We start from the raw sequence: 144,179 nt of genomic DNA on the forward strand, positions 1-144,179 counted from the left end.
TGCTAATCGAATAAGAGATAATGCCTTTGCTTTTGAATAATTGAAGTCACTATCTCATTATCTAGTCCACGGCGCCTCTAAGTTTAAGAATTTTTCGCGATCAGTGTCCCTACAAAACTTTGTTAAAAGTTTACCACCATTACAGAGACGCTAGGGTCATCGGCTCTAATGTTAATGGCAGAAAACAAACTTCATTCCAATGCTCATTTTAGGGTCAAAGTTCCCTTCGGCGTTTTAAGTGCATTAGATAAACTTGTCACAAAAATAACAGAAATCATATTTACTAATTGAAACTCAACCTGGCAAATTTTCAATGATTTAACAATTTGAACTTTTGTAATGTAACCAGCTTTTAAACACAAACTTCCCAGTTTTAACTTCTAACTGGAATATCGATGTTGTAAAGAAGTCGCCCTATAGTTGACTAAATTTAAAATTGGCGAGAAAGCACAACTATGATGTTCGGTCTTCCAATGTATTGTTATTATATTCGCCTCTCTAATAATTCGGGGGGAATAAAACAAGTTGACATGGCAATTTAAACACGGACACAATCGTAAACTAACAATTCACACTTGTAAATATTGGTGTAAATGCGAGGACAGAACTTGTGGGCGGAAAGTTCCAATACTGAACAAAGTGACACAAAGGAAAATCTAAGTATGGTTTTACTAAATAACTTTATAATAAGGATTATTTGTTTTGAAACTCGCGGATATCGGTTCCCACAATTCATCTTCCCCGTCCTAAAATATAAATCGTATTGAGGTGATTAGTTAACTATCGGCTCCCCCTATTATTGTGGAGCCAGCAACATATGGTGGAGCGGGCGGGGGTCGCTGATTTTTGGGTCGTCCTCCTGTACTCGGGCAATGATGTGTGGATAAATTGAAGCACTCTTGGTTATTTTCATGCAAATCCTGCCCTCCAGAAAGCAGCGGAAGAAAAACAACAAAAAACAAAATAAGGCAGCAGATGTGAAACACTTGGTCTTGTTAATGTTTCGCTCGTGTAGAAAGAATCGAGCTCCATCAAGGCAAGAAAAGATAAGCAAAGTGGTCGTCTTTGGTGGGCTGCGTAATGAAGTTTAGAGCAAAACCGGGTTAAATCGATGCAACGAAGTGGGGGATCGAGATGTTAGCACACAACAAGTGACAGAATTTAAACAAAACTGGACAAAAACTAACTGAACCAGAAACGATCGGGTTGCGGAAAGCAGTTTGGCCCCGTTTTCTTAGCTCGCGTTGGGACAAATGGACTTGAGAATTAAAAGCTGGACGCTCGCTGACTTTTCCAGCGGTCAACGTTTAACCTCTTTGTGGCTCTCAGCTGTTTAATATTGATCTTATTCCTCACACACTATTCCTCAAACGTTGTCTTTGGACACTTCTGTTCTCCCCACTAGTGTTGCTAATATGATATGGGAAGTTTTGCAATTTAGACTGGGGTAGACGCGGTATTTAACGGACAACGAGACACGGCAATGTTAGAAACATAAGCAAAAATCAAACTGCTGGAGTTGTTCAGCGGTTCAGACCGTCCATTCATAGGCTGGTGGGTGTATGGGACAAGCTGCCAAGGGAGGTGTGTAGGAAGGAAATGCAGATGCTGGTGTAAACCGAAGATAGACACAAAAAGCTGGAGTAACTCAGCGGGTCAGGCAGCATCTCTGGAGAGAAGGAATGGGTGACGTCTCGGGTCGAGACTCTTCTTCAGACTGAGAGTCACGGTGTTAGTCTGAAGAAGGGTTTCGATCCGAAACGTCACTTATTTCCTTTCTCCAGAGATGCTGCCTGGCCCGCTAAGTGACTCCAGCATTTTGTGCCAGCGGAGGTAGTTGAGGCAGGTTTCAAAATACACTAGGGCGGGTACATGGATAGGAATGGCTGAGGGTGACACGGGCCAAACGCGGGCAAATGGGACAAGCTTAGATGGAGCATCTTGGACGAGATGGGCCGAAGAGCTTGTTTCTCTATTTCTGGAATTGGATAGACGAAGGCTTGAAGATGGTCCGGACCCAATCCCAATCCCATTTACCTCCACAAATGTAGCCTGGCCTGCTGAGTTCCTCCAGCAGTTTGTTTTGTGCTCAAGATCCCAGCACCTGCAGTTCCTATTGTCATTGAGTAGATTACTCGCTTTTGCTTCCAATCACTCAGGCGAGTGTAAGATGGGCTGCCTTTGGTGGGTGTGGTAAAGTGTTACATTTTTATATAGATGTGACCTAAATGGCTGAGAACATGGAAATACATGTAATAATGAGATGTACTAGGTTGCTGTTCACTGTGTAATGCTCATTTGAAGGCAGGAGCGTTGTGTAACGACATCAAGCCCATTTGATACATAGGAGAAAATAATTTCAGTTCATTTTTTGTTGTAGAAACGGAATTCAATTTGGACCAAGACATGTATGTTCCCACTTCACATAGCGCCCGGGCCGTTTCTCTGATTTCTCCGGGAACACGACTTGAGATCGTCACAGCGTCGCCGACATGACCTGGGCCTTTAGGGTGGTTAAATACAGTTGACAGCGCCATTAACTCACTGTGAAGCAACAGGTCGTGTGTGTAGTTTCATAAACTCCACAACACGCTGGAACTCTCGAGTTGGGAAAAAAAACAATCGTCCCGTCGAGAAATGTGGCCTCTTGTAAAATTCCGAATATCTAGATCTATCTATCTATCTATCTATCTATCTATCTATCTATCTATCTATCTATCTATCTATCTATCTATCTATCTATCTATCTATCTATCTACACACACACACACACACACACACACACACATATAGATATGTTAGTCTTTGACAGATACACATATAACGTCAACATCAAAGAATAACACACCATTTACGTTATATTTGGAACTATATATGGATGTTCTATGGATATATTATGTATATAATAGGAGACTATAATTGCAGAAGTTATATATATATAAACTTCTACGAGTATATATATCCAGAGATACTGCATGTCGCGCTGAGTTAATCCAGCATTTTGTGTCCATCTTTGATATATAAATATAAATATATGTATAAATGTCTGTGTGGGTGTGTTATTCCTTGACGTTATATATTACAAATATAATAGATATATAGATACGTGTTATTCCTTTAAATATGTATATTCTTTGAGGATATGAGTGTGTGATAGATCTAGATATACTGGAAGTATTACTCCGTATGTGTGTGTGTGTGTGTGTGTGTGTGTGTGTGTGCGTGTGTGTGTGTGTGTGTGTGTGTGTGTGCGTGTGTGTGCGTGCGTGTGCGTGTGTGTGTGTGTGTGTGTGCGTGCGTGTGTGTGTGTGTGTGTGTGTGTGTGTGTGTGTGCGTGTGTGTGCGCGCGTGTGTGTGCGCGCGTGTGTGTGTGCGCGCGTGTGCGTGTGTGTTATTCTTTGACATACATACATATGTAACGTCAACATCAAGGAATATCTCATCATTGACGTTATATCTGTAACATCCGTTCTTCAAGTTAATAAAATATTTCTTTTTAAAGTAATTAATCTCCTTCAATCTTTATCTACCCTTTGAACTATGCCATCTGCATAACCTCTGAAGGAGTCAATTAAAATGAGTTGCATCTAAGCGTGTAGAGTCATTCGAATGTCCCTGACTTGTATACTTTGCCTAAAGCGCTTTATTTAGTACAATGCTGCGTCTATTGCCCGACCGTTTAAGGGTGCAAGCCCGCGGGGACCAGCAATCGGCTGCGATTTGCTATATATTAAGAGTGCATTAAAGCAGCTGCTTTAAATAAAATCAATTATCTTCCCATCTGACAAGACGTCGCCTTGTTCCGGCCGCTGTTTACAGTCTCCTGCGACCGAAAGAGCAGCTCGTTTTTCGCGGCGAGATTGTTTTTGCTCCTGTCCATTGCCAGCTGCGAGCGCTGCACCAGCGGCCGGGCTCGGTGCGTTTGGCCACCTCGGTGACCGGAGCAGGAACCAGCGGCCAGAGAGACACCGGACCCACGCCGCCTCCACAACGCGAGACCGGTCTCCAAACCGCGGCCCGTCCGACTCGTGTTAAAAACCAATCTGCAGTTCCTTGTGTCTGAGTGTTACACGCCCCAGTTTAGCACATTTCAGCGGGAATTGGCTCAACATGGTGACATTTGTAACTGCATCTGCCGGTTTACACCGAGGATAGACACAAAATACCCGAGTAATTCAGCGGGACAGGCAGCATCGCTGGAGGGGAGTGGGTGGTGTTTCGGATCGAGACCCTTTTCTCGCCCCGAAATGTCACCCATTTCTTTACTCCAAAGATGCTGCCTGTCCCGCTGGATTTCTCCAGCATTTTGTGTCCATCTTACATCATGATGTGTATATAATTTTATTCCGTGGGATTCGCATTTAGTCCAGGGTGTGGTGATCTCCTCGCTAGATGCATTTCTCCCGTTTAAATATGCGTCACTTATTTCATTATCTGGCGTCATTTTACAGACGGAGATTATTTTTACGAACGAGGAATCCTGACTGGGTTCTGCTTCAGGTTCAGACACAAGGACACAAGGAAGTGCAGGTGCTAGTTTGCAAAATAAGACACGGAGTGCGGGAGTAACTAATCGGGTCAGTCGGTAGGCAGCCCTGCGCTTGGGGCAGTCTGTACTCTAAAGGCGGATGTTGGTTTACATCGAAGATAGATACAGAATGCTGGAGTAACTCAGCGGTGGAAACAAGGAATTACAGATGCTGGTTGGTGCACAGAGGTACACAAAGTACTGTAGTAACTCTTGCACAATATATTAAGTCATGCACTCTTAATATATCTAGCAGATGCTGTCTGACCTGCTGAGTAACTCAGCGAGTCAATCAGTGACCTTGTGTTTAGGGTGTACTAGGACAAGCCCAGTCTGTACACAAGGCTGGCAAACAGTTTGACAAGATCTTGATCTTAGAGGTGTGTAAAATCATGATAGGAATAGATCGGGTAGACGCGGAGTCTCTTGCCCGGAGTAGGGGGACCGAGGACCAGGGGACACAGGGTTCAAGGTGAAGGGGGAAAGATTTAATAGGAATCCTTCTCTGTAGAGACTGTCTGGCCCGCTGAGTTACTCCAGCATTTTGTGTCTATTGCCGGGGGAGGTGGTCGAGGCAGCGACTGTCGCGACATTGAAGAAACAATTAGACAGGTAGCTGGATAGGACAGGTTTGGAGGGATTTGGGCCAAACGCAGGCAGGTGGGAGTTGTGTAGATGTTGGTCAGTGTGGGACTGTTCCCAAGCTGTATGAGTCTTGGACAGAGAGACAAACCCTCTCTCTCTCTCCCTCCCTCCCCCCCCCCCCCCCCCCCCCTTCGCTCTATATCCCTCCCTCCTCCCCCCTCCTCTCTTCCACCCTCCCTCTGCCCCCCCTCTCCCCCCTCCCTCTCCCTCCCTCCCCCCCTCTCCCTCCCCTCCCCCCCCTCTCCCCCTCTCCCCCCCCCCCCCCCTCCCTCTCCCCCCCCCCCTCTCTCCCCCCCTCTCTCCCCCCCCCCTCCTCTCTCCCCCCCCTCCTCCCCCCCTCCTCCCCCCCCTCCCCTCTCCCCCCCCTCTCTCCCCCCCTCTCCCCCCCTCTCTCCCCCCTCCCTCCCCCTCCCTCCCCCCCCCCCCCCCTCTCCCCCCTCCCCCCCCCCTCTCCCCCCCCCTCTCCTCCCCCCCTCTCCTCCCCCTCCCCCTCTCTCCCTCCCCCCCTCTCCCCCCCTCTCCTCCCCTCCCCCCCCCCCCCCTCTCTCCCCCTCCCCCCCCCCCTCTCCCCCTCCCTCCCCCTCCCCCCCCCTCTCCCTCCCCTCCCCTCCCCCCCCCCCCCCTCCCTCTCCCCCCCTCCCTCCCCTCCCCCCCCCCCCCCTCCCTCCTCCCCCCCCTCCTCTCCTCTCCCCCTCTCCCCCCTCCCTCCCCCCAAGTCTGTGAGCAACTCCGCGCCGCTCAGGGCCATTTCAAGACGAGGTCCCGCCCACCCCGCGCTCCCCCATTGGCCGGGCTTGTTGAGGGAGGGCGGGGGGGCGCCGTGGATTGGCGGACCGGGCTGTCTGTCAGCGGCGGGCGGACACATGTAGCAAAGTGGAGGCGACATTCACTCACTGACTGAAAGATGCAGCGGGCGGGCAGTGGCTGGAAACTACAGCGTGTGAACAAGAACCGGGACAACACAGTGGCTGCTTATGTATTTGACACACACACACACACACACACACACACACACACACACATTAAAGCATCAGACAGTCACAATCACACACATCAATAAAATACTTCTTCAAAGCCGATACATGAGTATATTGGAGTATGTCAGCTTAGCATGGTCGTCTATTCCCGGGACTGCTACACGTTATGGCATTTATCTCAATCTTTTTGGATGCTCTTCCCACGACTGTCTGCCGGAAGATTGTGCTAATGCTCTGCTCGCTGATGATGTCCTTGTACTTGTTGTATTATCTAACGGATCTCTGCCACACCATGTCCAGCCCCGTCCGTAGCTCAGAAGAGGAGAGCAACCTGGCCGGAGACTTTGGCGAGTGGCAGGCGCTCCGCAGGAAGAGGCTGCTGCACAAACTGCAGATGCAGGGCTATCTCAACGGCGAGCTCCCCGAGAAGTACTTCAGGGAACTGAGGCTGCAGTTGCAGCCCGCCAACGTGAAGCAGCAGGAGAGGATCGGCAGGTCGCTGGCTGCGAATCCACCCAGCACCCTGAGCTTCAGCGAGGACGGGGTGAGGAAGCTCCCGCAGGCCATCATCATCGGGGTGAAGAAAGGAGGCACCCGGGCTCTGCTCGAGTTTGTCCGGGTACACCCGGACATCAGGGCCGTGGGCGAAGAGCCGCATTTCTTCGACCGACACTATGAGAAGGGCCTGCGCTGGTACAGGTAAAAACTGATCACAGCACACACAACACACACACGTACACACGGGCCAGTCTGCCTTTAGCAGTCACCTGTTGATCTAGATCTCCCGAGAGGAGAAACAAACTTTCAGGAGTAATTAACTTCCAGAATAGGGTACATTTATAAACTAAACACAACCCACTTCTGTTGTGTACATGTTGAACAGGCGCTGCGGAATCCTGTTTGATGTCACTGCTTATTTTCTGGATGAAACCCGTGCATAACACTCGTTTCTCGTGATCGTTGCTTCAGCATTGAATTGTTTTTTTTTAATTTGTAACAAAGGTTTTGCAGATTTATATATAAAAAATATTTCATATTCTGTTAACATAAAAGGCGACGTTCCTCTTGCATCAGTCAGTGCCGGAGTGTGAGCCAACTTCACAAAGTATCCAGTTGATGTGCTCAGTGATTCTTGGACCACTCGTGGCTGGCTGGCTGGCTCTTTGGCAGAAAATATAAAAATATTGCCACTGTTGCGGGGAAGCCAAATGGGAGGCGACGGTGAAGTGGGCTGGCGAGAACGGTCTGTTTTCCATTGCAAACTGGGCAACACTAGCTGTTAAATGCGTTTTAACAGTGGCTCCCTTTCACTGGGGCACAGAGAAGAAACAGTGGCTGGTTACCAAGCACAGAACTCCGATAGTTAATAGAGGGGTGTAGTATTCTGCTGAAACTCTTTCTAAGCTGTTGAACTGGTGCTGAGAACTGTAATGTGGTTACAAGGAACAGCAGATGCTGGTTTACCGAAGCAAGTCACGTTCAGTCTGAAGAAGGGTCTCGACCCGAACGTCACCTATTTCCCCCCATAGATTCTGCCTGGCCCGCTGTGTTACTCCAGCATGTTGTGTCTTTCTATGTCAAGGACTATATTCTGCGCTCTGTATCTTTCCCTTCGCTCCACCTATTGTGCTCCACGCGGTGTTGACTCGATTTCACTTGTGTATAGTATTATCTGACCAGATTGAATAGCATGTGAAACATGTCGCTGTACCTCGCTACACGTGACAATAATACAACTTAGCCTAAAGTTGTTTGAGTGTAAATTTCATTATCAACAGATCGCAATTCTAGAATGCAACCAACAGTTACTGCAGCATTTTCTTTCATATGATTTAAATATGTATATATGAATTATCAATTGGCTGAAATCTATCTGTAAACGAAGCTAACGCACAACAGATTTAGAACGGGCTACCGTCTGTATTTAATTTCACTTAGTTCTGTTCTTTTGAGAGTGTGAACAATAAAGAGATTCGCAACCCCAATAAGTTTTAGAGTCAAACAGAGAAACGAACTGCAGCGATTTTGCCGACTTTTGAGTCGATTATAAATGTACCACTGGTACACATTCAACAGGTATGTTGGTTTAAGATTAGATCTTAAATCAGGGAATGTTTTGGTTCACGTTCTGAACGTGAAGGAATTACTAATCAGGAGGCGAGTTGAATTCACACTCCGGGGTCAGAAGTTCTTGAGGCAATGATTCCTGTTCCTGTTCGGTCCTAGGAATTACATTTGGACTTTTTAACGTAAAATGACGTAATGATAATGATAATTTTATCACAATATTGATATTATTAAATTCATAAAGTCATGGAATTTACATATTAAAATAAAATGTAAATGTCCTTAATTTAAGAAAAAAACTGGTGAAAAAATATTTCAATAGTCAGGTTGAAGATACTAGTAATTTGCGTACATGTGTTAGCAAACAGTAGTAATGTCACCAAGGATATAATGCGCCATGTAGGATCAAATATGCGCAGCTAAATATCTTCATGCATTACTACTTGCTAACTGCACACTCTTTTTGACGTGATTGGTATATTTAATATAACAGATTCTATTTACTAATTAAATGCAGTTACACAAATAATATTTTATTTTATTTCATATTTACTTTTCTAAATTACAAGTGCCTCATTTTGCACAGCTGAACATGGATCAAATGCTGCTGATAACTTTTGATTTTTGGACCCAATTAAATGTTGAAAGTTTAAATATGACTCTTGAAAAACAATTGACCTCAATTACGAAACAAATTTTTATTGAAGAACTTTGTGTCAAAAGAGTGAACGAAATAACAATATGTTTAGTTCACCTCCAACTGAATGGAAGCTAATAACATTGCAAGAACAGGCCACAGGATCAAAATATGGGAACTTTCATTCAAAACCTAAAGTTTCTTTGAAGTAAAAAGTTACTGGAAGAGCCAGGAAATTGGCCCAGAGAACCATTCTTCCTTGTAAGAAATGAATGGTTTTTTTCTACATTATTCTTTAAGTAGCTTTGATATTATAATATTAAACTGACAAGTTTAATTAAGTTATTAATTTTTAATTAATAATATTTCTCAGAACAGTTCCCAGCTTTTGAAAGTAAATTAATTTGTTACTGTTAGAAAGTAATTGCAAAAAAACTGCTAATCCACATTCATTTTTGAGCTGTGTGTGTGTGTGTTTTTGTGTGTGTGTGTGTTTTTGCATCTGTGGTATATCTGTATATCATTTTAACACAGTCACCTTCTGGACAGGTCGGTAACATGTTTTATAATCACTAGCATCGGTGACCCTCATCTTTGCAAACTGCAAAGATTAAATCTCCTTTTGTGATGCACCATTCCATGAAGACAGTAAACAGATTTAATTTAGTATTTGCAGAAATTCTTTAAATACAGATTTGCAGGATATTTTCTGATTTCCATTGATTTAGTATCTGTCACTTTATTATATTTGCAGAATGTTTCTATCTTTAAAAAAATTGCTTTCTGTCATTGCCGATATTTCTTGTTATCCTACTTGAATTGATAATTGATCATTTAAATATGTCATATTGTAATTGCATAATCTCAGGGCAGCAGTGGCAATGAGTATGTCAATTTTGTGTTGCTTTTTTCCTTTGTAACTCCCAGTAAAATGATGTTTACTGCTCTGTTTACTCCAATGGGCTTCATAAGTCACCTCGAGATATAGCATTAAAATATTTCATTTAAATAAAAATATTTATTTTCACGTTACAATATATGAATACAATAATATCTGGACATTTCTAATTCAATCATCATTTGTCTCTAATTCTGTTTATCCTTAAGACCATATTTGATTATATCTCCCCATGTAAATCAATTTAGGAAATTCAAAGGTGTTTCTATTAAAACTGTAGTTGAGGGCACAAAAGCCCATATATACTGAATTCATGTTTTTCAAGAATTTTGGATATGGCCAGCCATCAATATTGTTGCTTCTAATTGTGGTGTCAACTTTTCCCAACTTGGAGCACTAGGCAGCTTCATGAAGGGAGATCCTGCAGTACTTGTCCCAACTCACTCCATCTTGTTTCTAAAACTCCCAATCAACTTTGACCTGCTCTCTCTCCAGTATTCTCTCCGAATGACGTGGTCGAAGAGGTTTCCTGCAATTTTTAGATGCGATTAAATTTTCACTCCTACTCCTTTGGTTCTCTCTAAATCAGAATACACGGTTAATCTCTGTCAAACATCTCTTTGAGTTAATGCTTGGGAGCAGTTGAAGAACATTTTTGAACGATGGAAGTTACAACTTTATTCCCCTTCCCAGAACCTTATCTTCATTGTGGATCTTCATTGTGAGATTGGACATTTGTTACATAATCAATGAGAACCTGAATTCATAAACCTTATATGATGTGATAAATCCTCTTCCTTATATACTGTCCTATTACAGAGAGTAATCATCTGTTTTTACAGTTTGTTTCTTCCACAAACTGTTCCTCGATACGTCAGAGGTGTGGCATTCAACTGGATCCCTTTAAATTCTAGAATGAGTTTGAACACATGTTCTAGATCAGAGGGAGTAAAACCACGATTTTGTTTATACATTGGGCATAAGAGTATCTCAAGTTACTTTCTGCATTGTAGCAAACAGTAGATACAACATCACTGCATAACATGTCAGAAAAGTGATGGTGCTGTCACCAATTTGCCTGCATTCTTAACATGTTAATACATTCACTATTCTATCTTTTAGTCCTTACACAGTTATTTGATAAGGTCCCACATAGGAGATTAGCATAGGGCACAATGAGGGCACATGGTATTGAGAGTGCATGGATAGAGAAGTGGTTGGCAGACAGGAAACAAAGAGTAGGGATTAACGGATCCCTTTCAGAATGGCAGGCAGGGACTAGTGGGGTACCACAAGGCTCGATGCTGGGACTGCAGCTGGGCCTACTCCTGCACCTATTGTCTATTGTCTATTGTATATTTACAAAAACTTCAAAGATCTCCGGACTTGCTATGCGCGCGCGGTTCGTTACTGAGTCGGCCTCATCAGCAAATATTAAAATGTTCATGATGTAAGATTCTGAAAAGATTCTTCTTTTAAGATGGGTACATTTAAGAACCGCAACTATATGGGATAGTGTGATCTTGTGCAGATGTACGGGGTTGGGGGCTGGAAAATGGGAAAGGATGTTGGTGCACTGTCACCCCTTTGTGATGGGGCCTAAAGCTGATTTCATTCTGTGCAGTAACATTGGTTTTGGGCCCATTGTAGGCAATATGCACATGAACCAGGGATGAGATCTGCATGGTGATGCAGTGGTAGAGTTACAGCCTTACAGCACCGCAGACCCGGGTTCGATGCTGCACTGTACGGTGCTGTCTGTACAGAGTTTGTATGCTCTCCCTGTGACCCTGTCGGTTTCCTCCCACGCTCCCAAGATGTACCTGCGTTTGTATGTTAATTGTCTTTGGTATAAAAATGGTGAAATTGTCTCTAGTGTGTAGGATAGTGTTGGCGTATTCTGTGATCACTGGTCAGTGCAGGCTCGTTGGGCCTGTTTCTGTGTTGTATCTCTAAACTAAAGTCTAAAGGATTTTCTCACCAAGCAGGTCAATCATTTTAAATAAAGGAATTTCTGACTTTGAAAACAAGTATAACAAGGTATCATTTTACACTTATGTCTGTTGTAATGGAATATGGTAAAAGCCATATGATCAATAAATGATCATAAGAATTTGGTCTTCGAATCTCACTCGAACATTTCTAATTTGTTAATATTGCATTTGAAACTTATATGTACATATATAAACCCTTCAGACTCCCGACCCGAAATGTCAACTATTCATGTTCTCCAGAGATGCTGGCTGACCCGCTGAGTTACTCCAGCACTTTGTGGTTTTTTTTGTAAACCAGCATTACAGTTCCCTAGTAGCCATATATGTATTTGAAGATGGGTCTCGACCCGAAATGTCACCATTTCCTTTTCCCCAAAGATGCTATCTGACCAGCTGAGTTATTCCAGCTTTTTGTGTCTGTCTTCTATATTTAAGGTAGCCTCATCTTCTGAACTTTGTTGTCAAGGCACACCTTCTTGTGCTATGATTGATGCCACTCCAGCGCTAAAAGTATTGCCACATTGATGGCAAACAGCAAAAGCTGCGGCAAGTAAATTACTTCTCCCTGTTATGTTCCAAAGTTGCGTGTGGTTTACAAGTAATCTCGAAAGCAATAGGAAGTGCAGCCAGCTGCAGAATGGATAAATACACTCGGAGATGGAAACGCATATGCAAAGTTAAGAGCGCTGTGGTTTGTGGTTAGTCCGTCCCATTTTGGATGATACGTTTTGGAGAAAAATAGTTCCTGTTCTGATTCAGCCAAACCAGATGTGCTTATTTGTAATTTAAATTGAATCCCAAATAAAGAATATAAGCTCGTTTGTGCAGTCCCTGAAGATCCCAAGCAAGCCCTTCTTTAAATACAATATGAATTAAACACTGTGAAAAATAGCTTGGCCCTGCCCTTTCCATTTCACCAGTGTTATTCTTGTAACATCTGTCTGTGCAGCAACAAACATCCATTCAGATGCAAATTCCTTAGTAACTAAACAATGGCCGTGCACACATTGGTAACTTTACCTATGCACCTGTGGTAGGTTAATTGAACTGGATTTTGCTTTGCAAATAACAACAAAGCTGTCAGCACTCATTCATTATTGAAATGAACTGGCAGTGTGGTGGTGCTGTGGTAGAGTTGCTGCCTTACAGTGCCAGAGACACGAGTTTGATCATGACTACGGGCCCTGTCTGTACGGACTTTGTACGTTCTCCCTGTGACTGCATGGGTTTTCTCCGGGTGCTCCGGTTTCCTCCCACATTCCAAAGACGTACAGTTTGTAGGTTAACTTAGCTTCGATAAGAAAAATGTAAATCATCTTTGGTGTGCAAGACAGTGCTAGTGTGCAGGGATCGATGGTCGGTGTGCACTTAGTGGGTCGAAGAATATGTTTCTGTGCTGTACAGGGTATCTCTAAAACTAAAACTAACAAAACTAATGGGATGAAAGTGAAAGCCTGCACTAGGAAGGAACTGCAGATGCTGGTTTATACCAAAGATAGACACAAAATGTGGGTAGCTCAACAGGTCAGGCAGCATCTCTGGAGAAAAGGAATAGGTGACGTTTTGGGTTGGAACCCTTTCTTCAGACTGAAGTGTTAAGTCTGAAGAAGGGTCATGTTCTGTCACCTATTCCTTTTCTCCAGAGATGCTGTCTGACCCGCTGAGTTACTCCAGCATTTATTGTCCAACTAAACGTGACGGCCTTTTGTGTCATCAGCTCATGGTTAGTTGGCATCTTAACAAGTGGCATGAAACATGGGAATCTGGAAAGCTAACGACAGTAATACTTCATTTCCCCACAAGGTGCACTGTTTCGATTTCCAGCAGTGGACATTGCACAAAAATCAATGTATTAAGTAGCATTGAGCTCATTGCCTTGTTCTTTTGCTCTATGTAAGAGTTTCAGATTGCACAACGAGGAGTAACTATCAACGAGAAGTAACTATCGTTTTCTTCAGTGTAATAAGTGATCACTGAAAAATATCTTCTGACCATTAATGCTTAACTTTTCAAACATGTTCCTCCAGCAGTAATTAATTTGCAATTTTTTTAAAACAGGGTAATTTTATTCAGATTCTCTATTTAAAAATGTCTCCTTTAGTGCAATCTTTATATTACTTTCTTTGTCATGATTTAAATGTTATTTAGTTTAGTTTATTAGTTTAGAAATCCAGCGCAGAAACAGGCCCTTCAGCCCACCGAGTCCATGCTGGCCAGCGATCCACGCACATTAATATTACCTTACTCACACGAGGAAGAATTTTATATTTATACCAAGCCGATTAAACTGCAAACCTGTACGTCTTTGGAGTGTGGGAGGAAACCGGAGAAAACCCATGTAGGTCACAGGGAGAACGTACAAACTCCACATATTCAGCACCCGTAGTCAGGATCGAACCCGGGTCTCTGGCGCTGTAAGGCAGCAACTCTGCACCACCATGTCGCCCAAAGCTAAAACTAACTTCCTGCTTTGCTGCCAATGTGTCTTTGTGAGGCAGCATCTGTGAAAAGGACTAATTTATGATGAAATCTTGAACCTGAAAGCTTAACTCTCTTTGATGCGCTATAGATGCATCAAATCCAGGACAAATAGACTCAGGAATAGTTGCTTTCCGAAAATTATAACTACTCTTAATTCAAATTCACACATGCACTGACTTCACAGCCCAACACCCGGACTTCCATCTGTATATATGTATATTACATATATAGCGCCGCAGAATTGTGCACCTATCCCCCCCCCCCTAATCCCTACTGTTTTTGTTTTTCTGTTTCTTGTTTTTTGTACTAAATTATATGTATGCACTGAGTACGAGCAGATTTTAATTTCATTGTACATGTATAGTGACAATAAATGGCATATCTATCTATATCTATATCTTGATGCTGCCTGACAATGTCAATTGATAATTGGCCCTCATGTGTAGGGATTGGATACAAAAGTGGGCTAACATTGCACCAGTGTGAATGGGTGATTGGTTTTTGATGGACTCAGTGGGCCGAAGGGCCAGTTTCTATGCTGTATATCCAAAACTAAACTAAATTCTCATTCCTTCTTCATAGCAACATATCTATGGGAATAAACCATCCTTCAGGAACCAAGACTTTGCAAATAAACTGAGCAACAACAGTAAACATCAGCAAAATACATTCAGCTCTTTGATCTCATCTTGTGGGTGTGTGATATGTGATATAGTAAAATGTATATTTAATTATGCAACTCGCTGCCAAAAGAATTGATCTTGCCATTGGTTGTAGTCAGAAATAGGCTAAATATTTAATTATTTAACATAAAAATTAAAAGATTTAATACATTAAATAATATAAATCTTATTGAGATTTGTTTTCTTGAGGTAGGCACAAAGTGCTGGAGAAACTCAGCGGGTGAGGCAGCATCTCTGGAGCGAAGGAAATAGGCAACGTTTCGGGCCAAAACCCTTCTTCAGACTGATGTGAGGGTGGGGTGGGTGGGAAGAAGAAAGGAAGAGGAGGAGCCAGTGGGCTGAGGGAGAGCTGAGAAGGGGAGGAGACAGTAAGGACTACCTGAAATTAGAGGTCAATGTTCATACCGCTGGGGTATAAACTGCCCAAGCGGAATATGAGGTGCTGCTCCTCCAATTTCCAGTGGTCCTCACTCTGACCATGGAGGTGGCCCAGGACAGAAAGGTTGGATTCGGAATGGGAGGGGGAGTTGAAGTGCTGAGCCACCGGGAGATCAGGTTGATGATTGCGAACTGTTACTCCTCCCCTTCTCAGCACCCGTAGTCAGGATCGAACCCGGGTCTCTGGCGCTGTAAGGCAGCAACTCTACCGCTGCGCCACCGTGCTGTAAGGTGAACAATATTAGTTCTTCTGACATTAATCTGAGATACCACACTGATACACTGCTAATTTCTCTCCTGTTTGCAGGTAAATTCATTTTATCAGTTGTATGATCTGGATCATAGATACCTGCCATAGCTTGACCAACATATTGTGAAGGCTCCAATATATTTTACTGTGATATTTGATAGCAATATTTGGAATATGTAAGAAAATGCTGATTTTCAGAGATATCAAAGTCACCAACAATACCATTAATTTCGACAACGATTTATTCATTTTGAACTATTAATGCGTGACATATCTCTGGATTTTTATTTCACTGTTTCTCCCTCTATGCCTGCAGTTTGAGCAAATCAAACAACACATTAAATTCAGGACACAAATAACTGCAGATGCATGGACCACAAAGTGCTAGAGTAACTCAGCGGGTCAGGCAGCAACAAAGCTCCCGACCAGCAATGTCCCCTCTCCATGTCCTCCAGAGAGGCTGCCTGATCCTCTGAGTTCCTCCAGCAGTTTGGGTTCTAAGCATATTAAATTCATTGCAATGTACATGGAATCTCACATTAGTAGCATTGCAATCTAAATGCACCAGGCTTATCTCATTTTATCACACCCAGACGTAATTCCTTCTGTTTTTGGCCAATTGTTTAAAACATAATTAGAAAATAAACTATGCATTTTAATCTTATTGTTAGGCACTATGTTTCCTGTGACGAGTCTGCCTGCTGTTTTGTGGGGGGAAAGAAAGCAAAAATCTAGTAGAAAGAAATTGAGTAGATATTCTCTAAATGGATTTCTTAGTACATTCGGTAAAATCAATATCTGTGTCAATATGGTACTGAATGTCCTTAGGGAAATTCAGGCCTTCCTTTGGAGTTGTTTTGTTTGTAATGGAGCATTAGTGGCATTCTGACACTGTTATTATGCAGGATTAAAGGGAAATAATGAAAGGTTACCTGACTCCCTGGTAGTAGCATTTAATCTTCATGTAACCTGTGTTTTCAGTCATGACATAATGAGAGGGAGGAGTTGGAACTGGGATCATTGCCCAATGATCAAGCAGTCAGCAGTGACAATGCATTCTTTCAGTTGCCAGTGTTGAAGCAAGTATTGCCAGAAAATGAGAGGGGATTGAAAATAACTGAGGGCTGAGGTAACGCTCCATGTTTGCCTGCAGCTTGCAAGTATTTCACACCACTCTCAAAACCTGTCACACAGCAAATCCAAGTTCACATAAAGGGGTCTTTCTGTTCCTAAGGTAGACGCAAAAAGCTGGTGTAACTCAGCGGGGCAGGCAGCTACTCTGGAGAGAAGGAATGGGTGACGTTTCGGGTTGAGACCCTTCTTCAGACTCTGTTTCAAGCAGTGTCAGTGCCTGGAAGGGGAAGGGGGGGAAATGGGAAAGACAGAGAGTCATAGAGCATGGAAACAGGCCCTTCGGCCCAACTTGCCCACCTATCCTTTTTCTCCAGAGAAGCTGAGACTAATCATATACCACTAGCTATGGAATCTCCCAAGCTTTTAACTTTGGCTCTTTTTAATTTTACATCTGTATACTTTGATACCATTCAAAGGCGTAATATTAAGTTTTACATCTTTAAGGGCGGCACGGTGGTGCAGCGGGAGAGCTACTGCAATACAGTGCCAGAGACCCGGGTTTGATCATGACTACGGGCTCTGTTGGGATGGACTTTGTACGTTCTCCATGTGACCACGTGGGTTTTCTCTGGGCATTCCGGTTTCCTCCCAAATTCCAAAGATGCGCAGGTTTGTAGGTTAATTGCCTTCTGTAAATTGGCCCTAGTGTGTAGGAGGCAAAAATAGAGCTAGTATCGGGCAATCAATGGTCGGCGTGTACTCAATGGGCCGAAGGGCCAGTTTCCACGCAGTATCTCCAAACTCTATACATCATAGAGGTGAAATTCAGTCTAGTTCACTAGACTAATCCACTCTCTCAGATTTGTCATTCACTTTATTCTGTATATACGACCTCTAAGGTGGATGAATAGAAATTTATTACAACTCGATACGGGAAAACTGAATGCATTGTTTATGATCATCACAGCAAACTCCAGGCCCTGGGCACAATTCATAAGTTGAGAATTAATTCAGGAAAGTGAAGAGAAACAGTTATCTCATTTATTATATTGTTTACAGTGAACTATGTTTACATATTCTGTTGTGCTGCTGCAAGTAAGAATCTCATTGTTCTATCTGGGACATGTGACAATAAAACACTCTTGATTCTTGTCTCTAGAGGCAGTGGGTCATTATTTGTGTCTGCTTATTCAGGATTAAGGCCATAATATTGATATTGTCCGGTGCCAATGTAGACCTCCAGTGGGTCTTTGTGGTGAAAGCATGCAGAATCATTGGACACTGTGTGACCTGGCTCTCTACTGATTCTCACATGTCTGTTCTTTTACCAAGACAAGCTTTCTCCAGCTCAGTAACAATATCTGCATCTGCCTCTACCTCTCTCCCGCTAGGATCCAGGATCCTAGTCCAAGCCTTAAGGCTCACGACTTTCAGCTAGGCCCCTCTCAATGGTTTTCCATGAGTTTCAATTTATGCAAATCTTTGCAACTCATATTTTCTTTTTCCCAAAGTGCCAGAGGATCTGCATCTCATCTTCGTTACAATTCCCCTCCGATAGCTCCGATAGTTACTCCTGTAGTTTGGAGATAGTGTGGGCTATTTTTCTAATCTCCGTCCCAACGTCCTGCATGAAATGTGCGTGTGCGCATCTGACATGGGACTGCACTTCTGCCCCTCCCCTGGAAAGCCCGTTTAGAGTCAAGAGTCGAGAGTGTTTTATTGTCATGTCCAGATAGAACAATGGAAGTATTACTTGCAGCAGCAGCAGTTTACAAGCTGCCCCTTGGAAAGTTGCCCTCATTTTGCAATAGAGTATTTTAACATTTTTGTTTTCATCAGGCCTTTTAATATTTTTATAATATTTAATAATATGGAAGATGCTGCCTGTTCCGCTGCTACTACAGCTTTTTGTGTTTATCTTCTGTTTAAACCAGCAACTGCAGTTCATTCCTACACTTTTAATATTTTTGTTCTACCCATTCAGCATTAAATATAATAGTGATTCCATGGTGTCACACATTTCCTTGATGACCAATTTTCAGTTGTAGAATGAGTGGCGCAGAGCCTGGAAAGATGCCAACACCAACAACAGAGATGTCATCACAGACCCCACAATGAGACCACCGGGTTTTGACCTCCAACGCAAGCAACGGCTAACCCTGAACAGGATCCGCACGCTCCATGCAAGAACAGCCCATCACCTGCATAAGTGGGGGATGACAGACAGCCTTGCTTGCAACTGCAGACATCCAGACCAGATCATCCCACACATGGTGAATGACTGCCCACTGAGGCCTTTCCCTGGGGGCATCAAAGCCATCCACCCAGTAACTGATGCTGTCCTGTCCTGGATGTCCACCCTTAATCTACAACTTTAGGCTGTGCCCGCCATATGCAAGAAGAATAAGAAGTTAAAGAATTTAAATCTCATTTAAAGATGTTAATAACATGATTATTTTTCCTTTATGCTCCACAGCCATGTTCATAACATCAACCTTTACATTGTTTCCAACGTCATATATTACAGGCACGTACAGATCAGTTTGTTGTTCTATAGGTCAAGGTGAAATGAAATTCCTTGTTGGCACGAAGCTCACAAAGTTAACAGTCAACTTAGAGCAATGATTAAACCGACGACAAATACAATGATGATTTCAAAACAGCGGAATAGTGCAAAGATTGGAGTGCAATCAGAAGTTGTGCATGTTGGGGCACGTTGTTCGGTGTGGGCAAGTTGGGCCGAAGGGCATGTTTCCACGATGTATAACTCTACGGCTCGAGTTTTTAAAAAAAATCTAAAAGTCTTACTGCTAAAAGAAGAGAGAAAAGGGAATAATTAATGTTTTGTTCTTCAGAATCCGGTCCAGCAGTGTGAGGAAGGCTTCTAAGTCGATCAACTAGTTCCGTATCTGGCACCTATGTATCCTACTGGGCTCACTCAAGTCTCTCACCTACAACCAGCATATCAGGGAACCTCCATGCCAGAGGTCATCTGTTGTTGGCCCCGATTTGTCCTGTTTTTTCATTCGCTTCCAGTTTCCCCCCCCCCTCTCCCTACTGCAATCAGTCTGAAGAAGAGTCCCGACCTGAATAGGGGACGATCAGCCATGATCACAATGGATGGCGGTGCTGGCCCGAAGGGCCGAATGGCCTCCTCCTGCACCTAGTTTCTATGTTTCTATGTCACCTAATGCTGAATTACTCCAGCACTTAGTATTTCACTCAAAAATTTTATCCACGGTCTGCAATTCCTTGTATCCAGTGTTATCATCCTTTCCAAAAAAATGTGTTCACAATCAATGCCTGATATTGTTCCCTTGGTCTCTGCTTGAAATACATTTGAAAGTTCATATTCATCTTTGTGTAGAATTGTGTACTCCACTCTACAATAACAAATGGGTGGCACGGTGGCGCAGCGGTAGAGTTGCTGCCTTACAGCGCCAGAGACCCTGGTTCGATCCCGACTACGGGTCCCGTCTGCACGGAGTTTGTGCGTTCTCTCTGTGACCGCGCAGGTTTCCGCCCATATTCCAAAGACATGCATTGCCTTCTGTAAATGATCTCTATAGAGGGTAGGATAGAGCTAGTGCACGGGCGATCCCTGTTGGGTACAGACCCAGTGGACCGAACGATCAGCTTCCAAGCTATATCTCTTAAAAACCAATCTGGCCGTTAAATGATATCATCTGTTCAATCACGTTTGATTTTCACTGACTCTCTCTCCATTGTTATGTTCATGATTTTGTGATCTTTAATGTAAAATATTTTGGGACGTCTTAGCGTTTTGTCAGAGGCAGAGACTGCTGCTGTTAATGTTGTGCTCAGGGTACCACTGTTAGTGCAGTGCGGTGCGGTGTGAAGCTATTAGATGCGGATGGAATCAGTGAGCATATGCTGCCAGTCTACACAGAACTAATCTGTTGTTGATTGCTGGGTGACTGTTCTGCACGTACCATATCAAGAATAGCTTAAGGGGAATTCAATACAATCGTTATTTTTGGCTGATTGCAACCATCGTTCAAACGCTGTAATGGTGTTTAAACTTTTGGATCCAAATCAGACAATTTTCCCCTTGAACCGACTGGGTTTGATTGTTCACAACTATGAAAAAACCTCCAGTAACAATAAGCCAGAGAAATTCAAGGTTGAGAAATAATCACACACTAATGGCTGGCAGAAAAATATTGCTTAGTGAATGTTTCCTGCAGACTCTTTTCTTTTGATAGAGCTTCCAAGTTTAAAAAAATGACCCATGCTGTAGTTGTAGAGTCATAGAGTGTGGAATCAAGCCCTTCATCCCAGCTTGCCCACACCGACCAACATATCCCATCAATACTAGTTCCTCCTGCCTGCATTTGGCCCATATCCCGCAAAACCTTTCCTGTCCATGAACCTGTCTAATTGTTTCTTTAACGTTGCAATGCTCCCTGCCCCAACTACCTCCAGCAGCGAGCAGCTCGTTCCATATTCCACCATCCATTGTATGAAAAAGTTACACCTAATTAAAAGTTTACCCCTAATTAAAGATACTAATTAAATCTTTGCACCTTCACTTTAAATCTATGGCCTCTGGTTCTCAATACCTCTACTCTGGGCAAGAGACTCTTGTGTGTCCATTCCTCTCATGAGTACACCTCTATAAGATTGCCCCCAATCCTCCTGCACTCCAAGGACTAGAGCCCCAGACTGCTCAACCTCTCCTTATAGCTCAGACCTTCGCGTCCTGGCTATACCCTCATAAATGATGTTTAGATTTTTTTTCACAATGCCATTAACCATGCAGTTAAATATTGTGTGAATCATTAGTAGAGTTTTAACTGGAGAGATCGGTTACTGTTTATTAATATTGATGAAACTGTACGTTTGTGGAAAGGAATAGGTGTGATATTTGGACCAAGATGCTGTACATTTTAAAAATGGGCAGTTTTGAAAGAAAAAGTAGTTGCCAGAAACGGGAATGAGTAATCAGTCAAATTAATTGATTGCGGAGAAATTTTCAAATCTGTAGCCCTTTTCTATTTTAAGCCAATTCCTGTGTACTGGACTAAAATGAATTACTGGACTAAAAGCAAATTTCTTGCTGGAAATAAAAAGGGAAAAAACAAAACTTGCCAATGGCAGTTTCTCCTGGTTCCCTGTTTCCATGTCACACTACGAGCTTTGATTTAGTAATTTATTGATTATAATTAGCTATGAATTGGTATTGTTCAGAGATTGGGTGATATTATGACCTGGCAGCTGAACTGAACTGTCTGAAGAAGGGACCCTTCTTCAGACAGTTGTCAGGACTGTCTTATGAAGAAAGACTGGATAGACTTGGTTTATACTCTCTAGAATTTAGGAGATTGAGAGGGGATCTTATAGAAACTTACAAAATTCTTAAGGGGTTGGACAGGCTAGATGCAGGAAGATTGTTCCCGATGTTAAGGAAGTCCAGGACAAGGGGTCACAGCTTAAGGATAAGGGGGAAATCCTTTAAAACCGAGATGAGAAGAACTTTTTTCACACAGAGAGTGGTGAATCTCTGGAACTCTCTGCCACAGAGGGTAGTTGAGGCCAGTTCATTGGCTATATTTAAGAGGGAGTTAGATGTGGCCCTTGTGGCTAAGAGGATCAGGGGGTATGGAGAGAAGGCAGGTACGGGATACTGAGTTAGATGATCAGCCATGATCATATTGAATGGTGGTGCAGGCTCGAAGGGCCGAATGGCCTACTCCTGCACCTAATTTCTATGTTTCTATGTTTCTATGACCCAGCCTGTAACGTCACCAATCCACGCTCTCCAAGGATGCTATCTGACCCACTGAGTTACTCTTTGTAGTGTTTCCCCTCAGGATTATTCAGCAAGTTTCTGGACAAATTCATCCTTGTTTTCAGTTTTTTTTTATATAGCTTTGGTTGCACGAACCTGGGAGAGTTGTGAAATGCCTTGAGGCGTGCGAGGTAAAACTTATGATTAAGCTGTCTTCTGCAGAAGTTCACTGAGGACGTGGCTGTTAACAAAAAGACGACTGAAAGATGTTAAGTGATCTTCCACCGTGAAAAGCAAAAAAAGCTCCCAGGCTAATTACTTGTTCAGAAAGATGTTACATTTGGCACAAGGCGTGGCATATTTGGCCTGACATGATTTAGAGGTTGAACAATTAATTTGAACTAGGTATCCTTGAGCTAAACTAAATATTGCAGACAGTGCCACCACCAATTTTCTGGCAGCTGATGGTCTGGTGCCTTCTATTGATCCGGGCAAAATAATGAGAGCTCGCTTGAAATCCCCCCCCACCCCGATTAAATCCCCGCCCCCGATTATAAAGTGTCCAGGTGGGGCAGGCGACTGATCTCAAGCTCTTTGGGGCTTCCGCAACGATCAGCGGGTTGAATTTGCCGCCTAGGGCAGGGGCTCTGGTACACCAGCCAGGCCGTAGTTGGCAGATCGGTTCCCATAGCAAAGTTCCGAGGCCAACTTTGCCGACCGGTATCTTGTTTATGCTGTCCGTACATTGAGTGAACCTCTGATTGAGGGAAGTCCAGAACAAGGGGTCACAGTTTAAGGATAAGGGGGAAATCTTTCAGCACCGAGATGAGGAAAACATTTTTCACACAGAGAGTGGGTGAATCTGTGGAATTCCTTGCCGCAGAAGGTAGTTGAGGCCACAGTTCATTGGCTATATTTAAGAGGGAGATAGATGTGGCCCTTGTGGCTAATGGGATCAGGGGGTATTGAGAGAAGGCAGGTACAGGATACTGAGTTGGATGATCAGCCATGATCATGTTGAATGGTGGTGCAGGCTCGAAGGGCCGAATGGCCTCTACTCCTGCACCACCATTCAATGTGCAAAGTTAAAGGGCCTGTCCCGCTTACGTGACTTTTACCAGGCGACTGTCGGCTGTAAAATTCAGCGGTGACCAGAAAGACGCTACGATTCTTTGGAGACCTCTCACGCCCATACAGGCGATCCCTGGCGACCTCTGGCATCTGAAGAAGTGTTTTGGCCCAAAAAGTTGCCTATTTCCTTCGCTCCATTGATGCTGCTGCACCCGTTGAGTTTCTCCAGCACGTTTGCCTACCCCTGGCGACATGTGGCGGGTGACCTCTCATGACCATAGGTGACCTCTCACGATCGTGGTTTTGAGAGGTCTCCTATGATTGTGAGAGGTCTCCAAAGAGTTGTAGCATCTTTCTGGTCGCTGCTGAATTTTCAACATGTTAAAAATTTCGGCAACCTATCACGGGTGCCGGCAGCCGCCTGTAAAGGTCACGAAAGTTGGACAGGCCCTTCCCTACATGAATTAAAATAAAACTTCCTGTGATTTATTTAAGGAAAAAAAAGAGGATTGGGTGTTGATGTATTAAAGGGCCTGTCCCACTGTACGAGCTAATTCAAGAGTTCTCCCGAGTTTCCCCTGATTCGAACTCGGAGAATTACGGTAATAGCCGCTCGTAGATACTCTGGGCTCTCGTGGACATTTTTCAACATGTTGAAAAATCTTCACAGGTCTTCACGAGCTTACCGCTTTTCCCGAGTACCTTACGAGCCGCTAAGAGACGTCCCGAGCTCCAACATGACCGCTACGTACATTCTACGTGCTTACCACGAGTTTTTGTTTGTTTTTAAACTCAGGAGAGCTCTTGAATTAGCTCGTATAATGGGACAGCCCCTTTAATGTAGTGGGCAGCAGGTCAGAGGTTTAGAGTGTCGTGTATTGAGAAGACGGCATAAACATACTTACCCTGTCTGCTTTGTCTGCCTCTCCCAGGGGATGCCATTGCTGTGGGTGGTGGAGTGGGCCCAGTGGAAGAGTGTTTAGTTGTGATGATTGGCCTATCATTGGGTGGGATGGACTTGCTGAACCAGCTGTTCTTTCCCCACCTGCCAATTGTGTATCCTCATGCTGACACCAATGTACAAGGCGGTGGGTCCGGGAGGAGAATACACTGGGGCAGGACCAGACTCGAAGGGAGGAGATGGGTTCAGTGGTCAGAGATAGTGCAGGAGAGAAAGCAAAACAGTAAAAAGATGACGGACAATAAAGAGATATCATCGTATCGTTCAATCAAAATCTTTAGTGGTACAGAAACAAACATATCATTGTACATCATCCACTCACAAATCAATGAAACATTATTTAACTGCCCGTCAGTTACCATTAGATCACTTTAGAAATATCCATCTATCTAATCCCAGAGGGGAACACATTGTTCATCTTTGTTTTCTAAATACAGTACCCACTGTAAGCTCAATGCGTATTCGGAGAACTTCCTTGTGTTCATAATTATCGGTTGTGGAGCCAGGATTTTATGGATATAAAGGAATTGGTCTGGTGTTAGAAAAACTAGTTAACATTAAGTGTAGGGAGGCACTGCAGACTGAAGAATGGTCTCGACTCAAAACATCACCCATTCCTTCTCTCTAGAGATGCTGCCTGTCCCGCTGAGTTACTCCAGCATTTTGTGTCTATCTTCTGATTAACATTAATCTCCATATCAGATAACTACGACTGTTTAACTGCAGTTATATATTTTTCTTTGATTGCTAGCATTAAACAGACTCTAAAGAGTTAGAGCATTTGGTACTCGCTGTGTGTGGATGATGGGGGGACAAGTTGTTTAGGGTGTCCTGTTGGATGCCAGCCAAGCAGATGCTTTGTTTTGGATGATGTTGAGAATTGGCAGAGCTGTATGCAGCCAGGGAAGTCTATTATAGTCCATCACATTCCATACTAGGGTCATGTAGCTAACTAAAGTCTTTAGGGTGTCGGGAGGTGAGCCACTCACCTGTCTATACTCTTGAAGATATGGGATTATGTGGCTGATCCAGGTGAGTTTCTGATCAATGGTGACCCTCGGGCAGTTGATGGTGATAGAAACATAGAAAATAGGTGCAGGAGTAGGCCATTCGGCCCTTCGAGCCTGCACCGCCATTCAATATGATCATGGCTGATCATCCAACTCAGTATCCTGTACCTGCCTTCTCTGGATACCCCCTGATCCCTTTAGCCAGAAGGGCCACATCTAACTCCCTCTTAAATATAGCCAATGAACTGTGGCCTCAACTACCTTCTGCGGGAGAGAATTCCAGAGATTCACCACTCTCTGTGTGAAAAAGGTTTTCCTCATCTCGGCCCTAAAAGATTTCCCCTTTATCCTTAAACTGCGATCCCTTGTTCTGGACTTCCCCAACATCGGGAACAATCTTCCTGCATCTAGCCTGTCCAACCCCTTAAGAATTTTGTAACTTTCTATAAGATCCCCCCTCAATCTTCTAAATTCTAGCGAGTACAAACCGAGTCTATCCAGATGATGTCCCACTGCACTTTACTCATCATTGCAGGGCGGCACGATGACGCAAGAGACCCGGGTTCGATCCCGACTACGGGTGCTGTCTGTACAGAGTTTGCACCTTCTCCACGTGTCCTCGTTGGTTTTCTCCGAGATCTTCAGTTTCCTCCCGCACTCCAAAGACGTACAGGTTTGTAGGTTAATTGGCTTTGGTATAAGTGCAAATTGCCCCTAGTGTGTGTAGGATTGCGTTAATGTGCAGGGATCGCTGGTCGGTGCGGGCTCGGTGGGCCAAAGGGCCTGTTTCTGCACTGTGTGTCTCTAAACAAAACTAAACTAAACTAAGCCTTCATGATTCCAATGCTGGAGCAGCACATTTTGGAAATCAGCTTCTACATATTTGTATTCAACCCTGTCTCTCTCTGTGCCTTGCTGACATTTCTGTACAGTCTATCTATAAATAAGAAATGGCCATTAACTTGACAGTGCCCTCTGACTCCATAACTCTGTCGCTGCCCACTATTTTTAAGAGTGAAAGCTTCACAAATTCCTTTCAATGTGGTGCAGGATCCACTTTACATTATTAACAGCACTCTGGTTGAATGTAAAATTCATGAACAAAAGTAAGCATTTGTAAACTCAATTATCAACAGCATTAAGCTATTTAAAGTTCTTCTGAATTCTGACCTAGCAGTAACTAAACTAAGTTATCCTTTAGCATAACTGCAGCCTATCTGTAAAACACTTCCTTAAGTTTGCATCTCTTCGGGACATTATTCAAGGCGCCCACTTAATTAATTAAAGCACGGTTTTAAGAGTTTTAGGGTTAAACATTTCCCCGATAAGCGTTACTTTACACAGAAAAATAATAGATAACGGATAAATGTTTTGTGAGGTTTTCCACTTGTTGCCGATAGCTGTGTCCAGAAGCTAAAAATCTCAAATCTTTTGCAATTTATATCATTCTATAAATTATTTCTCTGGCAGGAAATTGCCATTAACCTGGTGCTTTCCCCTGTTAATAGGTTTACAACTCAGATTACACCAAGGCCCCTTTTGTACAACAGTGGATTAATTCCTCTGATCTCCACGGCCTGTGATGAAGTTATCATAGTTTGCAATACATAATAACTGCACAATTGGTAATCAGGAAATTAGAAAAAAGAGTGTTCATGAACATACAAGACTTAGTAATTGGTAAGAAAACACAAAATAGGAAGAAACATAAGCATTCAACATAAATGTACTGTGTCATTTTGACTGCTACTGTGGTAAAACATTGAATAAAACCATATGTTGGAGGCACAGTGTGATTTAGAGGTCTGTTTGAATATAAAATTGAAACTTCACTTGAACCCGATCCGATTTTGGCCATTACAAACCCAGGACTTATTCCTTCCCCCGACTCGAGCCAATCCGACATAACCATCACTATAAATAACGTTCCCAAACCCATTACTTTCACACCAATAACATTGAGCAAATTACCATGACCTGGCAGCTGGCAGCAAAGTTCATCAGAGCACACACCTGATCGGAGCCGAGCCCAACTTGTATCTGTGTAGTAAGAAGCTGCAGATGCTGGTTTCAACTGAAGATAGACACAAAATGCTGGAGTAACTCAGCGGGTCAGCCAACACCTCTGGAGAAAGGGAATGGGTGATGTTTCAGGTCGAAGAGAAGAAATCTGAAGAAGGGTCTCGACCCGAGACATCACTCAGGGCTCCTTCAGTTTTGGGCTGTGCGGCCACCATCCACTGTGATTATGAATAAAAGGGGCTACCATATCAACATTTCCAGTTCCATTGTAATCAAGACATACCTACTGCCTATATTTTTAGCAACGATTTTGATGGGATTCACACCAAGGACATCTCCAGAACATGTCCTTAAAAGAATATTATTTTTGAGAAAAAAACTGAACTGTTAGAGGAACTCAGTGAATTAGATAGCATCTGTAGATGACATTGTGAGTCTGGGCATTTCCCTTCACAGATGAGTTCCCTCAGCACTTTGTTTATTGGTCCTGATTGCAGCATCTCCAATCTGTTGTGTCTCATTATTCTGGAGTAGATCATATTCGAGTCATTTGTTAGTAAAATTAGTAAGAAGGAAATAGGAGCAAAATATCAGGTCACACCGAAATAACTGCTAAATTGGTTGGCAAAATCCAGCAAACTTTTGAAATGATTTTGGGCTGAGTGGTACCACATGGATTTGCTTTCTGCTTGCCTCTACTTGGCTTTTCCAGAGAGCTCAGCATCTGATGGGGGAGGAACAGAACCTGAGGAAATGCTGAGGGCCGCACTGAAGCTTGGTGCAGTCAATGCCAGGGCTCTGTGGGGGAAGATCACAGTCTAGGGTCCTTCCACTGCTGGACATTGAGGACAAGAGTCTGATGGGGACATTCCTCAAACACTGAGAGTGGGAACAAGAGAAATAGATAGTGATGGAGGGAATGGAGGAGAAGAAAATAGGGAAAGAATATTCTCTATGGCAAGTAGAGTCATAGAGCACAGAAACAAGCCCTTCAGCCCATCTTGTCCATAAAGTGTAGGTGCGAAATTATTGAACAAAATGCACGCTACCTTGTAATAACAAGGAACTGCAGATGCCAGTTAGTACACAAAAGGACACAAAGTGCTGGAGTAACTAAGCAGGTCAGACAGCATCTCTGGAGAACATGGATAGGTGACGTTTCATGATGAGACCCTTCTTCAGACAGTATTTGGAAAGGGTTAAGCCCTTGTTACTGGTATCAGATGAACAAAAGGTGCTGATCTACAGGGTCGTTCATTCCACAATAACCACAAGATAATTCAAGGCTGTTAAAATTCATGCAAACAATAGATAAAACGGAATAAAATTCCACCATAACCACAAGAATTGTCAGTCCTATTGTGCAGAGAGGCAAGGTGCAGGCTATGGTCAGATTCACAAGGGTCTTCAGATGTCCACTATGTTTAGTAGGAAAGATGACTAATGTTCAGGAAACTCCGCAAGTCTTATCTGTTATTTGATCTCAATGGATCCACCAGAATGTGGGCTTGCAGTGATTAAATAGACCAGTAGGCTGCACATGACACAGGCCTCTGTAAATTAAACCATCTGAATCATGCCTTATAATGACTTCTTTATAGAAAATATGTCTCACCCTATGAATATTCTGGTAACTAACATTGCCATTTTTAACTAAATGTATTCCACGTTTAGTCAAAAAGGCCTTTAGCAGATGCAGTTCCTATTAAATATTTACATCTTCACTGGCAGCAATCCACAAAAGCTTTCTTTCCAATTCCTCAGCTGCATTAATTTCCTTTGGAGAGTTTTCTGGTGGATTGAGTGCCTGGAGGCGTTAGTGAGTGACTGGACCGTGCGATGGTTTAACCAAGGGAGTCTCCAACTCCGATTCCTGCTTTGCTCAGCTCTTGACTCGGGAAGGAGGAATAAAAACACAGGGAGATTTTGCCCCTTTGGTTACAGTTTGCCAACCCCACCCAGCTAATACCTGTGCATGGCTGAGCTCACCACACACCCTGTGGCACATATACCCAATCTGCAGCCGTCTAGACTGAGCCGGTGAAACGCTTCTTTATGCGCTCCATGGACAGTCATCTCCTATAAATATGTTGCCTCTTTGCCTCCCATTTCTGCCTGCCATTTTGATGGGGGGGGGGGGGGGGGGGGGGGGGGGGGGGGGAAACTTCTAGCCTTATCTACAAAGAAAATGGCATGTTTCAGTTAATGTGGATGTCAGTACCTTTGGGGAGGACAGGGCAGTCTTTGATATAGAACCCTGTGGGGTGATTGGGATCAAACCCGTGTCTCTGGCACTGCAAGTGCTGTAAGACAGCAATTCCACTTCACTTTGGATCTGTATCTCCTCTCCATGTAAGCGACTATCTTTAGTAAGCAATCCTTCATTATTAAAGCTTTTTTCTGGTGATAGATTCTAAAAATAGACTGTTCGCAATTCAAAATATCTACAAAACAAAAACCGTGCACAAACCATTCATGCTTTCGTTGTTTCGATACATTCAATAGTGTCACTCTCAGTGTTAGTACCCGCCCTTACACTAAATACCCGTGCTATTCGTGTGGCCTCTGGGGTGATACTGTTACCCTTGTTTGGGGGGTGACCCCACTGGACACAACCCCTCAATGTCCAGCAGTGGTCAAGGGCATTACCAGCAAGACCTGAGCCATCGCTCCTGCCTAGTTGCCTTTGAGTTTAGGTTGAAGCTTGTTATCGCCACATGTACTGTGGTCGAGTGAAAAGTTTTGAAATGATTTACTCATTGTTTTGCATGCTAACAAATCAGATCAGATAAACCAGACATAGATACAACAGTCCAGCCTCAAGTACAATTGGTAGATCAAAGGGGGAAGATACAGAGTTCTCAGCATTGTAACACATCAGTTCCATTGATAAAGTCCAGTGTCGTCAATGAAATCGAGCTGTAATGGACGTTACCATCCATGGCTTATGGTAGAAATGGTGAGGCAGTCGTAGAGTTGCTGCTTTACAGAGCTTGCAGCATCGGAGACACGGGTTCGACCCCGACTGCAGGTGCGGTCTGTACGGAGTTTGCTCTGACATCTTCGGTTTCCTCCTATACTCCAAAGACGTACAGGTATGCAGGTTAATTGGCTTGGTGTATGAGTAAATTGTCCCTAGTGTGGGTAGGATAGTGTTAATGTGTGGGGATCGCTGGGCGGTGCAGACTCGGTGGGCCGAAGGGCCTGTTTCCGCGTGTATCTCTAAAGTCTAAACTAGACCATTCAGAGGCCTGATAACAGAGGGGAAGAAACTGTACCCAAGTCTGGTGGTGTGTGCTTTTAACCTATTGTATCTTCTGCTGGATAGGACCAGTGAGAGAGGGAGAAGTCTTAGCTTTTGTTGGTTACTTCTCTGAGGCAGCGTAAAGTGCAGATAGAGTCAATGGTGAGAGGTCTAGTCTGTGGGTTGGACTGGGATACATCTACAACTCTGTCATTTCTTGCGGTCTTGGGCAGAGCTGTCCCAAATGAAGCTATGATGCGAGTTCAGGGTGATGTGCCACTTCTCTGCCCACTACAGTCAGGTGGTGGAAAAACCACAACTGTGACTTCTAACCCAACAGCAACGATGAATGAACAACGTTATAATGTGCCCAGTTATCTTTGAATTTCCCTTTAAATTTCAACTCCAACATTCTTGTTCCAAAATCAGGCAAAAGGCCAAAGGCACTTAGAATAATTATGCAAATGCAGGAGTTTCTGGGAAATTGTGAGCAGTCATCTCATTGTGCTCTTGGCTAATTTTGAGCTTGCAGTAAACCATGCCTGGCTCCACTTAGCCAAAGGCAGGGAATCGTACACTTTGAACACTGAAGCCAATCTGCTGGGAGGGAGCACAAGGAGTTAGTGGAGTTGAACAAAATCACCGCTTCAGTCACCATTATCCAAGCCTACATAGGTGCTGCGGACACGATTGTGTACTTGCTAGGAATGTCTTCCATCAAAACCTTCCCAAAATTATGTAGCAGTGTTGTCCTCAGCCAACATGGTACAATGTCTATTACGGTGGTGTGCCAATCCAGGACAATATTAAGCTCATCCAGAACAATTGGGGTAAAATCGGCACAAAGTGCTGGAGTAACTCAACGGGACAGGCAGCATCTCTGGAGAGAAGGTATGGGTGAAGTTTCGGGTCGAGACCCTTCTTCACACTGATGAGATGCTGCCTGTCCCGCTGAATTACTCCAGAATTTTGTGTCCCTCTTCGATTTAAACCAGCATCTGCAGTTCTTTCCTGCGGCAGGAGAGATCACTGCATCTGCTTCGTGATTCATTCACCAGCTCAAGAGTCAAGAGTGATTTATTGCCATGTGTCCCGAAACGGAACAATGGAATTCTTACTTGGAGCAGCACAACAGATAAATGAACAGTACTCTGTAAAGTCCATAGTCATCCAAAGTTCATTATATTCCCAAACAAATATATAAATAAACAATAATAGTGCAAATGTCAAAAATAATGTCCCCAAATCCATATAGTTTGGAGTCTATTTGGAGATTGCAGTGTTTAATAGCCTGATGGCTGTGGAGAAGAAGCTGCTCCTGAACCTGGACCTTACAGTTCTCAGTTTAGTTTATTGTCACATGTACTGAGGTACTGTGAAAAGCTTTTGTTGTGTGTTAAACAGTCAGCAGAAAGACAATACATGATTACATGATAGGGGAATACCGTTTAGTTCAAGGTAAATCCAGTAGAGTCTGATCAAGGATAGTGCTAGGGTCACCAATCAAGAGAGTCAAGAGTCAAGATTCAATTTAATTGTCATTTGGACCCCTTGAGGTCCAAACGAAATTCCGTTTCTGCAGCCATACATTACAAACAAATAGACCCCAGACACAACATAATTTACATTTTACATAAACATCCATCACATAGCTGTGATGGAAGGCCAAAAAAACTTATCTCTCCACTGCACTCTTGCCCCCCCCCGATGACAGAGTCAAAGACAAAGCCCCCGGCTGGCGATGGCGATTGTCCCGCAGCCATTAAAGCCACGCCGGGTGGTGCGAGGTCGCACACCGGGTCTTGATGTTGGAGCCCCCGGCGTGCGCTCGCAGAGTCCCGCGGCCATTCCAAGCCGCGCGGGGCGGTGATGTTAGGCCCCGCTCCAGGAGCACTTCGACCCCGCAACTCGGGCGGGAGAAGTCGCCGTTGCAGGAGCCCTGAAAAGCGGTCTCCCTCCAGGGACCCGCGGGCTCCCGGTGCCGCCGTCCGCAGACCCGCAGTTGCAGCCTCCGAATCAGCAGCAGCAGCAGCAGCAGCAGCAGCAGCAGCAGCAGCAGCGCTCCACCACCGCTCCACCCGCTCTGGTCTCGGCCAGCCCCGCGACGGTGAGGTGAGTCGGCACCAGAGTCCCCGGCTTCTTCTGTTGGAGGCCGCTCCTCATTGCAGCCCCCAACGACAACGGAGACCCGACAAGAAAAAGGTCGGGTCTCCAGTGCAGGGAGAGATTTAAAAGTTGCCCCCCTCCCTCCCACCCCACCCCCACCCCCCACACCCCACACCACAACAAAAAATAATGAGGTAGATAGTAGTTCAGCACTGCTCTCTGGTTGTGGTAGGATGATGCAGTTGCCTGATAACAGCTGGGAAGAAACTGTCCCTGAATCTGGTAGTGTGCGTTTTCACAGTTATCAGGCTCCTTGTACCATCTTCCCAACAGCTGAAGTGAAATTAGAGCATGGCATGGCCAGGGTGGTGTGGGTCCCTGATGATGCTGGCTGCATTTTTAAGGCAGCGACTCTTGTAGATCCCTTTGATGCTGAGGAGATCAGTATCCGTGATGGATTGGGCGGAGTTCACCACCTTTTGCAGTCTTCTCCGCTCCTGGGCATTCGAGTTGCGAGATCCAGGCGGTGATGCATCCAGTCAACATGCTCTCTACTGTACACCTGTAGAGGTTCAAGAGAGTATTCCTTCACGTTCCAAAACTCCCTAATCTTCTAAGGAAGTACAGTATGTGCCGTGTCCCCGTGCATCTTCTCCAAACGTTTTTCTGGTCGCCGCTGGAATTTGAAACGTTCAAAACTTTTCGGTGACTGTGGGCTTGACGTAGCTTGTCTTCTCCTATAGGTGGTGTCGTGGGTTGTGGCCAGGATGATGCAGGTTGTTGGCGGGTGCTGACTGGTGAATTCCATTGGCGACTACCTACATGAACCTACGACAACTGGCGACAGGTACCGGCGACTGAATTGTCTTCAGTTGCCGTGGACAGGGTCGTAGCTTGTCGTGGGTGGACGTAGGTTGGCTTTGGTTGTCATAAGTTGTCACCTCTGTGGTCGTAGCCGAATGGGTCGCTGGCTGTCGGTAGCTTGCCGTAGCTTGACATACTATAGTCCCAATGACTCTGTGCCTCCTTTGACCAACACTTCACGGGCCTCTTAACTGGTGCCATACATTTTAGCCTTCATCTTTACGCCGGAAGTGGAGGCGTAGTGTAATGGAAGATGGACAAAGTACTGGAGTAACCTCAGGAGAAAAAGGAAGGGTGATGTTTTTGGGTCGGGACATTTCTTCAGTATAAACCAGCCTCTACAGGTCTTTGGAGTCTAATTGAGATGTTTAGAGTGATTAAAGTAGTTAAAGGTAAATAGAGAGATACTTGTTCAAGAAGGAACTGCAGATGCTGGAAGATCGAAGGTACGCAAAATTTCTGGAGAAACTCAGCGGGTGCAGCAGCATCTATGGAGCGAAGGAAATAGGCGACGTTTCGGGCCGAACCCCTTCTTCAGACTGAAGAAGTAACACGTCTGAAGAAGGGTTTCGGCCCAAAACGTTGCCTATTTCCTTTGCTCCATAGATGCTGCTGCACCCGCTGAGTTTCTCCAACAATTTTGTGTACCTATAGAGAGATACTTGTTCTGGGATGGTCGCCCTGAACAAAAGGCATAACCTTAGATTAGAGGGAAGTTGTTTAAACGATGCTGTCAGGAGGCACTTCTTCATATGAAGGGACGTGGAACTGTGGAATTCTCTCCTTTAACCTAGTCAGGGCCAGGTCAATTGAAAATGTCAAACCTGATATTGATACATGGCTGCTGTCTGAGAGGATTTAGGATTACAGAATCAAGACAGATAATATAATGTGCAGACCATGATCTTATTAAATGGAGACAACTACTGGAGAAATGGCTGCATGATGTTTCTGTACACTTATCTTCCTCACTATGAATTTAAAGGCCATCCTCATTATAAGGCTGCAGGAATTTAAACATTATGTCTTTGATTTATATTCCCACCCTGGCAATTCATTTTCTTCTTTTACCTTCTGGGAGAAGTTACAGAAGCTTTAAATATCAGATTGTAGTTCATAGGTTCACAAGTCATAGGATCAGAATTTGGCCATTCACCCATCGAGCCTACTCCATCATTCAATCATGGCTGATCTACCTTTCCCTCTTAAACCCATTAAGGACGGCACAGTGGCGCAGCAGTTGCATTGGTGCCTTACAGCGCCAGGGACACGTGTTCAAACCTGACTACGGGTGCTCTCTGTATGGAATTCTCCCTGTGACCTGCATGGATTTTCTCCGGGCGCTCCAGTTTCTTCCCAAACTCTAACGATGTACAGGTTTGTCGGCTACTTGGCTTGGTGAAATTGTAAATTGTCACTATTGTGTGTGTGGGACAGTTAGTGTGCGGAGATCGCTAGTCGATGCAGACTCAGTGGGCTTCTGAGTTGTAACTCGAAACTAAACTAAACTAAACCATGCTCCTACCTTCCCCACTGTTATCAGAGTCCAAAATCAATCACCTAGTTAAAATGTCAATAACTTAAAAAATATAACATCAATCTGAATGAAACTTGGCTTATGCACATCACAGGACAACGGTGAGTAAGGTGGGCCTACAATTATAGTACTATCGTGTACCGTTTGAGCGGAGTTTCGGGAACACACACACACACACACACACACACACACATATATGCAAACAAACAAGATGAGAGTTTTAGTAATATACTGTATAGATAGAGAGATGACTAAGTAACCCATGTAAAATAACAAAATCTGCAGATGATTGAAGAAAGTCACCATCTAATTCTGTTTTGGGGAGTTTAGAAAATAATCACATAATGTAGGCACTTCTGATGAAAATCAACATGGAACTAATTTCCCTATGGGCCTCTTTTCCCCAATGATAGTTGCTTATCAGCCTTAGCCATGTAATGGTGACTTCATTACCACTACATTCTCTAGCGTCATTAAGACATCCTGTTCATTTAGTGAAATCTATATTGATTAACTAATTATCCCATTTGTGTTTAGTCCTGTTCTTTAATTTCCACATTATCTTGAGGCAGCTTCAGATGGCGTTTGCATGCAAAATAAAAAGGTAATCTTTGCCACGGTTTCTAAATATTAATTGATATCCACATTTAAAATTATTTAGTGTTAGCTAATATAAATATTAATCTATTGAATTAACCTATCCAGTGATCCCAAAAAGTTAATAGTGCATTTTATTTCCGCTGGAGTTAATTTGAATATTTACAATAATAACCAAACTGGACCAAAGCAAAAGTATATTGTGTGTTGAGAGACTTTTGATTTAACCTGCAGAGATTTTCAGTCATTAACTGTGGGTAATTTCATGACATCTTCCAAAAGTGTCACCACCTTCATTATGCAGGGGTGAATGCCTCTGTCAAAGCAGTTAAAGTGTACTTTTCTCCATAATATTTCCAAGTGTTTCACCTGGGCAAATGTTTATCGGGTGTGCCATGATAGTCCTCAATCTCATTCAATAATTAACTCATTCTCTTTCAATAATTAACAGCGAAGGAAAAAAACTTATTGATTTTTTGGGTGGGATTGGATCACGGGGAGAAGTTGGAAAAGTACGTCAAAGTTTGTAAGTTCTAGGAGCAGAATTAGGCCATTCGGCCCATCACTTGTGGAACAAACATTTACCTTATTGTGCCATCAAATGAAAGTGCCATTTGAACCATTTTGTTGGCAAAAACAATGGGGGCAGATTATTATCTCAATGGGGTTAGGTTAGGTAAGGGGGAGGTACAGCGAGACCTGGGTGTCCTTGTACACCAGTCACTGAAAGTTGGCATGCAGGTACAGCAGGCAGTGAAGAAAGCTAATGGAATGTTGGCCTTCATAACAAGAGGATTTCAATATAGGAGTAAACAGGTTCTTCTGCAGTTGTGTAGAGCTCTGGTGAGACTACATCTGGAGTATTGTGTACAATTTTGGTCTCCTAATTTGAGGAAGGACATACTTGTGATTGAGGCAGTGCAGCGTAGGTTTACGAGATTGGCGGGACTGTCATATGAGGAAAGATTGAAAAGACTAGGCTTGTATTCACTGGTGTTTAGAAGGATGAGGGGCTATCTTATAGAAACATATAAAATTATAAAAGGACTGGGTAAGCTAGATGCAGGAAAAATGTTCCCAATGTTGGACGAGTCCAGAACCAGGGGCCACAGTCTTAAAATAAAGGGGAGGCCATTTAAGACCGAGGTGAGAAAATACTTTTTCACCCAGAAAGTTGTGAATTTGTGGAATTCCCTGCCACAGAGGGCAGTGGAGGCCAAGTCACCGGATGGATTTAAGAGAGAGTTAGATAGAGTTCTCGGGGCTAGTGGAATCAAGGGATATGGGGAGAAGGCAGGCATGGGTTATTGATTAGTGCTGATCAGCCATGATCACAATGAATGGCGTTAATGGCTCGAAGGGCCGAATGGCCTCCTCCTGCACCTATTTTCTATGTTTCTATCTTTCTATGAAGGGGTCAGTGCATTATTCAATGAATGGTCAGACAACGCTAGGGATTGGGAACGAAAACCTCTGTGTAACATACATTCCTTTTTGAATGATCCTCCATTATAACGAGTTATTCATCAATTACTCTCTGATTCCTCAATCTCATCAACATTGTTGGTCTAAACTCAAGTGGAAAAGCAAACAATTGCTGCCAGTTAAAGTGCAATAAGTCAAACAACATATGTGGAGAGGAAAGCAGAGTTAATGTTTCAAGGGTCATCAGATTAGCTCTGGGACTTAACCCTATCCACTTCCCTTGATCAATTGAACAATAGCCACAGAAATGATTGTTAATCTCAGAAAGGAATGAAATTAATTTGGACTTTTTGTCTTTTACAAATGTTCTCTGGAATGCCATTGCATTCTGCTACAGTTTCTGCTCTTCCCAGTAGAGTGTGCCCAGCGAGGACTATACCCTCTCCCTGCACTCTATATCTACATGGTATTGAATAAAGGGGGGGCACCATGGTGTGGCTGGTCACACGCCAGAGACCCAGGTTTGATCCAGACCTCATGTGCCATCTGTGTGGAGTTTGCAAGTTCTCCCTATGAATGCTTGAGTTTCATCTAGAGTGCTCCAGTTTCCTCCCACATCCCAAAGGCATGTGAGTTCGTACAGTATTTTTCTTATCGAGTTTACACATAAGATTAGAAGTTGTTCAGCCAGAGTTGAACACACGTCTCGGCATCAGCATACAATGGCGTCCGTCTTGTTGCTTCTTGTGCGCGATGGTGGAAAGATCGGGGGGGAAACAGGGCCGGGACGTGAACGCTCTTTCCTTGACCCCAGTTTGTAGGTTACTTGGCCTCTTTAAATTGCCCCTATTGTGCAGGGAGTGAGTGGCAAAGCGGGATAACATAGAACTAGTGTGAGCGGCTGATCAATGGTTGGTGTAGACTTGGGACTGTTTCTGTACTCTATCTTTAAACGACAACTAAATTTGCCTTTAAAGTGCTTATTAATTTGTATCAAGTGAAGAAATGACTTAAAAACTCTCACTCGATAATGGATCTAAACCTCTTTGTATGCATTTAGGTGGATGGGAAAATCTAAAATTAGAATCCGTGTGAATTAATAATGTATGTTGGTGAGACTGCAGCCACTGTGAACATCACTGCTTGCATTGTGCAAAGACGGCTACAATTTTTGGTTCAGCAACACTCTTCCCAACATCAGGGAAAATTGGAAACCAGAAAGGGAAAGTTAAAATTGGGTGCAGTGGCCAGTTTTTCCATCACTGCCAGCCGTCAGACAAGCTTCTGCAATATAAATGGGCTCATTCAACGTTCCAGGTATCCCAGCACATTGCATGATGCTTCTAACTGAAAGAGTCTCCACAATACAACGAGGTCATTTAAGAAAATAATATTCACTGCTGTGCGGTACTCGGAGAGACCTGTACGTGTGCAGATGCATTCTTTTGGGTGAGACGTGAAACCAAGACTCCTTCAGCCATTTCAGATGAAAGCAAAATATTATATGGAGCCATCTTAAAGAATAATATGATCAACTCCTTGGTCAACTTGGCCAGTATGAAAGCCTCTACTCAGGCCACCAACACCGCCCACCTGATCATTTATCACCTTCCAGCCAGCGTCGTCATGATATGTTCCATTCATTGCTAAAGCAACACTTGGAGTGACTTAATTAGCTTGAAACTGTTTTATGACATCTTGAGATTGTCCACATTTCAAGGGAAGGGGGAGGGTGTTCTTGTATCGTGGAGATCAAAGATCCTATAGGATCTTTGGTGGAGATGGCAAGATTCAGTTTCCTACTCATTCTCTGCAGTCATAGTCTGAGTGGAGACTGGCCCTTTGGCCCAACTTGTCCACACAGACCAACATGCCCCATCTACACTCATTTCACCTGCCTTCATTTGGCTCATATCCCTCTAAACCTAGCCCACCTACGAACCTGTCTAAATGTTTCTTAAAAGTTACAACCTGCCTTGACTACCTCCCTCTTCTGGCAGCTCGTTCCATACACCCACCGCCCTTTGTGTAAAAACGTTCCCCTCAGGTTCCTGTTAAATCTTTCCCCCCTCATCTTAAATCTTTGTCCTCTGGTTCTCGATTCCCCTACTCTGGGCACGAGACTCTGTGTGTTTACCCGATCTATTCATTTCATAATTCTGTACACCTCTATAAGACCCCTCATTCTTCTGCACTCCAAGGAACAGAGTCCTAGCTTGCTCAACCTCTCCCCATATAGAAACATAGAAAATAGGTGCAGGAGTAGGCCATTCGGCCCTTCGAGCCTGCACCGCCATTCAATATGATCATGGCTGATCATCCAACTCAGTATCCCATCCCGGCCTTCTCTCCATACCCCTTTAGCCACAAGGGCCATATCTAACTCCCTCTTAAATATAGCAAATGAACTGGCCTCAACTACCTTCTGTGGCAGAGAGTTCCAGTGGCAGAGAATGCCAGGTGGAATCTATATCTCAGGCTCTAGAGTTCTGGCAACATCCTCGTAAATCGTCTCTGCACTCTTTCCAACTTGACAATTTCATTTTGCTGTATGTATTCGGGCTAACGGTTATTTTTGATTATAAACTAAAAATGATTGGTATGTTTGAATTTGTAGTAACATAATTTACAGTGAAAACATATAGAAGGGTAGATAGCTCTTCCATTGAAGAATTCTATATAAATACATATTCTTTCTGTCTTATCATCTTAAATCTAGCATCTGAAGTAGGGTCTCAACCCTAAATGTTACCCATTCCTTCTATCCACGGATGCTGCCTGTTCTGCTGAGTTACTGCTGATTTTTTGTCAATGGTGTAAACCAGTGTAAACCAGCATCTGCAGTTCCTTCCTACAATTATAGCAAGAATAGTTATCAATCCAACAATCGTTGATGAGTTAAATGTTGCTTTGATAGGGGTACATTGAGTGGTTGGGGTAAGATTTACTTGTAACTTTACTTGTCTGAATTCTGTGGCGATCATGCCAGGGACTATCTGCCACCTACACTCAGGATAGACACAAAGTGCTGGAGTAACTCAGCAGGTTAGTCAGCATCTCTGGAGAGAAAGGATAGGTGATGTTTCGGGTTGGGACCCTTCTTCAGACTCACCTCCTCTTCAGTCGGAAGAAGTGTTTCGGCCCGAAACGTCGCCTATTTCCTTCGCTCCATAGATGCTGCTGCACCCGCTGAGTTTCTCCAGCAATTTTGTGTACCTTCACCTACACTCAAGTTGGATGACACAATATCAGAGCTACCTGCTGTACATTTTCACTGAAAACTCGATGTAGCTACAAATTCATGCAGACCAATCAATCTTTACTTTTTAAGCAAAAACTGAACTGAACTGAAAAATAACTCTTAGCCCTAATGCATTCAGCAATATGGGATTACAGAAAATCCGTGAGAAACTGAATTGGCACACTGTATTCTTCAGAAACCACCAGCCTGTCCCCACCATCCAAGCGCTACCCACCAGCCTACACTGCCCCCACTCCCTCTCCCAATAATCCCAAGAGGCTCTTCATTATGGATGGGCAATCGTCCAGCTTATTAGCTTGTGAAGTGCTTATTTGTATCCTGTACGCTGAAATTGCTTGAAAATCAAATTAAGTCCCAGAGTCCCAGCGTTGATGGGAAAATTGGTGGCCACAGAGGAGAAATTCCCATTAATGAGCTGATTGAGGAGTATCGTTAGATTGATGAAGATAGTTTGTTCTAACTTTGCTGAATGCAGCACAAAATGTGAATTGTGAAAGGCTGACGAGGAAGCCACAGTGGTCTGGGTCTGCTATTTATTCATTTATCAGGGACCTGGGCATTGCTGGCCTGAGCAGCATTTATTGCTCATTCATTACTGTCTTTGGGAAAAAAATGTGGTGAGCCACCTTCTTGAACCCGTTCCAAAATATAGATTCTGCCTTAGAAGCATGAAGGACAACAAATTAATAAATGCAAAAATATAGTCAGTCCTGGACATCTGAAATAAAGTCGATATACACTGGAAACACTCTGCAGTACAGGGAAAATAAATAGTTAGTGTAAGATGGACACAAAGTGCCGGAGTAACTCAGTGGGTCAGGCAGCATCTCTGGAGCCAATAACTGCAGTTAGTGTTCCAACTTAGTATTCTAGGGAAATAGGGAAATGGACAGACGATGGTTGGAGCCTGTCCAGATGGAGAGTCTGATGTAGGGCCCCGACACTAGGTATCGTCTGCCCATTCCCCTCCACAGATGCTGCCGGACCTGCTGAGTTCCTCCAGGAATTTACTTTTTACTCAGTTGGTACTCAACTGCTGCCTCTCACCGCAGGCTCCCGAGTTCGATCCTGACTTTGGGTGCTGTGTGTGTGGAGTTTGCACGTTCTCCCCGTGACTGCGTGGAATTCCTCTGGTTTCCTCCCTGTGCTCCGGTTTTCTCCCATGTCCCAAAGACGTGCGTGTTTGTAGTTTAATTCGCCTCTGTAAAATTGTCCCTAATGTTGAGAAAGTGGAAGAACACAGAACTAGTGTAGGCTGGGGTGATCAATGGTCGGCTTGGGCTCGGTGGCTCAAAGTGCGTGTTTCCATGCTGTTTAAAAAAAAATCCCGTGTCTGCAGCCTCTTGTGTCTACATGGAGCTAGGACCCACTTCTGCTTTATCAGTTGATAAATCCAGCATTCACTGAGTTTTATTCAGATTTCAGCAAGCCAGCATGCCCACCACTTAGTTCAGGGGGGGGGGGGGGGGGGGGGGGGGGGGGGGGGGGGGGGGGGGGGGGGGGGGGGGGGGGTTGCCTTCTTGAATTTGACAGTTCTGTGGTCAGTGTAATCACACACTGAAATTAAGCAGTGAATTCCAAGATTTCTTTTCTATTGATAATGGGAGAAAGGAGATTTATTTTGAAGTCATGAAAACCTTCGGGAAAGTTTAAATGATGTAATATTGATCCATAAAAAATGTACTGCTGACACTGGAGCAAAGGGAATTTGGAAAAGATTTCAATTCCAGCATTGACATCAACTGAAGTTGATGAGCACAAAATCTTCCAAATGCAGCAGCAGCAGATTTAGTTTCTTGAGAGTTGTGCATTAGGGAAAGCAAATCACATTTGTTTTGCATTAGTGAGGTTGGCTAATTCATTGATCGGTGCGAAAATCGCTACTATGGTTTATTTAAAAAATAATAATTTCTGGAACACAGTCAACTAAACAACTTAAAGAGGGAAAGCTCAGCCATAGTGATATCAATCCTATTGTTGAGACATCCTTCAAAATCACAGGCGATTAACCATGCAATTTGACATGACTTGAAGCAGCAATTGAATGTGATACTGTCAAAGAATGGCAAGGGATGGGGGACTAGTGGCAGTGGCTGCAGTAACAGTGGTGGTGGATGGACATTATAAACACCAGCAAACTGTCTGTACCCCACTTATTCATACTGTATACTTCCTATTTGGGCGGCACCATGGTGCAACAGTGGAGACAGTCTGAAGAAGGATCTCGACCCGAAACGTCACCTATTCCTTCTCTCTAGAGATGCTGCCTGACCCGCTGAAAGCTTCCCGATGGGACTGGGAATGATAAGCAAGTTTCCAAAATGATTTACAAACCTCCTCCATACTCCACAAGGAAGAATTGAATTGACTTGAATACTTTATTGTCACATGTGCCAAGTCGCAGTGAAATTCTTTGCTTGCAACTAAAGGGCGTTTACAAATTTACAAATCCCTACCCACACCAGTTTCCCCTTTGCTTGTCCCCTTCCCACTCCTCCATTGTTCCTTTCCCCGGCAGCGGCGCCCTCATTTCCACGTGGCCGTCCTTGTCCATCAGTTGGCGCCATCATCGACCGCCGCACCGACCTCTCCATTAACGCTGCCGGGTCATCTCTGGACACCTCCGTGGCGCCGACCCAGGCCCCAGCCGCGGGCTCTGCAGATCCAGGCACCGCTGGACATGGGCTTCATCAACCCGCGATGCTCCACCTCTGACCAGCGAGGCTGCAGTCCGCGAGGCCTCCGGGCCACGAGGTTCTCAGCGGCACCTCCGGAAGGCGTCTGCCGCGATGGCACCTCCAGAAGGCGTATTGATTGAAGGATATTGAATCTCAAAGAAAACTCGGCAGCACAGGAGGGTCATTGGGTGATCAATATATTGTCAATAATAATGGATCAAACTATCTATAGATGATAAATGTGATAAATTTAATTTCCATTGAATTTTATTTGCACATGATTCACGTTTTATCAAACAACTTGGAATCGCATGAATTTTTACATTTTTTATTTATTTATTGTTATTTTTTTTTATAGATAGGGAGAGAGAAGAAAAAAACACACGAAAAAAACGAATAGAATCATTTAGCAATAATACAACTGTGGAGAATAGTCCGTAGATTATAGAAAATAACTATTCACCTAATCCTGGGTTCAAGCTTCAGTCAGAATTGTGCCAGACCAATTTACCCTTTCAAAACATTGACTTTTTGAAAGGAATCGCATGGGTTTTATTGGCCACAGTTACACAATGTAATAATCTTGGCATATTTACAAAATAAAAATAAAAACAGCTGTCAAAAATCAATCAATTCACACTTCAAAGTACGTTAATAATGTCATTTGGTTTATTATATATATGTCAGAGAACAATTTTACATGTGATATATATAATGATTAATTTACAAATTGTTTGGTTGGAAATTGATCATTTTTTAATTGGATATTAAATAACCAATCACATACAATGGGGAAAACTGGCAAAAGAATAGAATTAGGTTTTATTCAATGGTAGAATTGATGAGGACAGACTGTAGCCAAATTATTGAAGCGGTAGATTTCAAATTAGGTTTCAGATTCAGTCCGTGCTAGATTATTTCAGTCTTCTTGGTTTAATATTACTTCAAATTGGAACTTGGCTTTTCATAACCAATCAAGCTGATGTAGCAAAAGCTATCTCCCTGTACTTTCTGATCCCCTGAAGTTTTCTCAATGAAACTTGGCAAGGAAGTCCTTGCACTGCAGTTGTTATATTGGATTTAATCCCATCAGAGGCTGGAGTTCAACTAACAATCCATCTTGGTCAGCATGGGCGAGTTGGGCTGAAGGGCCTGTTTCCGTGCTGTTTGGTTCAATGACCCTCATCAGGAGGCACTCCAACCCAATGGTATGAATTATTGATTTCTCTAACTTCAAGTAACCCCTTCATTCCCTCTCTCTCTATCCTCCCCCACCCATCGTACCAGCTTCAAAGCTTCAAAGCCCTTATTGAGTCTCATTATCTGTATTCATTCTCACCTAGCACACAGCTAACAATGGCCTGTTTCCTTTATCATCGGTATTTTTTTGCATATCTTTCATTCATTTGTTCTATATTTCTCCACATCACCGTCTATATCTCTTGGTTCCCTTTCCCCTGACTCTCAGCCTGAAGAAGGGTCTCGACCCGAAACATCACTCCGGTGTTGCTTAAGAAGGAACTGCAGATGCTGGAACATCGAAGGTACGCAAAAATGCTGGAGAAACTCAGCGGGTGCAGCAGCATCTATGGAGCGAAGGAAATATTTCCTTCGCTCCATAGATGCTGCTGCACCCGCTGAGTTCCTCCAGCATTTTTGTGTAACTCCAGAGATGCTGTCTGACCCACTGAGTTACTCCAGCTTTTTGTGTCTGTCTAAATCAGCATCTGCATTTCCTTCCTACACCTAGACTATTTGTCCTTTACTGCTGAGAATTTTATTTCAAGTGCTATCCTTGTGACTTTTTTTTGCCTCCACTTTACGATGTGGTGACTGAAATTGCTCTCTATATTCCATTCTCATCCTCCATGCCCCAAGGTGCAGTTGGAGCTTGGATCAAAATCAATTTGCTTAGATTTTAATCAATTCCAAGTGATGCACATGAAAATAAACCTCCAAATGAGTCAGGAAATGAGCAAAATAAATCATCAAAATGATCCAGCAACAACTTTGGAATCATTTAATGTGTTAAGAACATTACAACAACTCAGTAAAAAGAATTATTGGTACCTTGCATTTTTTTTTTCTCTTTTAGTGGCTGTTAATTTATCATCCTGCAAAATATCTTGGGTGCAGGAAAGAAGAGAAATTGGGCATGGATCAATTAATTGCGCTGAGCAAACATGAATAACCTAAAATGAGCTGCATAACAAAGACAGCAGCACAATATCAGGCAAGACTGATGACAACAAGGTTGCCACCAGTATATTTAAGAATAATGCTTATTGGAGCCAAGTGTTTTATTTGGCTGCATGCGTGATTAATGTGACACATTGAAAGAAGTTTAGTTGTTGGCATTTATAACTGTCAGAAACTTGGAATTTTTTGCTGACAAAAGGTACGCCATAATTACTCCACCACAAATTGCCTGTGTGCGCTTTTTCTGCACTTTTTGCAATCAGCTCTGTTCTTGTAAGTCAGCGCACACAGTAGTAATTCCCCTTCTGTCATAAACAGCATTTAGCTAGTTATCAACACACAAGGAACTGCCGATGCTGGCTTTCAAAATAAAAGACACAGAGTGCTGCAGGGATAGAAACATAGAGAATAGGTGCAGGAGTAGGCCATTCGGCCCTTCGAGCCTGCACCGCCATTCAAGTCTATTTCGACCACAAAAGTCAGCATGGATTTATGAAGGGGAAAGACTAATCTGGAATTCTTTGAGGATGTAACAAGTAGAATGGATAAGGGAGAGCCAGTGGATGTGTTGTATCTGGACTGTCAAAAAGCCTTTGACAAGATCCCACACAAGAGATTAGTGTGCAGAATTAGAGCACATGGCATTGGGCTAGGGTATTGACGGATAGGGAACTGGATGGCAGACAGGAAGTGAAGAGTAGGAATTAATGTAGCCTTTTCAGAATGGCAGGCAGTGACTCCTCATTGCTGGGACAATTGTTATTGCTATTGTTATTTAAAATATATATATTAACGATTTAGACAAAGGAATTAAATGCAACATCTCCAAGTTTGTGGATGTCACAAAGCTGGGTGGTAGTGTGAGCTGCGGGGAGGATGCTATGAGGCTGCTGGGTGACTTGGATAGGTTAGGTGAGTGAGCAGATGCACGGCTGATGCAGTATAATGTGGATAAATGTGAGGTTATCCATTTTGGTGGCATGGACAAGAATGGATCAACTGAGCTTATATTTACTGGAATTTAGAAGGATGAACCTTATAGAAACACATACAATTCTTAAGGGATTGGACAGGCTAGATGCAGGCAAAAATGTCCCGGTTGGGAGAGACCAGTAAATTGTCACTAGTGTGTGGGATAGCATGAGTGCATGGGGATATCGATGGTCAATGTGGGCTGAAGGGCCTGTTTCCATGCTGTAGCTCTCCAGTCAGAACCTGGCAGGTCTAACGTTCACCCTGAATCATGTCGAGTCATTCAGCCAAAGCTCATGGACACACTGTCTTCCAGTCTGAAGAAGGGTTTCGGCCCGAAACGTTGCCTATTTCCTTCGCTCCATAGATGCTGCTGCACCCGCTGAGTTTCTCCACCATTTTTATGTACCGTCTTCTATGCTCCTCTGTCCTGACAATCTGACAGAATGAAGCTTCCAAAATCACTTGCTTGATATTTGTTGGGCTGTGATCTAAAGCTGTGATCTGCTAAAGCTGTGGTGTTAGTTTGAGTCTTGGTTTTAAGTTTTGCATTTCTATTAAGTTCCTTCTTCAGAGGATATGTTGATGGGGTGAAGAACTGACAAAGGCTTGCATTCTGAATAGACCTTCCATTTAACACAATGTGCTAGAATCAGACAGCTTATAACCACATCTCAGCAGGTGGTATCATCTTCCCATTGAGTAGAAAAGACAAAGCCAGACATGTTCTTCAGAAATGGCGTTTGTTGTTGCGATGAGGTGAATAGTCATTAAGGGTGCCATGGGACAAGTCTCAGCAAGCAACGTAGGAACAGTTACTCGGGCATGTTAATCATCAGTTTAAAAAAAGGACTGGAGGGTCAGCCATCATCTGTGGGGAGGATGTTTAGTTTCGAGATACAGTGTGGAAACAGGCCCTTCAACACACCAAGCCCATGGCCACCAACCATCACTCCGTACACTAGTTCTATGTTGTTCTACGTCCATTTCCTACAGACTAGTTGCAAGTTACAGAAGCCAATTACCCTACACACCTTACAGAAGCCAATTAACCTACACACCTGCACGTCTTTGGAATGTGGAATGGAGAAAACCCACTTGGTCACAGGGTGAATGTACAAACTGTACAGACAGCACCCGTAGTCAGGATCGAACCCTCTGCAGTCTCTGTTGGTGCTTCTTATCATGGCCGATGGAGCATTTGGCATGAATTGCAAGATGTTTTTGGTCTCCACCGCTGTACCATTGTGCAGAGCACCAGACTGATTCGTCGGACTGTCGGAAGAAGGACTGGATAGACTTTCTCCTAGAATTGAAGATGTAATGGGATCTTATAGAAACAGCTGGGTTCCTCTTTATGCACCAGTTGTTGGGGAAGTCTGAAAAGGATTCCAACATCTGCAGTTCCTTGTGCCTGAATTATCAGAAACAATTTCTGCGCTCCAGAGAATAAAGACCTAACTTATTCAACCTATCTCTGTAACTTAGTTGTTGAAACCCAGGCAACATTCTAGTAAATCTAGTAAATGATAGATATACATTACAACAAAGACTGAAACCTGAACTATACCCCATTCTGAAGCTGCGCTATCAAAATATCAAAAGGCAATCCTCTTGGAAAGTACTTGTCACCTAGGTAACAGCGTACCTCGTAGTGGAGAGGAAAGCGTTAACTTATTTTAAGAGTAGAATTCCAGAGCGTCGTCAGATCTAATCCTGGAATTGCCCTTGTAGGGGACTCAAAAACCTTTTTTTGTCACTGTACTAATTCTATTTACAGTTTTGTATATGCTTTAACTCAGCTCTGTTGAAAAATGGGTGGCAGAATTCTCCAGAATGCTCTCTGAGCCTCAGTTTCGGGCTGGCTGGGGTCAGCCGCTGAGCAGCTCTTCCTCTCTTACTTGATTCCTCTCTAAATCAGAAAGATGGTGGTGGTCATGTTCCAGATGCTCAGATGAATTGAAGCAATGAAGGATGAGACCATGCCCAAGATTAAGTGAGGAATCAAAAGCAGCAAGTGAATAACATGTCTGGTTGCTTTCAAGAGAGAGCTAGATAGGGCTCTTAAAAGAAGTAGCGGTGCTGGCTCGAAGGGCCGAGTGGCCTAATCCTACACCTATTGTCTATTGTCTATTGTCTATTGCAGCATTTTTGAATTGCTAGGCTCAAAAACCTTTTTTTAAAAGGCAATCTATTTACAGCATTTTAAAGCATTTTACCTAGGTCAGCGTCTGTGCCCCTTTTCTTGAGCCTCAGTGGGGTCTTATGTGTTTCCTTCAGAAAGATGGGCAAAAAAAGCAGTCCGTGCAAGTTTTAGGAATACAACAGTGCATGTTGGTTTTAGAGAGAGCTTACACAAAAAGCGCTGGAGAAACCTCAGCGGGTCTATTGTGCAGCAGCATCTATGGAGCGAAGGAAATAAACAGTCGTTTTTAATACAACAGGCTTATTTTTAGGTTACCGAAAAAGCCCTCAGGGTGCAGGCCCGAAGGAAATAGGCGTTCGGGCCTATTTCCTTTGGGTTTCGGCCCGAAACGTTGCCTATTTCCTTTGGGTTTCGGCCCGAAACGTTGCCTATTTCCTTCGCTCCATAGATGCTGCCGCACCCGCTGAGTTTCTCCAGCATTTTTGTGTACCTTCAATTTTCCAGCATCTGCAGTTCCTTCTTAAAACAAGCCCTGATTTGTTGCAGAAATCTGTTTTCCAACTCTGTCTGTGTATCCGGGATAGTATTCTGAAATATTCACATTAACAGCACCTCATATTCCGCTTGGGGAGTCTGCATCCTGGGGGCATGAACATCGAATTCTCCCAATTTTGTTAGTCCTTGCTGTCTCCTCCCCTTCCTCAGCCCCCCTGCTGTCTCCTCCCATCCCCCAGCCTTCGGGCTCCTCCTCCTTTTTCCTTTCTTGTCCCCCCCCCCCCCCCCCCCCGATCAGTCTGAAGAAGGGTTTCGGCCCGAAACGTTGCCTATTTCCTTCGCTCCATAGATGCTGCTGCACCCGTTGAGTTTCTCCAGCTTTTTTGTGTAACCTTCGATTCTCCAGCATCTGCAGTTCCCTCTTAAACACAGTGCTTATTTTTAGTTTAGTTTAGAGATACAGCACGGAAACAGGCCCTTCGGCCCACCGAGCCCGTGCCGACCAGCCATCCCTGCACACTAACACTATCCTACACACACTAGGAACAATTTACAATTATACCAAACGATTAACCTACAAACCCGTACGTATTCATAGTGTGGGATGAAACCCAAGATCCTGGAGAAAACCCACGCAGGTTACGGGGAGAACATACAAACTCCGTACAGACAAGCACCCTTAGTCGGGATCGAACCCGGGTCTCCAGCGCTGTAAGGCAGCAACTCTACCGCCCGTGGTAGTGCTTATGTCCAGTGAAGCTGTTGCCATTAGGAAATTGGACTGGCTACCATCTTTCCTGCATCACCTTCATTCAGCTGTTGTATTTCTATCTTTATTCTCACATGTAATTACGTCAAGAACACACACAAAGATCATTTCTACCTTATTGATGGAAACTGGAGCAAATATTGTCCAACCGACAATATCTAGTTTAGTCAGTGGAACTTATTTATTGTCATGTGTACAGAGATACAGTTAAATGCTTGTTCTGCATGCTATCCAGTGAGATCATACTAGTACCGAGTACAAAAGACCCTCTTCAATACAGAGAACAACACACAGAGATTTGCCATGTTCTATCTTGCAACTTCCAAGTGAAGTAATTGGTCCTCACTGAGACACTGTAGTTTTGGACCCAAAAATCCACCGTCGTCTTAAGTGCTGGGCTGTAGTTGAGAGCCATCACTGACAATGATCACAACACCTCTGTATTATGGATCCTGGCATAAGATACTGCAATACCCAGCTCCTTGCAAGTCTGTATTGTCAAGTGGCTTGGGACACTTTAAGACGTGGGGCCCATCAGATTAGACTACCACAACACAGTGACAATGTATTGTTATCTTTAGGGGCCTGTCCCACTTAGGCGATTTTTTTGGGCGACTGCCGCAAAATTTTCCGCAAGTTGAAACATTTTTGGCGACAGTTTTGCTGTTGAAGGTTGGCATAGGCTGTCACCCTCAGCTCAGTAGAGTTTCTCCTCTGTTTTTCTCCGTTGTGGACATTGGCATGTTGATGAAGATCGGCACAATGGTGCAGCATGTAGAACTGCTGCCTGACAGCACATGAGACCAGAGCACGATCCTGGCCTCGGGGACAGCCCATGTGAAGTTTGCACGATCTCCCTGTGACCGTGTGGGTTTTCTCTGGGTGCTCCGGTTTCCTCCCACATCCCAAAGACACGTGCGTTTGTAGGTTAATTGGCCTCTGTAAATTGCCCTTAGCGTGGAGGGAGTCAAGTCAAGTCAAGTTTATTTGTCACATACACATACGAGATGTGCAGTGAAATGAAAGTGGCAATGCTCACGGACTTTTGTGCAAAAGACAAACAACAAAACAACCAAACAAATTATAAACACAATCATAACACACATATTCTTTTACATAATAAATAATGGAAGGAAAAAAACGTTCAGTAGAGTTAGTCCCTGGTGAGATAGGCATTTACAGTGGATGGAAAAGTGGGATAGCATAAAGGTAATGTGAATGGGACAGTGGGCCGAAGGGCCTGTTTCCATGCCTTATCTCTAAACATCCCATTGATGGCAATGCTTTGATCCTACATTGTTTGTGCTGGTCATTTCAGGTGCAGACTGGAACTCAACCAAACCTCATGCAATTATAATGAGATCAATTGAAAACTGAAAGTTGAACCAGCTTTTATTCTTCCCATTTTCTGGGTATCAGTTTTCAAATCTAATCTATTGGATGCGAATTGATGGCGAATGTAAATTGTGTGTTCTCATGGTGACGGATGAAAATAAACCAATCTCCGAAAATGATTATTTTTTATTATTTGATCCCCCTGCCCAGTTTTGTTGCGTCACCGATATAATCCACAGATATAGATGATCAACAGAAATGAATAGTTTACAGTTCTGCTGTAAATCAAAGAAATGTTCTCCTGAACCCATTTTAAATGATTTGAAGACTTAAGATGAACTATTTTTAAGATCAATTTCTCCCCTCCTGAATTTCTCACCTTGCTGAATCTTGACTCCAGAGACATTCACTCCCATCTCTCGTCAGTCCCTCCAGAAGCTCCTCGAAATCGTGCCTGTTCATGAGAGTGAATGCAGGCCCTCCGTCTACAGAAACATAGAAACATAGAAAATAGGTGCAGAAGTAGGCCATTCGGCCCTTTGAGCCTGCACTGCCATTCAATATGATCATGGCTGATCATCCAACTCAGTATCCCGTACCTGCCTTCTCTCCATACCCTCTGATCCCTTTAGCCACAAGGGCCACATCTAACTCCCTCTTAAATATAGCCAATGAACTGGCCTCAACTGGCCTCAAATAGGGCCGAAACCCAAAGGAAATAGGCGACGTTTCGGGTCGAAACCCGAAGGGTTTCGGGACGAAACGTTGCCTATTTCCTTCGCTCCATAGATGCTGCTGCACCCGCTGAGTTTTTGGCTGATCATCCAACTCAGTATCCCGTACCTGCCTTCTCTCCATACCCCCTGATCCCTTTAGCCACAAGGGCCACATCTAACTCCCTCTTAAATATTAGCCAATGAACTGGCCTCAACTACCTTCTGTGGCAGAGAGTTCCACAGATCCACCACTCTCTGTGTGAAAAATGTTTTTCTCATCTTGATCCTAAAGGATTTCCCCTTTATCCTTAAACTGTGACCCCTTGTCCTGGACTTCCCCAACATCAGGAACATCGGGAAAGATCTTCATACTTCAATCCTGACCCTGACCTTACCTTGGATACACATTTGGAAGATGGAAGGGCATTGGCGTAGAGATGGACATTTGGGGGTATATGACTACAGCGTGGAAATAGGCAGTTTGGCCCATCGAGTCCACACCGTCCAGCGATAATACCGTGCACTGGCACCACGCTACACATACTAGGGACAAATAACAATTTTACCAAAGCCAATCAACCTACAAACTTGCAAGGCGTTGGCATGCGGCAGGAAACTGGAGCACCCATGGGTAACCCACGCAGTCCAGAACCAGGGGCCACAGTTTAAGAATAAGGAGTAAGCCATTTAGAACGGAGACGAGGAAACAGTTTTTCTCACAGAGAGTGGTGAGCCTGTGGAATTCTCTGCCTCAGAAGATGGTGGAGGCGGGTTCTCTGGATGCTTTCAAGAGAGAGCTAGATAGGGCTCTTAAAAATAGCGGAGTCAGGGGATATGGGGAGAAGGCAGGAACGGGGTACTGATTGGGGATGATCAGCCATGATCACATTGAATGGCGGTGCTGGCTCGAAGGGCCGAATGGCCCACTCCTGCACCTATTGTCTATTGTCTATTGTCAGTCACGGGAAGAACGACTAAACTCCATACAGGCAGCACCCGTGTTCAGGATCGGATCATGGCCTCTGGTGCAGGAAGGCAGCAACTCTACTGCACTGTGACACCCTCGATCAACGATGAGTTTACTCCATTTAGGAATCCCATCAGATTTCTCTTCCTTAAACCAGGTGTAGCGCAGGCTTGGACCAAGCGCAGACAAGTTGGACTAGTGCAGCTAGGACATTGCTGGCTGGTGTGGGTGAGATGGACCGAAGGGCCTGTTTCCACACTGTATCACTCTATGACTCTAAGCATTGTCGTTCACCACCTCTCCTTTTCAATCTGGATCAATTCTAAGACTTTAACAACCTGTATTATTATTTGTAACTTTTGTTTCTGGATGTGACCTTATCGGGCAAGACAAGTATTATATTGCCTGCCGCTTACAACCTTTCAGATGATGGTGAGTTGTCTTCCTGAACTGCTTAGGATGGAGTGTGACTGTGGAGGGATTTATCATATAACCATATAACAATTACAGCACGGAAACAGGCCATCTCGACCCTTCTAGTCCGTGCCGAACACGTATTCTCCCCTAGTCCCATATACCTGCGTTCAGACCATAACCCTCCATACCTTTCCCGTCCATATAACTATCCAATTTATTTTTAAATGATAAAAACGAACCTGCCTCCACCACCTTCACTGGAAGCTCATTCCACACAGCCACCACTCTCTGAGTAAAGATGTTCCCCCTCATGTTACCCCTAAACTTCTGTCCCTTAATTCTCGTCATGTCCCCTTGTTTGAATCTTCCCTACTCTCAGTGGGAAAAGCTTATCCACGTCAACTCTGTCTATCCCTCTCATCATTTTAAAGACCCCCCCTTAACCTTCTGCGCTCCAAAGAATAAAGCCCTAATTTACATAGAAACATAGACATAGAAATTAGGTGCAGGAGTAGGCCATTCGGCCCTTCGAGCCTGCACCGCCATTCAATATGATCATGGCTGATCATCCAACTCAGTATCCCGTACCTGCCTTCTCTCCATACCCCCTGATCCCCTTAGCCACAAGGGCCACATCTAACTCCCTCTTAAATATAGCCAATGAACTGGCCTCAACTACCCTCTGTGGCAGAGTGTTCCAGAGATTCACCACTCTTGTTCAACCTTTCTCTGTAACTTAGTTGCTGAAACCCAGGCAACATTATCGCCTGAAATGTGTCTCGATACCAATTAACTCTTTTTATTTGGTTGGGTGATATTTAGGTTTTGTACGTTCAGAGGCTATACTGTAACCATTAATGACTGTATTTTCTCTAGCCATTATTTTTGTTCTTAAACATTTTGCACTAATGGCAAATTATAATGTTTAAGAAGGAACTGCAGATGCTGGAAAAATCGAAGGTAGATAAAAATGCTGGAGAAACTCAGCGAGTGAGGCAGCATCTATGGAGTGAAGGAGGTGACGTTTCAGGGTCGAGACCCTTCTTCAGACTGATGTGGGGGTGGTAGGGGCGGGAAGAAGAAAGGAAGAGGCGGAGGCAGTAGGCTGTGGGAGAGCTGGGAAGGGGAGGGGGAAGAGGGAGAAAGCAAGGACGACCTGGAATTGGAGAAGTCAATGTTCATACCGCTGGGGTGTAAACTGCCCAAGCGAAATATGAGGTGTTGCTCCTCCAATTTACGGTGGGACTCACTCTGGCCATGGAGGAGGCCCAGGACAGAAAGGTCGGATTCGGAATGGTAGGGGGAGTTGAACTGTTCTCTAATTATTCATGCCTACTAAGCAAAGCAAGAATTTCATTGTCCTATCTGGGACACATGACAATCAACTCTCTTGAATCTCTTGAATCTTGAAGTGCTGAGCTACTGGGAGATCAGGCTGGTTATTGCAAACTGAATGAAGGTGATGGGTTTATATTAATTTTAATGCTAACAGACTCTGTTTTTTCAAAGTGATCTTTTTGTTGACTGAAAAGCAGCATAAAGGAGTCCAGTATACTTTCACACGGACTGATGTCAGATTGTGATAGGAAAGGCACACAGTCCATTGTTGCAAACATTAGTGTTGAGTCAGATTCAGTAGCAAGCATTGGAGAGATTATGGGTTAAGCATACAGCTAAAACTGCCCAAACATAACACAAACAGCCAATGGTTTCAAATGATAACTATTCTAAATGCTAGAAATCAGATATTAAAAAATAAATCGGCATTTTGGAAAAGGCAGAAATTGAGAAAGAAAATGAGAAGAAAATGTTTCTGGATCAGGCACTAGTTTGTTAGGAGACTGAGATGACTGCTAGATCCGGCAGCAGAATAACAGGATGAAACACCAAAGAGGTTAAAGGAAGGGGAGAAAACTTAAGTGTCGCTTTAAGGTTGTGACACAGTGGTAGAGCTGATGCCTGACAGCGCCAGAGACCCGGGTTCAATCCTGATCTTGGATGCTGTCTGTGTGGAGTTTGCGTGTTCTCCTTGTGACTGCGTGGGTTTCCTCTGGGACCTTGAAACCTTGACCTCGTTTTCCTCCCGTATCCCGAAGATGCGCAAATTAATTGGCCTCCTTGTGTGTAGGGAGTGAATGGTGAAGTGGGATAACATAGATGGGCGGTGTGGACACGATGGGCCGAAGGGCCTGATCCAATGCTGTATCTCTAAATTAAACTCAACTCTAAACTGAGGGAGCAAATGGCACGAGGAAAGAAATGGGTTTGAAACTAAGACTGGAGAAGCTGGAAAGAACAGGAGAGAGGTGCGGGGATGGAGAGCGGATGCAGTTTCTCTTCCAGATTCAGATTCAGATTCAATTTAATTGTCATTGTCAGTGTACAGTACAGAGACAACGAAATGCATTTAGCATCTCCCTTGAAGAGCGACATAGCAAACGATTTGAATAAATAATAATAAGTGTCCGGGGGGGGGGGGGGGGGGGTGGTGATTGGCAGTCACCGAGGTACGTTGTTGAGTAGAGTGACAGCCGCCGGAAAGAAGCTGTTCCTCGACCTGCCGGTTCGGCAACGGAGAGACCTGTAGCGCCTCCCGGATGGTAGGAGGGTAAACAGTCCATGGTTGGGGTGAGAGCAGTCCTTGGCGATGCTGAGCGCCCTCCGCAGACAGCGCTTGCTTTGGACAGACTCAATGGAGGGGAGCGTGGAACCGGTGATGCGTTGGGCAATTTTCACCACCCTCTGCAATGCCTTCCGGTCGGAGACAGAGCAGTTGCCATGCCATACTGTGATACAGTTGGTAAGGATGCTCTCGATGGTGCAGCAATTCCAGTGATGAGCTTGGACGAAGGGATTTCACCTCAAGGGACCTTTCACCTCCCCTCACCGCAAAAGCTACAAACCCATCCCTTCAAGCAGCTGCTTCAAACCTTGTGAAGCAGGTGGCAGTTTACAAATGAAAGGAAGCACTTTCCTTATTATTAATATTTTTACAATACATAACTCAAGAACGGTGTTGACAAAAGCCTTGGAGAAAAAAAAAATCACTTCCCCTCGCTCCCAGCACAGAATTTAGATTAGCTTCAGAAGACAGCAATACCTTAGCATGCCTGTAGACACTGGAGGATATAATAACGTTGTGTGGTGAAATAATAACATCAATTTGCCAATACTGTAGTGTTCGATGTAACAAATGGCTTCTTACTGTTGAAAATATGAAAATTGCATCGCAAGTGCCTGCTTTTCAATATGACCCATTGCCAATTTGCAGAAAAATGAGATAATGTTGCTTTGCAAACATAATATCAGAGTTTCCATATTGCACTATTCAACTGACCAAAAGACTCAAGCCATTTCAGCCCCCAAGTGCTAAGAACTACAAAGAAAATGAACATGAGTTTTAAAATTAGATATTAAAGGATGTTTCATGAACGGACAAACGATTTCCAGAGTCACATTAAGAAGTCACCAATAAGCGCAAAACATTCACATTCAAAAATAAACGTTGCCCACCACTTTCTTTATAAATATTATAATGTGCAATATCTGAGACCGAGGGGAATGCTATGGATCTGAAATGAGGCAAATGCAAGGAACTGCAGATGCTGGATTACCAAAAAAGGTACAAAGTGTCGGAGTAACTCAGCGGGCAAGGCAGCGTCTCTGGAGGACATGGATAGGTGATCTTTTGAGTCTGAAGAAGAGAGCCACCCAGAAACATTACCGATCCATGATCTCTAGAGAAGCTGCCTGACCCGCTGAGTTATTGCAGCATTTTGTGTCTGATCTGAAATGATTCTTTTTACAGCGGGACAAGGGATCCTATTTTGTTTCCCTCAGTAGAAAATGTCACAAGTAGAAAACAACACGAGATGCGTTTTACAGAAAAGTTGGATATTTTTTCATATTCTTCATTTTGTTGGCCCACTATATTCTAGCGTAGTCCCAATATGAAGCGAGGAACTGGGAAATTTCATCACTACTTAATTCCAATCATACATCTGACTCAAGAATAGAGCATGCAGAGAAGATGTACGAGGATGTTGCCAGGACTCAAGAGCCTGCGCTATAGGGAGCGGTTGAACAGGCCAGGACTCTGTTCCTTGGTGTACAAGTGGACGAGGGGTGATCTTATAGAAATGTACAAAATCGTGAGCCAAATAGATCGGATAAATGCACAGAGTCTCTTGCCTAGAGTAGGGGAATAGAGAACCAGAGGACATAGGTTTAAGGTGAAGAGGGAACGATTTGATTGGAACCTGAAGGCTAAAATGTTTACACAAAAGGGTGATGGTTTATAGAACAAGCTGCCAGAGGAGGTAGATGTACTTTTGCAATGTTTTTGGAAGCAATTAGGCAGGTACATGGATAGGACAGGTTTAGAGGGATATGGGGCAAACACAGCCAGGCGGAACTGGGCCGATGGGCCTGTTTCCATGGTGTATGACTCTATGATATCAAAGTGGATGTGGAGAGGATGTTTCCACTAGTGGGAGAGTCTGGGACCAGAGGCCATAAAAGGTCAGGATAATAGGACGTAGCTTTAGAAAGGAGATGAAGAGGAATTTCTTTAGTCAGAAGGTGGTGAATCTCCTTAGTTCAGTTCCTAGTTTGCTTCTAAAGAGGCAGTACTTAACTAAACATCAATAACGGGTGCTTTTGGAAAACTATAAACCATTTTATGAGGCTGTCTTAGGAAGGGGATTTATGGGATTCCATTGTCTATGATACTATTTCCTCAACAGTTGGACCCAGCTTTGATTCCCAGAGTTGCCGAATAGTTAAATGGTCAACAGAGTTTGCAATAAGCTTCTTTTGCTTTGACTTAGCGTTACAGGAATGTCTTATTAACATAAACAGAAACATTTAAGCCAATAGTCTACGCCTTCATGTCTGGTCATTGATAATGTAATCTGGCTTCTCCTAATATAAACTGAAGTTTAGTTTAGTTTAGAGATACAGTGCGGAAACAGGCCCTTCGGCCCTCTGAGTCTACACCGACTAGTGAGCCCCACAGTCTAACACTATCCTACACTAGGGGCATTTTTTACATTATACCAAAGCCAATTAACCTACAAACCTGCACGTCTTTGGAGTGTGGGAGGAAACCGAAGTTCTCGAAGAAAACCCACGCAGATCTCGGGGAGAACGTACAAACTCCGTACAGACAGCACCCGTAGCCAGGATCGAACCTGGGTCTCTGTCGCTGTAAAGCAGCAACTCTACTGCTGCTCCACCATGCCGCCCAATTCTTGCATCATATGAATGAAGATTAATAAGGTAGAGGTTGAACAGCAAAATAGCATAGAGGTTCTGATTGCCCAAATATTGAGTTAAATCTCAGCACTTTGACTCTCCACGATTAAAGATAAGCCGACTGCCTTCGGCAACTGCTATGAAGTATAAATTCCAAGTTTTATTAAGATAGATTCATGATTTTCAAAAGACATATTAGCATATTAATAAGGTGCATTTCAAACTGATTGGGTTTAATGGGTTTAATGAAACGATAATTAGTTATCAAGGGAGCCTTATCAAGAAATAATGAAGCTAAAACTAATATATCAAAAATATGGCAAGAGAGAACTTTTTGATGTTGAATTATTGCTGAATCTGTCTCCCCAAAAGCAGCCGAGGGTCTTAGGAGGTTAACGCCCATTAAAACATCCAACAAAAGCAGGAATAAAGGTGTGTGTGTAAGCAGGAAATTAAAACTATGGAAAGGAGGTGTGAACATTCAATAACTAAACAACAATCAAACTGCTTAAATGTCAAAATACAGATGTGCACTTGGCTTACGCACACTGTTCTGAAGGTGTTAGGCGACTGTAGGATTAACAGAGGACATCAAGAGAGGCTCTTGTGGAATGTACGCATAATATTAATGTGATCTTCAAAGTTACTTTCTTGATGAAGAACACTAAATTTCATACATTGTTCCTGTTAACTCCCACTTAGTTAATCTGCCTGTTGGCCAAGCATTGACCAAGGGGACCTGTGTGCCCACATTTGGGCTGGTCCAAACTGCTGGGCTCCACACCGATTATTTGACAGTGACAATTGTGCAGTTGGAATCTTGTACTGAAGCAATTTCATGTTCGTGGTTTCTCATCAGAGGGGAAACGGTTTATAAAGGTTTTCAGATGTCAGTGTTAATGTATAACATCTGAATCAGTGTTTCCTCTGTACTGTCTCAAAAAATAAGGGCCAGTTTCAGGAAAACACACCAGATATCCTCCGTACCTGCATGCTTTAGCTGTGTTACCGTATGAAGTGCAGGCTCAATTTTACTCACAAAGAGAGCAAGTTGTTAGGCCATACTTTTCTTTTTAATGAGATCTTCAATATCTGAAGGGAAGGTTAGCCCCCACTTCTTTGCTATGTCTTTTAAATTCTTTGGGATGAAAATGTGCTTGAATCCTGGTCTGGCATGTATCACCCAAATGAGTCAAAGATGAATGTGACCCAGATGTGACTGGAGTTAAAAGAGTTAGTGACTGGGGCCGGCTGCAGTGAAAGGGAGATGGAATCTGGTTCTATCGGAGCCTATCCATTGTCAGTACAGCTTTTGAAGTATTTGTAATTCCAAGCATGAGTGGTATCATTATTAAAACAATTTTAAGTGCAATGGGTAAAGGATTGGCCGATAGGGCCTTTACGATTGGCTCTTTAAATATACAAGTATTAGTTAGTTCCGTTTAGTTTAGAGATGCAGCATGGAAACAAAAGATAGACACAAAAAGCTGGAGTAACTCAGCGGAACAGGCAGCATCTCTGGAGAGAAGGAATGGGTGGCGTTTCGGGTCGAGACCCTTCTTCAGATGCTGCCTGTCCCGCTGAGTTTCTCCAGCTTTTTGTGTCTATCTTCGGTTTAAACCAGCATCTGCAGTTCCTACTTACAACAGGGAAACAAGCCCTCGACCCACACAGATCATCTATAACCCACTCACACCAGTTCTACATCATCCCACTATCTCATCCACTCATACATCAGGGAGAATTTTCAGAGGCCAATTCACCTACAAACCTGTACGTCATTGGGATAAGGGAGGAAACCGGAGCACCCGGAGAAAACCTACGCAGGTCACGGGGAGAACGGTTCAAACTCCATCCAGACAGCACCCGTGGTCAGGATTGAACCTGGGTCTCAGGCGCTGTAAGGCAGCAGCTCTACTGCTGAGCCACTGTGCTTCCTGATTCTTTAACATAGGAGGGTTGTTTAGTTAGCGGTTACATAATGTAGGGACTGCGTACAGTTTAGAGAGTTAATGCAAAGGCACAGGAGGAGCTCATTATATCAGCGTTGGTTTGCGATCGACATCTGCTGCCTGTTTCTAAGCTCTCCATAAAAATCCTTTAATTCCCTTCTTTCAGAAGCTTATTCTGAAAAGAATAACAGTAGCCTGCCTGGAACCTCGGCAACAAATGCTAACTTCTTAATCATCAGGATCCCTTGTCCCTTGTGGGGTTGGAGATAATGCGTGTGTTGGGGAGGGGTGGTGGAGATGGGGGGTAATTGGAACATGCTAAGTTCCTAAAAACAAATCACTTCTTCCTCAATAATTAATTAGCTTCATTTTAATGGCCACTTTAATCATTGCTGTGGGGACAACACCGTCTGCTCCCAAGTGACCTCCCTATCAAGAAACGAGAAGAAGCATGATGTTTAATGAGTTGAAGGGGCATGATGACAGGGCCATGTGATGGAGACACAGGGAACTGCAGTTGCAAATTTACCAAAAAAAAGACACAAAGTGATGGAGTAACTCAGCGGGTCAGGCAGCATCCCCGGAGAATATGGATGAGTGATGTTTCAGAGACAGGACCCTTCTTCATAGAAACAGAAAATAGGTGCAGGAGTAGGCCATTCGGCCCTTCCCCCCCGCCTCACCTTAAACCTATGTCCTCTGGTTCTCGATTCCCTTACTCTGGGCATGAATCCCAGCGTTCCAACCCAATCGTCTGCCCGGACACTTCTTCTCGTTTTCCTGTTTGTTCCAGGAACTCGATGTGTTCTTGTTTATTGTTTACGTTTCATCAAACAAGCTCAAAGGAAACGCTAGCCCAACAAGTGTAAGCTAAACACCACTCAACACAAAATGATCAAACTGTTCCAATCCTCACACCACCCACTAACATTACGGGACACAAATAGAGCTATTTAATCTGTATTGATTTACACTTGAGATAAACAGTTCTCATTTTCTTGCAAATGAAGAAGGAAATAAGCAAAGGAGATTGTCGATATGGATTAAATTGATTCAAATTAGAGTGGATTTCCCTTGTAAATAGACTTTAGGAAGGAAACATTTGCTGAATTATAAATTGGACCAGGGGGTTTGAATTATTCAGACTGTACCAGTTCTGACGGTACTGCTTAGAAATAGAGCAGTTTGAATTTAAATGTTATTCCTTTTGCTTTCGAGTTTATATGTTACTCATAGAGTCATACAGCGTGGAAACAGGTCTTTCGGTCCAACTTGTCCACACTGACTGACATGTCCCATCTACACTCCAACCACCTGCCTGCATTTGGCCCATATCCCTCTAATCCTGTCCTAATCCCTCTCAGACCTGTCTAATTGTTTCTTAAATGTTGCGATAGTACCTGCCTCAACTACCTTCTCTGGCATCTCGTTCCATACACCCACCGCCCTTCCTGTGAAAAAGTTACCCCTCTGATTCCTATTAAATCTTTTCCCCTTCACCTTAAACCCATGTCTTCTATTCTTTTCAATTGTCTCCTCCTCCCAAGGGCCAGATATCCATTGAACATTGTTCCATAACAGAGGGAGAGGAGGGGGCCCTTTCAAAATCAACAAAGTCATTAATGTCTGGAGCCACATCTGGTGGGCGAAATATTTGATATTTGTATTTATGATGCTATGATGCTAGGGAATGGGCAAATTAATACCTGTAGTGATACTTGAGGAGGGTCTGCATTGAAGAGTTGGTGCTGGAAGTTTCAAAGGGTGTAAAGTTAGATACATTCCCTGGACCTGATCATGGAGATACTACGAACTGCAGATGGATAGAATACAAAGTGCTGGAGTAACTCAGAGGGTCAGGCAGCATCTCTGGAGGACATGGATAGGTGTCTTTTTTGCAGTTCATCTGCAGTTCCTTGAATCTCCATTCTACTGTGAAATCAGCTCAAGGAGACGCCTGTGTGGGCGTGAGTTGTCTCCTCAAGTTGCCAGGATGAGGCAGGTTGTTGTAGGTTGTCGCTGGTGCTGACTTTGGTGAATTCCATTGGCGACTATCTACGTCAACCGGCGACTGAATTGTCTTCAGTTGTCACCAACGGGGTCGTTGCTTGTCGGGGGTGGACATGGGTTGACTTTGGTTGTCACCTGTGTGGTCATAGGTTGTCGTAGGTGTGGTTGTAGGTGGACGTCCTAATGGGTCACCAGTTGTTGGTAGCTTGACGTCGACTAGGTGGTAGATTGTCGTAGACATTGTCGTAGGGTGTGTTCCAGTTGCTGCTTCTTCGGCGACCTGCTACGACTGTGACAGTCGCCGAAATAATTGCCTAAGTGGAACAGGCCCTTAATGCTGCAGGTGAACAAGTGCGCATCCAATCATCATCCTAAGTTCGACGTGAGTTTAGTTTAGAGATTCAGTGCAGAAACAGGCCCTTCGGCCCATCGAGTCCGCACTATCGATCCCCATACACAAGCACGATCCTAAACACTAGAGCCAATTTACATCCAAAGCTAATTAACCTACAAACCTGTACATCTTTGGAATGTGGGAGGAAATCGGAGCACCCAGAGAAACCCATGGGAATGTCATGGGGAGAAGGTGCAAACTCCGTACAGACAGTATCCGTAGTCGGGATCGAACCTGGATCTCTGGCGTTGTGAGGGAGTTGCTCTATCGCTGCACCACCGTGACACCCCCTTTGGGCGTTGGCTAATGCTCTTGACTACTACCCTCACTTACAATTCTTTGCACATTTGCTTGGCATAACAAAAGAGCTGGATGGAATATGAATATTGCCTCAAAATCAGGAACTCTTGCTGTTATCCAGGCATCTCACTATGAATGTGACGTGTTTCTTTATTCTAATGGGAATTTAGCAACTGATGGTGATCAAGACTGCCAAGTATTTTTCTACTGGAGCTAAATCGTATGAACAAATAACGCCTTGATGTGCTCTATTTTTGACCAGTTCATGTTTCATTCAATGGTGAAAGCACATCGACTGATTTACAATGAGTTACATTGCCACTCCATCTTCTGCACTCCAAACAGATCAAATACCCTCAAGGGTTTCCTTTCAGTTAACAAGATTACTTACACCCCTTTGCCCTGTCATAGGCCGGGGACTTAACTGCAATCTCTCCAGAATGGAGTGTCCAATTTCCACTTGAGTCAACCTGGTCCTAAATCAGATTCCTTGTGAATGATAAACTATGTCTCAGAGTTGGCCAATTAACATTCCCTTTGATGGAAAGCCAAGTTTATGCCCAGATTTAGTCTTCCTAAATAGACAGGTCCAGTGTCCAATTTGCAAGTTAACCAGTGCTGAGTGATCAAAGGCATGTTGCATGTGTGTGGCAGTATCGAAAAGAAGTGAAGATTAAACAGATAGCTCGCATTTTTCCGAAATGATTTAAGGAAATAGTCAAATCAAACAAATCCGTACTTTAAACGTAACATGGCATCACAATAGAATTTTGAAGCTACTGTTGACTTTATAATGCTTTATCCTCTATGTCTCAAAGGCTAATAAAAATAACTGGATGATCATCAGTGATCAAGGAGAGTGAAATGAAGAAATTACTAACACGCCATCTGAACAAAAGAGTCCAGGGATTAACATTCTTTGGAAATCATCCAAGGTCCTTGTGAACACCAGTTTCAAGAAATACAGTTGCAGTGGTTTTATTGAGCAGAAGGAAGAAGTTACTATTTATAAAACAGAGGCCACTTTGTTATATCAAGATATGTTCACAATTACACAAACATTGCCACAGTCTCCTTTAACATTCTCGTTTGTTGGTCGGCACGGCGGCACAGCGGTAAATTTGCTGCCTTACAGCGCTAGAGACCCGGGTTCAATCCTGACTAAGGGTGCTGTCTGTATGGAGTTTGTACGTTCTCCCCGTAGACCTGTGGGTTTCCCCCAAGATCTTCAGTTTCCTCCCACTCTCCAAAGACGTTACAGGTTTGTAGGTTAATTGGCATGGTATCATTGTAAATTGTCCCTAGTGTGTATAGGCTAGTGTTAATCACTAGTTGGTGCGGACTCGGTGGGCCGAAGGGCCTGTTTCCGTGCTGTATCTCGAAACTAAACTAAACTACACTAAACATGCTTTCAAGGAGGCCTTTTAAACCACCTCCCAGTTAATGGAAGAAATTGTACGGGAGGTTAGTGTAACTGATGGTCAACGTTTGAGCACATGCATTGCACATGTGATAGATTCACAGCGCCAATTTTTGAAATACACAAGTACTTTAAAAAATGGGTCTCGTTATTGATGGTTCTCTGCATTAACTGCAATAGCATTTTTACATCAAATTAGAGTTGCTGTGAATTTCAAGTGAATTAACATGGGGGTCTAGAAGACAGGTGGCAGTAAATATTACACAGGAGGGAACTTACACCTAGAATAGACACAAAATGCTGGAGAATCTCAGTGGGACAGGCAGCAGGTACAAGGAATGGGTGATGTTTCGGGTCGAGATACCTGAAGAAGGGTCTCGACCTGACACGCCACCCATTCCTTCTATCCAGAGGTGCTGTCAGTCCCTCTGAGTTTCTTCAGCAATTTGTGTCTATCTTCAACAGTACATATTGATCAGTCTGAAGAAGGGTTTCGGCCCGAAACGTTGCCTGTTTCCTTCGCTCCATAGATGCTGCTGCACCCGCTGAGTTTCTCCAGCACTTTTGTCTACCTTCGATTTTCCAGCATCTGCAGTTCCTGCTTAAATAGTACATATTGATCAGTTCATCCAAAGGCTAGCCATGTGGTAGAGGCTTACCTGAACAGGTTTACTGGTCCATCGCAAGCAATGATAATTTGGTTTAGTTTAGTTTATTGTCACGTGTACCGAGGTACAGTGAAAAGCTGTTGTTGCATGCTAACCAGTCATCGGAAAGATATACTCTCTTACCAATGCATGGGATCGAATACATACAGTGAACCACTTTCTCTGAAACACTGTAGCAGTTTGAAACAACACCGACATTAGAGCATAACATCTCCATTTTAAAATGCGGTAGTTTTTTTTTTGGTGGTGATTGTCAGATATACATAAACCACATCAAAGACCATTAGCTGCAGTAAGATATATCGACTAAGTTGCTGAGCTTGTGCCTGCGATTGGCCACATGGTATCTTTCACCTTCTGGAGAACTGGGTAAAGGTTAGATTTGCGATAGCTCGCAGCCTGTCTGTATCATAGTAAATATGCTCTTTGATGGCCTGTCAGGGCTAGGAATTACCACAAATTATTTCTCCTTAAAAGTGCAATAAATGAAGGCGATTGAACCAATGGCACTGGGAAATGACTGGATATAATGAATGTAAAGGTCAGGGAGTGAGGCACCGAGACCTTTGAAGCCAAATGGCTTTTTCATGTTGCCGAAACCGAAAAGCAAGGAGTAGAATCGTGCCAGTATTTTTAATCGAGTTAATTCAGAGAGTTCGCAAACGGAGAGCATGCATGCTCCTAGCTCTTAACTTAATCGGCTGTAAGGAAAGATGAAGAGGGCTAAATCAGAACAATTCTGCAATGATTTTGAAGAGAGTCAATGATGTGGAAAGACTGTTAGTGATGAGCCAGTGGAAATGGTCCACGATGCATAAGTTAGGTTAATGTAATCTAAGCAAATGCCAAACCAATCAAAGCTTATGGTATTTAAGAAGGAACTGCAGATGCTGGAAAATGGAAGGTACACAAAAAAGCTGAAGAAACTCAGCGGATGCAGCAGCATCTATGGAGCGAAGGAAATAGGCAACGTTTCGGGCCGAAACCCAAAGGGTTTTATTTGTTCTATGGAGCGAAGGAAATAGGCAACGTTTCGGGCCGAAACCCTTTGGGTTGCCTATTTCCTTCGCTCCATAGATGCTGCTGCACCCTCTGAGTTTCTCCAGCTTTTTTGTGTACCAAAGCTAATGGTAACCTGATAACATTGTTTAAATTGGGTGTATTTTGTCCCTTGGCCAGCTGAAACAAAATGCAACGGACGGGGGAAATGTACTTATTGCGCTGAAACATTAACTCTGCTTCTCCCTCTTGTAGTTGTTGTTTCGGTTACTGGGCCACTCCAGCGTTTCGAAGCATTTCTAAATAAGGGGGAGAAAAGTGGGGAAGAAACCAAGTTAACTATCCCAGGTTGGGATGTACAGGTTGTATTTTTTAATAGAAGAATGAAGTGTGAATTAATAGCAGTATTCAAGCTCCAAGTGTGGACTTGTTACCCATGTCCACAACACGCCCATTGGCTACGGTGAAAACCTCAGAGTACTACATTCAAATGGTGCACAAAAATGCTGGAGAAACTCAGCGAGTGCAGCAGCATCTATGGAGCGAAGGAAATAGGCAAAGTTTCGGGCTGAAACCCTTCTTCAGACGGGTTCAAAATACGGTACATTCAAAATACAGGGCTGAATTGATCGACATTGAAAGATACAGCATGGAAACAAGCCCTTCCGCTCACCGAGTCTGCGCTGACCATTGATCACCCTCTCACACTAGTTCTGTGTTACCCACTTTGGTGTTCCCCTCCCTACACACACAGGGATGCAGTCCCTGTTCCCACTTCTGACACCATGTAAAGAAGTCTCACCAACACATCGTGTCTTTACTAATTGTTTATTGATAGTTCACAAGCATTGCTGTTCTAGCTGTACGTGGTCTGTCACCGGAGCTAGAGAGGGAGAACTATGGGCGGGGAGGTTGCAATTATACATCTAACAAGGGGAGTGGTTAGTAGTGGCGAGGTCACCATGTTAAAGGCACATGCACTAGCCATCTACAGCCACTTAATCTATAAACCTGTTCGTCTTTGGACATAAGAGTCATACAGCGTGGAACCAGGTTTTTGACCCAACTTGCCCACATCGACCAACATGTCTCATCTACACTCGTTCCTCCTGCCTGCGTTTGGCCCATGTCCCTCTAAACCTATCCTATCCATGTATCTGGTTTCTAATACGTTGCGATAGTCCCTGCCTCAATTGTCTCCCCCAGCAGCTCGTTCCATACACCCACCACCCCTCTGTGTGCACAAAGGGTGTGAAAACTAGAACACCTGGAGGAAACACACAGGGAGAGCGTGCAAACCCCACACAGGCAGCACACAATGTCAGGATCAAATCCAAGTCTCTAGCACTGTGAGGCAAGGGAGGTGTTTAGGAGGTATCTGTCCCCATACTAGATGTTCTGTAATTCAGTGGATGTGAAATACTTGAAAACCAATGATATATTTTTCTGCTTCATGAGCAGCAGAAGATGAGGATGGTATGTTTGTGAATTATTATTATAATGCGGTTGGCTTAACTGCGTCCACAGCTCTGGGGCAATTAGTGAAGGACCATAAGTGTCACCAATGTTAGCGATGTCCACATCCCATGAATAAATAAATGGAAAAAGAAGCGCGTCAATGTTATTAAATCTATCTCGGAGACTAATTCCTACACAATCAATAAGTTTCTTGGAGGCGGTGAGATAGTTGTTACACTGTGCGGAACATAGCATTTCACAAAGTTCACGGCAGCAGTGAGATGGGCAACATATTAAGATGGGCAACCTATTGTTGGTGTTAATTAGATGTACAAGGAAATCAATAATGCAACTGGAGTTTGAATATTTACCATTATTTAGAGCATATGTGCATTTGTTACGTCACAACAGTAACAACAGGGGCAACTTGTAATCACAATCAACCACAATCACAATAATACTTTATTAGTCAAGTACGTTTTGCAACATACAAGGAATTTCATTTGCCAAGTCAGTCATACAAATAAATAGCAATGGAACACACAAAGTACATTTTAACATCAACATCCACCACAGTGACTCCTCCACATTCCTCACTGTGATGGAAGGTGAAAAAGTTAAAATCTCTTCCCTTCTTTGCTCTCCCATGGTCGGGGGCTACGAGCCCTCCGTTGACGGGACGATCTTGACTCCCATAGCGGGCGGCGTTTGGGCCCTCCGCATCGGGGCGATCAGCTTCTGCATCGGGGGGATGTCAGCTCCCCCGCGCTGGGCAATCGAACCTCTGCATCGTTGGAGCTCCCGACTAGCCTCTCCCGAGTCTGCGAGCTCCCGATGTAAAGTCCGCAGGCCGCAGTGGGAGCGATCCCAGGTAGGAGATTGACTCCGATGTTAAGTCCACGCCCCACGGTGGGGCTCAAGTCAGTCCGAGGAGGCCTCCAACTCCATCGATGGTAGGCCGCACAGTGACCGGAGATGCGATCCGGAAAATAATCGCATCTCTAGCAAGGTAAGAAACTGAAAACAAGTTCCCCCTGACCCACTCCCCCTCCCGCCCACATAAAATAAACCGGAGAACATTTACACAGACTTTTATCACAAACTAAAAATTAAAAAACAGACAGACTGTTGGCGGGGCTGCCAATCGTTCGGCGCCCCTGGTGGATTATGTCAAGGTGGTTTGAAATACCACAAGAATGTGAACATACTGTTCAAAATGAAGATAGACATAAATAGCTGGAGTAACTCAGCGGGACAATTGAATATTCCTAGCATAAAACAGCGTAATAACTATACTTTGTCTATATGACAAAAAACTTGACTTGATTTGATTTGTTCTAACAACACCTAATTCACATCGATGTTGCAAACAGTATTTTAAATGATGCATTTTAAAGGTATAAGACTTTAGACTTTAGAAATACGGAGCAGAAACAGGCCTTTCGGCCCATCTAGTCCAAGCAGACCCAGCACACTAACCTACACACACTGGGGACAATTTACAATTTTACCAAACCCAATTAACCTACAAACCTGCACGCCTTTGGAGTGTGGGAGGAAACCGGAGCACCTGGAGAAAACCCACAGGGAGAAAATCCGTACAGGCAGCACCTGTAGCCAGGATCGAACCTGGGTCTCTGGAGCTACTCTACCCGTTGTGCCACTGTGCCGCCCATGAAGTGTAAAGCTTGAAAATAAAGCTCAAACTTGGCTTTTTATCAGGAACTTAAAAGTATAGTTCCTGACATGACTAATGTAATTGTTTAGTAAATGCTGGAGTAAGATAAAAAAAAATGCACATAAGGCAACCATTGTCCCTTCGGTCTAAATCACCCCCCTTTACCATAGCTATAATCTGATCAACAAAGTTAACCTTGCGATAATTGTTTTTGTGACTTATACCTGCAATTCTCAGGCAGTTAATGGAAGGTGACCTTGTTTCACAATGCACTAGAAGGTAAATTGCTTTGAATGTTTGATTTGTGCGTTTCTGTTGTAATTATTTTTTTACCCTTTTCCTATTGCTCATAGTGGATCTGTTTAATTTATCCTGACACCCCCCAAGTTCCAAACCCATATGTGAGAACATGCAGGCGGAACTTTATTAAGTGCATTGGGCTGTGATTCATATCCTCTACCTGTGGGCAGGAAAGGCAGCATGTATTTTCAGGCCAACTTCCTTGGAATGCTTTTTAATAGATAGATGAACTGTCTGAAGAAGGGTTTTGGCCCGAAACGTCACCCATTTCCTTCGCTCCATAGATGCTGCTGCACCCGCTGAGTTTCTCCAGCATTTTTGTGTACCTATGTGCTGAATCATCGTCAGGTTGGGTTGAAGGAATCCTCTATTAGCAGTTCACTTAAATGTCCAATATTTCTGATACTGCATGACAAGAGATGAGATATTGAGAATTTTTGTTGGGAATTTGCATTTATTTAAATTTCAATAGACAATAGACAATAGGTGCAGGAGTAGGCCATTCGGCCCTTCGAGCCAGCATCGCCTTTCAATGTGATCATGGCTGATCATCCCCAATCAGTACCCCGTTCCTGCCTTCTCCCCATATCCCCTGACTCCGCTATCTTTAAGAGCTCTATCTAGCTCTCTCTTGAAAGCATCCAGAGAACCTGCCTCCACCGCCCTCTGAGGCGGAGAATTCCACAGACTCGCCACTCTCTGTGAGAAAAAGTGTTTCCTTGTCTCCTTATTCTTAAACTGTGGCCCCTGGTTCAAGGGGGAATCTTCTGCACAGCAGGAAAGTGAACCAATCTGATGTTTCTTCTTTCCTATCCAAGAATTACTGTAAATTGCCTTTTTATTCTTTTTATCAAACAGAGGACATATCAAACACAGTGTGTTCCATAATGCTACTCATTGCAAATTTCATAGACTTGCCACTGCTTAGATAAAGTCAACATTAAAGGATATCAGGGTCAGTGCTCTACTAATGATAATGTATATGCATTGTTTTGTTGGTACTGTACCTCCAAGGGTGAACACTGAAGCCACTGAGCATAGAGTCATAGAGCATAGTGTAATGAAGTTTCAATTGTAAGATGATTAGACAACTATAAAGGATGATGTGAACAGTGCTGTACTGAATTATGTGTGGACACTAAGTGGAGCCTTTGTGGAGAGTCTTTCTTGTTGTAAAATGTCTGTGTGTGGACAGCAGGGAGAATATAATCAGGTTCTGCAGGGATCTCTCGAGGTTCAATACGAAGTGGAAGTGAGCTCACAACTCAGTAGTGGAATAATTCTGGAAACATAACAAAGAATTTTGTCTGAAGAAGGGTTTCGGCCCGAAACGTTGCCTATTTCCTTCGCTCCATAGATGCTGCTGCACCCGCTGAGTTTCTCCAGCACTTTTGTCTCCCTTCGATTTTACAGCATCTGCAGTTCCTTCTTGAACACAAAGAATTTTGGTTTAGGTTTATGTTTATCAATAGTGAAAAGTTACTCCTACACATAAATACAATCAAGTCAAAGTCAAGTACAATAGGTAGAGCAAAGGGGAGGATACTGAGTGCAGAATATAGTCCTCAACATTGTAGTGTATCAGTTCCAATGTCCTCAATGGGATAGAGGTGAATCGGATGTTTAGTGCAAGGTAAATCCAGCAAAGTCCGATCAAGGATAGCCCAAGGGTATACACAACACACAAGAGTCACCATGTTTTAGTCACCATTCTGTACTCTCAAAGTCTACATTAAAAAAACGTTAGACTCTCAGCTTGGTGAGACTTGGATAGAGTGAGAACCATTAGCCTGTAACTGATTTATGCTGTATCTAACTCAGGAATATCTCATGTCCAAAGCCAACAACCTTACCCCGTTAATCATAATGTATTGATGCTGGAAACTGGACTGACTGTCAACCATGGATTTGACAGGATCAGCCATTTAAGTTTATTATTTGTTTTAAATCAAAGGTTACCGGCAGTATTGTCTTTGACAGCTTGGTATCAATGGAGTGTTTAAAACAAACAAAACTAGGCATTTAAAAATGATGTTTAGCAAGATTTATTGGAATATGTTCTTCATTGTTGGTGCAAGGTGTAAATGGGCTGTGTACTGGGAGTGGGCCCACATTTCCCACATCAGCCGGAGACACTGCTAGTGAAAAATATATTATATTTCTGTTTTTTTATACATGTCATTATGTCTGTCCCTGCTTGGACAAGATGGTTCAATCTCAGCCAATTGTCATTCTCAATGTATTACCAAAATAAACAGATTAATCAGGTGGCTGGTGAGAAACTGTCCACTTCAAGGGCAAGAATTTGATTGCAGAATGATTTAAAGTCTTTCTTCCAAGGAGTTATATGACCCCACTGCCTCTCCCTGTCCAGTCAATTCATCTGCAGGCTCGATGGTTACACTGAAACTAAAGCAGCTCAGAGGGGAAAAAAAACCCTTCTCAGACAAATTGGATGTCGACCGCTGGTATTACCTTAGACATGGAGCAATTTCTGATCTAAGCCTTCAGCATCACTCGGCTTTTTAGTGCAGACATGACCAGGCTGCTCCTGGGACAGTCTGCACTTACCTACAGTAAATCTTCAGGGCACAGTCTGATTCCTTTTTCTCTGTAATAGCATCGAAACACTTTGCTGCAGGATACCAGGGATATGATCATTCCCGTGGTGTCAGAACGTACGTGTGGATCATCTACCCCTTTATTTAAATCCCTGCGGCAATTGGTTTCACCGCTGCATGTTGCAAGAGAGTGGGATAGTTCAGTTTAGAGATAGTTAGCAGAGACAGGCTCTTCGGCCCATCGAGTCCGCGCCGACCAGTGATCCCCACACTGAAATTTGTTCTTCTGCACACCGCTAGGGACAATTTACAATTATGCCAAGCCAATTAACTTACAAACCTGTATGCCTTTGGAGTGTGGGAGGAAACCGGAGATCCTGGAGAAAACCCACACAACTTCAACACCCCTCCCCTCCCCAAATTCTACCACTTACCTACACAGTTTGCAGAGGCCAATTAACCTACCAATTCATCAGTTTTTGGGTGGTGGGAAGAAACTAGAGCACCCAGAGGAAACACACACGATCACGTGGTGAATGTGCAAACTCAAGCGAGACACCATGTGAGGTTAGGATCAAACCCGGGCCTCTGGTGCTGTGGGGGGGGGGGAGCAGATCCACTAGCTATTGCCACTGTGCTGCCCCACAAGAAATAGCTCTATGTATAACGTGCAATGAGTCCCTATTCAGGGTTGCAGCAAAGGAATATATAGATGCATGTAAATTATTATTTGAGAATTGACACAACAGTGCAATACATCATGCGGAAACAAGGAACTGCAGATGCTGGTTTACAACAAAAATATACAGAGCGCTGGACTAACCCAGCAGGTCAGGCAACATCTTTAGAGATTAGATTAGATTAGAATCAACTTTATAGTCATTGCACAAATACAAGTATAGGTACAACGAAATGCAGTTTAGCATCTAATCAGAGTGCAAAGTAGCAAAATACTGGTTAAAACAATATGTACAATGTGGATATAATTAATCTAGTACATAGGCAAATGAATGTATACAGATAAAAGGGTATAAAAGATAGCTAGCGTCGGGCCTGTGAGGTCAGCAGGGTAAAGGTATTTTGGAAGAAGCTGTTCTTCAGCTTGCTGGTGCGAGGCCTGAGGCTCCTGTACCACCTCCCTGATGGGAGGAGGGCAAATAGTCCATGGTTGGGGTGTGAGGGGTTCTTAATAATTTTCCCAACCCAGAGAACATGGCTAGGTGTTGTTTCAGGTCAGGACCCTTCTTCATACTTGTTGTGGGGGGGTAGAAAGAGGGGCAGCACAAAGTCGGGATCGAACTGGGTCTCCGGCACTGCTTGGTCTCTGTTGAATTGTTCCTGGAGTTAGTGACAGTTTAAATGTTAATCAAGTTACACAAACATTTCAAAGCTTCACACAAGAGAGCACTCAGAAAAATCGGAGAAAAAGGCTAATTTAATTTTGGCAATTTCTATTTTGAATCTCTGCTCTCGCAATGAAGTGAATGGTTGAATTTGACTCTTGTCTGTGTGGCTGCTGATGTAGTTTTATCCACTAGAATGTACTAGAGAGGTAGATACCATGACCCACTCTTTTCTGCTTCCTTTGGTTGCAAGTCAAGTCAAGTCAAGTTTATTTGTCACATACACATACGAGATGTGCAGTGAAATGAAAGTGGCAATGCTCGCGGAACAACAAAACAACCAAACAAATTATAAACACAATCATAACACACATATTATTTTACATAATAAATATTAGAAGGAAAAACGTTCTGTACAGTTAGTCCCTGGTGAGAAAGGCGTTTACAGTCCGAATTGCCTCTGGGAAGAAACTCCTTCTCAACCTCTCCGTTCTCACTGCATGGCAACGGAGGCGTTTGCCTGACCGTAGCGGCTGGAACAGTCCGTTGCAGGGGTGGAAGGGGTCTCTCATGACATGTGGAGACACGGTGGCGCAGCGGTAGAGTTGCTTCCCTACAGCGCTTACAGCACCAGAGACCCGGGTTCGATCCTGACTATAGGTGCTTGTCTGTGCGGAGTTTGTATGTTCTCCCTGTGACCTGCGTGGGTTTTCACCGAGAACTTCGGTCTCCTCCCACACTCCAAAGATGTACATGATTTTAGGTTAATTGGCTTGTAAACATTGTCCCTAGTGCAGGATAGTGTGAATGTGTGGGGATCACAGGTCGGTGCAGACTCGGTGGGTCGAGGGCCTGTTTTCGCACTGTATATCTAAAACTAAAACGAAAACATTTCTGAGCAATTATGTTAGACAAACGAACAAGCATCTCAATTGCAGCTCAGTTGATTTTATAAATTTCTGCTGATTTTCCATTCTTCATTGATTACATGGCATTTTACAAATTGGAAAGAGTTCCGTTGCCCCGACTGCCTAATGCCAGATCTTTAGAGTGAACTTTGACAAAGAAACAGGGACTTAAATGAAGAAGCAAGCAACTGCAAATGCTGCTTTACCAAAGAAGACACAAGTCCTGGAGTAATTTAGCGGGTCAGGCAGCATCTCTGGAGAGTATAGATAGTCGATGGTTACGGTTAGAGACCATCTTGGATTGATGGTCGGAGAGGGAACAATAAGCTGCAAGAGAGGAAGGGCAGGACAAACTTTAATGGGATTAGGTTAGTTCAAAGCAGTCAGATGGAGAAAGAAGAACCTGCAGATGCTGGAATCTTGAGATAAAACAAAGTGCTGGAGAAACTCAGCAGGCCAGGCTGTGGAAGAAATAGAATGACAACTTTTTGAATCACGACATTTCTTCAGACAAATGAAGTGAGAGGGGAGAATGATGGAAAGGAGAGGTGGGTGCAAGGTAAAGCCTTGTAAGTGATAGGTGGATACAGACACAAAGTGCTGGAGTAACTCAGTGGGTCAGGCAGCATCTCTGGGGAAAAAGGATCGGTGACAATTCAGGTCAGGACCCTTCTTCAGACCGCTGGAGATGCGGACTGACCCGCTGAGTTACTCCAGCACTTCGGTATAAAACAGCATCTGCCGTTCCCGGATTCTGCTCCTATGTTTTATGAACTTATTAACATTTTACAGATGATAGGTGGACACAGGTGGAGGGAAGTGGGTAATTGGCAGATGGCAACATTTGAATGTTCAATTCTCCAGTTTCACGTAATACATTCCTGACCACCCTTCTTTTTCCCCTGACCCTGTCCAGCCCACTGCATACTCATATCTCCCACCATCTTTCACTCCCCTACTCACCTTGCTTTAATTCCCTTCCTCCGCACATTCACCTCTCATCCACAAGTGTCTTATTCCCAGTTCCTTTCCACCACTCACCTTCGCCCCCATTGGCCAATCAACCCCCCCCCTTCCCCAACATCTGTATTTGCCCACCACTTAAAATAGATGCCGGGATCACTCACTCAATCAGCCAGGCAGCATCTCTGGAGAACAGGAATAGGTGGCATTTTGGGCTGAGACCCTTCATCAGACTGAGAGTTGGGGAGGGGGCAACTAGAGGTATGGGAAGGTCCAGAACAAAGCAGAGCCTGCACCGATAACTCAAGATATATGGAGCCCACAATGGTCACCTTTCCTCCAGAGATGCTGCCTGTCCCGCTGAGTTACTCCAGCATTTAGTGTCTAACTTCGGCACAAACCAGCATGTGCAGTTGCTTCTTACACACCGCCAATCACTATCAGCCTACTCCGAACTCTTTCTTCCAGCTTTCTCCCTCCTGTTCCATGAGACTGAAGAAGTGTCCGAAACATTATCTAATCCATTTCTTCCCAGATACTGCCTGAGCTGCTAAGTTCCTCCAGCTCTTTGCGCTTTCCTTGGATGTGGTCAGCAAGGATATAGTGAGCCGGAAGACTTCTTCCTATGCTCCAGTGCTACACGACTCTAACTATTACTGTTACAGAATTGTGCATTCATTTCCTTTAGTATCTCAGGTGGCACAGTGGAAATTATTTTTGGTTATCAGAATGATCTGTTAGCATGGACCCAACACCTGACCATGGGTCTTTCATTCCTGGTGAGAAAATCTTTAGAGCAAGTGGAGTATTTGGCAGGATTTTAAACAAAAATCTCCCTTTGGTTTCTTGAGAGTTTACCCAGAGTTTGAAAAAATTCCCATTACACGGTGTAAATTGCAGGCCAAACATCATTCCGTTTCATTCAAAGGTACATAAATATAACCTCAAGCTGAGAGGCAGGCAGCACAAGGAATGATTTTCACTGCTACACAAGTCATCTTGTTGAAACACTATTTGTGATTCTGTGCCAACAAAAAGGTTAGGTATGTATTATAACCCCTCACTGTTTGAAATCTGGCTCTGTTTTTGTTTGAACTGTCACTTACACAATATAGTTTGTATTCTACATTGGATTCAGTCTTGTACATTCTGATCAGCTCCATTCTATATAGAAACATACAAACATAGAAATTAGGTGCAGGAGTAGGCCATTCGGCCCTTCGAGCCTGCACCGCCATTCAATATGATCATGGCTGATCATCCAACTCAGTATTCCGTACCTGCCCTCTCTCCATACCCTCTGATCCCCTTAGCCAGCCACAAGGGCCACATCTAACTCCCTCTTAAATATAGCCAATGAACTGGCCTCGACTACCCTCTGCGGCAGAGAGTTCCAGAGATGCACCACTCTCTGTGTGAAAAAAGTTCTTCTCACCTCGGTTTTAAAGGATTTACCCCTTATCCTTAAGCTGTGACCCCTTGTCCTGGACTTCTCCAACATCGGGAACAATCTTCCTGCATCTAGCCTGTCCAACCCCTTAAAAATTTTGTAAGTTTCTATAAGATCCCCTCTCAATCTCCTAAATTCTAGAGAGTATAAACCAAGTCTATCCAGTCTTTCTTCATAAGACAGTCCTGACATCCCAGGAATCAGTATTCTCTAGCTTATTCAATTCCAGTCACATTTAAGGTGTGGCTGGGTTCTAAGATGGGTCAATCTATTTGAAGAATCTATTTGATCGTCTGAAGAAGGGTTCCAACACAAAACGTCACCAATTCTTATTCTCCAGTGATGCTATCTGATCCGCTGAGTTACCCCAGTATTTACCAGTATAAACCAGCTTCTACAGTGCCTTGCTGTCTATTTGACGTTTATTTCACAGAGAGCATTGCAGCAGTCTGCCAATAGATGAATGAACTTAGGATCAAATGTCCCATGAAAGCATTTAGGATTCCCCTGTCAATATCAGCAAAACTAATTTCTCTTCTTAAATTTTTTCCAACATTTTTATTTGATTGCTAAAAAAAGAATTTTGCCTCCAGTCTTTGAAATCCTTGCCTAATATAATCCACACATTAATATTAATGGGTAATGTCTGTTCTGTATGCACAGCAGCCACTCTATTCCACCATTACCCAGCTAATAATGATACAAGGAATGACCAGAAAAAGCAGATGGATTGGACATTTTTTCAAAAGAGTGCACAATTGATGTTTTGGCATCCTAATGAAAACACTCACACATAAATTAAGATGACAGCAGATTTTCAACTCATTTAAAGTAATATATACAAGTAGATTCCATCCAAGGTCCACTGGAGTTATGAGAATGTCAATCCATGATGCTTGTTTTGTTGTTACTCTTGAAGCCGATGTGTAAGCAATTATAAATCATTATATCACAATCTGACAGTTACGCACCAGTGGTCATACAGTATAATCTGAATCCAAAAGTATTTCACTCTTTTGGCTAGATTATACTCTTCATTCAAATATTTACGCTACATAGGACCGTGCCCATCAGTCATTTGTGCAAACGTTTCCATACTATTTCCTCCATTGTGATTGTACAGTGTTAAACAAGATGATCTATCTTGACACAATTCAGTTCATGGAAAACACTGAATGTATAATAAATATTAACTACTGGAATGAAGTAAATATATGAAATGTTTGCAACTGATCAGTTTGTGGACACAAAATGTTGGAGTAACTCAGCGGGACAGGCAGCATCTCCTGGGAAAAAGAATAAGTGCCAATGGCAATCAGCTGTTCGGCCTGCCCTGTGCTTGAAGTGAAATGAAAATGAAAATGCAATCAGCTGTTTGGCCTGCCCTGTGCTTGAAGCTGCAATGCCACTGGAAATGAAATGAAAATGCAATGAGTTGTTTGGCCTGCCCTGTGCTTGAAACTGCGATGGAATTGGAAATGAAATGAAAATGCAATGATCAGTTTGGCCTGCCCTGTGCTTGAAATTGAAATGGAAATGAAATGAAATTAGTTGTTTGGCCAGCCTAAAACCACTAATTTCGGCCCACAGGCCGTCATTAGCCGAGAAACCAGTCCCTTTTGCCCAAAATTCCTGTATTAGCCCAGGAAGAGAATTTTAGGCCCTTGCCAGGCTGGGAAAAGTCCAGAAAAAGTGCCTTTCACTGAGATTTCACAGATTTTTTTTTAAAGAGCCCATTCGGCCCATCAGGAGTCCCTTTGGCCCATCTGTAAGTATTCTCCCTGCAAGTATTAAACCTCACCCCAGTATTTTTCTACCTTCCTTCATTGGCTCCCTGTGATATCCAGGCCAGGATTGATCCAGGATTGATTCTTTCTTCCTTCATTGCTGTGATCTGCAGAAAAAGAAGAAAAATGTCTAAAATTGATTCCCCACCCCTCTCCCCCCAGTCCCTTCAGCCCCCCCCATACTAGTGATCAGAAAGCCCCCCCCGATCATATTGAATGGTGGGAGATGCAAATATTGCCATCGAATTATGGCCAAAAAGATCAAAAGTGAAGTTGTTGGGCATGTGGGCATGGACCTGCTTGACCAACTATTTTGCTACGGGCTTTTATACACTGATGACCGTTGATCTCAGTTGTGAATCAATTCAAATCAGTGGAGGCAATCCTGGATGCAAACAAGTTAGAAAGCAGATGGGCACAAAAAAAGGCTGGAGCAAAAGCAGCGGGTGCATTGTGCAGCCATGATCCATAATGGCGGTGCAGCGAAGGAAAAAGCCTAGGCAATTTTCTACGTTTCTAATATGTCGTTCCAAAACCCAAAGGACATAGGCAACAAACATTGGTCGCTGTCCAGCAAACCCAAGGAAATAGGGTTTCGGTCCAAAACCCAAAGGAAATAGGCAACATTTCGATCTGAAACCCAAAGGATTTCGGCCCAAAACATTGCCTATTTCCTTCGCTCCATAGATGCTGCTGTACCCGCTGAGTTTCTCCAACTTTTTTGTGTACCTTCGATTTTCCAGCATCTGCAATTCCTTCTTAAATAGAAAGCAGATAATTATTGTATTGAAGGAGCACAGACGTGAAATTCTAATATAAAACTTTGCGAAGGAATGCAGATCTAAATTATATTTAGCTTTTCCTTTATTCCATTACGCTTATCTCCTGCTGCAAGACACTAATTCTGTGCATTGGGCTTGTAAATAAAGCTAGATTGATATTCCATAAGTTACTAAACGGGCTCATTACAGGAAAGGGATGTCATCTCCCATTTGTGACGGACCAGGACAAAACACAGATGTACCCTCGCAATCCACTCTGCTCAGCCATCCTTCATCCATTTAACGTGCATCTAAATTCCTCTGTCTTATATTAACATGGTCTCCTTTTAAATAAACCAATTACTTCCCCAGCTGCTCCATGAAACTTTTACAAAGTGAAGGTTGGAGAAATCTGTAGCTCTTCTCTAATGACTGCAAACGACAGAAAGTGAAAACACTTTAGCGTGTCGTTGTTAACAGCTGGGGAAACTTCTCCTCCACTGCTTTCATTGGGCCGAAATTGTCAAAGATTGAACACAGTTTATGGAGAGCAGAAATGTTAAATGAAATTAATGGGGTGATCCACACAGCTGTGTTTGGTTTAGAGCAAATATTAATAAAAAAAACCTACTGAAGTTAAAATGTTTATGATTAATGTACATGGTATTAATATAGGCAAGACTCTTACTTCAGTCATTTTAATGCATTCTCTGTTGGGCGGTAATGTTTAATGACCTCCAAGTGTTAGTTTAAAGTTTAGGAGATCTTTATAGCCACATAAAGATTGATGCGATTCCTTCACTGTGCTTTGGACCAGGTCTCTACTCTCACGCTGCATGTTAGAACCACAATGATCAGTATGTATTGGCCTGCCTTTACTCGTTTAGCTGAGAGATGGAGCATGGAAACAGGCCCTTCGACCCACTGAGTCCTGTTTCCATGATGTATGACTCTATGTTACCCTAGTATCTACATTTCCAGAGATAACATGATAACATTGACGTTATTGGAATCCTAATTGGCGTATCAGCTATTTTTCATCAACCCAGACTATAGATGGCGTGCAGAGGCTCGTTCAACCTTTTGAATGCAAGGGCTAGAACTTAAACTAAGCTGGAATAGAAAGCTGCAGTAGAAAGAGCCTTGCCATGAGACTTGTACATCCTTTGAACCTTTCCGCAAAATCACTGTCAGAACTCTGAATATAGTTTGTGATTTACATATCAGTGCTTTTGGTTCTTACCCAGTTTTGGCAATGAATGTGTGCGTGTGTGTGTGTGTGCGCGCGCGTGCGTGCGTGTGTGTGTGTGTGTGTGTGTGCGTGTGTGTGCGTGTGTGTGCGTGTGTGTGTGTGTGTGTGTGTGTGTGTGTGTGTGTGTGTGTGTGTGTGTGTGTGCGTGCATGCATGCACTGGGGAGTTTGAAATATTTATTCCACCAAGAATGTGATTTTTTTTTGTATAGACACATGGACAATCTTGTTAGTTTTGCTGCAAATGTTTAGTTCTTCTAGTGAACCTTTCTAGTGCGGGAAACAGGCAAGTTACTTGTGTACTATCATTCTACGCATTCCAACAGACAAACACAGATTAAACTGACCCCATAGTTTTACCTAAAGTCTTTATTTATGTCTACAATATCAGCGAAAATTAAATCCTTACTCAGACCACTAACAATTAGCATGAACATCTAGTTAACAAAACACGCTATTCATTTTTGTTTACAGGATGACGTGACATCTTTAAGCATCTAATTAACTGCAATTAGTTTGCCAGGATATTTTCATGTTACGCATATATTTAATGGAACATTCTGTGATAAGTGGCAGTAGATATTTTGAAGTATTGACATGATCTGACAACCCATGACTGCTAAATTGTTCAATAGTGTACATACTTATCTGTTGACAATATTACTACAGTGATTTTCCCCTCATCTATATTATTGTACGTTTTGATAAATTAACTATGGAACACATATGTCTGAGACACAATACCGATTTACACTTGGCTCGGAGGGTGCGATTGTAATCATACTTCTCTTGATCTGAAATGTCACTTATCTGTAGATGCTGCCGGACTCATAAGTCATAAGAGTAGAGGTGGCCCATTCGGCCCATCGAGTCTACTCCGCTGTTCAATCATGGCTGATCTATCGTTGGTTACACAAAAAAGCTGGAGTAACTCAGCGGGTGCAGCAGCATCTATGGAGCGAAGGAAATAGGCAACGTTTCGGGCCGAAACCCTTCTTCAGACTGATCGGGGGCGGGGGTGGGCGGGGACAAGAAAGGAAAAGGAGGAGTAGCCAGAAGGCTGGGGGATGGGAGGAGACAGCAGGGGGGCTGAGGAAGGGGAGGAGACAGCAAGGACTAACAAAATTGGGAGAATTCGATGTTCATGCCCCCGGGGTGCAGACTCCCCAAACGGAATATGAGGTGCTGTTCCTCCAATTTCCGGTGCTGCTCGCTGTGGCCATGGAGGAGACCCAGGACAGAGAGGTCGGAGGCGGAGTGGGAGGGGGAGTTGAAGGGCTGAGCCACCGGGAGGTCAGCTTGGTTATTGCGGACCGAGCGGAGGTGTTCGGCGAAGCGATCGCCCAACCTCCGCTTGGTCTCACCGATATAGATCTGCTGACATCTAGAGCAGCGGACGCAATAGATGAGGTTGGAAGAGATGCAGGTAAACCTCTGTCGCACCTGGAACGATTGCTTGGGTCCTTGAACGGAGTCGAGGGGGGAGGTAAAGGGACAAGTGTTGCATCTCTTGCGGTTGCAAGGGAAAGTGATCTATCGTTCCCTCTCAACCCCATTCTCCTGCCTTGTCCCCATAACTCCCGACGCCCTTACTAATCAAGAATCTGTCAACCTCCGCCTTAAGAATACCCATTGACTTGGCTTCCACAGCCATCGGTGGCGATGAATTCAACAGATTCACCACCCTCTGGCTAAAGAAATTCTTCCTCATCTCCTTTCTAAAGTTGCGTCCTTTTATTCTGAGGGAGTTGCTCTAGAACATTGTGTTTTTCTCTAGATCAACAACCTAAAGCTCTAAGAATAGATCTTATCATATTTGGTGTTGACGTTTGACAGGGTTAAGTTTCTACAAGGTTTATCCTGGTTGGCAAATCGTTCCACAATTTCCCTGGGGCATCAAATAGTTTTCATTTAGGTTGTGGTGGGGAGCCAGCAGAATGTTGGCAATATTCCCTTTTATTCATCCAGAAGGAAGAACAAGGATTTTCCATGGTGTGGGAAGGAACTGCAGATGCTGGTTTAGATCGAAGAAAGTCTGAAGAAGGGTCTTGACCCGAAACGTCACCCATTCCTTCTCTCCAGAGATGCTGCCTGTCCCGCTGAGTTACTCCAGCATTTTGTGTTTACCTTCAGTGTCTCATTTATGACAATATAATAGCTGGATTTATTCTCCCAAAGCTTAGCCTTGCACCCAGTTACCAACCGTGACACTACAGAGCACACTCGTCACAGGCCAGACTCTCTAATGTGGAAGACTCAGGGTTAATATCCATGTGGCAAAACCATTGCCTCAAAATCAAACACCAGACAGACCTTAGAAATTCAGCGGGAAAACAGGCCCTTCAGCCCACAGAGTCGTCGCCAACCAGCCATCTCCCCGTATACTAACACTACCCTACCCACACAGGAACATTTCCAATTTTTCCAAAGCCAATTAACCTACAAATATGTGCACCTTTGGAATGTGGGAGAAAACCAGAGCATTTGTAGATAGCCCACTTGGTCACAGAGAGAACATACAAACTCTGTACAGACAGCACCCATAGTCAGGATCGAACCTGTAGCAACAAGTAAGGCAGCAACTCTACCGCTGCTCCACTGTATTGCCCCATGGGTGTATATTGGGAAAGCTTCATTCCATTTGATGAGAATCCCGGGACTTCCAAGGTAACAGGACGATGGATCACTCTAGTACAGTGGTTCCCAACGTGGGGCAATGCAATTTGATTTTTAAGGGGGGGCAATTGAGCGCGACTGAGGAGGTCTGGGTCCAAATTTTCGATTTTTATTTTTTTGGATTTTCCATCAGGTAAACATATGTAGTTTATGTTTCAGATGTTATTTTGAGTAAATAATTTTTTTTGGGTAAAAAAGGTCTTTATTGTGTAGTTATTACATAATCACCGCGCCATCGCTCTTCATGCACGTCGCACGAAGCGCGCGAGGCCATGTTCTTTTGAAGGTTGTTTAAACCAAGGTATTGGCGTTTTAAGCTTCTTCAGGTGAAACGGAGTTCACTTTTTAAATGATAAGAATTATATATCACCACATGGGGGGGGGGGGGCATCAGGATTTTAGAGGTGATTAGGTGGGGCATGGCCAAAAAAAGGTTGGGAACCACTGCTCTAGTGGTTCACGAGCACCTTCTCAATGGGAAATCATTTTGAATTATAGAAATATGATTACTTAGGTATTAAAGTACCTGGAATTATTGTTGCTTTTTATGTGCATTCCTTCATAAGTAAAACATTATACTCTGCATTCTATAAAAGAACATTAAACTAAATGGTCACACTATATACAGAACATGTTTGTCATGTTTATTTGGAGGGGCCTGTGACTTGTTTGTGCCCAGTATGGATAGATGCAGTTCTCTGTCTTGGTGAGCCGGATGTCATGGTGGGACCAGGCATGCTTCTTTCCTGATTTGTTGACATTGTTCATTTTTGGCCATTAAATGACCGAATGCCAGCAGTGAGATTTTAAATATTTAAACTATGAGCTGACTGCTGGCAGTGGGGAATGACGAATGAATGCTTTCCTGGTTGCAGTAAGCCAATACCCCACTCCCTGAGGTGTCTGCAGCCTAGAATTCATTCTCTAAAATAGGCTGGAAAATGTAAGCAACATCCACGCTTCAAAAGATTTTTACTTTCTTTTGGAAAAAATGAGAAATACAATTGACCCAACTGTGTCGACTTTCCAAAATATTCCACTGACTTCCCTGGGTTGTTGACACTAATTACTGGTGAAGATGAATCCTCTAAAATAACAACTCTGCTTCAATCAAGTAGAGCGGCTGGCTTACATCACCAGAGACCTTGGTTCGATCCTGACTACGGGTGCTGGTCGTACGGAATTTGTACGTTCTCCCCGCGACCACACGGGTTTTCTCCGGGTGCTCTGGTTTCCATTCACACTCCAAAGACATACATGTTTGTCAGTTCATTGAGTTGGGTAAAAATTGTACCGTACCGTACCGTAAAGGCATATGTTCGAAGTATCTCTGAATTCTCTCCCGCAGAGGGTAGTTGAGGCCACAGTTCATTGGCTATATTTAAGAGGGAGTTAGATGTGGCCCTTGTGGCTAAGGGGATCAGGGGGTTATGGAGAGAAGGCAGGTACAGGCTACTGAGTTGGATGATCAGCCATGATCATATTGAATGGTGGTGCAGGCTCGAAGGGCCGAATGGCCTACTCCTGCACCTATTTTCTATGTTTCTATGTTTCTAAATTGGCCCTAGTGTGTAGAATAGTGCTAGTATACGGGGTGATCGTTGGTCAACACAGACTTGGTGGGCCGAAGGGCCAGTTTCCGCGCTGTATCCCAAAACTAAACCGAAGTGTAAAACTATGTACTTTAGTCAGCAGTGCAGAACTTTAAGAGGTGCAGGATTATTAAATGTTGGTGTTCAGAAAGATATGGCATGCAGATACAGTGGGTGAAATGTTGGCCTTCATTGCAGAGGGCTGGAACACTAAAGTAAGGAACATGGAGAGCAAAGTAGATAGACCATAGAAAAATACAGCATAGGAACAGGCCATTCAGCCCACAATGTCTGTACTGTACATGATGTACAAGGTAAACTAATTTCATCTGCCTGTACATGATCCAGATCCCTTCATACATGCAACGGATGCACTACACCTGGAGTATTGTGTACAACCTAGTCTTCTTGTTTAAGGAAATAAATAATATCATTATGAAAAGGTACACCAAAATGCCGGAGAAACTCCGCAGGTGCAGCAGCATCTATGGACCGAAGGAGATAGGCAACGTTTCGGACCAAAACCCTTCTTCAGACTGATGTGGAGTGTCAGAGATACAGAATATAGTTCTGAGCATTGGAGTACCATCAGTTCCATAGACAAAGTCCAATGTCTATAGTGGGGTAGAGATGAATTGAACAGTACCCTAGGTTATGGAAGGGCAGTTTAGGAACCTGATAACAGAGGGGGAAAAAATGTGAATGTACCAACCAATATCTCCTCCAGATCAATGAATTGCTGCAGGGTGACTGAAGATCATTGAGACAATATGTAAAACCTCATGAAAAAGAATGTTGTTCAAACTAATGCAAACAAATTCTACCTCTACAGAGTAACGGTAAATTAGGCTTCAAATTAGGCCTTGCCCTGCAACTGCAATTTACTGGGATTGTTGAACTATTTGAATGTACTGCAGATAAACGATTTCAATGTTCACAATTACACCATTAGTCCTGTACAGACAGATGTTACCAACTGAGTTTCGACTTGAAATTTGATTCAACAGACTTGCAGTCGGAACCAGGGACTGCCACAGGTAGTTGCATCTTGCAAATCTAAATTCTTGGTTGCTTGGAATAATCCCAAATAACCACAGAATATAAATGTCCCGCGATCTTTCCATAAAGGCATATGTTCGAAGTATTTCAGTAATGTTCACTTCATGGTGGTCCTCTTAAAATCAATTACAGGAAGACACTTGTTATTGATTGCTTTTGCACACTCACACTCCTAAGTGGATTTTAGAAAATTCCATTTTAGTCACTTGCATCAAATACATGTTTATTGCTCCCATGTATAGGAAGGACAGCACGACTAAGGTTCAGTTTCATTCAGCGACAGGTTTGCAAATGTTAAACGTACGGCCTTTACTAGTTTGCATTTTTTTTAGCATTTTTTGCTGAATACGTATTTCTTCATAATGAGCAGGTCATGTTTGACTGAATCCAAGTCTGAAGAAGAGTCTCTACCCGAAACATCATCCACTCCTTCTCTCCAGAAATGCTGCCTGTCCCGCTGAGTTACTCCTGTATTTTGTGTCTATCTTTGGTGTAAACCAGCATCTGCAGTTCCTTCCTACCCATCAGAGGAGCTGCAATGCTCGGATGTGCATGCTATAGATGGACCTGTGAGGAGCTCTTCACTAATAGTTTTTGGATGATCATATTGAATGGCAGTGCTGACTCGAAGGGCCAAATGGCCTTCTCCTGCACCTATTTTCTATGTTTCTATGTTACTGATGGAGAAAGTGGAGTACAGGTCACACCAATGTTTCCAATGACATCCAACAGGGGTTTGAGCCAGTAGCAACCAAAAAAAAAAATAGCCCAGTTTAACACGGAGTTCTAAGGCATGAAGAAATGTCAACTGAATATAAATCTAACTTCAATCCTCAATTCAAATGAAAATCAGACAGTGCAACAAATGAATCTGAAGAAGAGTTCAATATAAAATAAGCCACAAAACTAGAACCTCAGGGAGATTCATCTGAGCTGGAGAAGCCTCCAATTATAATTGCTGGAAAATCACACCTCTATAGTGAAGTCAGTCACCAGCCTGGGTGAAGAGGAGCGGGGGAAACTATATTACTACTTGCCGGGAAATGGTCCATTTAATGTATGATTAAACTCTGGTAGTCAACTTTTGTAATAGGAAAAGGGGCAACACAGTGGTGCAGTGGTAGAGTTGCTGCTTTACATTGGCAGAGACCAATTTGATCCTGACTACGGTTGTTGTCTGTACAGAGTTTGTACCTTCTCCGTGTGACTGCGTGGGTTTTCTGCAGGTGCTCCGGTTTCCTCCCACACTCCAAAGACATGCAGGCTTGTAGGTTATTCCGCTTCTGTAAATTGTCCCTAGTGTGTAGGATAGAACTGGTGTATGAGGATCACTGGTCAGCACGGACTTGGTGGGCTGAAGGGCCTGCTTCTATGCTGTATCTCGAAAACTGAAACTAAAGATAACGTTTCCTTTAACACCCAAAACATCTTCTGAGGCCACACACTGACGCAGAAAGTAATAATAATAATAATAATAATAAATTTTATTTGCGGGCGCCTTTCAAAGTCTCAAGGACACCTTACAGAAAATTAACAAGAGAGAAAAAACATATAGTCGGAGTAAAGTAAATAATAAGGACATCACCAATACACAAATTAAAGACAGAATTTGCTCCAAAGACAAAAAATCAAAAACACAATGTGAAGAGAGAGCAGCGGCAGCTAAAGCGCGCTAGCGTACACTCTCCCTTCCGACAGCCATCTTGGACACAAACTAACATATTCACATTACACACAAAAAATCATCCCCCCACAATGGATACCACGGTGGGGGAAGGTACAATGTAGAACCACAGCCTCTCAGGGCAAGAGACCCAGGACCTCAGGTGCTCCCTGCACAGTTTGCATTTTCTCCCAAGTGCCCCGGTTTCCTCTCACGCCCTAGACGTGTGAGTTTGTAAACTAATTGACCACCTATAGTGTGTAGGTGAGTGGTAACATCTGGGTGGAGTTGATACGAATGTGGGGATATTTAAAATAGGGTGAAAGCAGGATTAGTACAGGCTTTAATGAAGGATTAGTGTAAATAGTTAGTTGATGTATGGCACAGACTCAGTGGGCCAAAGGGCCTCTTTCTGTGTTGTATGACCCTGTGACTTTCTAAGTTTATTTTGATGCACGATGCAAGGCAGGGAAAGTTTACTGGTCCTAAAAAAATCACTAAACTTTCATTGTTTGGGAAATCCAATACCAACTGTCCCAGGATGAAAACCATGGGTGACCTTCAGCTTTACGTATCAAATCAGAGTTAGCAAATCAAGGAATGATTTTTGCTACTCAGCACTATCTTGCAATGAGTTGAAAAGACAAATATTTGTAAAGCACATATCTCGATCCGAGTGTGTAGTAAGGAACTACAAATGCTGGTTTACACTGAAGATAGACCCGAAATGCTGAGGTTACTCAACGGGTCAGGCAGCATCTCTGGAGAAAAGGAATAGGTGACATTTCAGGTCGAAACCCTTCTTCAGACTGAGCCAGGGGAGAGGGAAACTGGAGGTAGGAAAAGGTACAAAGAACAATAGAATGAAATGTATGAAAAGAACAAATCAAGGTATATTTCAAAATGTTTTACAACCAAGTTATATCATTTGTGGTTACTTTTATAATGTAAGAAATAAGGCAACCCAAATTGTGTACAGTCTCCATTAGCATCAATACATACAATGCTAGACATGTTTTTAAATTATTGGTGGGGGACAAATGCATAAATCTTAATTCTCCTGTACGATCTGGTTGGAACGTATTAATCTCTTTACCTTATGATCATCAATGTTTAAATTTATTACATTGCACTCACCTTTAAGGGCAATGGCAGGATTTTGTCTATCAAATTTAAACTGCACACTGGTTTTTTGAGAGTTTTGATTCAGTTAGACTGAAAATGGTTCCATTTGTTCTTTTAATTATAATGCTTAGAGGTCTAGAGTTACAAGCTCGGTACGTTGAAGTTATTACGAAAACTACACACAGATTTTTTTCAAGGTAGCAAGGAAACTCAGTACTCCAAGGGGTGTAAATGTCCCAATTGTTTAGTCAGGTGAGAAAGTAAATGGGTCACATGAGAACCTTTGTTTCAATCTAATGAATGACTTTCACATGTGTGGGCCAAACCCAGCCACTTCCTGAGAGCAGACACATGACCTCCGAGTCGGATCACGTGAAGGTCACAGAGACCCAATACGATATACATGTAAAGGGGGCCAATAAATAGCTGCAGGAACAATCATTGAGTACATGCTGGGATGGGCAGGTGTAGGCAGCAAGGAAAGGTCAAAGCCACAAGCAATTGGTCAGTGCTGTCAAAACTATAATAGTGTTTCATTGCTCACAGCCATTGTGTCAATCACTCTATCTGTTCCATAACCAGTGGCAAATGTTTTGTTTGTACTGCCAACTAGTAGGCATGTGTCCATTTGATTGTAAAAAAAATCTTGACACAATTCCAATAAATGTGTAAAATGAAATGCAGTAGGCGGGAACTGCAGATGCTGGTTTAAACCAGATAGACACAAAATGATAGACACAAAATGGGTGAAGAGAGAAACATAGAAACTGGAGCGAAGAGGCCATTCAGGAGCCTGCACCGCCATTCAATATGATCATGGGCTGATCATCCAAATCCCGTACCTGCCTTCTCTCCATACCCCCTGATCCCTTTAGCCACAAGGGCCACATCTAACTCCCTCTTAAATATAGCCAATGAACTGGCCTCGACTACCCCTCTGCGGCAGAGAGTTCCAGAGATTCCCCACTCTCTGCGTGAAAAAAGTTCTTCTCATCTCGGTTTTAAAGGATTTCCCCTTTATCCTTAAGCTGTGACCCCTTGTCCTGGACTTCCCTAACATCGGGTTTCGGGTTCTTCAAATGAAATGCAGCCTGTTTGTACATGTTAATTACCGTCACCCGGTGGGGTCACGGCATGAGAGGCCTGGATCGCCTCAGTGCAGAGGGAGAACCAAGGAGGGAAGTGAGGAGGTGCCGGGTGAACTCACCGTGGTGGATGTTAAATTTGTGTTTATTGTGTGTTTGTGTTATTTTTTATTATATGTATGACTGCAAGGCAACAACATTTTGTTCAGACCGAAGGGTCTGAATGACAATAAAGGATACTTTGATTTTGACTTTCATGGTGTTTTTTTTATACCATTTCTGAAGGTGCAAGTTACAAGTTTACTTGCCCTTGTATCTGTGAATAATTATGTGGACTCACTGCTGTGCAGGGTGCAAAACAATGGTTGCTTTCTCGATAACCACACCTATAATATTGAGGATGGAACAGCATTAAGGAGGAAATAGAATATGCTTAAAAAGGGGAAATGTTAACAAAATCTAATTACATAACAAGTATACACTTCTCCCTGTGTTAATTCAAAGAAACATTCTGATATGCTTTGATATTGTATCATTTTGTTTGTTGGTCCTTCACATACTCTCCCTGTGAACCCATGGATCACCTCAGGGTGTCATCGTCAAACAGTATGAAAACTGGCCTTTTGGCCCAACTTGTCCATGCCGATCACAGTGCCTCATCTAAGCCTCCCATTTGCCTGCGTTTAACACATATCCCTCTAAAGTTTCTCTATCCAAGTACCTGTCCAACTGTATTTTACCTGCCTTAACTACCTCCTCTAGCAGCTTGTTCCATATACCACCTGCCCTCTGGATGCTCCAGTAACCGCTCACACCCCGAAGACATGCTAATTTGAAGGTTACTTGGCTTCTGTAAATAGCCCCCTAGCATGGAGTGGGTGAGAAAATGGGTTAACATAGACCAAGTAATGAACAGGTGATTGATAGACAGCATGACTTAGTGGGCCGAAGGGCCTGTTTCCTTGTTGTATCTCACATAATCAATCAACACAAGGGGTGGAGGGGGAAAAACATTTTGCGCTCACAAGTAATATTGAATGATTTGGGATATAATGCATAGGCTGAGGCGTTGATTTTGCTGTTTCTACTATTGTTCTTTGCTACCAATAGAAGCTTTTTGAATACTTCAGAGAATTACCCAATTGAATAGAGTTTTGTGAAATATTTGATGCTCTGATTGTGGATTGTTTCATGGTGATCTCTTCAAAAGGCTGCATGTCATACAGAGATGCTTCCTTGTCTCTATGGGTTTTCATATTTCACCAAAACGATATCCCTCGGCTGTGACAGTATTGATCTGAACTTCATGGGATTCTCGGCTTTTATTTGCCTGCTGTTGATCTTACCGTTGCTATTCTCACATAGATGTGGATAATTTATGTCAAGGGGTATATCTGGAAGATCTATGTGTATGGCGGGTTATGCTAATAGTTAAAAGACATTTGTACAGGAAAGGTTTACAGGGATATGGGGGAAATGTGGGCGGGTGGGACTAGTGTAAATGGGACATTTACATCATGGACACTTAGTCGGCATTTGAATGACTACGGCCACCAGGTCCTGTTTCCCAGCATGGAAACGGGATGTCCATGACGACTAAGATGTCAGACAGATTCAATTTTACACTGAGTTAAAATAATCTGAATCTGACATCTTAGTCGGCATGGACAATCCTGTTTCCATGCTGGATGACTCTATGACTCCCTGAGTCTACCTGGTGGCCCTACAGTCATTCAAATGCGATGAGACTGTATACTTTCATAAGAAGTGCTGATGTCTAATTGTTCCATTTCTGGAGCAAGTTTTGATTTGATTTGAGGTTGCTGCGGTTTTGTTTACTCATTATCGGCCAAAATTATCCTTAATTCCACCAGGCGGGGAGTTTGTGTTTCTTAGAAGAGCAAAGGAAGATTGTATGAGTTCCAGAATAGGCCATGGACTCCATTCTAATTATATTAATCAGGCAGCTATCTATTTTGAGTGGCTCCTTCCATTGAGATGAATGCAAATTGACATCGCTTGTGCTTCAACTGGATATTCGCAACTCACATATCATCCAGGCTGATGAGCGGTTTAAGAAATCTAACCGTTCGGCAGTTTATGGTTATCAGCGGAATTATCTGTGCTTTGGTAATCTCGTAACCTTGTGAATTTTGCCATGTTTAATTATTTGGACATATTATTCTCCCACCCCCTCTTGCCCAGCAGCAGCTGAGGGTAACGCAAGCTTGTGTAACTGCATTTGTTCCGTGGCACAATGTTAAATGAAGTAAACAGAAGATATAGAACGTGACAAGAAGATGAAAGTATCTCATGAATGAATGATTTCATATTTTATTACCTGTTCAAGCGCAGAATATTAACATGCCCCACTGAAATGTGTTCTATTCAATGAATAGGATTCACGCCATGCCTTGTTGAATCATCGAACGGTTATTCAAGCCTTTAAAGAAATGAAGGCAGAATGGATTTAAAGGGCTACTTACTTGCACAGAAGACAGTTAGCTGTAGGATAGTGGCATGCTGTGTCTCACACAGAGTCAAGGTCATATGTATCAATGGTTTTTCTCCAGAGACAAGGCCACTCCTGTGATCTATTTTTCATGCAATAAACTCCAGTCCTTTTGTTTTGTAGCTTTGTGGTGAAATCAACCAAACTTTGGAGGATTTCTCTTTAGGTCTGATGTATTTTAGCAGATGTTTCCTGTGCATTAAATAATATTTTATACACGGATTTGAACTTGGCTGTTGGTGGCTTATTGATTATTGGTTAAATGCACATTGAGATATAGAAGTAATATATGTTATATGTTGTGAAAAATCATGATCATCGTACAAACCAATTGGTTTTATCATATCCACATGCCCTAAATCTCCTGCGTGTGAATGGTATGTGCTAATTTGGAATGTTAAGCATTCATATTATTTCCTTCATTGCAGAATTGGAAACGACATAACTTCAGAAGAATTAGCTCCCCACACATTCTACATCTCCACATGAGATACATTTCCATCTCTAAGCTGATCAGTGTCAAAACCTCTCAATTATATCCGTAAAGCTCTCATTGTATTGTTCGAGTTGACTTTAGCTTTGAGTGTGACAATCCTATCACTATTCCAGGGCAAATCAGGTGTGTGCAGAATTTACACACTTGAGAACAATCATATTTTTTGTAAGTTTCAAACTCCAGATAAATTATTGTCTCAAAAGAAATGCCTTATCTGTAATAAAATGTAGCAACTGTGGTGTGCCACCTAGTCTGATTCCGTGCGTGCATTAGTTAACTCATAGAACAGAACAGCACAACAACAGGCCCTTCGGTCCACAATGTCTGTGCCGAACATGATGCCAAAACTAACCCTTATCTACCTGCATATCATCCATATCCCTCCATCCCCTGCATATCCATGTGCCTATCCAAAAGCTCTTATATACCATTCTCATATCTGCTTCGATCACCAACCCTGGCAGCATGTTCCAGGCACTCACCACCCTCTTTATAAAAAGAGTTGCCCCACACATCTCTTTTAAACTTTACCCTTCTCACCTTCTTAATTTACACATCAATTACATAACTATCGTGATTTTTCCTCATTAACCCCATAATCTATCATCAGGAAGGCTAGATGACGTCTGTACCAATATTCACATTATTCACATGCATGGTACAAATATTAAGTCTGTATTGAACACATCATAAAATATGGTTCAGCGCGTATCTTCTGAATTATTTTCTCAGTGGTTGCACTGTTGGCTTTGAATAAGGTATCCGAACACCACTCTAAACACTTAAACAGATAATCTATGCTGACAGTAAGACATTAAATCCATCTCAGGTGAAATGCAAGTTTGCTCAGCCCCTTTTTCAAATATGTTTGTGAGACACTCATTCTGTCCTGATCACTAGTTATCTTTCACACAGCATCAGCAGCAGCAGGTTTCCTAGATCAAAACACAAAGCGCTAAAGGAACTCAGCAGGTCAGGCAGCATCTGTGGAGGGAATGAATAGGTGACATTTCAGATCGGGATCATATAACCATATAACCATATAACAATTACAGCACGGAAACAGGCCATCTCGACCCTTCTAGTCCGTGCCGAACACGTATTCTCCCCTAGTCCCATACACTTGCGTTCAGCACATATCCTTCTGCAGACTCACAGATTTCCTAAGTATTTATCTAACTTCTATTTGTTTGTCCTTAACCTGGTCCAATAAGTTACTATGAAGAAGAACTTTTTTTTCACACAGAGAGTGGTGAAACTCTGGAACTCTCTGCCACAGAGGGTAGTTGAGGCCAGTTCATTGGCTATATTTAAGCGGCAGTGTAGTTAGATGTGGCCCTTGTGGCTAAGGGTCTCAGGGAGGGTGTATCACGGAGAGAAGGCAGTACGGGATACTGTAGTTGGATGATCAGCCATGATCATATTGAATGGCGTGTGCAGGCTCGAAGGTACCCTGCCCCTAATGGCCTACTCCCGCACCCTAAGTTCTCCTGTTTTCTATGTTTTCTACCAAGAATTGTTACCCCGCTCATAGGGGGAGTCTGCATCCTGCGGGCCTTCTTGAACATGTCTGAATTTCGTCTCCCAATTTTGTTCAACCCTCGGTCCTCCTCCTCTCATCTTTTTCCTTTCTTCTCCCCACGCCACCCCCCATCAGTCTGAAGAATGGGTTTCGGCCCAAAACGTTGCCTTATTTCCTTTCGCTCCATATGTGATGCTGCTGCACCCCTGAGTTTCTCCAGCATTTTGTGTGTACCTTCAAAAATACTTCATTGGCTTTGAATATTTTTCTGATACCCAGGAGACATGAAATGCAAGAGTTTGTTTTTCTCATTCTATGGAATCCCAATAGTATCAACGCAACTGAGGGAGGAGATAAATTCAGCTGAAGGTCAGATATTATTGATGCTGATGAAAGTACAGTAAATTATCTTTGAATTGTAATAAAATGTTGGCAAGTTACGTACAGCTCCCTGACTACGAAAATAAAACTTCTATCCGTACAAAATTTGGATTAAATTTTATTGATGACCAGATGATGGAAATATTGATTAGTTGAGAAAACAAATTTACAATGCTCCATGGCAGCCTAAAAAGATGAGACCGTAGTTAGTTGCTGTTGTATATTTTCTCTAAATTTTAATGCGATTTGCATTATACGTTATGTAAAAACCTGGGACTTATTTGCTTTCTATCCTTCTGTCGAAAGCAACAGCCACAATCAATTGTCAGGTGAGGCCTGGGAGATGTGCTGTAGCATTGTGACAAAAATAAATGACTTATTTAAGTGAAATAGCAGTCTCTGGAAATAAGTTGACTTACCGAGTAAGTCTTCTATTACACGCGGCTACCCCACGTGTAGGTGCTAGGGAATTTAATTTCCTTTTGGAAATATATACGTTCATTCATATGCGTATCGTGTTCCATCAACAATTTATTTGAAATGTAAAATCCTTCAGGGGAACACTGCGGCTCACGGGTACCATCACACATCGAAAAAATCAGTGTTATTGTTAGAACAGGTCTGTTCGCACCAGAGTAAAGATCAGGAAATAATTCAACACATCATTCTAAAGGTTTAGCGCTCTACAGATAACTGAACACATCAAGGTTCATTGTGGTCTGAATCTGGGCCAAAATCCTCTTCTCGCGCCTGGCAGAAGGAGGGTTACTCGGGCCCAACTCTACAGACTATTGGATCCATTTTGATAAATGACTAGCTTGATTTGGTGCGACATTCAAATATTCAAATTCATATTCACAAAATAGGCCTCCATCACTTTTGAAATAAGAGGCCCCACTAAAACATAATAGATTTTATCAGGATCCAGAAACAATATAACACGGTTAGAAAGTTCTAGGTGTGGAATTAGGCCATTGTGGTCCACGTTGGTCTACTCCACCTTCAACATGTTGGATCATATCTTTCCATCTGCAAACTCCCCACTCTGTTCAGACTCTCTACCACCATAACCCAGACCTCACCACTAGACCTACGAGCCCTGTCATGCTGTAACATCGATCGCGCCTTAGCAAAAAGAGATCTAGATAAAGCTCCGCCTGACTTGTAATCTCCCGCTCCTGCTAGCTCCTCCTGTCATTTGTATGGACAATGTCAAATCACCACCCCGATTTCCCCTGACGTCTCTGGTCTCAAAGAAAATTTCGTCCTTCCTCATCGTCCATTTCTAAAGGTATGCCCTTTTATTTGATGAGCAATGGCGGTTCCTAGACACTCTCTCCGCCCGCTAGTGGAGAACATCATCTTCCACATTCACCTCTTAAGAATCCTGGCTCTGTCATGTTATTCTCGGTTTGGGTAAGTTTCAACTGATCCCCCCTCGGTCATGTGCGGTACTAAACCCTTAGCGGGGTACAGGCCAGTCCAATCTCCAATATACAATAGACCAGGGTATAACAAGACGTGCTAGGGTAGGCCATTCGGTACTTTCGAACAAACAGCTTCCCCTTCAGCACTCGCCATTCAATTGTGATCATGGCATTATCAGCCCCAATCAGTACCCTGTTCCGGCCTTCTCCCCCATATCGCCTGACTCTCCCCCCTATCAGGTAAGACGCCCTATCATCTAGCTCATCTTATTGATAGTACCAGAGAACCGCGACCACTCGAGGCACCGCCCTCTGGGGGTGAGGACAGAGAATTTCCACAGCGCACTCACAACTCTCTGTGAGAAAAGTGATTTTTCATCTTCTGTCTAAATGGCTTGCCATTATTCGTAACTGTGTGGACCCCTGTTCAGATAGTTATCATTACTTCTTGTTTTTTCTTGTTTTTTCGGGTCCTCCAAAACGAGGTCCAACATACCTAGAATTTAAATCCTGGAGTTCATCATATGTTGACTACGCAGCGTGCAATCCTGGGACTTTATTTGCTAGGTGTGAGTACCATTTGCTAGAGTTTACGACTTTCTGGCCAGCAGAGGACGGCTATCTCTGAAGGAGGGTGGGTTTGGTATTTCCAGGCCGCATTACGCAATGGTCATATTAAGCACCCTCCAAAGTAAGGGCTTAGCGTCTCCCTTGGGACATAATAAGAGGTACCGGTAAGGTTTGATTTACTTGTGGCACTGCAAAAGAAACGAAAAGTGGATTCCACAGCTCCTGCAAAGACAAACAGCGTGGACCACTTGCACAACCAAACCTGCCATGTATTTACTTCAGGAATTCTACGAACGTGTGCTGCTCTTGCGGAATCTGGTAAAATTGCCCTCAACTTAACATCCCCCTACCCCTCAGAGTTAATCATGTTAGTTTACCATGAATTCTATACAGCACAAGTTGACATTTTCATGAACTCAACTAACTATGAGTAGACTTAATAAAGCTGTGTTAAAAAAAACATGTCTTTGTCGATTAACTACCCTACTCCCCTTCTCCTTTCTTGCTCCACCCCTCCCCCTCCCCTCTGCCCACACCTATTTCACCGCTTCCCCCACCCCTTCCACCTGCATTCCATCCTCTAGCTTCACAATTCACATCTCTTCAATTGTTTTGTCTCACACCTCATGTCTTTGTCCAATCATCTGCCTATCAAAAACCCCTCTCATCTCAACTGTATTCACCTATTACTTGCCAGGCTTTATCCTGCCCCTCCTCTCTTCCAGTTCACCCCCCCCCCCCCCCCCATCCCCCCCCCCCCCCCCCCCCCCCCCCTCCCCCCGACCTGAAGTATCACCTATCCATATTCTCCAGGATGTTGCTTGATTCACTAAAGGGCCTGTCTCACTTGGGCGACATTTGCGCGCCATTTACTCAACATCATTTACGCGTTGTGACGTGTTGATTACTATGGCATCAGAAATTGTCTACATAACTGGATTAGGAACTTTCTCACAAATCGGAGGCAGCGGGTGGCCTGTGAAGGAAACATTTCTTTAGAAGAACAAATACTGGCAGGTATAAGGCAAGGTACGGTCCTCAGGCCACTGTTGTTCCTGACGTACATTAATGATCTACCTGAACGCATCAATTGTAAAACAAGACTCTTCGCAGATGATTGTCTTGTATATACACCTGCCACTGATGTAGAAGATATGAACTCCTTACAAGAAGACCTTAAGTCTTTGGAATTACGGCAAAACACATGGAAGATGAGCTTCAACCCAACCAAATGGTCAACTATGGTCATTTCAAACAAGAAGAAACCACCTACTGGAGACTACGTCTTCTGTGGACAAATCCTTCACCTCTTGTTCTGCCCAAAGAAAGTGAAAACCACAGCATATACAACATTGGTTAGAATCTCATGCGCCTGGGACCCATATAAAATTGGTCATATCAACAAACTAGAAGGGCTACAAAGGAACGCAGCACGTTTTTGCATCGGGAGCTACAATAGAGGTAGCTGTCCAACCTGGAGCGGGAAACGCTGGAAACAAGAAGGGCAAGGAAGAGACTAGCCATGTTGTACAAGATTCAAAATGGGATTGTGGGCATAACTGCAGATAGATACATAACATACTCAACAGAGAACGAGAAAGAGAACTGATATGCAAATAGAAACCCCATTTGCCAGGACACCTAGTGTGTAAGATAGTGTCAGTGTACGCGGTAATCGCTGGTCAGCACGGGCTTGGTGGGCCGAAGGGCCTGATTCTGCACCATATCTCTAAATCCTAATGTCTAAATGCAATCAAGCATAACTCAAGTAGAACAAGTAGAGCAAGGGGAATGAGAGAGAGAGCAGAACACTGGAGCGGACTCAATATTAGTCTGAATATTTGAATTATATTTCTCTAAACTTTCCATTCAAAGTAAACATGTCAACGCCAACCCCAACCTCAGCTCACAGATTAGATCCTGGTTCAGCTGCTTGTTTCTGCTCCAGCCGCAACTCTTAGATGACATCTCTGTAGGAGAGCGAGGAGAAATATTTGCAATAGCAAATCCCTTCTTCCAACTTTGTATCACTTCCTGGGATTTATGTTCTATCAGTCTGGATATAAATCCCAAAATTCAATTAGTTTTCCTTGCTGCTGCTGCTGCTGCACAATGCTATTGGGTTTTGGTGAGCTTGTTATCGTTTGCAACTTAAATTTATATTGCAACAGTTTTTTTTCACCTCCCTGGACACACTACCTCAGCTTTGTCCATTATTCTAGTGCAATATGTGCAATGTTCTTTCGCTTTATTTCTGCCTTCAGTTCGAACCATTTATCAGCACTGCAGACATGGATGAGCTCTGTGACAATCTCTGCAGCATTCCACTAGTGACTGTGGGTTTGTTAATAACACAGTTGCATTTGCAGACGCGTCAAAGATTGTTGCCTCAGTGATATCTGAATCTATCATAGTCTAGGCTTGGATTACCAATATCACTTTCTCAAAGAAGCACAGAATATTTGTACCCCATCGATCTGTGCTAATCCTATGGCGCTATACTTAACCTGGCCTTTCATTATACCCTCTTTCAAGATGTCTTCTAAAATGTTCCCAACAACAATTTACTGCATCTATTTCTTGGTGCACCTCGGTAAGATTGGATGTGTAGGAAGGAACTGAAGATGCTGTTTTAAACCGAAGATAGACACAAAATGCCGGAGTAACTCAACGGGATAGGCAGCATCTCTGGAGAGAAGGAATGGGTGTCGTTTCAGGTTGAAACTGGTGTTCAGACTAGAGCGAGGGGAAAGGAAAACGAGATGTATAGTTGGTGGTCTAGAGAACAAATGAATGAAAACATTTTGCGTCTATCTTCTGTAAGACTGGAGTTATTTAAGCCACTTTATATTTCTTGGGCAATGCTTCAGTTTGGTCTAACATGAGATTTTGTTGCCATCCCTTTCACCGTGTAAAATTCAGAATTTTTCAGAAATTACTCATTGCTTCTAAGTCCAAGCTCATATTTGACATTTTTTCCATTGTGCATTTGAATTTGCAAATATTACATTTTCCATGTTTGTTCCTTTCCAGAGAATGGCATTCTGGTGAAATAGACATTATGTGTTCATTTTATTTAATATTTTCTTCCCACTCTCCTCTTCAGATTTGATCGATGGGATTTCAATGTTCACTTTTGACAGATTATTAATCTCTCTGGAGTAATCCCAGCAGAATTCCATTTTCCTCACTCCAGCAACCCAATCCTACTCATTCACTGTTTTCTCTTTCCCACATATGTATTCCATTGTCTAACAAGAGGTTTTATTCCCAGCCCAGTCACAGAGTCACATTCAGAATTATTCAGCAATTACTCAGCCACTGTTACTATTTCTATCGTTTGGCCGAAAAGATAAGTTTACCTCAAATTCTTCACTTAATTTCAAATAACTGATGGTTTGACCTGTTTAGTGAACACATAAAAAATCTCAACCTTTCACGTTTCTGATATCCTTTATCACTGTCAGAGCTATTCATTATTCTATCAATACCAGGTATTCCATCTCTTCACAGATGCAATTCATATCAACTGTTTCTTTTCCAATAACAGAAATAGATTACTGTTTCTCCTTGGGATTTTCATTTACTTCAATTGCTGTTTAATACAGTCCACTGCAGGATCTTCATCACCAAAAGGCGAGTGAAAGTTTCAATTTATCTCCAGTAATATCTGTGTTCCTATAGATGGCCTTTTTCATTGGTGGCAATAAAGACCATTAGATTTCCGCGAAGAGAATTAGGCTCTGTGCTCTTATATGAAATTTGAAGGTCAGGTTATAGAATCTATTGCTTCTACCAGTAAATTCCTCAAAGCCTTAATACCTACTCATGGGATTTCTGATCTCCTTTGGGAGACAAGAGCAAGGGAGGAAAAAGGACAAATGTGGAAGGGTGGAGGGTGGGAATAAATTATTCAACAATGTTGAAAGTAGACCAGGAGAATTACTGTCGGCTTTAGACAGTAGCGACATAGTTCAAAGGGTGTCATGGTGGCACAGCAGTAAAGTTGCTGCCTCACAGCGCCAGTGACCCAGGTTTGATCCTGACTATGGGTGCTGTCTATACGTGCTAGTGTGCGGGGTGATCACTGGCCGACGTGGACTCAGTGGACCGAATGACCTGTTTTCACATTGTATCCCTAAACTAAAACACCCTTTGAACTATGTCGCTACAGTCTAAAGTCTATCTTCTGGAGAGAAGGAATAGGTGACGTTTTGGGTCAAGACCCTTCTGTGTCCCTGAACTGAAAAATTCAAGCCACAAATAATATGTTTCAGTCTCGCCATGGATAATAAAGGTCATCTTTATTTTTTTAACTTATTTCATGTTTGCTGGAACAATAGCTGTTCACATGGTTTATCTTATCAGTTGACTGGTCCAATCAAGATCTAATCAGTCAATCTCAATCTAAAATCTCGGAAAATAACACATCTCTTCTTGGGCAGAACTATAGTTTCAAATCCGTCCATTGATCCTGCTGTTCTTCCCAGTAAATTTCCAAGGAAGGTTGTCGCTGGTTGTTGTCCACAGTGCATTGTGCAGTTAACTGAGAAAGTGCCGCCAGCATTTGGAAAGTTATGTTGGGGGGGAGAAGATGGTGGAGGGTGGCGCTGGTGGTAATGAAGGAAGATTGGAGTCAAAGGAAATATGATTTCACTATGAGACCAGGCCCATGTGAGAGTGCTAGCTTCGTGACTTCTCAAAGAATATAGGACAAAATAAAGCCTTGGAGAGGTCGAGGCAATCAGCCGGAAGAAGGATCTCGGCTCGAAATGTCACCCATCCATGTCCTCCACAGATACTGCCTAACCAATTGAGTTACTTCAGCATTTTGTAATTTATTAAAGATGATGAACACCTTGGATTTAAAGTTGACACATAACGGGACAACGTTCATATTCTTTTGCAGTGCTGTCCAGCTAATCCACTGTTGTCTCAAAATGCTGAAGCCTCTGGGATACGTATCCTTGATTGCGTGAATATTCCTTGTGTATCACAGTGTACTGGTCCACTAGCATTTAACGCCATCGGAACCTGATTTGATTCTGCTAGTTTTTATTCGAAAAAGATTTCTGACAGATTATTCCTGCAAGCTGGATTGATTTATGACGAAAGATATCTTGGTCATATAAACCATACTTCAGATGTTGGAAACAGTCACATCTGGTATCAGTGATCCGGAGGTAGGTCGCCTACGCATGATGCTGCTTAATGCTTCAACCTTGGCTCACATCAGTCATGCATCGCCTGACATCATCTGGTCTACAGTGGTTCCTCTTGTCTTTACCTATGGAGAGTTGTGCACGCAGCCCAGACCATCACACAAACCAACCTCCCTTCCATTGACTCCATCTACACTTCACACTGCCTCGGCAAGGCCACCAGCATAATCGAGGATGGGTCTCACACAGCCCACTCCCTCTGCACCCCTCTCCAATCAAGCAAGAGGTACAGAAGTGTGAAAGCTCATACCTCCAGATTCAGGGACAATTTCCTCCCGGCTGTTATCAGGCAATTGAACCATTCGATCAGTCCTGCACTGCTATCTACCCTATTGGAGACCCTCGGACTATCTTTGATCGGACTTTACTGGGCTTTGTCTTGCACTAAACATAGTCTTTCATGTATAGTCTTTCCGCTGACTGGTTAGCACGCAGCAAAAGCTTTTTACTGTACCTTGGTACATGTGATGATAAACTAAACAACTATTTGCTAATGGAACGACCCACCCTGCAGTAAGGTGCGTGAATTAAAAATCTCGTAAAGGAACAGCAATATTTAGCCTACAACATCTGCTAGCACTTTGTCCAACGCGTCACATTTGTCCACAGTCATCGTTGATAATAATTATAGCATCTCTACATTAGGCAACATATGGGCCTGTCCCACTTAGGCAACTTTTTCGGTGACTGCTGGAGACTAGGCAGTCGCCACATAGTTCGCGGGTGGTTGCCGGGGAAGTCACCTTCATGGTCGTGAGGAGTTCCCGCTTTCTGGGAACTAGTCGCGACCTCATTATGGTTGCCCGTGAATTTTTTTAACATGATGAAAAATTAGCGGTGACTAGAATGAAGCCAGGAGGTCCTAGTGGGTTGTCAGGAGGTCGAAGGTTGTCGGATGTACTGGTAGGTTGTAGCTGGTGCTGACTGGTGAATTTCATTGGCACATTGGGAAAGAAAAGATAAGCAGTAGTTTTCAGAACCAAGGATAACCAACCGGTAATGTTGAATGGCCGCCGAGCTTCACAGCCTGACTTCTTAAACGTAATTCCTCAAACTGCGGAGCATCTTGGACAATACAGCTCACCCCCTCCATGACCGACTGGTCAACCTGAGAAGTACCTTCAGCAACAGACTGGTTCCACCAAGATGTAGCACAGAATGCCACAGGGGATCCTTCTTCCTTGGGGCTATCAATCTACAACTCCTCCCCCTTCTGTAATGGGGTAGACTGACTCCCCTCTCCCCCATGCCCCCACCCCATCTCCCCAAATCTTTGCACATCCCCAATCCTTTGCACTCATTATTTTGATTTCATGTTTCATGGATGTTGTTTTTCAGATCAATTTCCCTCCTGGGATTTATCGTATTTATCGTATCGTAATAGGAGCAGACTTAGACTATTTTGCCTATCGAGTCTACTCCACTGTTCAATCACGGCTGATCTATCTTTCCCTCTAAACCCCATTCTACTGCCTCCACCCGACACCCGTATTAATCAAGAATCTGTTAGTCTCCGCATTAAAAATACACAATGGCCTCCACAGCAGTCCGTGGCAATGAATTCCACTGATTCACCACCCTCTGACTAAAGAAATTCCTCCTCATCTCCTTTCTAAAGGTACGTTCTTTTATTCTGAGGTTGTGCCCTCTGGTCCTAGACTCTCCACTAGTGGAAACTAGTGTTCACCTTAGATAGATTAGATTAGATTACATTTTATTTGTTGTCATTTGAACCCAGAAGTTCAAAAGAAATTTAGTTTCTGCAGTCATTCAAACAAGAAGGAGGAGTGAGGAGATGCTGGGTGGACTCACTGTGGTGGATGTTAATGTGTGTTTATTGTTGTTTTATTGTATGGTATTATATGTATGACTGCTGCAATTTCGTTCAGACTTCGGTCTGAATGACAATAAAAGGCTATCTATCAAAGAGGAAGAACCAAGACACAACACAATTTACACAAACATCCATCACAGTGAATCTCCTCTTCACTGTGATGGAAGGCAAAGTCTTATCTCTCCCTTGCTCTACCCCTTTCTCCTCCCGATGTCAAAGTCAAAGCCCCCGGCGGGCGATGGTAAATAAGTCCCGCGGCCATTAAAGCCGCGCCGGGCGATGCAAGGCCACGCTCCGGGTCTTGATGTTGGAGCCCCCGGCGGGCGTTGGCAAGTCCCGCGGCAATTTGAAGTCGCGCCGGGCGATGTAAGGCCCTGCTCCGGGTCATCCTCAACCCCGCAACTCATGCGGGTGAAGTCGCCGTCGCGGAAGCTCCGACAAGCGGTCTCCCACCAGGGACTGTCTGGATCATTGAACGGTTTCCCACCGAGAGTCAATCTATAAGAATATCCGCAGTCGGTCTTCTCCAAAGCATCGCACTGAGTGGTTCCTGCAAATGCCCTTTCATTTTAGATTTAGCTTTCAGAATGTAACATGCTTTGCTGTGCACTGCTATTATGGGTTGAATTATTGTACACAAAGCTCTCCTTCAAGCAGTGCCAGCGGTTTTAATAAATAATTAAACTGTTCTTTTGACTTTCGGATTTTGAATTCCCTGAACTTCAGAATAGATTGAAGTGGCTGAAAACGGCTGTAAATCATTAATAATCTACTCTTGCAGTCTTGATCCAACCCACAATCTTATAACCATGAGCACATTAACTGTAAATAAAAGAAACCTTTGTGTCTTGCCAAAAGCAGCCAGCTTTAGTACAACATCGCTATAGATTTCAAACATACAAATAGATGCATGTATGGTGACAATCTCAAAAGAAATGCAATGCTGTAACATTCAGGCCATAAGCCACACTGTTTATATGTCTGTTCTTTCAAAGAGCCCGAACAGGCTCAATGGGCCTAAAGACCTCTTTCCGTGCTGTACGATAGGGGTTTTTATTTGTCCAATTTGCAGTGCAGTAAATTTACAAATGAGGCCTTGACACAGAATTGTGCTCTAAATAAGGCTTTGTCACGGAACAAATAAATGCTCATCTTCATATTTTTTACAAAGAGAGCCATTCTCATATCAGAAAGCCTGACAACTATTTTTTAATGCTTAGCTCATAACTTTTTTAGGGCATTAGAAGGAACTGATGTGGTGGATAGAGAGAAAGTCTGATGGAGGGACTCGACCCAAAACATCACCTATTCCTTTTCTCCAGAGATGCTGTCTGACCTGTGACTTTTTGTGTCTATCTTTGGTTTAAACCGGCATCTGCAGTTCCTTCCGACACAATATACACAGTTTTCACTGTTTGGTGGCCACAACCTTACAGTAGTGAGGCATTGTAAAAAATCTGGAACTCGCTTCCTTGTGACAATTAAATGTTAAGATGATCATTTAAATATATAATAGTTAAGATATTGTAGCGGCACCTAGTGGTGGGGGTGGAGAGGTCAGAACCCTCATCATTGGTCGGTTCGGTCACGTGACCGCGGGGGTCCATTCGCGGGCTTTTAGGGTGGGTCAGTTAGTCAGCGCTCCTCCCAGCAACAGGAGCTATTATTGTTAGTTCAGTCAGACATGCGTACTTCACGAGTTTTGTTTCATTTTTATTGAAGATAAAAATCATTTTGCTCGATCTGTGTAGCCTCGCTATATTTGGTGACCCCGACGATCCGAACATTTTTCGGATTTCTTCTCGCCATGTACGCCGACAAGAACTTTGTTTGCATTAAACAAATCTATTGGAGGACATGGAGAAAAGAACAATGTTAGGGTACACGGTATAACTCGGGTTAATGCCACACATTACTGCAGCTGATGCCTCACAGCCCCAGAGATCTAGGTTCGATACTGACCTCGGGTGCTGTCAGCGTTGAGTTTGCACCTTCTCCCTGTAACTGCGTGGGATTTCTCTCGATCTCCGGATTCCTCCAACATCTCAAAGATGTGCAGGCTTGTAGGTTATTTTGTCTCAGTAAATTGCCCCTAGTGCATAGGGAGTGGATGAGAAAGTGGGATAGCATTAAACTGGTACGAATGGGGTAATGGATGGTCAGCATGGACTCGATGGGCCAAAGGGCCTGTTTCTTTACTATAACTAACCTAAACTAAAGCTACACAGACCAAACACAGACAATAAAGGATCTATCTATCTATCTATCTATCTATCTATCTATCTATCTATCTATCTATCTATCTATCTATCTATCTCTCTATCTCTCTATCTATCTATCTATCTATCTATCTATCTATCTATCTATCTATATCTCTATCTCTCTATCTATCTATCTATCTATCTATCTATCTATCTATCTATCTATCTATCTATCTATCTATCTATATCTATCTATCCCTGGAATATGACAATGTTTTGGTCTCCTTATTTAACAATGGATTTACGGAAATGGGAGAATGGAGAACAAAGAAATGACACAACAATTATACAAATACTTTGGTAGACACAAAATGTTGGAGTAACTCAGCGAGACAGGCAGCATCGCTGGAGAGAGGGAATGGGTGGCGTTTCAGGTAGAGACCCTTCCTCAGACTGATCTTCAATGGTTTGTTGTTCGCTGGAGTGCTCATCTGGTTTGTAGTGGGCAATTGAGATATCAGGACTTATATTAGAAACATAGAAAAAGGTGCAAATACATTCTGTCTTCATGAACGAAGTAGACAACTAACCTTCTAGAAATGCCAGGATAGAAAGTATCGAAAAGGAATTAAAGGAAAGTAGATTTAGTGAAAATATATTGCTAGAGTAATTAACGGGACTGGAATCCATGGGCTGGAAGTCTCTGGTAATTCGTATCCCAAAATAACAATAGTGGAAGCCATGGAAACATGGAGGTTGCGTTGTTTGTCATCTTGCAAAACTCTACAGATTATGGAACAGTTCCTGCAGATTGTGGCGTGGTGAATGTCACCAAACTACTTTGTGGAAGGAGTAGCGAGAAGACAAAGAAGTAGAGGCTGGTTAGTGTTACATCAGCACAATGGAAAATGTTAGTAGACATGAAAACAAGACACTTTTCGGAGGATTTATTCATATTAGGTAAAACGTGGACCTTTGGGGAATGTCAACATTGTGTGGGGAAGAATGAATTTTATTGAGATTTTTGAGGAAGTGATGAAGATGAGTGATGATTGTCGGACCGTGGATGCTGTCGGCATGGATTTTAGTAAAGAATTTAACAAGGTATCTCATGATAGACTAGTCCAGAAGATTAAGCCACATGCGATCCATGGTGAATTGGTAAATTGGATACAAAATTGGCTTGGCCACAGAAAATAAAGTTATCGAGTCATAAAGCATGAAAACAGGCCTTTCAGCCCAACTTGACCATGCCGACCAAGATGCCCCATCTACACTAGTTCCACCTGCCTGCCGCTTGGCCCATATCCCTCTGAACACTTCTTATCCATGTACTTGTCCAAATGTCTTTTAAATGTTCGTATAGTAAAAGTTATACATAGAAGACCCTTCTTCAGACTGAACAGAGGTAATAACTTCACACCATCTGCATTGCAATTGGACTCCTCTTAGAAATCAGTCAGCAATAACTCAGTGTTGATCTGCTTCCCCTGCTGGTATGAAAATCAGGAGTGGCGAAGTATTGTTTCAAGACCCAAGACCCAACATCTCCATCTGGGAGGAGTAAGTCTGTTACTGGGGTAAACATCACCCCTCTGCCTCTCCGATTCGCTCCAATAGCCTCTGCGGAGATGTGATTTGGGAGGTTTTGCTGGGGGAACAATAGTCCTGACATTGAAGCCACGTTTTAGGAGAGCTGACTGGAGCTGAGGACTGAAAGCAATTCTCTTCAATCAAAGTCCTCCTTGCTATTTGTGCCCACCAAATGGCCAGTGCCTTGTCATCTGTAAAGTGCCTTGAGGCAAACTTGTGGCCGATGCTACAAGTCTACGCAGAGAGGAATACAGTTTACATGGATTACAGGCATACATTAGGCTGGCACAGTGGACCAGCGGTAGAGTTGCTGCCTTACAGTGTCAGAGACCCGGGTTCAATCCTGACTATGGGTACTGTACATTCTCCCCGTGGGTGTATAGGTTCGGTTTCTTCCCACACTCCAAAGATGTACAGGTTTGTAGGTTAATTGGCTTGGATTAAATTGTAAAACATGTCCGTCGTGGGTAGGATAGTGTTAGTGTCGGGGGGTGGTCACTGGTCAGCATGGACTTTTCACTACTGTATCACTAAAACTAAAATATAAAATAGCAGTTCGTACATTCTAGCATTTGTTGTACTCATTACTGGCTAACGTAAATTTAAACCAAGTATATTTGTGATTGAAACACATAGTTGCACTGAACCAAATCATGTCATTAATTTACAGTGTAAAATGTAATGATGCCAAAACATGTATCATTTATAAGACACAGCCCAGCTATTTTATTTTATGAATGCTCACAGCAAATAGAAAATGGCCAGTGTGTCTCACAGCCAACCACATGAAATCAATACTGTGAACAATCAGTGTTTTTTTGGAAAACATTCAGCTATTTACGTTTGAATTTAAGTTACCAAGTGAAAATTAGAGGGTTGTGATGCAAAGACGTGCAAATTGGATATATTTTAATTCCGACTTTTCTGAAGTCTTGTTCAGGTCTCGAAATACCTTGGCAGATTTATGAAGACTCAATTAGGATTGAGCTGAAGTGAGTGCATTGTGTGAATAATTGGGTTCCCTTACGAACGGACTTGCGTTTTAATTTGTCTTTATCTCAGGATTGAAGATTGATTTAATTTGGGGAAAATAAAGGATAATTGCAAATGGAACTAGTTTGGAATGGAAGAGAGTAATCAATCTTGTGGCTGCCATTATTTATATTGGGTGTAAATGATTTGGGAAATAGGGGCAGGATGAAAAAAGAGTGCAAACAGGGAACTAAAGTTCCAAGCCCAGGGGAAGGGGTGCAGGATGGAACTACCGAGATGAAAACATAAATCAGAAACTGAGGTGAATTATTATTGGGAATGACTTTCCAATATTATTGCTTAATAGTTTAGTTTAGAGATACAACGTAGAAACTTCAGCTCACCGTGTCCGCGCCCACCAGCAATTGCTGTAAACTGGTTCTATACAACACACCAGGGAAAATTTACAGAAATTAATTCCCCTCTAAAACTCCACGTCTTTGGAATTTGGGAGGAAACCGGAGCATCTGTGGAAAACCCACACGGTCACAGGGAGAATGTACAAACTCCGTACAGGAGCACCCGTAGTCAGGATCTGGTACTCTTCAGCAGCAACCCTACTGCTGCACCACTGTGTTGCCCGTGATTTCAAAGGGGAAATCAACAAGGTATGATGAGCAAGCGCTGTCTGCGGAGGGCGCTCAGCATCGCCAAGGACTGCTCTCACCCCAACCATGGACTGTTTACCCTCCTACCATCCGGGAGGCGCTACAGGTCTCTCCGTTGCCGAACCAGCAGGTCAAGGAACAGCTTCTTTCCGGCGGCTGTCACTCTACTCAACAACGTACCTCGGTGACTGCAAATCACCACCCCCCCCCCCGGACACTTATTATTATTTATTCAAATCGTTTGCTATGTCGCTCTTCCAGGGAGATGCTAAATGCATTTTGTTGTCTCTGTACTGTACACTGACTCTGACAATTAAATTTGAAATTGAAATTGAATCTGAGTATCTCGCATGAACTGTGAGCGAAAAGGGAATTTCATTGCATCTAGGTACATTGGACAATAACATTTACATTGAACTATGAAACTAAATTTTATTTTGATCATATTAGAACAGGGTTTAGTGAGTTGTTTCACAAATGAGCACAAGTAAAAGTCTAATAATTTTATAAAATGCAAATTTATATTTCCACAGAAACCTGATGCCGAAAACACTCGATGGGCAAGTCACCATGGAGAAAACCCCTAGTTATTTTGTCACCAAGGAATCAGCTGCCCGAATCTACGCAATGTCGAAGGATGCCAAACTAATACTGGTGGTCCGGGACCCTGTCACCCGAGCTATCTCTGACTACACACAAGCTCTCTCAAAGAAACCCAACATACCCAGTTTTGAGAGTTTGGTCTTCAAAAACAGGACTTCGGGTTTAATTGATACCTCCTGGAATGCTATCCAGATTGGTATTTATGCCAAGCACCTGGAGAATTGGCTTCTATATTTCCCAATGGGACAAATCTTGTTTGTGAGTGGCGAGAGGCTAATCAATGACCCAGCCAGAGAACTGGGCAAAGTACAAGACTTCCTGGGTCTGAAGAGGATCATCACAGACAAACATTTTTACTTCAACAAGACAAAGGGCTTCCTCTGCTTGAAGAAGCCGGAGGGGAGCAGTAAGCCCCATTGCCTGGGCAAGACTAAGGGCAGAACTCATCCCAACATTGACCCAGAGGTCATTCGAAGGCTGAGAGACTTCTACAGGCCTTTCAACATGAAGTTTTACCAAATGACAGGACAGAACTTTGGCTGGGATAACTGAAATGTTAAAAATGTAAGATATTCACCACAGGACTATAAATAATAAAATAATTGGAAAAAAATGAGAGACATTCTGATAAATTTAAGCAGAAATCTGTTGCAAGCGAGAATGCTTTATCCTTTTGTTCAAAGGTCGATTTTTCCTGAATTATTTATTTAAACCAATAGTCACATATTAAACGAGAATATAGAATGAGCAATTTAGACCTTTGCGTTAGAGTTCAGTTTAACATAATTATTTAGAGGTTTAGACATTTATCTCAAAACTACCAAAATCTTGTTATTTTTACAGAATTGCAAATTCTTTGTGTTACGTTAATATTTTATTCACAGATTTCTTTACCTAACGGTGCTACTTCTGTACTGGATTATTTCTTTTACCTCATTTATGAGTTTTTAAAAAGCACACATTTAATAAAATTTACGGGTATTTATAAAAATATCATTTGTAATCAGCAGTCTCTACGTCCCTGTGATGAGGTGGAAGATTATGCATCTGGTATTTATTCCGTTTTTTGAGTTAACTCAAGGAAAATCTAGTGAGTAGAAATGACATGTCAAACGTAATCTCTCTTGATCGGAAGAAATATATGTGTTCAATTTTCAGCATGTGTATGTATGTATGTGCCCCAAATATATTTACCTTAACTTTCCGTAAAATGAATTTAATATATTTATACAAATTGTGAGGTCAGAATATGAAGAACATCAGTTTTAATTTTGTCGAACAAGGCAATGTATTTGTAACTCAGAGATACAAACAATAATCAATTGCATGTCCTAAATCACAACAGGTATTAGCTGTGTATTGTAGCCCATTTCTGAAAGATGAATTTGTTGTAACCAGAAGAACAATATTACAGAAGTGGATTGCAGTGACAGACACCAACATATTACTCATTTGGCCGATACACCCGAAAACTAATTTCTAGACAATTTTATTTAGTGGGATAAATAAAAAACTGATTAATGTTTTAGTGGAATCTATTAACCTTGTGGAATTTCTGCTGTTCCCAAATAAGCTGCATTTTTGTGTCAGGTTCGCAGCCCATGTAAACTAATAGAGTTGCCAGAATAATCACCAATGCCTTAGGCATGTTATTGCTTTCATCCTAACATTGCTTACTCATTTCTAGTTGCCCCACTGATATTGCTGACAGGTTGAACATAAATTCTTTATGATTGCTGGGGTATGGAGATAAGGTTCGATACAATAGAAAGAAGTGCAGATTTTAGGGGTGAGCGACATTCTAAGATGCCCTGTCACTGGTCATCCCTTTCCTCGATACTAGACATTTATTTGTCATGAAGATGAAGGCTGATTTCTATTTATAGAGCACACCATAGCTGTCACATGAATGATATCCAGGATTTAAAGGTCTGTGGAATTTTAGATGCAATTAGACCTGCGAGCTTGATGATCCCCGAATAAGAGATATTTGACATAAGGTACAGCATCTGATTTTCTACTTAATATGTTACATGTTACTTTCAGCAACCCTGAGGCACTGCACATCCAACTCAATACCACATCAACTGCACAGAGCAATCAAGTCAAATAGTTGCTTCTGCAAAAGAAGTCAAAATATTATTTATTTGGACAATATTACTTTCTCCCTTTGCCCTTCAATGTTAATTTTTTTTTGTTCTAGTTTAGAGATATACAGCGGAAACAGGCCCTTTGGCCCACTGAGTCCACACTGACCAGTGACCCCCTCACATTAATACCACCCTACACGCACGAGGGACAATTTACTTTTATACCAAGCCAATTATCCTACAAAGCTGTACGTCTTTGGATTGTGGGAGGAAACCGTGGTTCTCGAAGAAAGCCGACGCAGGTCACAGGGAGAACGTGCAAACTCCGTACAGACAGCGGCAGTAGTCGGGATCAAACCCGGGTCTCTGGCGCTGTAAGGCAGCAACTTTACCACTGCGCCGCCGTGCAACCCTTTTCTGTAGAAATATAAAGATATCGATTGTCAGATGCATCGTTTGAAATAGCATAAAGCATAAAGAGGCAGTTTCTCTTGTCATTCTCTCATAATAACCTTGGGAACCGATCACACCTCGATAACCATGAGTAACATTTCTGCTTTGAGTGAAATTAGTGAGCGCCCAGTTTTGGAAATGCTTTTTTCCCCCTAGATTAGCTCAAATTTCCTTACAAATCACCAAATGCAAACACTGCCACGACCCAGCACAGTTGGGCAGTGTTTGAAAGTGTATGTTTTCTTTTAATAATCCTTTGATATATTTGAGTGTGGCAACGTTGTGTGTTTTGGAAACGGGTTTATCATAAGAAATAATCATTTTAATTGGAGCGGCCAATCCAAGAGTAATTTTGATTATAAATAAGTGAAAACAAATTTTCTAAATAACTACAATGAAACATTCTTTGATTACATTACTCTGCAACACGGATAAATTAAAAGTTAACACAAGTTTGAAGAAGGGTCTCGACCCGAAATGTCACCCATTCCTCTTGTCCAGAGATGCTGCCTGTCCTGCTGTGTTACTCTAGCTTTTTGTGTCCATCTACAAGATTTTAATTCATGCTTATTAATGCCCTTAAAGCTCAAAAAATGTAACTTAACATTTCTGGCCTATGGACACAATGAGCGAAGACTCACAATGGTGATGGATTCAAGCAGGGGCTGTGCATCTTTATGGACTTTAAAATAAATAAAGCGATGAATCACTGAAACACATTTTGCACAGAGTATAATATATTTGAGATTATTTGATCATTTATGCTGGTTCGGTGGATTTCCCACAAATTTTTAAAAACAGCGTTCTTAACTTTGATTACATTGAGGAACTGGCCATAGTTAAGGGCCTGTCCCACCTTCACGACCTAATTCACCACCTTTTTTACTCGTGGACATTTTTCGTCAGGCTAGAAAAACGGCCCGACCTACTTGATGCCACGAGAACCTACGTCTAGCATCACGACCTACCTACGACCTACCTACAACCTACCTACGACCTGCGTGTGTGAGGGTGTGGTAGTGCAGTATGTACAAATGACTGGTGTGATGGCAGTTCCATGGAGGTTGCTGGTAGCTGAATGTTGAAGGTAGTTAACTGATGCAGCTTCTGGTCAAATATCTATCTATCTATCTATCTTCTATTATTATATAAAACTCTGTGGCTGCCGCCTGCCGTCCGTCCGTCCGGCTGCCTTTCTGCCTTTTGATTCGTTGACGGCTGCTCCTTCCTATGAGCTTCCAACACACTTCAAAAGAAAATTGCAAGACAGGAACACGCTGAACTTTTCACCTCAATGGGATATCACAGCAAGTGCTTCAACAGGAGGGGGAGGGCCAATTGGTATTGCAATTGGAACTGCTGCAGCAGGCAGGGGAGGTGCAATTGGAGTTTTTTTTTAATTCACTGCTGAGGGAGGCAGGGGAGTGCTGGAATCTTACATTTGGGAACGGGTTCAGTTCCGTTGGAGGAGACGGGTGCATGGTGGAATATTGGGTTGGGGGATCTCACCATTGGGGGAGCAGACCCAACGGGTCTGCACTTGTGTAATATAAAGATAGATACTGCATTCTTGGCTATTCCCATCATATGATTGACGTTCTTGCATCACAGCCGGGAGACCATATAACCATATAACAATTACAGCACGGAAACAGGCCATCTCGGCCCTACAAGTCCGTGCCAAACAACTTTTTTCCCTTAGTCCCACCTGCCTGCACTCATACCATAACCCTCCATTCCCTTCTCATCCATATGCCTATCCGATTTATTTTTAAATGATACCAATGAACCTGCCGACACCACTTCCACTGGAAGCTCATTCCACACCGCTACCACTCTCTGAGTAAAGAAGTTCCCCCTCATGTTACCCCTAAACTTCTGTCCCTTAATTCTGAAGTCATGTCCTCTTGTTTGAATCTTCCCTAATCTCAAAGGGAAAAGCTTGTCCACATCAACTCTGTCTATCCCTCTCATCATTTTAAAGACCTCTATCAAGCCCCCCTTAACCTTCTGCGCTCCAGAGAATAAAGACCTAACTTGTTCAACCTTTCTCTGTAACTTAGTTGTTGAAACCCAGGCAACATTCTAGTAAATCTCCTCTGTACTCTCTAATCCAATAGACAATAGGTTTTGTTGAAGGTCTGAGGCCTTAATCTTCAGATGCCCTTGAGCGTCGATCTACGTGTCTATTGACACATTTTCAAATTTACGAGTGTCTACATGTTTATTGCTGCCACACACAATATTAAGATAAACTTTATTTAATTAATTGATCTGGAATGAACATCACTAGCAACGTCAATATTTATTGTCCATGGTAACTGTCTTTGAGAAGGTGATGGCGAACCACATTCTGCAACCACTGCAGTCCATCCTATCCAATATACAATACAAATGGTGGCCGATTGGGAAAGGGGGAGATGCAGCGAGACCTGGGTGTCATGGTACACCAGTCATTGAAGGTAGGCATGCAGGTGCAGCAGGCAGTAAAGAAAGTGAATGGTATGTTAGCTTTCATTGCAAAAGGATTTGAGTATAGGAGCAGAGAGGTTCTACTGCAGTTGTACAGGGTCTTGGTGAGACCACACCTGGAGTATTGCGTACAGTTTTGGTCTCCAAATCTGAGGAAGGACATTATTGCCATAGAGGGAGTGCAGAGACGGTTCACCAGACTGATTCCTGGGATGTCAGGACTGTCTTATGAAGAAAGACTGGATAGACTTGGTTTATACTCTCTAGAATTTAGAAGATTGAGAGGATATCTTATAGAAACTTACAAAATTCTTAAGGGGTTGGACAGGCTGTTGCAGGAAGATGCCCGATGTTAGGGAAGTCCAGGACAAGGGGTCACAGCTTTGAGATGAGAAGAACAGTTTTTTCACGCAAAGAGTGGTATCTCTGGAAGAGGCACAGAGGGTAGTTGAGGCTTAATATATTTAAGGGGGAGTTAGATGTGGCCCTTGTGGCTAAGGGGATCAGGGGGTATGGAGAGAAGGCAGGTACGGGATACTGAGTTGGATGATCAGCCATGATCATATTGAATGGCGGTGCAGGCTCGAAGGGCCGAATGGCCTACTCCTGCACCTAATTTCTATGTTTCTATGTTTCTATGTTACAATACCGTTTATTGTCATTTGGTTTCTGCAGTCATACAACAAGAAAAGAACCAAGACAACAACCAGCTTACACAAACATGAAAGCATTCCCACAATATTGTTGGAACGCTGTTGAGATTCTGCTTGTGTCAGTTGCTATTCACAGAGGCAAGTCGTGCTTAATGAACTGTGTCCTATTTTAAGGACCTTTCAAATATCTGATCTGCCATTCTTTATGCTCCTAGTTTAGAGTTTAGAGATACAGCGCAGAAACAGGCCCTTTGGCCCACTGAGTCTGGGCCTACCAGCGATCCCCGCACACCAACACTATCCTACACAGGAGTAGGAACTATTTACAATTTTACCGAACCCAAGTAACCTACAAGCCTGGACGTATTTGGAGTGTGGGAGGAAACGGGAGCTCCCGGAGAAAACACACGCAGGTTACAAGGAAAATGTACAATTTCCATACAGACAGAACCAGTAGTCAGGATCGAACCTGGGTCTCTGGCGCTGTAAGGCAGCAACAGTATCGCTGCGCCACCGTGCCACCGTGCCACCATCAATGCAATGCCACTCTTGACTGCTGTCTTTGGCTGATGAATCAACAATTAATTTGTTACTGTTACCTGGGTATTTGGAAGATGACGGATGAATAAACACACAGAAAGGGCATCTGAAACCTTCCCTTTTAAACAACGGGTTTCGGACCGAAACCTTGCCTATTTCCCTCGCTCCATAAATGCTGCTGCACCCGCTGAGTTTCTCCAGCTTTTTTTTGTGTACCTTCGATTTTCCAGCATCTGCAGTTCCTTCTTAAATACTTCCCTGTGGTTTTGATTATCTAGTATTTATTTAATTCTAGTATTTTGCCAATTTATTGTATCATTTTATTGAACATTCAATACAGTAAAGATGTGTTACCTACATTGTGAATGAAGAAAAAGTGATTCACCTTAAACTATGTCATTAATTAAACTAAGTGGAAGTAAAATGCTCTCCTCTCTTCGTTGTCGGTGTGGGTATATAAATCTCTCCCTCACCACCAGACTATATTATGGGTCATGGTCTCTGTAAATTTATTTCACACAAAGGCAACGAATACTCTCAAAAAAAAATTGGCAAATTTGAAAAATGTGTCCTCATCGATGTGTAAATTGTCCGGTAATTTGTGGTGAGGGGGATTTATGCCACGACTTGCCAATTGCCACAAATTGTGGGACAATCTGGATTGCTCCTCCATTAACCTCACAAAAACCAAAGCTTGCTGTCAGCAGCCCCATGAATTTGAAGTAATTGCTGCGTTTGTGCATTTAGTATCCATTAAACTCAGCGCAGAGAGTAAAGGATGGCTTTCAGGGAGGCTTTTAATAAAGAGATTTATGTTCAATCATTGTCAGTCACTCAGTCAGTCACTCCTTCCTGGGAAAGGAAGTTTGGAAACTACGGAGTCCCATTCCGGCAAAGTGAATAATTTTTCAAAGTTTCTATATTTTAAAGTCAAGCGGTTTTACTACAAAGATGGACACAAATAATAATAATAATAATATTTTATTTATGGGCGCCTTTCAAGGGTCTCAAGGACACCTTACAAAAATTTAGCAGGTAGAGGAAAAACATGTAAGGGGAATGAAATAAATAGTAGAGACATGACTAGTACACAAAGTAAAGACATAATTCAATACAAAACACAATATGAGGCAATTAATGCACAGATGAAAAGGGAGGGGGACGTGGGGCCAAGGATAGGCAGAGGTGAAGAGATGGGTCTTGAGGCGGGACTGGAAGATGGTGAGGGACACGGAATTGCGGATCAGTTGGGGGAGGGAGTTCCAGAGCCTGGGAGCTGCCCTGGAGAAGGCTCTGTCCCCAAAACTGCGGAGGTTGGACTTGTGGATGGAGAGGAGACCGGCTGATGTGGATCTGAGGGACCGTGAGGGTTGGTAGGGGGAGAGGAGGTCAGTGAGATATGGGGGGGCCAGATGGTGGAGGGCTTTGTAGGTGAGGATCAGGATTTTGTAGGTGATCCGGTGGGAGATGGGAAGCCAGTGAAGTTGTTTGAGGACTGGAGTGATGTGATGCCAGGATTTGGTGTGGGTGATGAGTCGGGCGGCTGCGTTTTGGACCAGTTGGAGTCGGTTGATGTAGGAGGAGCTGATGCCAAGGAGAAGTGAGTTGCAATAGTCCAGTCGGGAGGAGATGAAGGCATGGATGAGTCTTATGGATGAGTCTTACTCCAAAGAGCTGGAGTAACTCAGCGGGTCAGGCAGCATCTCTAGAGAAAATGTAGGGGTGACGTTTCGGGTTGGGGCCCATGTTCAGTTTGGAGAAGGTTCCCGACCTGAAGTGTCATCCATCCTTTTTCCTCAGAGATGCTGCCTTTAAAATGTAGAAACTTTGAAAGATTATTCAAAAGTTACTCCAGCACTGTGTCTATCTTTGGTATAAAGTAGCATCTACATTTCTTTGTTTATAACCTGCTTTTCTCACTGTTTTTTGTTTCCTTGCACACTTTCTCTCATTTTAATCACTTTAGTTCTCTTTATATTACTGCTGCACGCAATCCATATTTAATTCAGGCTCTTTTTCCATTTCTTGCTATGTCCTCAGATCTCATTGGTGTTAGAAAATGGACTGATGAAACTATGTTTATCAGCTCCTTAGGTATTTATAAGAGTAAAGTACAAATCCAATACTCACTGCCATTTAATTATTTCACTCAGAGAAGTTGGTATTAAAGTGAAAACTATCACTCTGAAACAACTAGCTGCCAGAATAGAGGAAGGTCTACTCTGCAGTTGGTGTTTAATGCTCAGCTGTAGGAGAGGGTTGTACTGTACTCAAAGCAGCACAGTGGAGCAGCTGGTAGAGTTGCTGCCTCGCAGCGTCAGAGGCATGGGTTCGATCCTGACCTCGGTTGCTGTGTGCGTGGAGTCTGCACGTTCTCTCTGTGACCACATAGGCCATCTCCTCCCACATCCCAAAGACGTGCGCAACTGTGGGTTAATCGGGCTCTGTAAATTGCCACTAGTTTAGATGCACAAGTGGGAAAGCATAGAACTAGTGTGAATGGGTGATCAAAGTCAGCGTGGTCTCATTACGCCAAAGGGCCTGGTTCCATGCTGAACTAAACTAAACAATTCCAAATCATTCCTCTGCACTGGCTACATTTACATTCAAATGAACACAAACACCGATTTATATAAGATGAAGTGAAACCAAGTACACTGTAGCCAGTCATTTTTCTTCATGAAATAATTAAAGATATCATAGAAGATTTACAAAGAAAAGAATGTAATTCCATTTCCCATTCTTCTCTCTGCCCAAGCAATTAAAAAGATGGTTCATTATGATTAAATATATATATTTATATAAATAAGGTACTTCAAACTTTGGTTTACTAGTTATTCTGTTTACCATTGAAAAACAAGTGTTGTTATTACTCTAAAGTGAATTCTTCCAGTCAGAGGGCAATCGTTTCTGAAAGAAAACAAAAAAAAAATAGAATATTACCTTTGGACAAAAAAAGTAAAAAGTGAGACATTCATCTCATGCCTGCTCTCTATCATCTGTCTTGTATTATTCATTCGAAGTCACCTTCAATCCTTAAAGCTTTATTGGAATAGACCATGTTCCAGGAACTGAAATTACTTCTCACTGGCTCAGAACTTGACAAAGTCACATTACGATTCTACGAACATCCTCACCAAGCTGAAGTGACGAGAAGCTCTTATCGCCCGAAGGTATGCTTCCATTATTTATTGGTGGACCAGGTATCAAGGATATTACTTTGTTTTTTATCAGCCAAGTCACACGGATATCTTTTCCTCTTCGAAGTAATTTCTGGCACTTTTAAACCTGAGATGAGTCATGATTGAAAAATGACAAATTGTTTAATTACAAAAAGTAAAATGAACTCATTGTCCCTTTGCAAATGAGGATGAGAATTCCGTCATGTTAGGAAAATAAACCCTTCATCTTTTACTTTGAAATGTATACCTGTGTTTACAAACTGTATTACTAAGGCTTGCAGGAATATATTTTGTGCCATAGATCCATGCAAACTGAGTGAAGATGTAAGTGTTCTTGAAATATTTCCATATTGGATCAATTTTGGTTAACACCCATGGCTCCTGTTATTGCCTAACCTGTTTTGTCTAATGTAACTCCGATGAGAGATTGATGCCATTATTTTGACCACAGTAAGATGCTAAACATGTGTCTGCCAATTTGATTTCAACATCATTCATTGCATCATCATTCTAGAAGGATGACTTGCCCTGAAAATGTTTTTAAAGGAAGAAACAGAAAAGTCCCACGTGTTTTTTTTAGTTCAGATAAAAGATTATTTTCAATTTCAATTGTATTACCACTGGCTCCAGAGGAGAGGTGTGTTTAATTTAGTATTAACATTTGCGATCAGCCAGCGGAAAGGACCAAAAGCAGGCTCGGCGATCGTTTCGCTGAACACCTGCCCTCAGTCCGCCTAAACCTACCTGATCTCCCGGTTGCTAAACAATTTAACTCCCCCTCCCATTCCCACACTGACCTTTCTGTCCTGAGCCTCCTCCATTGTCAGAGTGAGGCCCAGCGCAAATTGGAGGAACAGCACCTTATATTTTGCATGGACCACTTAAACCCCAGCGGTATGAATATTGATTTCTAGCTTCAAGTAACTCTTGCCTTCCCTCTCTCCCCATCCCTCCCCCTTCCTAGTTCTCTGACTGTCCTCCTGATTACATTTTATCTCTGTTTGCTTCGTTATCATCTTCTCACAGCTAACAAAGATCTATTCTACATTTTTTGATCTGCATCTCCTTTGATGCCTCTTTTTCGCACCTTACCCCTCCTTACCTCTGTGAATCCCTCTCCCCTGGCTCTCGGTCTGAGGAAGGATCTCGACCCGAAACGTCACCCATTCCTTCTCTCCGGAGATGCTGCCTGTCCCTCTGAGTTACTCCAGCATTTTGTGTCTATCTTAGATAGTCAGAATCTTTATTTCCTGGGTTACACAAAAAAGCTGGAGAAACTCAGCGGGTGCAGCAGCATCTATGGAGCGAAGGAAATAGGCAACGTTTCGGGCCGAAACCCTTCGGTTTCGGCCCGAAACGTTGCCTATTTCCTTCGCTCCATAGATGCTGCTGCACCCGCTGAGTTTCTCCAGCTTTTCTGTGTAACCTTCGATTCTCCAGCATCTGCAGTTCCCTCTTAAACTCTTTATTTCCTGGGTTGGAAATAACAAGGAGTTGGGGGGCGTAGGTTCAGGGCGAGTTGGGGAATGTTTAAAGGTGATTTGTGAGGCAAGTATTTTGTATAGAGAATGGTTGGTGTCAGGAACGTGCTGGCAGCAGAAGTGACAGAAGGAGATACATCTGCAATGTTTAAGAGATATTTAGACATAGAATGGCTGTGAATAGAAGGATACTACCATGTCCTGGAGGATGGAATTAGTTAGATTGGCATCATGGTCCATGCTGACCTGTGGGGTGAATGGCCCGTTCCTGTGCTATACTCTTCTATGCTGTTCTTCGTGCTTGAGGTCAACAGATTTCTACAGGGTTCTGGAGTCCAGATGGTTAGATTGTAACTGATTAGGATTGATTTAAACAAAACCACGACTTTAAAAGAAGACTGAAATAATAAAACGGTAAAAATACTCCTGTTTGTTATTTTCTGGTTGGCAAGGAGGTTTGTAACAAACTGTTCATAAAGTGAGTATAAAGCCCACAGTTGTTTTAGGCAGACTCAATTGGCAGACTCAATTCTGAACAAGCGTGTTATATCCGAACTATATGTTTTATTCCAACATTCAGCTTACGTATGCAAGCATAGTGATGAGCGTTTTTGCGTTTGTAGGGCAGGTCCACCACGGATTTTCCGGCAGAGCTTCACCGGGTTATCTGTTTTTTCCAGATCAACAGAGGTCACGGCCTCCATGAAGTTCGACGGCAATGGAACGTCCCGCCTAGGCACCTGCCCACAAAGTCGGCCCCTGTACTCTATCTAACATGTGCTATGTATAGCAATACTATAACAGTTAATTTCACTGTTGCTTGGTACATGTGACATTGAAGTACCATTCAGCCACCTTGGCCACTGCACAAACTTTCAATGCATTCTAAAACCTTGGATTCTCATAACTCACAACAAAGGCGTTGAACTGCAGCCATTGTTTGCAGTCGAGATGGACAGAATATACGATTTCAGACATGTAGGCTTTCATGCTAAAGAGATAAATTAAATCTCAAAGCCATTAATTGACACGGTTTGGCTACAGTGCCTCTTCTGTTCAAGATAATAGAATGCAATTAAATGTCTGGAGGAATGTAGAATGTCTTCCTTACATTGAAAAGTCAATTGACTCAAATGTCATTTAAACCAGACCCATTTCACAGTAGCTGCTTTGGAAACTGATAGCTAACCTCACGGTTATTTCATGCAATCTCATTACCCATTTTATGGCTGCATTATAGCAATCAGTTACCAGTTTATTAAAGTCACTGAATGTGAAATGTACAGCATATATAACTTCCCCTGTATTCTCATTAGAAAGGGAACACCATTTATTTGACTCAGTTATTGCAATATTTTATCGAGGGAGCTCTGTCTTGAACAGTGCCCGAAAAAAACACAGATAGTACACAAATAAATTGTCCACACGAGCCCTTTTCATTTTTGTTATTAATTTAATTATCTCAGTTCTTGTTAAGTGGCAGAATGACACATTGAGCAGTACCAGTGTATCCAAATGAAACAGCGTTCTGATGATTGCCTGACATTCCTGCTTGTCCTGTATTAATTACGACAACAAGAAAAACTTGGAAGAAATATTGTTCACATTTATTTTAATACAATCACCAACAAAATGGAATAGACAGCATTTAATTCAAAATAACCTCTTTGGGATGTATTTTAAAATTGGGAGGATTTCAATTGGAAAATACATTTGACATAATTCAATGGAGATGCGAGTAAAACTGGAACACAAACAAGAACACAGGGTGGCACGGTGGCGCAGCAGGAGAGTTGCCGCCTTACAGCACCAGAGACCCGGGTTTGGTCCTGACTACGGGTGCTTGTACTTTGCACATTTGTACTCCCTGGCTTTTGACCATGCCTGAGGCTTTGCTTCTGTTTGTGGTGTTTTTGATGTTTCTTTATTTTACATGTCTTTTCCTACTATTTCTTTTGATTGTTATTTTTGGTGTGTATTAACTTTTTTGTCAATGATTAGTGATGTACAGCACTTTGTTGCAGCTATGCTTGTTTTTAAAGTGCTCTATAAATAAAATTATTATTATTATTATTATTATTATTGTCTGCGTGGAGGCAGCATGTTTTTCTCGTGACCACGTGGGTTTTCTCCGGGTGCTCTGGTTTCCTCCCACACTTCGAAGATGTGCAGGTAGATACAAAATGCTGGAGTTACTCAGCGAGTCAGGCAGCATCTCTGGATAAAAAAAAATAGGTGATGTTTTGGGTTGGAACCCTTCTTCAGACTGAGAGTAAAGGTGGTGGGCGATGGTGTGGGGGGGAGGGGGGAAATAAACTGGCGGTGTGGGAAGGAGCGCATGAGTTACTATCGATGGCTTCTCTACACTGTCTCTAGTCTGAAGGATGTAACTAATGTATGGGTATCGCCGATCGGCGCGTACTCAGTGGGACGAAGGGCCTGTTTCCACGCTGCATCTCTGAAACTAAAACTAAACACAATTAAGTAGAGACAGTTAGCCCTTCAAAGCTGCTCCACCATTCAAATGATCATGGCTGATCTTTCAGCCTTTTATCTGAGTTCACTTTCAATACTTCTACTGATCTTACCTCACTACCCTCCGAGAACAGAAGTTGGAGACCAAAACTTGCGTGCGGTTTTGGTCTCCAAATCTGAGGAAGGACATTATTGCCATAGAGGGAGTGCAGAGAAGGTTCACCAGACTGATTCCTGGGATGTCAGGACTGTCTTATGAAGAAAGACTGGACAGACTTGGTTTATACTCCCTAGAATTTAGGAGATTGAGAGGGGATCTTATAGAAACTTACAAAATTCTTAAGGGGTTGGACAGGCTAGATGCAGGAAGATTGTTCCCGATGTTGGGGAAGTCCAGGACAAGGGGTCACAGCTTAAGGATAAGGGGGAAATCCTTTAAAACCGAGATGAGGAGAACTTTTTTCACACAGAGAGTGGTGAATCTCTGGAACTCTCTGCCACAGAGGGTAGTTGAGGCCAGTTCATTGGCTATATTTAAGAGGGAGTTAGATGTGGCCCTTGTGGCCAAGGGGATCAGAGGGTATGGAGAGAAGGCAGGTACGGGATACTGAGTTGGATGATCAGCCATGATCATATTAAATGGCGGTGCAGGCTCGAAGGGCCGAATGGCCTACTCCTGCACCTAATTTCTATGTTTCTATGTTTCTATGAGATGTAGAATCCCAGAGACTGAGGCTGGCACGGCTGCCCAACCATTAGAGCCATTGCCTCACATTGCCAGAGACTGGTGTACACTCGTGGCCTCAGGCACTGTCTGTGCAGTGACTGTGTGGCTCTATCTGAGGAAGGAGTTTAGTTTAGTTGAGTCTAGCGTGGAAGCAGGCCACTGGACCCACACTGACCAGTGATGCCCACATGCTGGGCACTACACACTAAGGACAATTTACAATCTTTACTGAAGGTTTCCCTGTATCAGCCATTGATGCTGATACAAGATGATAAGGATATTCAGCCATGATCATATTGAATGGCGGTGCTGTCTCAAGGGGCTGAATGGCCTACTCCTGCACCTAGTTTCTATGTTTCTATGTTTCCATGTACATCTTTGAAGTGTGGGAGGAGAGTGGAGCACCGGGAGAAATCTCAGGTGGTCACGAGGAGAACGAACAAACTCCGTGCAGATAGCACCCGTAGTCAGGATCGAACCCAGGTCTCTGGCGCTGCAAGGCAGCAACTCTACCACTGCGCCACCGTGCCACCTATTCTGGAGTTCACCTCCCAAACGCACTGTGGGAGTATAACCCTGGTGCTAGGGTGATGGATCCTTAACCACAAACACATTTCTTTGTGCAATGTATGTCTACAATCATTGGTGTGATTTCCTTTTGATGCCTATTGAGCAGTTTTAACAGGGCTGCCTTGATGTTAAGAATAGTCAGCAAATAGTTACTGCATTACAGTGTAGAAGGAAGGATTATAGTCCTTCTTGACTACGCTCGGTCCCAACAGAGCAATCCATCAGTCACATTTCCCTCTTATTTCCCAGTAACGTATTCTCTCTCACATGCCCATCAATTCCCCAAAATTCTCCTGCGATCAGTCCAGAACAAAATGGTGGCTTTGTGGTCAGTTTGTGAAAGCGTGACATGGTGACCTCAGTGTACTGGAGCAGAGAGGCATCTCTGGGAGGTGTGGATGGACAGATGCAGTGGCCACACGTTATGATTTTGGAACGGAAAGATGAAGTGGCTGATGGACAACCCTTAGTTGCCAGTTGTGAGTGACCACTGGGCAAGTGACGGCGGCTGCAAATGAAACCAACAGCATCATGCTGGGCCAAGACCACTCCTGCACAATCAACCCAATGGTATCACAACACCAGATGAGAAGGTAAATAGATATCTCCTTAGGCCAAAAACAGACTTGATTTGGGATCTTTAGACTTGAAAGTTACATGCTAGCCCAGAAGAGGACATTACAGATTATTACAATCAAGCAGTCCACAATGTACAGATACAGGATAAAGGGAATAACGTTTAGTGCAAGATATAGTCCAGCAAAGTCTGATTAAAGATAGTCCAAGGATCTCCAATGAGGTAGATGGTAGCTCAAGCCCACTCTCTAGTTGGTGATAGAATGGTTCAGTTAGAATGGCTCTGAATTTCCCTGAGGGGGATCAATAAAGTATTTATTATTATTATTATTATTATTATTATTATTATTATTATTAGCCTGATACAAGCTGGGAAGAAACAGTCCCTGCATCTGGAGGTGTGCGTTTTCACATTTCAGTACCTCTTGCCAGATGGGAGTGGGGAGCTGGGAGGGTGACCAGGGTGCAACCCGTCTTGTTTCCGTGGTGTATCTCTAAACGAAACTAAAATTTGACACATTTGATGTACAGACCCATAGGTTTAAGTAGAACAGTGGAATCAAGGAAAAGATCAAGTACATGGTGTGTGGATGCCATTCATGTTCTTGCATGGAACATGAAGTGCAGGAGTAACTCAGCGGGTCAGGCAACATCTCTGGGGGACATGGATAGGTGACGTTTTGGGTTGGGACTGTTCCTGAGTCATCCATGCCCTCCTCCAGAGATGCTGCCTGGCCCGCAGAGTTATTCCAGCAGTTTGTGCTCTGTACAAGTTCCCAGCATCTGCAGTCGTTCTGTCCTCAGTCATGCTCTTGTTGATAGCTGAAGAGGCTGAATGATCTGCCCTTGCTCGTATTCCTCATGACCTGAATCTCAAAGAGCTTGTTCAGCTGATAAACTAAACAGTTGTTCAAGCTCGCAGCAAGGTTTGGTGAACTGACTTCTCGGAAGGATAATTGGCTGGATGACACTGCACAGCTGCAACTATCGCACACAAAAAAATATCTTGCCTTGGCAAAATCCTGAAGACTTATTTTCATGTGAAAAGGGAACATTTATCTTTGTTGTTAGAAACATGATGGATGATTTAACATAACCATATTTCACAAATCTAATCATGTTTTCTGTGTAAATGGGCAAAAATTAAAATGGATATTATGTAATATCGCTCAATTAGGAAAAATAAAAGACGGCAGCTTTTACATCTTTGTCTTTTTGACAATGAAGTCGGGGTCTCCTGTAACAGCCAAATTGATGTATTACCATTAGCACATACATTCATCTTCAAACACGGAGAGAGACTCGTTCTCCTGAACACCTTATGCAGTTTGTACATGATGGATTATCCCCAGCCAAGGTGCCTACGAAGATGGAAACATAACATGAATTATCAAGTTACAATGTGAGCCTCTTCCCAAAACATTCAATTCATGCTTAATTTAACTTATAGAAACGTTGATTGGACAAACTACCCATTTTGCAGATGACGTTCTTATCTGAAAGATTTTGCTGTTCCCCGGGTTTTCTCCTAACTTTAAATTTACATTTATAACAAAAGAATAGCATCAATAAGTGGGGATGGGACAACTGCTTTGTAATAGCCCACTAACAATGGGATATTGTGTCAGGAAGTACATTGTGCCAAACAGTATCAAACACGTATCCACGTACAAACACGTATCAAACACCATCTGGTTTGAGCTTTGCATTTAACTTAAGAATTACAGACTGACTTAATATTAAGAAACTTAAGATGTAGAATATTAAGAATATGTAGCTCCTTAAAGGTAGCATCATGGGTAGATAGGGTGGTCACAAAGGCTTTTGGCACATTGGTCAGAGTATTGAGTAGAGAAGTTGGAAGGTCATGTTGCAATTATGTAAGATGCTGGTGAGGCTGCATTTAAAGTGTTGTGTTCAGTTCTGGGCACCAAATTACAGGAAAGATGTTGTCAATTTGGAAGAGATACAGAGAAGATTAAAGGGGCTGTCCCACTTGGCGACCTAATCTGCGAGTTTAGAAGCGATGTGTTTGCGTGCGGTCTGTCGATCCAGCTCGTGGTTTCAACGCGGATGGTCGACCCAGGTCAAGGCTTTCCAGGCGAGCGCCCTCGAGCTTGAAGGTCGAAGACACGCTTCTTAACTCGCGGATTAGGTCGCCCAAGTGGGACAGCCCCTTTACAAGGATGTTGCCAGGACTCAAGGGGGCTGAGCTATAGGGAGAGGTTCAGCAGGCCTGCTCACTATTCCTTGGAGCGCAGGTGGATGTTGGGTGATCTATTAAAGGTGTATAAAATCATGAGAGGAATAGATCGGGCAGACGCAAAGAGTCTCTTGCCCAGAGTTGGGGAATAGAGAACCAGAGGATTCCGGTTTAAGGTGAAGGGGGAAAGATTTAATATGGAATGAGCTGTCAGAGGAGATAGTTGAGGCAGGGACTATTGCAATGTTTAAGAAACAAGTGGACAGGTACCCTTCTATGGATATGACAGGTTTAGAGGGATATGGGCCAAACGCAGGCAGGTGGGACTAGTGTCGATGGGACACGTTGGTTGACGTGGGCAAGTTGGGCTGAAGTGTCATGTTCCACGCTCTATGACTCGAGGACTATGATTCTGACTCTAATTTAGAAGAACTAGGAAAAAGGGGATGTATTTTTATTGCTCACGATAGATGCCAGTTATTTAGTTTAGAGATACAGCATGTAAACAGACTGAGTCCACACCAACCATCGATCACCCATTCTCACTAGTTCTATGTTATCCCACTCCCTGAACACAAGGGGCATTTACAGAGGCCGATTCATCTGCAAACCCGCACATCTTTGTGATGTGGGAGAGACCTGGATTACTGGTGGAAACTCACATGATCACAGGGAAAACATGCAAACTCCATACAGACAGCACCTGAGGTCAGGATCAAACTTGGCTCTGTGGTGCTGTAAGGCAGCAGCTCTACCAGCTGTGCCACTGTGCCACCCATCATGATTGTGGGTTTGCCACAGAAATAATCTGGCAACCTTCTTTGCCATTACATTTAAACTGGATATTAGTTGTTACTGATGCTAAATACATGCAATTTATTAAGTTTGGATTCAGCGGTGAAAATAAATTATTTTTATTTTTATTTACACAGTTGCCATACAAAGAAGCCTTTGGGTGAATTATGGAACAAAATGAGATTTTATAGGGTTGGCACGGTGGCGCAGCAGTAGAGTTGCTGCCTTACAGCGCCAGAGACCCGGGTTCACTGACTGCGGGTGCTGTCTGTACAGAGTTTGTACGTTCTCCCCGTGACCAGCGTGGGTTTTCTCCAGGAGTTCTGGTCGCCTCCCACACTCTAAAGACATGCATGTTTGTAAGTTAATTGGCTTGGTATAATTGTAAATTGTCCCTAGTGTGTGTAGGATAGTGCTTGTGTATGGGGTGATCGCTAGTACACTGGCTAGTATACCATGGCACGGACTCAGTGGGCTGAAGGGCTTTCCTCGTTGTATCTTTAAACTAAACTAAAAACGTAGGAACTATAATTCTGAAGTTAGCTTACAGAGCGCAAATGTCAACTTCAGGATCAGAATGAAAGATGTTGAGGGGGAAAGTCAGGAGTATATATCCTCATTGAAAAACTGCTGACTACAGAGGTATCAAGCAATCAAGTCACAGGACACACTTGTAGAAGAATTGATGAAATTAAATGTTCAAGACCGAACTAAACGAGGCAACACGGGTAAAAATGATAACTGATGTCTGTATATCAACATTTTTGAAAATCAATCCTATTGCTGAAACTGTCGGAGAGTTTGTCAAAGCTGGAATTTATGTCATTGAAGTTTTGGAAGAGTTGCATATTGCAGAATAGATTGGGTCCAAACACCTCTTCAATCAAATGATTGATTTTGTTCCATTCTACCCATAAAATAATGCCAAAGCAAAAAAAAGGTTGCAGACACTGGAAATCTGAAACATGAGCAGAAAATGCTGGGGACACTCAGCAACTATCAACTTTTATGAATTGTCTTTGGTTGTACCAAGGACTTTGTTTTTTTGCTCTAGAGAAGATTGCTCAAACCCAACATGCCAACTAATCCAGGTGACGCTCTGAGTGCTGGTCCCAGAAGTGATTTTTTTAGTTTATTTTAGTTTAGAGATATAACATGGAAACAGGCCCTTCGGCCCACCATGTCCGCGCCGACCAGCGATCCCCGCATACTAGCACTATCCTACATACTTTGAAGAAACCAGAGCACCTGGGGAAAACCCTCACAGGTCACAGGTAGAACATGCAAACTCCGTACAGACAGCACCCATAGTCAGGATTGAACCCAGGTCTCTGGCGCTGTGAGGCAGCAGTTCTACCCGCCGTACCACCCTTGATCTGCAATCATTGATCACAATCGCTCCACTCTTTTATACCTCCACTGCAACAGCAGCATTTCTCCTCTCATCTATCATGTGGACAGCTTGATTGGAATGAATGCCACAAATAAGCATATCAACTCATTTTAGATATATATCCTATATCTTGGCAAGACCAAGTTATTCTGCTGAGTTATTCCAGCATTTTGTGTCCATCTTTGGTGTAAACCTGCCACTGCAGTTCCTCTCTACACGTATAAAAAACATGCAAAATGTCTGAAGAAGGGTTTCGGCCCGAAACGTTGCCTATTTCCTTCGCTTCATAGATGCTGCTGCACCCGCTGAGTTTCTCCAGCATTTTTGTGTACATGCAAAATCTCACACTGGTCTAAGTTAGTACCCTCAGAAAAGGATGGGAAACTTGAGGGTGAAAGAGGGCACAACATTTTCCATCAACTGCAATTTTAATGAACGCTGGCTTGTAATGTGCCTTTAAACAATCCTTGTGTGTCTAATGTTTAAGAAAGAACTGCAGGTGCTGGAAAAATCGAAGGTAGACAAAAATGCTGGAGAAACTCAGCGGGTGAGGCAGCATCTACGGAGTGAAGAAATAGGCGATGTTTCGGGTCGAGACTCGACTGCAGACTGACCCTTCTTCAGACTTCTTCAGTCTGAAGAAGGGTCTTGACCCAAAACGTCGCCTATTCCTTCGCTCCATAGATGCTGCCTCAGCCGTTGAGTTTCTCCAGCATTATTGTCTACCTTGTGTGTCTTATTATCCATTTAATAAGCTGTAAATGTGATGGTGGTGCATCATTGTCCAGCAGTGGAGGGTTTTACGCGCACATTCCTCCGTTGTGATATCCTGCTGACTTTCACCACTTAAATTACAGAGTGAAATTGTTGTTATACTTCAGAGAAGGATGAAGGCAGCGGCTAATTAAATTTCCCATTACAGTTCCCCACTTGTGTGAACCAAACTAATTTCAAACTTAAGCACCAAAATGAGAGGATTCGAGGATCAGGGAAAAACATTCATTCAATTCCCATAAGATATTTAGTGATTTTAAACATAATTGGAAACTTATTGCACAGTAAGAGCTTTGCACTTTACATAAACAGAATACTAAGTGGTCCAATGTGTGAAGATATCCCTGAACATTAGTGAAGTCCCTTGGGCCTAGTTCATGACGAAGCCATTGGCATCAAGCAAGTTTAATATAAATGCCACAATGGGGGAACTGACTGGCACAGCAGGCGAAGGCTCTCATTGTTATTTCCTTTCTCTGGTTCCACAATTCGCAGCTCTCCAATCCTGTCTCACACCTTCTGCTTTTATCTCTGGTCTTTGTTGCAATCATCTGCCTAACATCCTCCCCCTTGCCTATGTCCACCTATTACCTGCCACATTTTGTCCTCCCTCTCGCCGGATGATGAAGCTCTGGCGTCGGGAGAACGCTCTGCAGCGGCTTGGATGACTGGAATGGCCGCTTCCTCCCCGGAGACCGAGGAATGCACACCTTTGGCCGCTTTCAACTTGGTGCTTGGGTTCAGATTGCCCAGTAACCTATGGCTTGTGTGGGAAAATGATGGTGCGCATCCCTCGGGACAGCCCCCCACTCTCCCACGGCCACCCTCCGCGGGCTGCGGGTCGGGTGGAGCGGAGGTTTGGGACAATGTTCATGCTTTCACAGTGATGTGATGGATTCAGGGGGTCTGGACCAATCGCTAACAAGTCCCGCCCCCCGGCAACGTCATGTCCGTTATTGGACTTTTCTGTTGAGCGGCAGTCGGTCCGTTGGCTTGTAGGCGACTCCACCTTTCAGGTAGGTGGCGTTTCGACACGTTTAGGCGTCCCATCCTTTCGGTTAGTAGGCGTTTCGTCTTCGGACGCTTTCGGCTTATTGGCGTTTCGGCCTCGTTTCCATTCCGTTCTTTGGCTTCGACTTCTTTGCTACGGCTTGTTGTATGTCGGTGCCACGTCCAGATACCGTTGGGTTTGGCAAGTTGAGCTGTGGGCAGGCTGACAGGTGCAATGGCCAAGACTATCAGGAGATTATGGGACTGTTGTCCACAATTTACCATTCATTAATCCAACTGCCTAGTGCAAGCCAGGCACCCCACACCTGCATTCCATTACGTGTGGCTACAAGGTGCCTCTTCCTCCTAGCAGTAGTTATTAGGAAATAGACCACCATCTTCATGAGACAGGAATTATTGCTCATGGAGTCTACAAAGGGAATAGAAACAGCATCTCATTGTAACAGGAGCAGTCCTTTACTCGTATGTTAACAATATCTCAAATATGTTACATTTTCAAAGTGAAACTTTACAGAGAGTTAAAAGGCATTGAAAGACATACTTGATATATTTGACATTCGAAGTATGTATGAAAATTGATGTTTTCCGGAATGAAATGTGATTTCTTGTTTGAATTGAACCACTCGGGAAATTCACGCAGGAATTTCCAGTCATGAGTTGTATTTCTGTGAATGAGTTGTTTTGTATGTTGGGCGCTCAGTAATTATGCCATTTGGTATTCAAAGCTTATTCAGAGCTATGGTGGGTAACATTAGATGATATTGTTGTAAATGAGCATCTGTCATTGTGCGCAGGAAGGAACTGCAGATGCTGGTTTACACCGAAGATCGACACAACATACTGGAGTAAACTAGTGGGACAGGCAACATCTCTTGGTGACGTTTGCAGAAGGGTCTTGACCCGAAACGTCACCCATTCCTTCTATCCGGGATGCTGCCTGTCCCGCTCTGTTACTCCAACACTTTGTCATTTTGTGCAAATGGGAAGTGCTGAGGCCACCACACAGCACCCACAACCTGGGCTCACTGTTAACTTCCAGTGCTATCTATGTGGGGTCTGCATGTGCTCTCTGCGACTGTGCGGATATCTCCCCACTACCCCCCTCCCCTCCACCTCTCCAAGTGCTTGGGTTCCCTTCCAGATCCAAAGACATGCCAGTAGGTCATTACTGCTGTAAATCGCAGCTTAGTTGGGAAACAGCTCCTGCTAAGGAAATTGTAGAGAGTTGTGGATGTAGCCCATCAGACTCCTCACTGTGAACCCCATATTCACTTCATGCCACCTCATGAAAACAGCCAACATTCTTGCCCTCAGTTACCAGACTTCTGAATGAATCTTTCATAAGTTAGGGTACAGTCCTAATTTTTCAAACTACCTTATAGCAGATCTTGGACTTTTTCTCTGGGACTGTTACGCTACAAGACTGAATAACTATATTCTGGACTATGGTACTTTTCTCTTTGCTCGGCCTGAGTTTGGCATGATTGTACTATAGAAACAAAGAAAACAGGAGCAGGAGTAGGCCATTTGGCCCTTCGATCATCCAAAATCTGTGCCCCATTCCTGCTTTCTCCCCATATCCCTTGATTCTGTTAGCCCTAAGAGCTACATCTACCTCCCTCTAAAAAACATCAGTGAATTGGCCTCCACTGCCATATGTGGCAGAGAATGTTACAGATTCACAACTCTCTGGGTGAAAAAGCTTTTCCTCATCTCAGTCCTAAATGGCGTACCCCTTATCCTTAAACTGTGACCCCCTAGTTCTGTACTCCCCCCAACATCGGGAACATTTTACCTGCGTCTATTATCTGAGGAAAGATGTGCTGGCACTGGGGAGGGTCCAGGAGATAAAGATCCCTGGGATAATTGGGTCAACATACCTAGACAACGGTGAATTTATGGAATAAATTGCTGCAGACGGCTGTGGAGTTTGTGAGGTCAAACATAGAAACATAGAAACATAGAAATTAGGTGCAGGAGTAGGCCATTCGGCCCTTCGAGCCTGCACCGCCATTCAATATGATCATGGCTGATCATCCAACTCAGTATCCCGTACCTGCCTTCTCTCCATACCCTCTGAACCCCTTAGCCACAAGGGCCACATCTAACTCCCTCTTAAATATAGCCAATGAACTGGCCTCGACTACCCTCTGTGGCAGAGAGTTCCAGGGATTCACCACTCTCTGTGTGAAAAAAGTTCTTCTCATCTCGGTTTTAAAGGATTTCCCCCTTATCCTTAAGCTGTGACCTCTTGTCCTGGACTTCCCCAACATCGGGAACAATCTTCCTGCATCTAGCCTGTCCAACCCCTTAAGAATTTTGTAAGTTTCTATAAGATCCCCTCTCAATCTCCTAAATTCTAGAGAGTATAAACCAAGTCTATCCAGTCTTTCTTCATAAGACAGTCCTGACATCCCAGGAATCAGTCTGGTGAACCTTCTCTGCACTCCCTCTATGGCAATAATGTCCTTCCTCAGATTTGGAGACCAAAACTGTACGCAAGTGGAGATTGATACATTCTTGATTAGTACGGCTGTCAAAGGTTACAGAAAAAACCTTGGGCTTGAGAGGTAAGACATTCCCTCTGCAGATGTGTAGGAAGAAACTGCAGATGCTGGTTTAAACAGAGGATAGACACAAAAAGCTGGAGTAACTCAGCGGGTCAGACAGCATCTCTGGAGAACAGGAATAGGTGCTGTTTCTGAAAAAAGGTCTCGACCCAAAACGTCACCTACTCCTTTCCCCCAGAGATGCTGTCTGACCCGCTGAGTTACTCCAGCTTTTTGTGTCTCTCTTCCCTCCACAGATATGCCTGACCCATTGATTGACTCCAGTACATGGTATTTTCACTCTTTATAGTCGAGTCTTGCTGCAGGTTGAATGTTCTGGCCAGTTTGTGACATTGCTACTTTACTGCACAACTGGCACACTACATAACTCTTCTGCTCAGTCACAATCGCAATACGAATGAATGAAAAAAGAACAATGTGCCCATGTGTAAAGGTAGCACTGAACAATTTATTACATCGAGCAAAGTTTATGTTGCGGCATTACAAGTGCAGTTTCTCTGCAGATTGTCAAATATCAGTCAATGATCCCAAAATTGGGTTTTCTCTCTCAACAATGTATTCACTTCTAAGCCCATTATCCTGATAATTTATTGGACATTTCCTTTGGAGGAATTATGGCCGAGCTATTGTATTATTGCAAGCGTAATGGGGATTGATAAGAACTAAACAAACAGTAGCTTGGAAACTCATCTGTGCCTGCGATTGTTCTGGGTGTGGGGCAAGCTACACAAATCACCAGCACTTAAAGCTCCACAGAGTCAATGCTATACAGGTCCAGAGCCAAAAAGAGGGCTTTGAGTGAATTAATCCATCCACTGTCCCCAATCAAACATGCTCTAACGCAGCACCAAATCTGTAATGCAAGGATAAGTTCCTTTAATGGATCATTGTACTCACAAGTTGTCTCACCCAGTTTTTGGCAGCAAACTTTCAGTTTTCAGTTGTTCCAAACAACTTTTTGATTGAAGTAGCCTTTCCCTAAAGTAGTTGTTAAACGTCATCTTTTTGCTCTGCACAGTGCATTAACATTTTGCACAGTGAAGTCGGACAGAGGACTGTTAGGCAGACTGGCGGTGGGAGGGACTGCACTGCATCAACGGTGGAGTGGGCCGGTGGAGGCCATGCAGCAGCCTGGGACTCGGTTGGACCGGGCACTGCTCCAAGTGGCCAAGCTCGTGGACCGGACCCAGGTTATAGGGGGGAGGAGCAGCGGTGGAGGAGCAGAGGAGGACACCACGGCTACGCTTGAACGGGCTGACCACACAACGCCCGCCAGGACAACGGGCCTTCATGGTCAGGTCAAGAACCCTTCACTTACAAACTAAGACTTAAAAATAGCGCCAAAAACTGGCGACTCTGGATACTATCTTAATGCCCCTGTCCCACTTAGGAAACCTGAACGGAAACCTCTGGAGACCTTGCGCCCCACCCAAGGTTTCCATGCGGTTCCCGGAGGTTGCAGGTGGTTGCTGGAGGTTGCAGGTAGTGGAAGCAGGTAGGGAGACTGACAAAAACCTCCGGGAACCTCCTGGAACCGCACGGAAACCTTGGGTGGGGCGCAAAGTCTCCAGAGGTTTCCGTTCAGGTTTCCTAAGTGGGACAGGGGCATTAGTGTATTACTTGTACTGTATCTGAGATGCCTATGCAAGATGCATCTAAGTGCTTATGTACTGTAATGAACTTTATGCAAAATTAATTTCATTGAATCTCAGTAACATATGACAAATAAGGTGCCATCGAAAAGTACATTGAAATTTGGCAGAGCGCTTCGTGCTGCTAACCTGATCTCCGACAAGGGCATTGGGAAATTTACACCCACCCAATACATCTTTTTAGATCTTGAAACTGTTGTTAAAGCTTCAGGATGTGGTTTGTGTCAAAGAACTTGTCCGTTCATTCAAAGTCATGAGGGGGAGAGATCAGCGTTTGCGGAGATGATCTTGGATCTAAAATGGGGCTCAGAGCGAGGGCCAACTGAGAGGCAGTGACGGCTCAGTGCAGGCAATCAGTAGTCAGGCACGTGGAGGGAGAAACAGACAAAATGTGTAGGGAAGGGACTGCAGATGGTGGCTTACACTGAAGATAGACACAAAAGCAGGAGTAACTGAACAGGGTCAGGCAGCATCTCTGGAGAAAAGAAAAAAAATGACATCTCACGTTGAAATCCATCTTCAGACTGAGAGTCTGACTCTCCATCCAACAATGACTTAATTAGCAAGTAGTTCTGTACAAGTTTTTAAAAAAAATTCCCGATTTTTATTAAAATTGGCCATTCAAAAGTGTTTATTGTTTGTGATAGATCAATTTACATCTGTAGAAATCAAACTGCCTCAGGTTACCTTTCTCAAAAAGAATCATACAGGACAGAAACAAATCCTTCAGCCCAATTTGTCCATGTTGCATAAGCTGCCAGTCTGCGCAAGTCCCATTTGCAGCAATTGATCCATCTCCCTCTTAACCTTTTCTCATCATCTGCCTGTCCAAGTTACTTTTAAAAGTTGTTACACTCACTGCCTCAACCACTTCACCTGGCAGCTCATTCCATATCTGTATCACCGTCTGTGTGAAAAAAAGTTGCCAGTCAGGTTCCTATTAAATAGTTCCCTTCACATTTATGCCCTCAGTTCTTGATTCCCCTACCTTGTTGAAAAGACTCTGTACACGCACCCTATCAATGGCCATCATGATTTTATACACTTCTTTCTATAAAATCATTCCTTGGTCTCCTACACTCCAAGGAATAAAGCCCCGGCCTGCCCAACTTCTCTCTGTAACTGAGTCCAAGTCCTGTCAATGTCATTGTGAATCCTTTCTGCACTCACTCCAGCAGAATGGCTGGGTAACATTTACTTTGTGTGTGTGTGTGTGTGTGTGTGTGTGTGTGTGTGTGTGTGTGTGTGTGTGTGTGTGTGTGTGTGTGTGTGTGTGTGTGTGTGTGTGTGTGTGTGTGTGTGTGTGTGTGCACAGTGTATATATACATATATACATACACGCATAATACATACAACACACACACACACACACACACACACACACACACACACACACACACACGTATATACATTTAAAATAAATGCTCTATGACATTGTTCAATTGTGTTATTTCATTGCAGAGTTTCTTTTTATATGCAAATAAATTTGAACTAAAACTTTCTAAAAGCAAAATACTTATTAAAATCAACATGGCTTTGAATATTGTAATCCTGATCACCAATTGTGTTGAAATGAAAACTCCACAGCAAGTTTACTATCATTAATGGAATCTGAAATGACATTAATTTGAAGAATTTGATGAATCCTTTCAGCCAAGCTTCAAGATGTTTCTTGAAAACAATAATAGCTGTCTTTATAAATTATTTTTTTTCAGGATTGTTATATTTGGCTTAAGGTACAGATATGGTTCACTGATTTAACGAACTAACAAAAATCCAGGTTTGAATTGTAGATACATCTAACTATAAAATTCTGTCTGAGTCATTCATTTCCTGTTACACAGATGAAATAGCAAAGTGGATTTCAGAAAGGAGCTTTTGTGACTTGGGTGTTAGTGGGCCAGTGAGTGTGCCTATAATCTGGGGAAGGGCTAATGCAGTTTCAGGCTTTTATCTTGTTGCAGTCAGTATCCCAGCTGGACAATAAAACATTGTTCCAGTTTGTGCCTTTGGATTACTAAATAGATATGGCTTGAATCAGTCAATATTCCACCTACATTGAAATGAAAACCACATGAGGACGCAGCCAGTACTAATATACATCATGCTTTTTCTTCATGTGTTCTCATTGTTAATGACAAATGTGGATATATGTCTGCCGGTATAATCTATAAATATAAGAGGGAACCGAGCAATCATTAAAACCAAATGCAACATGGTGTTGTTTGTTAGCGATATCTGTCTATAGTTTCACATAGTTTCTATTAAACCATCCTTTGATCAGCTGTTAAAAAGCTTGGCTCCAGTTAAATAAAATGGGAAATGCCTGTTTTCACTTTCCAGGAAGGTTCTGAGAACCTAGAGTTGCTGCCCTGCAGCGCTTGCAGCGTCAGAGACCCAGGTTCGAACCTGACCGCGGGTGCTGTCTGTACGGAGTTTGCACGTTTTCCCCCAGTCCCCCATGTGGTTCACCTCCGAAATCTTCGGTTTACTCCCACACTCCAAAGACTTACAGGTTTGTAGGTTAATTGGCTTGGTATCAGTGTAAATTGTCCCTAGTGTGTGTAGGATAGTGTTAATGAGCGAGCATCGCTGGTCGGTGTGGACTCGGTGGGCACTTTGTAGTCAAATGCTGCCTGAGTGCGTTGACCATTATAGACACTATTGTGGCAACTCGGCTTGTGGAACGATTTCCGCATGCCTTCACCAATATAATTATGCAGACAGATTCAGCCGGAAATAAGAACACCTCCTTGAGATTCATTATCAAGAATATTTGCTTTGATGCTTGATGAGATGAATTATACAAAAAACTGAAGTTGGGCACAAAACGTATGAAAAGCAAGCAAGCTACTGAATACAAATGTCTGGAGCATTTGCTTTTCCATAAATTAGATCCTTTATTTGTCATTCAGACCTTGCGAAAAGCAGGTTGAATGGCGTGTTAAAAAAATAGCAGAGTTTCTAAAACTATTCCCCATAAATTCTTGCAACAACCCCAATTACAACTTTACAGAGAAGAGAAACTGCAGCTATTGAAACATCTTGGTTTCATTAGTAAAGTGAATGCTGCATCATGTTGAGTCTCTGACACCTCTGTGACTTGTTCTGAAATCTAAGGTTGAACATTTTTTTAAATTTTACTTTCAGGATAGAAAGTGATCAGCTTTCTAAAGATGCTGCCTGACCCGCTGAGTTACTCCAGCATTTTGCGTCTATCTTTACTATAAACCAGTGCTGCAGTTCCTTTCTATTACATTATGTTTATATATTTGCTGTGCTACTGTACGTAAGAATTTCATTGTTCCGTTTTGAGATATGTGACAGTAAAGCACTCTTGACTCGACTCATGGCTCTTGGATCTGGAGTATAAGAGGATATTTGTATTGCCTTCCTAATGCTGCTACTTTCTCTGGTGGTACACAACAATGCTGGAGAAACTCAGCGGGTGCAGCAGCATCTATGATGCTGCTGCACCCGCTGAGTTTCTCCAGCATTTTTGTGTACCTTCGATTTTCCAGCATCTGCAGTTCCTTCTTAAACACTTTCCCCTGGTGCTAGTCTTCTGCTGTGACATTCCCAATGTATGGGTTTCAGCCCCACCCCTGCAGTCGGCACTGACTACCACAAGTGAATTGGCACAGAACAGGAGGAAAGGCAAGCAGAAATCCGGTACAGTCTCACCTGTGGACAGGCCAGGTATGACTGTAGGGCTCAGGTAGACCATGGACACCTTCCTTTACAGTGGAAAGTTCAGAAGGAAATAACCTTTGATGTATTTGTGACTGATACATCTAAATGCCAAACGCAGCCATGCACACTTGCATTCCTCTGCTGCATCTATGTTTGGTTCACCATGGGAAAGTGATCTAGAAGACTCACCTGTACTAAACCGTGAGTTGCCAGGCAGATTACTGATGATGAGATATTTTATAATATATTCTTATAATCACTTTACTGATGGTGCGGAAGGAGGATCCTGGTAAGATGTGGCCATACCCGACAGTACATTGTAAATTGTAACGAGTGTGTAGTATAGTACTAGTGTATGGGGTGATCGCTGGGTGGTGCAGACTCGGTGTTTCCCTACTGTATCTCTAAACTAAACTAAACAAAACATGAACTAAAATTAATAAGCCCGTCCCACATACGCAACTTTTTCAACATGTTGAAAATCCAGCGGTGACTAGAACAAGGTACAACTCTTTGGGCGAATACTCACGACCATACAGGCTTCACCCCGTGAAATGTCGCCAGGGTGTCACCTGTATGGTCGTGACTAGTCTCCCAAAGAGTCGTAGTGTTGTTCTGGTCGCTGCTGGATTTTCAACATGTTGATATTTTCCGCGACCGGCAACGACCTATGACGGGCGCCGGCAGCCGCTGAATAAGTTGCGTAAGTGGGACAGGCCCCATAACTATCAGTATCGCCCCTGGGAGAGTAAAATCACAAAATATTTATCTTACAAGTCCGCAGTCATTTTAATAGAAAAGGGATTGCATCTGATCTGAAAGACTGGATAGACTTGGTTTATACTCTCTAGAATTTAGGAGATTGAGAGGGGATCTAATAGAAACTTACAAAATTCTTAAGGGGTTGGACAGGCTAGATGCAGGAAGATTGTTCCCGATGTTGAGGGAAGTCCAGGACAAGGGGTCACAGCTTAAGGATAAGGGGGAAATCCTTTAAAACCGAGATGAGAAGAACTTTTTTCACACAGAGAGTGGTGAATCTCTGGAACTCTCTCTGCCGCAGAGGGTAGTTGAGGCCACAGTTCATTGGCTATATTTAAGAGGGAGTCAGATGTGGCCCTTGTGGCCAAGGGGATCAGAGGGTATGGAGAGAAGGCAGGTACGGATACTGAGTTGGATGATCAGCCATGATCATATTGAATGGCGGTGCAGGCTCGAAGGGCCGAATGGCCTACTCCTGCACCTAATTTCTATGTTTCTATGTTTCTATGATGACAATAAAGTGTGTGCAACATCTGCATGTTTCGGTATAAGTTCTTCTGAGTGGGACATGGATTTGAAATGACTGAAAGGGGTTTTGAAAGGTCAAATAAAGAAAGCTGCACATTTGGTTTTCAACTGCCGTTGTTACCACAGCTTTCAACCCACTCCATTGTAGGACCCGCATGTGGCATTAATGCAAGTCATATTTCATGTGTTACTTCACACTTGATCCATAAGTATATTTTGGCAATGTCAGAGCGCACACCTTTCAAAGGAGGTATGCAGATATATTTAGGCACCCCTGGCTGTGGAACGTTTACAGAGGATCACTGACTAAGCTCTGATTTGTCGTCCTGACAAACGGCAAATGAAAACATGATGCTGAAGTCAGAACTTTCTTTCCGTAGGTAATGTTATGAAAGCTTTATTCCTTTGCGGTAATTTGTCCAATCACTGAGGTAACGTCCTCGAAAGTTATTGGGTATGAATGAAAAATGATTTAATAAGTTGAAGGTTTTCCCCTCAGCCCTTGCAGCTCCTGAAAGAGCGACCACGACCAGACGATGTCTCAGGGCACCTTCTGCCCATCAGGTAATTGTGATGCTTAGTTTAGACTTCAGATTTTGGAGATACAGTGTGGAAAACGGGCCCTTCGGCCAGCGAATCTGCGCCAACTAGCGACCCCCGCATGCTGACACTGGCCTACACACTAGGGACAATTTACATTCTTACAGTAGGTATGTTGCAAAACCTACCCGAATCGTCGCTGAGAATCTGCCCCAGCCCGTGTGTGTGATTTTGGCGCTGTTTAGAGGGGGCGGGTTTAAAACGCGATTTTTACTAGGCTGTTCCAATCGAAGATGTTCAGCCTAGTAAATCATTAACGAAAAATCGCTGAAAGACCCCGTCGCAAAAGGTATTATTAGTTTTATAGGCCTCGAATAATAGTTATAATAGTTTTAAAATCACTCTCTCAACCCGCGACCTCTCGCAGCCCCAGGGTTTTATAAAGCAAACAATTAAAGGTATGTACCTTATTTTTACATTAAAAGGGGCTTCTTAAGACACCTTTATACAAAGTTTACTATAGCGAGTAGTTTATTTTGGGCTCTTTATATCCCGCAGTATTTTTCTGGGCATTTGAGGGCAGAAATCTACCGCAATGTGAACGTTCTAAACCAACGTTCTAGGAGGAGACCAGAGCACCCGGAGAATCCCCACATGGTCACCGGAAAAATGTACAAACTCCGGAAAGACAGTACCCATTGTTGGGATCAAACCTGGGTCCCTGGCGCAGTAAGGCAGCAACTCTATTCCTGGTGCCACTGTGCCACTCCAAGTTTACGTGAAAACTTACGTGTTAATCATTGTTTATAGTTTAGAGATACTGCATGGTAACAGGCCCCTTGGCCCACTGAGCCCACCCCAACCATTGATCACCCATTCACACTAGTTCTAGGTGCAGACAGCACCTGTGATCAGGATATAACTCAAGTATCTGATACTGTGTGGCATCAGCTCTACCAGCTGTGTTGCTTGTCTTTGGTCGACAGACAGAAGTGGACAACATCATGAGAGGAATAGATTGGGTAAATGCACAGAGTGTTTTGCCCAGGGGAATCGAGAACCAGTAGAGATAGGTTTAAGGTGAGGGGGGAAAGATTTAATGGGAACTTTTTCATACAAAGGGTGTTTTGGGTATGGAACGAGCTACTGGAGGAGGCAGTTGGGTCAGGTACTCTTGTAATGTTTAAGAAGCATTTCGACAGGTACATGGATAGGACAGGTACATGGATAGGACAGGTACATGGATAGGCCATGGATAGGACAGGTACATGGATAGGACACATGGATAGGACAGGTACATGGATACATGGATAGGACAGGTACATGGATAGGACAGGTACATGGATAGGACAGGTACATGGATAGGACAGGTACATGGATGGACAGGTAGGACAGGTACATGGATAGGACAGGTACATGGATAGGACAGGTACATGGATAGGACAGGTACATGGATAGAACAGGTTTAGAGGGAAATGGGCTGAATGCGGGGCAGGTGGCATGTTGGTCGGCTTGGACAAGTTGGGCGACATGGCCCTTTTCCACACTGTATCACTCTATCACTATGAGTCTAATAATTTGATAGTAAATGTAACCTGATCATTTCTCCATAGCATTGTCAATTATGTGAAATCTTGAAAGTCTGGGCTGTACCGTTGAGATTATGAATAATTTAATTGAGGGAGTATAATGTTTTCTAATGGGAGGTCAAATATTTGCAAAACAGAACAACATCATTATGGAAATATGGTGCCTTGATAACTCGGAGTAACGTGAGATCGGTCAATTCCACATTCCCTCACTGGGAGGGTTCGGAAGAGGGAATGATCAGAGATATTGACCTTAGTTGAAAACAGTGGTGACTGAATCTAAATCTCTGAAATGTTATTGTACACTGGAAAGGAATGGGACCAACATTGGAGATAAGTTGCTTTGAGATAATTGATTGAACCCATTTCTAATTTTAGTTTGTGCAATGTTAGGTTGGCTGGAAATGGCTTGCATGAGCAAATATAAATGTCAGGGAATTTATTCTGTGTAATTATGGCTTCTAACTATAAATGTTATGGTCAGTTAACTGCATTCTCTAAAGGCCTTATTCCAAAGGCAAGTATGAATTTAAGATGTCTATTGGCACCATTCTTGAGAATTATGTCGACTGTTGTCCCAACAGTATCTGGGAACAATTATCCTGGAGTGCACCAAAGGTGCTCTCTGTGCTCTGTGACTCAGCAAAGAAATATGCTCTCAGACCCAACCAAAATACGAGGTGAATGTGGGGACATTACTATCCACAGATGGGGGATCTTGAAGGAAGTCTGGCCGTTCTGGCCGGTCTCAAGGGTAAATCATTAAAGAGGCAGACTGTTAAAATCTGTGCATGAGTTAGTTTGGGATAGGATTTTTTATGTTGTATATTTCCAATGAAAAACATTATGTTCTTAAAGTGCTGCTGTGTGTCTGCCAGATGCCATGAATTTTGTGTAAATGGGTTTCTGTGTATATTTAAAGCTTCCATGTGAAATGATACTCTCCGCTGTGCCACGTCTGGGTTGGCAATGGAGCCAAAGGGACCCCCATGAGTTTGCCTTGGCAGGGGTGGTGTAAATGGGTGGGTGGGGGGGGCACCAAGCCTTGGTACCAATAAGTGAATGGGAGAACACGGAAAGCAGAAGAGGCTGCTCTTTTTACTGCAAAGGTTAAGCCACAATGCATGGGGTCGGAGTACAATAACGGAAAGGAAGTAATTCCGTCATATTCGGGAAGGAGTTACCTGCTGACCTAAGCATTCAGCAAACATCTAGGGTTGCAACCATGTATTTTCCTATGTATAGATAACACTATATGTTCATGTTTTATAATTTCTAGCAGCAGAATTAGGCCATTTGACCCATCCAGTCTACCCCGCCATTCAATCATGACTGATCTATCTTTCCCTCTCATCCCCATTCTCATGCCTTCTCCCCACAACCCCCTTTCTAATCAAGGATTTGTCAATCTCCGTCTTAAAAATCTGTAGCAATGAATTCCACAGGTTCACCTTCCCCTGACTAAGGCAAGACAGAACAATGCCTGACCACTGCCTCCTGCAGCAAATGTCTTCTCAGCAGCACCAAGATATCCCATGACACAGACACTGCTAAAATGCCAGCTCTGCCATCC

General features: G+C 43.2%; 1 protein-coding gene across 1 annotated transcript; it reads left to right on the plus strand.

Moving 5' to 3' along the window:
• Positions 1-6,080: 6,080 nt before the first annotated feature.
• Positions 6,081-110,461, plus strand: LOC129708103 (heparan sulfate glucosamine 3-O-sulfotransferase 3A1-like). The gene is made up of 2 exons (XM_055653663.1): positions 6,081-6,849; positions 109,808-110,461. The coding sequence occupies exons 1-2, from the start codon at positions 6,317-6,319 to the stop codon at positions 110,427-110,429; spliced, it is 1,155 nt and encodes a 384-aa protein (XP_055509638.1). The 5' UTR covers positions 6,081-6,316; the 3' UTR covers positions 110,430-110,461.
• The last annotated feature ends 33,718 nt before the right edge of the window (positions 110,462-144,179 follow it).

This window comes from Leucoraja erinacea, chromosome 23 (genome assembly GCF_028641065.1).
Source record: "Leucoraja erinacea ecotype New England chromosome 23, Leri_hhj_1, whole genome shotgun sequence".
In the NCBI taxonomy this organism is placed as follows: Eukaryota; Metazoa; Chordata; class Chondrichthyes; order Rajiformes; family Rajidae; genus Leucoraja; species Leucoraja erinaceus.

Bases quoted from the DNA above. Each gene is read 5' to 3' on its own strand.
- LOC129708103 (XM_055653663.1), top strand. From the start codon at position 6,317: ATGGCATTTATCTCAATCTTTTTGGATGCTCTTCCCACGACTGTCTGC. The intron at 6,850-109,807 runs GTAAAAACTGAT...ATATTTCCACAG, and splicing joins AAGGGCCTGCGCTGGTACAG to AAACCTGATGCCGAAAACAC.